The 113,580-nt window shown below is 39.5% G+C and overlaps 2 protein-coding genes across 3 annotated transcripts; one reads left to right on the forward strand and one right to left on the reverse strand.

Moving 5' to 3' along the window:
- Positions 1-4,883: 4,883 nt before the first annotated feature.
- Positions 4,884-59,477, reverse strand: ALDH1A2 (aldehyde dehydrogenase 1 family member A2; the record flags this gene model as incomplete). 2 transcript variants are annotated; one of them, XM_084293091.1, is made up of 13 exons in its annotated part: positions 4,884-6,067; positions 10,763-10,837; positions 11,623-11,780; positions 12,194-12,358; positions 13,054-13,238; positions 16,203-16,305; positions 25,474-25,587; positions 25,718-25,846; positions 28,494-28,555; positions 34,258-34,387; positions 35,866-36,006; positions 36,242-36,346; positions 59,346-59,477. In XM_084293091.1, 13 exons carry the CDS (start codon positions 59,460-59,462, stop codon positions 5,995-5,997), a joined length of 1,557 nt encoding a protein of 518 aa, XP_084149217.1. In that variant the 3' UTR covers positions 4,884-5,994. The 2 variants fall into 2 exon arrangements, with proteins under 2 accessions (XP_084149217.1, XP_084149218.1); XM_084293092.1 differs by lacking the exon at positions 25,474-25,587 and having other exon boundaries at positions 59,346-59,462.
- A 10,558-nt stretch (positions 59,478-70,035) lies between these two features.
- AQP9 (aquaporin 9) lies at positions 70,036-95,745 on the forward strand (the record flags this gene model as incomplete). The annotated part of the gene is made up of 6 exons (XM_084293181.1): positions 70,036-70,137; positions 83,341-83,467; positions 87,089-87,226; positions 88,831-88,949; positions 90,620-90,837; positions 95,483-95,745. The coding sequence occupies 6 exons, from the start codon at positions 70,036-70,038 to the stop codon at positions 95,637-95,639; spliced, it is 861 nt and encodes a 286-aa protein (XP_084149307.1). The 3' UTR covers positions 95,640-95,745.
- Between the last annotated feature and the right edge of the window lie 17,835 nt (positions 95,746-113,580).

Here is a 113,580-nt window from a genome sequence, read left to right on the forward strand (position 1 = left end):
GCTTCTCTTGCCAGACACAGACTGCTTTGGGATTGTATGTCAGGTGCCAAAGCCTGGGAGAGGTTTTGGACCAATAGAAAGCAGGAAACAGCAGAAACTTCAGAAGAGATCCTGCTCGATGTCCCGGCTTGTGGTCCCAGGAGAGTCTGAGAAAACCAGTGGACTGAGAGCTGGAGCCCTTTTGCCAGGGGAGGCAGTGCAAACATTTGATTTTTGTTTGGCAGTGACAGTGAGCTGCATGCAAATGTCTCACTGCTGTAGGAAATAGGAACTCAGCCATGCATACAAAGAGCGGGGAAAAATCCCAAGTGAAACAAGTTGATATTTGTACAAGTTACACCAGCCTCATCGTGAGGAGAAAGAGAGTGGCTAAACCAGGTCACTAAAAATGATCAAATTGTGTGCGTGTATGTGCTTGAGTTCTTTGACAAAAGCTAGCCATGGATTGTTGAGAGGCCAATGTAGCTAAGTTCTTGCTTTCTTACATAGATAAATTGCCAAAGGAAACATTATCCAAACAGTTCCACTTCAAAGGCAAGACGACAAGCTTTGGGGAACTTGCGGTACTTTCAGTCTGGACAATAACCAAGTGTAAAATGTAAAATATACATGTTTAGGAAGTAGGACACATGCCGTTCAAGACAGGCCTTTCCCATGCTCTCAGACCAGTGCAGCTTCATTTGATGTGCAAATGCATGATGTGTGATCTGTCCTGGCAATGTGCTGCCTGCCAGCAGCACAAACATTTCACAAGCACCCTTTTGGGTTACTTCAGCACGCTGTGTGCGCAGCCTCCTTGGCAACCTCTGCAGCTTGAGCTTTTCTTACAGTGGATTGCCGTGATGGTTGCACAATCCAGGTTCATTTAGCAGGTCTCACCAAGAGACACCAGGCAAATAAAACCACCTCAAAACTAGCATGGAATCGTAGTAGTGGATGACAGATACTGGGATTAAATGTCAATAGAATTAATGTTAAGCCAGGTTCTTGCAACAGATGTCCCAGCCTTCCTGTGTGTCTGAAACATCTGGGCATTACATCTGATGGCAAGGGTCCTCCATCACATGTTCATAAATGTCACCTGAAATTGGGCAAAACAATGTTCTCTGGAGTGCTTTCTGGAACTGCAGGTGCAGCCATAAATGGCCGCACTGTATGCAGCGCGGGGCAGCCCCTCACTGTTTGATGGAACTCATCCTGTAAGACCGTGGAAATGCTCACTGTGCAGAAGCAGTGGCTCATGGGTGCAGTCCTTGTCAGTAGTGGCTTGAGTGGTTTTAAATTTATCAATACCAGAAAAAGGTGGCTGGGGTCTTTACAGTGTAAACAGGCTTCATTGTACCTGTGCTGGAGGCAGGGGAGAGCTTGGCTTTTATGAGGGTTCAGGATTTAAACTCAGCTGGCTGAACTGCTTAGGAGTTAACCATTCTTAGGAAGCAGCAATACGTGGATGTGCTTTTTCTGTTCCTCTGACAGTAAACTAAGGGGATTAGGGACACCAGGCAACAGCTCTGCTGCCTTCAGCCAGTTGTACCAAGAGGCAAGTCATCTTTGTGCCTGTGTTCCTTGACAATATGTTCTTTGGGGCAGCTTCTCAGTCACAGGTGTATGTAGCCTCTAGGTCTTGGTCTTACCTACCCAAGCACATGGTGCTAAGCAGTGCCCCGACAGAGCAGCTCTGGCTGCACAGACGGTTCGGCCTGCTCTTCACCACTAAAACAGCTGAGCTTGCACTGCAGCCAGATGAAATAATCTGTTGCTTATGTTGCCCTTGAATTCCAGGGTGTCAGTTCTGGTCCTCTGTAAAAAAACGGGTAAATGGTTATGGAAACCAGCATCCTAGCACTCCACATTGTGCAGTGTGGAAGACGAAAGTGGGACTGCAACACCTAGTAGTAGCGTATTCTAGCTGCACCGTAGTCCCATGAAATAGTACCACTACTCTCACATCACCCTAACTCATTCTTCCAAACAGCCCAACTTCAAAAATGCTGCAGTCCCCTGCTTTGCTTCAGAATTCTCCAAGTTTTCTGGCAAAGCCACACATAGTTCCTTGGTACCTGTGTGCTGCCAGTGGACAAAGAAGATACAGAGCAAGTTAATAAACTACATTTAATAAGGAAAAGGATAAAAGATGCATTTTATGCAGCTATAGTGTAATGTGCTCACAGAAGTCTGTCTGAATTGCTTGGCAATGCTGATGGCATCTAATAGCTACAGATACCTTTCCTGATTCCTGCTACAGAGCGCTGTAGTTGTACAGCACTGTGAGTGTCAGTCCTTGCAGTATAAGGATGTTAGAAGAAAAACCACTTCCTGTGCTGATAGACGTAGCATGCAGTAAGTGGAGGTATATGGATACAAATGAAACGTGGTTGTAAATGCAGCTTTCCAGAGCTTGTGGTGTAACCATGTGGAGAGCTGTGTTGGTGTCCTGAATTCAGTGTTGTTTTGTTTTGTTTTGTTTTTTCCAGGAGGAGGAGTGCTCTTTGTAAATGGGAACAAATAAATATGTTAGTGCTATTCAAGTAGTATCCATATCCATCACTTTGTCTGAAAGCCATGAAACTGAAATTCTGTTTGCCTTTGTACATAGCCTTTTTCCAGAAGCAATGCACATTTATTTCTGAACTCTCACTTTACTATACCTTTATACACATTTATTGATACATTTATTCTCACTGGTTGGGGGTCCATGGGTTACTTATTCACTATGGAGTGAGTTTTGCTTCCTTCCTTAGATGACAAAACTGTGTTTTCAGTGGGTTCCAGAACAACCTTCCTTCCTTCAGTTCTCTTTTAGAAAAGTATTCCTTTGCGTGTGCTTCTGTAACTGCGTGGGGTGGTGAGAAGGCTTGCAACTAGGTCAGAGACAGAAGGGAGGGGATATGGAAAGTGCTCGTTGTCCACTCACAGTCCCATGACAGTGTTGTGCGTGCCACTAGTTAAGGCAAGTAGAAGAGAAATTTTGCTTAATATATTCCTGACAACCCAGACTTTCTGGAATAGTACTCCTTTTTGAGAATGCAATTTCACTTCTAGTGTTAATTTTTGTTCTCTGCTATCCAATCTGTTTTAGTCAAGTTACTTTATTTTCAGTGATTGCCTGTACAGTGTTGATTAAGCCAACAGCATTATTCTGTGACACTGAGGTATAACCAGTGCTTGCCATACAATGAAGTAGCTCGAAGCTATTAACTGAGTAGTTACTTTATCTAAGTAGGCACCATTTCAAAAGAGGAATTCTGTTCCTAGCAGTGAAAGTAACCCTGGAATTAAGGGATGGCTTGAGGGGCAGTTGTGTAGTACCTGGCCGTGTGAATTTTACTGGCTGTCAAATTAGCATTCGGTCTGTTCTTTTCCCCTGTTTCAGCATTTTGAAATTAACATAAAAAGATCTGAGTGTTAATTTAATCACCTCTCTGACTCATGTACTGGAGGAAGAAAAGACATGGTAATTTTTTTTTAAACATTATCCAAAGCTCAAGCTGTGATGCAGCAGTTTGCAAGGGTGTCCCACTGGTTCTGGTCATTTCAGACCTTCCCCAATAGCTAAACTTTACGACCACAAGGGTGAGGATGAACTCTGGCTATGACCTGGATCTGCAATTCACAAGTGTTTTTCATACAGCTGCAATAATATTCCAGAAAATGTAATTGGCCTTTTACTTCATTCACTTCTGCAAATGAAAATAAAGCTACTGTGAGAGCAGATCTTTTGCTAAGAAAATATTTTTTTTTAATATTTTTATAGCTCTGTCAACAATAAAGGAGTCTCACAGTCTAAAGTCTTTCTCTAAACCTTTTTAATGGAAAAAACTTCATAGAAAATATCCTTTTACTTTTTTAATAACATATAACTATATACATGATTAAAAACTGTAACAAAAAGCTGCAGGGACAGGAAAAATGTTTTGTTGGATCCATGCAGATGGTACATTTAAAAAAGGATTTTACAAATCCATGTACATCAAATGGAGCTGCAGTGACAAGGTTGAAAAAATGGCAACTCTATATTATTTACCTGAATGTACAGGGAATAGAGCACAGACATACAAAACACACAGAAAGAATACAAAAGAGTACACAGTGTAAATGCTGTTACCACAGGAAATCTCTCTCTTTCTTTTTTTTTTTTTTTTTTTTTTAGGTAAATAGGAGAAAGGAAGTAAAATCTCCTTTTTCACATTTTATATTGCAGTTTAAAAGGTAACTAATTATTTGCTGTATTTTGTTTTTCTTAACTCTGACATACACAGTAGAAGTATATGGCATCTGCATTTAACAACTCAGGAATATTTGGATTCATTTCCATGTCTGTGAATGCACTGTCATTTCTGAATAACATTGTGTATACATATTGCTTTGAAAACACGATATGCAGATTGACGTGAGTTAGAAGTAGAAAATATTGAGGGCTACAACACTACCAAGTGCTGTATAATGTTGTCCTGGTCCTGCAGTGTATTTAAGGGCACACACAAGTTCAAATCTACGAGGAATTGCTCAGAGAGTAAAGTTAAGTACGTGTGGAAACAATTTGCTAAATCAGGTCTGGAGTTTTCAACAGTTCGTAGTACACACTCTGCAGCCAGAACTGTTACACCTGAGGCCATAACTCTGTCCTTACACCCCACAGAATGTAGCTACAGTAGATGATTTACTGTACTTCTAAAATACATTGTCTTAATTCTAAGTTAAAACTTAAAGTGAAACCTTAAAAAAAATGTCTGGGGAGCTCTACATCTAGAAAGAAGACGGGGATAATGTTTAGTTTGTTAATTGCAAGTTGGAAGAGATTCTGTCGGCAGCAGGAAATAGCGTGTCAGGTTTTAAACATCTTACTTCTAAAAGATCATGTTCATATTTTTGTCCTGGGCTCAACAAAAAGCAGACAACAATGAAAATACAGTACTAGCCAGTAAGTTCACCTAAGGCTCCCAAGCATGGCGAGGATGGCAAGGCATAATTTAATAAGAAAATAAAATCAAGCTAACTTCTTGACAGGTGGGCTTTCACTAGGTTCTTCCTGTGGTAATGAATACTTAATGATTCTCAGTGTAATCACAAGCAGTTTACTAGCAGACAAATAAATGGAGTCTGTGTGTGCATATACTTGTTTAAAAAAAGAAAAAGTGAAAACAACAACAGTGACAGCAACAACAACAAAACTAAGCAGGCAATGAAAGTTGAAATATTCTGTGAAGCCTTGGGATCTGTTCCTGTTCTCCTTAGCACTCTTCCACCCTGTCTGGCCATGCTCTTTTGGCAGGTAAAACCTTTTAAGTCCCTGTAAGTGAGGGAGGATTTCTGCTTGTAACAAGCCATAAAATAATTATTAAAATAAGCTTTGAAAACCAAAACACTCTGGGTCATGAAAGCCAAATCTCATGGTATTTGGATTTCATTGTCCATATAATGATTTAGTACCTTCCCCAGTTTAACCTCTTTATGTGAGCATGCTAATTGGAAAGTTGCCAATATACCAATTTTGGGCTGGTTACAGTTCACAGTCTTACATTTTTTTCAAAACATGAATGGTACTTGATTATGTTGTTTGATCCTAGCATTTTGGGTAAATTTGGCTTGTAAAGCCCTTTATGAAACAAGAATGTCAGAAGAAGGCAGGTCTGCTTGAGAAGGCAACTTGAAAGCAGTAAGACTTACTTTGTTTATTTAAAGAAGAGATAAATGTGTGTATGCATGCATTTGAATTTAACAGTTTTATAGCTAGAACTGTTATTAAATGATGTCCAATAGCAACTTTATCTTGTTATGGTAAGTTTTATAAAGATGTAACTCTCAAGAGAGTTTCATGAAAGCATGCAGAGTTGGTTTGCATTCCTTATGCAATTATGTGCCCAGTATATATGCTGCAACTTAATTTCTTAAATACATTTTGTGTAACACTTTTTATTCCTGAGTGCTGGTCTCCATAAAGAATACAGAGGGTGGCATCATGTGCTCTTCTGCACAACATGGTCTTCCATCATTTTAGGAATTCTTCTGAGGGATCTTTATTGTCACAGTTTTAACTTCAGAATATTCTCTCAATCCACTTTCACCCCTAGAAAACAAAATGCAGGTTCATCTTAGACCAAAAATTAATTCTGTATTCAGCAAAAACTTGTAAAGTGATTCTTTGATGAAGTTAAGATACAACCTACATTTCTAGGCATAGGTTTCTGTTGTACAGTAATTTTGTACTGGTTTTCCTTTCGTGATGTCTTTCAGAAAACCTGAATATGAAGTTGCAGGCTAGTCATAAGACCAGTGGATGGCTCCAGCATTTGATAAGGAGATACAGAATGATATTACACCCAGAAATAGTTACTGTCCCTTGATGGAACTATTGGAAGTGAACTGATGCACTCTGTCCTTTCCAGATCCTGAAAATGTTCAAATACCAAGACCTACACTACTGACCAGTGAATTTACTGCTTGTTATTTGCACCCAAGAAAAAGAACGTCTAAACAGTACTATGGAAAACGAACTGCTCACAACTTTGGATAAAGGTAACAATGACTCCTAACCCACTGGTCTTTTTTCCCTGACAAAATGTTCAGCAGCAGAAATCAACATTTGCACTTACTGTGAAAGAGAACTCAGCCTGCTCATATTTCCACTAGGTAACGAGAAAACCTGTTTTTGTCCTGGCACAGCTTCTTATCTAAGATCCTACATACTTTTAGAAGCTAGTCACTTACTAGGTCCCAGTCATCTGACACGTGACTCTGTGGGATACATGTTCTCCTTTGTGTAAGTGATGCTCAAGAAATGTGTTTCTGAGTGCTTTGTAGATTTTCTTGTAGTCAGCTCTGGCCTGGCTCATCTCGTAGACAACTCTGCTGAGGCACAGAGCAGCTATGGCATGGCTTCTTGGACGTTTTGCCTATCTCCTCTTAGGTATAGATACTTGCACTTTGCTGTGCATATTTTGGGTGATGGAGATGTGTGTTCTAGTCAACTCACAAGTTATGTTCTGCTGGCTGCTGTGTATGTAAAGCAAAGTCCCCACCTCAAAACATGCACAGTCCAAGTCCATGAATGGAGGTTCTCTTCTATATGAACTTATATGAGGATTCTTTTGCACAAGCACTTAGAGTCATTTGCTTCTTGGTTAAATTCTTATCCCCATCCATAAAACACACCCAGTACTGTTCTCTTACTTACATTAAAACTAAAAAGTGCTGACACGTGCATTATCATATTAGCATGTTTAGCGTTTGACACTGCCTTCCCCCTGGATCCAGCTATGCAGAATTTAAAATCCCAGCTATACCATAAAGAATATTTCAGGGGAGTTCCTCAGAATCCCAGTCTAGTAAATGTTGTTTTCAGAATGGAGTGAGGAGCCACTGTTCAAAGCAATTAAACCCTTCAGTCAGTCCCCAGTGTTGCATAGCCTCCTTTGTGTTTCCTTCTATACTGTATGGTTTACACAAAATGTAATGCTGGGGGAGGAGTCCTGTGACTTTCCCTGGAAAGTTAATGAATTTGTGCAGAAATACAGCATTTACCATCCCATTTCACCCTACATGCAGTTTTGAAAAGTTGCCAACACACTTCAGCTTGGTAAGCCTTACACGTAGTTGATGTCTAACTCACTAAGGCTGGTGTTTTACTAAGCATTTTAAGATGCACAAGAGCCTAAGTACAAGCAAGGAAATATATTAGTAAAGATTCTTTAGCATGAGAACAGATCTGATTGAGTTGGACCACCTCACCCCCAGCTTTCAGGGGAACATCTTAGATTTGTTTCCAAAAGGATGATCAAAACACTTAGTTATTTATCAGACTTAGCTGAGACACAAAACCATTCCTTTATGGCATACTAGAAGCCGTCACCAGGAGCTGCATGGAACCCAAAAACTAAAACTAGTAAGTCTCTCTGCATGAAAGTTTCTGCTTGATTTGGTAGTGATGCAGCTTGGCTCCAGACATCTGATGAACGCATTTTTGCAAGTCACTATGTAACCTGCCTCACAGTATCCAGTGCCTTTGTGTATGTTCCAACTGCCAGTTGTTTTGTTGTTTATTTGTTTTGGTTTGTTTTGTTTTACCTTGGTCTGGCAAACAAAATTAGTTGTATTTATTGGTCTAATTCTTCATCTCAAGGCTTCAGGGCCTTGTGCATTTGTATTCTGTCTGAAAGTTTGGAAGCGGGCAGTTGTGATGAATTCTAAACCAACTGTTTTTCTAAAGTTAAAAAAGTTTTCATGCTGAATAGGATGAAGGGTAATTCCAGACCATCAGAGCAGATGAGTCAGTGCATGTTCAAAGGGCTTGGTTGTCCCCACAGCCTAATACAGGGAGGCAGGGAGCAATAACATCCTGTTGTATGGCAACTTTGTGTCTGTTTGAATTGCAGTTTGGTATCAGGGTGAGAACAAGGTTTGTGTCTGTGAGAGGGAGGAGCCCAGAGGTCAAGTTTGCATGATGCTATCCTTTGGTTGTGGAGGTGTGAGGGAAGGGGAACAAATTGCTCTCCAAAAATAAATGATATTACATACCCTCCTCCCTTCCTCAAGCAAAGAGAAGAATGGTAGAAAAAAAGAGTTACAACTCCAAGGCCTTTGCCTACTTGCACTTCTTTTTGGAAATGCAACTATGCACTGCTGTAGCTCAGAGTCATACAGAGAATAATAATTCCCATGACAGTAAATGTTAAGTCTGAGGTAGAATAGCACCTCCTTCCCTTGAAGATATTTGGACAGAGACCAGAATTCTGGGGGACTTGCCTGATTTTCAGTTCAATTTTACACGACTCAGTTACTGATAAGGAGCTTTAAAAACCTGTAAATGTAAATGAATTGCTCCTTCAAACTCCTTCTAGAATAAAATAATATTATACTTCTTTAAGAATAAAAGAATACTGTAGCCTTAAGGTAAACAGAAATCAGTTCCATTCTGTACAAGAGTTTGGGTTCTCTATTGGTATGCACATACTCTGGTACATTTTGTGGGAGTGTAAAACGAGCGTAGCACATCTCAACTTTGGGTTCCTATTTTCCCAACGTGTGATAAAAATCTGTGAATTTTAATGCAGGAACAAAATAAGTCCCAGATAATACATTGCTAGCACAAATATCATAGTGGCAGAATTACAATCTGGCTAAAACATCGTATTAGCTTAGCAATGGCACAGATATGTATGAACACTTTCTTGTCTTGTTTTTTATTCTTTAATTACCAGACTCAATATTATTTATGCTGTAAAACGTATCACTTAAACACAGGGATCTAAGAAACCTTGGCATTTTAATAAAATGTATGCAGATATAAATTGGGGAGGTGAATTAGAAGGTGATATCTGATCAAAGAGGTTGTGAAGGGAGTAAAATAATTACTCATAAGCAGGTTTTCAGGCATCTTGGTGTGAGAGAGATGATTGCCATTCCAAACATTGCCTGTTTATGGTGAGTATTGTCAAAGCTGTGGATGTGAATCAAGTGTACAGCTATCACAGATTTTTCCTTGGGAGTTGGGGTGCTGCCTGATTCTGCCTCTCCTTCCCCCCTCCTCCCCCCCCCCTCCCCCCCCCCCACTTTCTTTTGCAAAACTCTACAATACTAATATGTGAGTATTTTGCTTGCACAGTTAACCTCCCTGAAGTCAGTGGGGTCACTCTTGGGTGTCAGGTTACTCATGTGCTCTTTCGAGCTTAGTAGTTTTAGAATATTTTCACAATGATAAGAGTTAGATGAGCTGACATATTTATGCCAGTGTGAGATCACCTCATAACTCATGAATGTGGAGAATAGTATGAATGTGTTATTCAAAGTACTCCCTAATGAGGGAAAATATTTCAGACTACATAGAGCTCATTTTATAGATCAAGTTGTATACTTCAACATATTTAAAGTTTTAAAGAGTTTGACCTTAGTTTAGTTTTACTGCTGAGTTTGCCATTAGCTATTTTGAAATCTTAGGTGAGACATATCTGGTATACATGCCTCCTGCACAGGAATTAATTGAATCCTTTGTATGCACAACCAATCTGGGGCTGACGCAATTGCTAAACATTTTTGTGATTGTAATGAGAACTAAAAACTGCTAACACTTTCAGTTAGGTACATGGGACAGCATTTTAGAAGGTAGCTCTGTTTCAAAATATTTGTGACTTTGTTCTAAACGGAATAAGACAGAAAGCTTTGTAATGGAAGGTGATTCTTTCTAAGGGATATAAACACATTTGTGTATTGTTCTGTAGGCCTGATTTCGTCTAACATTGTTTATAATTCTGGAAAAGACAGACACCTTTTTAATTAAATTCAGATGATCCTATACTGATAAATGTAGCAAAAGGAACAGAAAGGAAAAAAAATGTAAGAAAGCAAAATACATGGCAAAACAACTCTGAAACAAGTACAACAAATGAGTCAACAAGCATAAAGAAAGATATGAAATAGAATCTTTCTGGAAAATTGCTGATTAATATGGAGAAGGAAAACTTGGAAAACACAGGTTGCAGTTTGAAAAAAATACTCAGAAATTTTCAGTATCTTTCAGAATAAGAAGGGACTTCTTGTAACTCATTTTGTTGTGTTAAAATAAATAAATAAATAAATAAGGAAAGAAATGGATTTACCATATAAATCGTTTGCATTTAGAGCTGGCAGTGGTTATGAGTCATTTTACACTATGCCCTGATCCTCTGATGGGAATATGTCCTGATCTTAATTTGCATGGAAGGGTTCACTAATGTTTGTTAAGTTGTAGAGCTCAAAATAGTTTAGAAGACAGCGGTGTAATACTTACATCTCTCTCCCATTGCCAGACATTTTGAATCCTCCAAAAGGACTTTGGGCATTTAAGGCATTGTAGCAGTTTATCCTGTAACAGGAAAAGGCATTAAGTCCAATTGCACTGTCAGACATTTGGACAACTCAGGAGATACTGAAACTCATGGAGCTAAGGATACTGTATAGCTCTTAGTACTAACAAAATGGTCTCTTGTTGAAAAGAAAGAGGGACCTAAGCAAGCTTCTACTCCTTGCTTTAAAGAGAGTGGGATTTAGCTTGTGAGGACTGGAGGAGGGCACTGAACACTTGGATGCTTCAGTAATGGACTGTTAATCTGCTGACAAATTTCAGTGCCAGTTTATAACACAGAGCTATTAGGTTTGAATTTGTCCTTTTTCCACCTGATTTCTCGTGGATCTTTAGTGTATCCAGGCTTGACATATCAAATTGCAAGCTATTAAACTTTAGAAGTGTCACTTCCTACACCTAAATACAAGAGAAATAGGTGTCCCTTTGGTTCCTTAAGGTTGTAGAAAATACACGATTTCTTATGCCTTCAGCAGAAACCTCACAGGCTTCCTCTGCTCCACGGAAAGGATAATTTACACTGTTTTGTTTTCAGCAATGCTGTTCAGCGGTGTAACTGGAAGGTCATGCTAACAGAAAGCAAGGCACTTTCCACTTTCAATAGCATTCAGCTGCAGTGAGCAGACTGACTACATTCCCCAACAGCTGTTCTGTATCTTGGTTAGTGATTCACCACTAGGATGATCTAGATAAACACAAAGACAAAGGGTGCAAAACCGAGGTAATGTAATGATAATGAGCTAAACTCTTTATCTCTGAGAGCAGGAGTGTGATAACTTCTGCCTTACCAGACTGTCCCAGCCTGCATTGCTGAAGAGACCGTCAGGGCTTTGTTTATGTCATTTGTAAAGACAGCAGCTACCAGCCCAAAGTCAGAATTGTTGGCTCTCTCTATAACTTCATCCATGGTTTTAAACCTCAGTATTTCTTGAACAGGCCCAAAAATCTGCAACAAAGATTAATCATTAATTTGAAAAACAGCTCACACAGAGGCATTTATTCCTGTTCTGTTCTGCTTTATAAATGGCCTCTCCTGTTTTACTCTTTACAGATTTTATTAGTAGTAATAGCTGCCTGTAAAAAAGCATGAATTTCCCAAAGCTGTCATCAGAGTGAAACATAATTCATTTCTTCTTTTATCTTGTCTTTCAAGTCTGAGACTCTAAAGCAAATGACAAAAATTAAGCTTTTTTACCGAAACTGATGCTGTCAGTTGCTCTGTGACTAAGTTCTGAGAAGATTTTAACTTTTTTTTTTTTGGTATAATGGTCGTTTTCACTCTAAAGCTTTTGTCTCAAGAAGTAAACAAAAGAAACAAAATCATGTTTAGGACATTCTAAAATGATCTTGCCCATGTACCTCCTCCTTGGCAATCCGCATGTCATCTGTTACATTGGAAAACACCGTAGGTTCAATGAAGAAGCCCTTTCTTCCTAGCCCTTTACCCCCACATTCAAGTTTTGCTCCTTCGGTAATGCCACTTTGAATCAGTTCCAAGATCTTGTTGTATTGTTTTTTATCAATCTGAAAGAGAGAAGAAGCTGTTTGACTTGCAGGCCATGCACTTTAGATAATTAAACCAAAATAATTTTTTTAGGCAAGTCGTCCCAGAGAGTAGACTCATGCATATTTTCACTGTTTGAGCTTGAGAGGCCAAAGATCTACAGATAGCTGCTGACTGCAACCTGGGGCTCAGTCTTCTTAAGAATGTGTCCCTGTATGTATGTGGCTCAACTCACATTGTTGCTAAGGGAGATGGTTTATAAGAACAAACAAAGCAGGGCATTATTTTCTTGGCCAAAATTAACTTCTTGACAGTGGTATAGCCCAGCTGGTTATTAGTATCAGGAATATCTTTTAAAGATATATTTGTAATTTTGACCATCTTTTGCTTACAGTTCTTGTTCTTGTCTCTACAAGCACAGTTACAGTTGTAGACAATTCTTGACAATAAGTGCCTGCAAAAAGACTTTTGTGAGCCTTTCTCCTATCAATGGTAGCACTATGCAATTTGTGTCTTGGGAGCTGAAGTGCAGAATCTTGCTGTTAAAACTGTGGGGTGAACTTTCTGATATTTAGGATGAGAGTTCTCACTAAACAGAAGACATCTCTGATTTCAAGTGAATATGCACTGACTGGACTCTGTTGTGTTAGAGTTTAAATGCTTCTGGGCATCTGGGTACCTTCTGGGCTGCAGAGCTGAAGCACTGTTCATTTACCTGTGGACCTTGTTCTGTAGTTGGGTCAAAAGGACTCCCCACTACTCTCCTCTTTGCACGTTCTACACTTCTTCTTACAAACTCTTCATAGATTGATTCTTCCACGTAAATCCGTGAGCCTGCAGTGCAGCATTGACCTTGATTGAAGAAGACTCCTTGGTGAGCTTGTTCCACAGCATAGTCCACTACAAAACCAAGACAACATGAGTTGCTCTGAAACATCATAGACACATCTGCTGTTGCACCAATGTTATGGTATGACATAGCATCACATTCCCAAAACTTCAAAGCAGAAGTAGAATTTGGTTAAAAACACCAAAACACTGAACAATACATTATTGTTGTGCCAGGCCATAAGTGAAGGTGATTAATTTCATTTTTTTGTTTTAATACCTGTGAGAATAGGAAGTTTTAGTACATTTTAACATGTCTGAATTTGATTTTTTTTTTTTTGTCATTTATGCCAGCCTGGACTGAGCTATACTAGGGGGATATTAGGAGCATTAGAACTGTTTCAAAAGCACCAGTTTGCAAGAGACCACTTGGGAGTTCAAGCACCATCAAGTTAAAGAAGTGTCTGTAGATAATACATTCTACATGCCATCCCTTGACGCAAGCCACAAATACAGCTTAAGATCCCACTGCAAAAATTAAATCAAGCTACAGTTGTAGCAGTCAATACAAGTAGGACATGCAAAACAGCTTCAGCAATGCCTTGCACATCAACAACATGTCATTTACATGTATTAACAAAAACTCTTAAGAGGACCCTAGGAAGTGGGTTGTGCCCCATGCTATAGAAGTCTTTCTGACTTAAAGTCAGTAGGGGAGGGGAAAATTTGTTTATCCTCTTATACTTGCAGTTGATTTAATCCTGCATATGTGAGGATTACAATCAAGCAAGTACTTGAGAGAATTTAACTTTGATAATGGCAAGAGTTATCCTTCCCAAAGACAGGTTATTTTTCTGCAAGACAGAAATATCTTCTTGGCCTATAGAAGTGACTAGGTGAGGCTTTAAAAATACAGGCTAATTATGGAACAATCAATCCCTGATTCCTGTTCCAACTTCGGAGGTGCAACCAACACATCCAATATTCAAGCAGGAAAGGGAAAAACAGCCATATTTAGACAATGAGAGCCAAAATCTCCCACGGCATATAACAGCTGACTAGAAAAGCATTTGGGCCATGTGGCACTGAATTTATCATCAAAAAGTGATGACCTGCAGCACTGCAATACCTGTTATCAGCTGTCACAATTCAGAACGTTGTTTAAAGTATAATCTTTCATGGCATAAACAAAGCAATGATGCTTTACTTCCAGCATGGCCTAAACAACTCCATCTAACAGCAGTGTCTTATTCTGTGTTTGGCACGGCCATGGAAAAAAATGATGTGGGGTATTCCCTGGACCACATTCAAGTTTTCCCAGACAGCTCCATGGAGACTAAAAACAATAGTGGCTAGAACTGATTAACTGATGTTTCTTTCTCTTAGCAAAGTTAGGCACCATGGAGGGGCTCTAACCATTTTTCTCTGTGTGCATGTGTGTGCATGCACACTAAACTTCAACAGCTTTGTCATGCTTTCTGCTAACTTTTGGCACACAGTGTTCCTCAAACAGAACAAACAGCTCCTTTGGAATTGTGAGCAAATTGTCTCCTGTTCTTAAATAATCAGAGCTTTGAAGACTGAATTTCAGGTCAAGTGCTAGTGGTTTTAATTATGGGAAGCCAGAGAGCTTTAGTATGTTACACTGTGGAACAGACGGTCCTGGGGAAGACTTCGCTCTTCTCTGTGCCCTGTTATTCCCTTGTTGCCTGCAACTTCTCACCAACCTTATTTGGCAGATTCAGGTCACAGATAAACTGTACCTCTGTGTGGCAGCTAGGAGTGTTTGTCCTTCCTCTGTGGAAAGGGACAACACAGACCTGCCCCCAGCATATGTTACTCTACTAGAAGTGTTCAGGTGATCCAATCTGAGCTAGTAGGTAAAGGACATTTGAGATGTGGTGATTTCTGGTGGGAGATGGAGATGGGTAACCGGAGTACAGGGCTGTAACATCTGCACCTGACTTTGGTTGACAGGAGCCTTTTTTGGTTTACCGGGGTGGCTATGACTGCAATTTAGCCTCCCAGCTTGATAAAACTTTCCTAAGTAGAAATGACTTCAACTGCTGAGAATTCTTAGGCTTTTCCTCGTGTTTCAACATTGATAAATTCTGAAAGTGGATATGGGATTGTAACCAGCTCTTGTAATTCATGCTGTTCAGATCATTCTTCTGTTCAGTTTCGATTTTTGAAACTAAAAGACCAAATCTTAAATGCCTATTTCTTTGGGTTACAAAGTAAATTCTCAGAAAATGCAGTAAGTACAGTGTGCCTGCACACAGCCTGAAACAATAGGTCAAGGCAAGGTGTGAACTGTCCCATTCATCTTAATGGGGTGTTAACTTCAAAACCTCCCGCTGACGATTTAAATATCAACATTGTTAACTATTTCATTGCTTATCATGTAAGCAGAAACTTCCAGTTTGTGTTTTATCCTATTCTGAACTGCTGTCCTGTACCTTCAGGTGCCAAAAATCCCAGCTGCACGTCATTCAGTTGCCAAAATCTTCAGCTCCCTGCTGACAATGTCATTGAGGACATTTCAATACACAGTTGTTCAATTGTGAAGATTTTTTAAATGGAAGACTCTCCATTTATAGCTACCATCAAAACAGCTTAAAAAAGTAGTGCACTGAGTAGATTAGCCCCTCAAGTTTAAATCAGAGCCCTCCCTTTTTATGATTGCTATGAATCTATCACAGATTTTCCATATTTAAAGCACTAGGCCACCTTGCTGCAGAGTTTAGAAAAAATACATATGGGACCATGATTTTGATTAACACCATATCCACATGCTTGGTTTTAACTGTTTTTCTTTTTTTTTCTTTTTTTTTTTTTTTTTTCCTCTGTGAATCTCTGGGTACAAATGTTGTCTTTTTATAAAACCATCACACTCCAGGCTGTTTCTGTAATATTGAAAAGTGCAGTTGGTTACAGCTATATTGGTCCATTTCACTTTATCTAAAAGATAAGCCCTAAGATGAAAATAGAAAAGCCACACAAACATTTAAGAAAAATGTGGAAGTGCTGACTTACAATCCGCATCTGCAAAAATAATGTTTGGGCTTTTCCCACCCAGCTCCAGTGTAACTCTCTTCAAATTACTCCTTCCAGCTGCTTCTTGGATCAGCTTCCCAACCTGAAAGGAAATGGAGACACGTTTTACAGGCAATGTAGTCATACAGTTCACTTTAACAGCCAATGCTGGACATCACTGGAACTGAGCCTTAAATAATCCAGCAGGTTCTTCAGTCTAAACAGATTCTCATCATCAGTGGACAGCTTTCCAGTTCTCTTTTTTTTTTTTTTTTTAGAATCGGAGAGGGGACAAGGCACAACACAAGGTGTTTGTACCCTTCACCCCTTTGTGTCTATGCTAACATGCTGTAGGATTTATTTTAGAGTGCTTTAGGAGGGCTGAATTAAAAATCTGAAATTGGCATAGCTAGAATCACTTCCATGTGGTACAAAACAGATCTGATACCACAGTATGTATTAAGTCTGTACTAAGCTTACTACTGTTCATTAGTAATAACTGTTATCATGCTTCTTTATATAGTCCAGGCATTAGTTATCCCAAGTGATGAGTGTTAGTAGGATTTATTTCACTCTTATTACTTACAGTTTCTAGAGTGTTAGCCAAACTGTGGGAGGGCACTTGTTTGCTTCAAAATTTGTTTTTCAGCATTTAAAGTTTTAAGTAATTTGACACTGAAATCATGATTGAGAATACATCAGATTCTGAGGAAATATTCAGCTTTTTCTGTGGGATTAGCAGCATACAGCAGAATACCAAGCAGTTAGAAATGCACCATCCCAGATCTGACCCTCAGCTGCACCACAGATAATCTTAATATGGGTTGAGGAGGTCAAAAGCACCTCTAAATATCTTTGTAGATTGTGGAGCCAGCTGGAGCAGAATGCAGCCCAATGAGGAAATCGGAGCAGCCTCAAGTTGCAGATCTCACCAAGGAACACGAGGATCGATGGAGTTGTATCTGACAGCTACGTATTTGACATGTTCTGTGTACCCTGTACAGAGGGGGCATGGCATATAGAGAGGCAGCTGTACTCTCTGGAAATTCACCCCTCCCTGGATCAATGAATGAAAAATAAATCAAGATTCTGTACTGTTGAAATGTAACTGTGCCCATACTAAGGAATTATCACAGGTAGATTTAAGACCACACACAGTAAAGCACAGGATTAAGTGTCTGTTTACTACTGATAAACTTGAGAACTTTCATAAGTACTGTCTTTCAAGTGGGACATCTTTTAAGATCACACAGAAAGTTAGATGTGAAGTGAGATCTGAGTGAGGCTGCAGTTCGACTTCTTTCTCTAGTATAGTCTACATACTATAGAGTCTAGTATAGTCTCCAGCTGATGAGATTTCTCAGTTTTCTATTTCTAAGGTCAGGTGAGTGGGATTCCTAGCAGTATGGGGTTAATTGATGAGAATCCAAACCTACTAGAGAACTGAAGTCAGTCTGCTGGGAAAGTTAAGTCAGCACTGGAGTAATCAGAAAGCAAATGAAATAGAAACCAGGGCCCCCACAGGGAAAAGAAAAAAAAAAAAAAGAAAAAAAAAAAAAAAAAAAAAAAGAAATCCCCCCACAGGGGGGAATTGTGAATGACTTCATGTACCATTGTGATTAACTGTGTATCTGGTGATACCACAGTCGTCTATGAGAGGCTTTTTATTTATTTATTTATTTTAAAGAAATTAACATTAGCTTCTTTTCTTTACCCCTGTATTGATGGAATGGAGTGTTGACATTATCATGAAATTCCTTACATAGCCCCTTAATTGGAACTGATTTTATTGCTGTGTTTGACTGACAGCCAGAAGTGAACATGAAAAAGAAGGACCTTTCCTGCCCTCTACTCCCACTACTTGTATCAAGCACGTCATCTGCAAATTCCAACCTCTCAAACTGTGCTGGAAACGTACACTAAGCCAGTGAGAGTGCTGTGTTTATAGCCAGTGCCAGCCAATGCCATTCACACCCTCACTGCCTTGAACCTCCCTCTCTCAAAGAACAACAATCACCTCTTTCCCCACAAAAATCCACAAAGAGCAAAACAGACTGAAGAAACCAGAGCAAGGTGTTCAGCCCTCCATCCTGCCCCCCCTTCCATTCTACCACTTCAATGTCAAAACTGTTCTGTCTGTAAATACAGACTTCAACAGAACTATATGCAAAGAAGTGATTGGCAAATATGCAAGTCCAAATACTACGAATGGTGAATACTGAAGTCCGTGAGGCTTGGAGACAATGGTGTTAATTTGAAAAAATGTGCCCAGAGTACTGCTATAGAGGGAGGTTATTGTCGATTTTGCAAGTATAAACCTAACAGCCCCACTGTATCCTTCCCATCAGAAATCAGCATAGACATGAGGTTGGTAGGGCTCATGCTGCTCAGCATTTTTCTTCACTGTGCTCCTTTTGTGCCCTACATACACAGGTTGAGAAAAGTCTTAGGGAGGGCACCGGAGCTGTGATTATTTAATGGCAAAGACAGCCTTTTGTAACCGACCCTCTCTTTATGGAGAAAGACAGCATGAAAGGGATAAGTGATAGTGCTCCAATCTGTATGGTCTTTCAGTACATGCTTCCTGGGGTGTCTCTCAGATATATCTGTGCGCTCCCAATAGGCAGTGCAGACTTGCAAGGGAACACTGGAAGAGAGGACTCCCCCACAGATAATGGAGTTGTGCATTTATTCAGCAGGAATGTTGGCAGAGAAACCCCTGACTCCCCATCCTTGTTTTGAATAGGCTTCAAGATTGATATCAGGAGTATCCCTGGATAGCTTGTGAAGTACCATAACCTTGTAAGCTGCATGGAGGGTGAGGCAGATGTAATTTGGCCCATCTCAAAGAAAACAATCTGTTACTCAGAACAACAACAACAACAAAAGATTAAAGAAACATTTTGGAACACCCCTGTGCAAAACAGCTTCTTGAAGAATAGTTTCTGGACTGTGAACTGTAGGATGTTAGGAATTGAGAGTATACTGTGATAAAAAACGCTTGTTGCTTATTTGTACATTATTTGTACATTCTGTGTTGGAAGTTTAACATCTCTTTCAAGAGGATGCCGATGCAGTCATCTTAAATACTTCTGTGCAGAAATTCAAAAAAAAGTCTATTGCCTTTTGTGTTCTCTTAATTTTCTGTTTTCAGACAGAAAACAGTATCTAAATGGTACAGGTGTTTTGCCTTTCAAAGCACTGGAAGTCTCACAATTCAAAAGCAAACCTCCAAGGTTTGTGATACTTCCTCTATATCTTTGTCAGAATCTCCAGCTTTTCCTCTGCTCTGAGCCTCCTTTCGTCACAGATACATGTTAAGCTATTGGGGAACACCTGAATCAAAGGGAATAGCAGCTTAGATGAATGGCAGATAATTTTATTGCACTCTACCATAGACAAGACTGTGAAGGGTTTGCTTTGTAAATTAAGATTCCATGAACAGTGCAAAAACTGATGGAAGAAACACATCATCAGCTGCGTAGACATTTTAAGTAACTGGCCTACCCATTTTTGCTATTATAGTGTTCTTGGGTTATTGGGGAGGTGTCTGAAAAATGGTAAGTGTTGTAAATTACAAGAGATCGATAAACTTCTAGGAGATGGTATGATAAGGTACAAAAATTCCTCTGTTTTCTGGCAGAAAGTCATCAGTGTTTTGGCAAAACTTTAAAACCAATGCTTGTACTTAGTCTATGATGTTTGTATTATTATGATTAATTTTAAATCCAGATTATATGAAAATGTAACATTTTGGGACAAGGATGTTTGGGACATGTCCCCAGATTCAGCAGAGACAAGTGTATTTTAAAATGTTGGCATGAAGAATAGCAGCTTAATTTGACTGTGCAATGCCCTGTGTGAGGACCAGCACTGAAGAAAGCACAGAGAATCGTTCAGCATGCGAAAAGGGAATCCCAAACAGAAATCCCTGGAGAGAATCCTAAGATATAAATGGCTTATTTGTTCCTTGGGTAAATACTGGCCCTGTGGAAGTCTGCAGCTAAACTCTTACCGACTGAAAGGGTTTGTACGTAACCCCATTTGTTTCAGTTTTAAAAAGGTACATCCCTTTGACATAATAATTGTTGTAGGCCACAGTCATCCAAGGGCAGTTCCCTAAATTCCTCCAAAATTACCAAGGAGGGAAAAAGGAAAGAACAACTTTTAATTCAGGAAACGTAGTTGTCCAAGATATGATCTAACGGGTTAAGCAGAAGCAAGAATTAATATAATATAGAATTAGTACAGAATAGAATGAATAAATGATAATATTGCCTGCCTAAACTATTCTTACTTTGAACAGGGCATGTCAGTAGCACTGTAAGCTAACAGATGTCTCAGAACAGACAAATCACCTTTAGGATTCTTGTTGTTGAAGTGGAAAGTGTTAGGATGTAATTCCTGATGTCCAAAACCAGCATGATCCAGGAGAACTGACACAACTCATTACTAGTGCAGTAGGTAGACATTCTGTCTACATCATGCATTGTGACATTCATATCACTTTGGAAATGAAAGGCGAATCCTGCTGAGTAAATTAGAATCAGTGGTAATACAGCTGTTAGCTACAAACATTTGTTTGGCATGAATCAACCTCAACGCTCCTGTAGTTTGCTTTGATGGTCTCTCTAGTATCTTGTTGACTAATGATGAGATCATGGTTTGTTAATCTAAGTGCATAAAGCAAACATTCTGCCAAGCAAAATGCAGACTCTTCTGTTATTTTTTTTTGAAGTTGTTTATAGACCCTTCATTTACACAGGCATCCAGAACAATTTATTGGATATTTATTTGGGTTACTCCATAGAACTGCATGGACATAGACCTGAATCCTATCTTTAATCTGTCTGCCTTTTAATGGGTCATAGTTTGAACAAAGTGGAAAGCAGCCACTTAGGATAAATTTCTAGTTGGCCAAGGCTTCAAATATTTTGTGTACTATCTATGATTCTCATCTCGAGAGCATCTGACAGCTGGAGAGAGTTGTAAGCCACTCTGATTTGGAGGTAACGCATTTGCTATTAGCACTCATTACACTTTTGCAGCAAACAAGATTTTTAATCCAGCCAGTCCTTTAGATGCTCATTTGCTTAGATGCATAGCTTCTTACTCTCCATAATCATCTCTAATCTTAAGTCCAAAACAGACTGTGCCTAACTATTCCATGTGCACCAGGAACTTAGAGGTACCCTGTTCCAGTTCAAATGGAGCACACATACAGGCACAGCCAGACAGCTCACAGCAGTCAAAATATAGCTGTATTTGCAGTCACTTCGTATTCACAATCCTGTGTGAAAATAAAGGCATAAGAAGAGTAAAGCAGCTTCTTTATGGCTGTTTTTCTATACTATTTGTTGATCTTTTACTTTTCACTACTTTGCAAAAGTTCTTTTGGACAATAAGAAGGTAACTGGAAGGTGAAGAACCACACTGCTTGAGTTAGTACGTGTAAAAATTGTCTCCTCATCAGCAGTTGTCTTGGAAATCAATACGGTCTGCTGCTGATTTAACTGTAGGGGAGGCGACTTATATAACCTCTCCTGTACTTCTGAGCTCTGCAGCGCAATTACACGGGTGAACCAGACATCCAGAGTGTGGATCTGTTCTGAAACTCAGAAAATAAAATGGACTGAATTTTAATTAAATCGTTGGTAATAAGTCCTACAGGAAAATTTAATTGTTAAACAGAACTAAACCAGTTCCCTTCAACTAGAGACCAGAAAGATCAAGGAGAAATACTGTAAAATGTAATGGGATGCTTAAAAGGCTTGTGATCTTTCAAGGGAAGGTAGGAAAGGGAACAAGTGTTGACATGGTCAGATTAGTTCAGGAAAGATTATTTTTGGCAGTTTAAGTTCAGTGATTGTGGAAGATGAGGAAAAAACGTGTCAGTGAAGCCTTAGAGGAGATGGCCATAATTATGGAGTCTATGGATCAGCTCTGGTTCACTAAAAACAACACGGTAAAAATAAACACTTCTGTTAAAAAGCTGCTGAAGAGTATGAACCAAAGAAAGCAGAGAAGCCAAGAAAGCTGCTGGAACTTAAGGAGACACAGCATTTTTAAGCTTGCTTTCTTAGTATGATTTTTGTTCTTTGAGTGCAACAGTTGTCAACGTGAAATTCATAGCCCACTGGGTGTCTGCAGAGCCCTTCCTTCTGAGCTTTAGAGGGAAGAGTTTTGAGAGCCATGTCCTATGGCACTGAGAGAGGAAGTGATCCATGGGAGGGTATTCCACAAGAAGTACTCAAAGGGAAGAAAGAGCTGGAAGACTACTGTTCTTCTGCATAAACTAACCCGTAAAAAGAAGGGTCAGAAAAAAAGAAGTGGAATTTAACAGTGATGGTACCACAAGAAAATAGGTCTTTCTAGATGATTTTTCACATACTACTTGAGAGTGTTTGAAAAGTAAATAGTACTTAATTTTGAAAGCACTAGAGAACCTGAGAAATGAAAAATACTGTCCCCAAGCGTGACTTTTCTTTTTCCTGCTCAGAGTTAAGCTTCTCCTTGGACTTACTGAACTCCTTAGAAGCAAACAGTTCCCATCAATGTTGGAAACACAAACTAAGCGCACACTGTTCCAAAACCGCAAAACTTTCCATTCCTTGCTACAATAATGTGAAGGCAAATCTTGAGGAGACTGCAAGGATGACATGGCCATCGGTCACTATATTAAACACAATACAATCGTCCGCTCACATCTTTAGGCTCAGGAAGTATTTAAATTGTCAACTCCCAGAGGTTGTGAGGCTACAGCAGGGAAAGGATCACACATGCTCTGTTCTTCTGTAAGCAATCTGTTACTGGTCATGTTGCAAGATAAGGTACTAGGCTGGATGGATCTTTGGTGTGGCTATGTCAGACTTTATTGAGATAAGGTCATGAACTTGGCCTTCTTGCTCTTGTTTCTTTTGTCTGTGGAATGGAGTCTATAAATTTTACAAAATGTTAGAATTAAAATTATTTGTTGGAAGAGCAACCTGATTTCTGCTGCTTTCTTTAAAAAAAAAACAACTTTGCAGGAAATAGGTAGCAATAGCCTTTTCTGCGTGTGTGTATGTGAGATTTTTACAGGCAAATAGAAAGTTTTCAATAGGCAGAAGTATACATTTGAAAGGTAAACCATTTATATTTTTCTATCAAAGAACTCCATGGTAGAAATTTGAGAAGAAAACATGCCTCAGGTATCTAAACTTGAAAATGTTTGCTATTGTATTGATTGGTTTTACTATTAACTTGCTCACGTTGAAAGTATTAACTGCCTTAACTAGCACCTGGATGAAAGGCAGGAATGGAAGTTGCTATCTTGCCATTTACATATCTGATGGCTATCAGAAGTCCACATCACTGAAATGTACAATTGACGTGCCTCAGGACTAGAGAGACAAAATATTTCCATTATTATTTCATTAGAAATGGAAAACTGTTTTGGAAAAGTCACACACTCTATTGTTCAGCTCATATCACAGCATTGTGTTTAAAATCACAGAATGTTACAATGTTGACTTGCTCTTACAAAAAATCAGTGTTACAGGAAATCAGAAACAATATGGAATAGTTTACACTAACCCTGCATTAAAACGTTCCATCTGTTCTTGCTTTAGGTTCTTAGAGAATGTCTTTTTCATCTCTGTAATGCTTTTCACTTCCTATTAGTAAGGCTTTTAAAGGTAGGCACTGAGTTAGTATAAAACCCACAGCTTTTGAGTTTAAACGCCTATTAAAACTAAAGCTGTCTGGAGCTACAATAAAAATTTATTTTGGCTACAAAAGACAACTTTGAAACCTAACCCATCTGTATTTTTCCTCCTCCAAACAGTGCAACATCCTGTATAATAGAATATTTATCTTAAACAGAGACCACATATCTTTATGAAAACAATTGTTTCAACTTAATTTATGGGGGGTAATCAGCTCATATTAAGGTTTTCAGTACTCTAGGATGCTAATATAAATTAGTTACAGGAGATGTAAAGACTACAGTAATTCCTCAGAATCATCTGAAATCTGGTGGTGCCATTGACTTAGTACATAACCAGTGTATGTTACAATCTGAAATTGACATAAAAATTCATGTGCATATATTAATTAGAAGACAATTGTGTATGCAAATTAGACATGCAACTACATTTTACTGATAATTTAGGCTCATGTGGTAACCTCAAACAATTACAGGATAATTCCACCAATATTAGATTTATTTGAAAGAGTTAATCCTAGTGTCTGCAATCCCTGGGCACACCATGGCTGTACGCACACAGATCTAGTAGGGCTGTCTGGTCAGTCTATTTATTGACTCAACAAACTTGACTCAGTGTGAAGTGCAGCATCCCTGGGATGCATACAGCCTGCAACTGCCACGAGTGGGAGTCAAGCATATCAAAGACAGACTGGATCCCTGGGGTTGAGCTCCCTCCATACAATAGCTTGACAGATTTTGAATTGAAAAGGGCCTGTTTTTAGCACCCTCTAAATATAACCAGCCCTGAAACTCCCATGGAGATTCCTTTCTGTCTGCCTTCAGAGGATGAGATAAGGCTCCTTCTCCTGTGACTTCAGTCTGGAGTAACTCTATCATCCTCCCCCCTCTCACCCAACCCTGATAACAGCTGGCTTTGCACAATCTGACTTGAGGGATTCGTTTCTCTTTCTGCAGATGACAGCCTTACTCTTCAGTCCTAACTTCCTCTGTAACGTCTGCATCATCAAATCACTGCAAGATATTCTGGCATCCAGGAGACCACTGTCTCCGTCATCTTCTGGCCAGCATCTTTCCATCATTCTGGGAACAGACACCTTGGACAATTTCCTTCCTGCAATCTTTCCTTTCTAGACCTCCTCCTCCTCCTCAGTATACTTGAAAGCAGCATCAAAGCTGAAGTGTATTTGCCCCAGTTTGCCCCCTTCCTCTCCCCTTTTCCCCAAGTATGCCAAGATACACAACTTATGAATGCTAAAGCAGAATTTATGTATGCTGTGATATAAACTGGATGTTCTGCTTACTTGCGTGTGATTCACATCCTCTTAAGCCCACAGGAAATCCCAGCAATATTTTTCTAGCCATATCTGCTGTACTGAGGTGCTGGGCACAGCAGGAGCTGGAGGAAAAGAGCCACTTATGCTGTGATAGTGCTACAGTATATAAGCTTAGCTGGGAGGGACAGACCGGTGGTACATAAATGCATCTCTTTTATTCAGTGTCAGTAAAAAATGTAATGCAAGGACTTAATTCTATCTCCCTAAGTATTTATCTGGGAACACTTACCTCAGTAGATCCAGTAAATGCAATTTTATCAATGCCAACATGAGATGCTATAGCTGCACCAACAATTGGACCAAATCCTGGCAAAATATTGACAACTCCTGGTGGAAAGCCAGCCTGTCAAAATAGGAATGAATGCAGGGAAGCATGATTTATGAAAACTGACAGAGCATGTTAAACAAGTCATGTGCTGGTAATTCCTTCTCCATAAGGAGAGATGGACATTATTCCTGTCAATTATTCTTACCTCCTTGATGAGGGCTCCCATATAGAGAGCGCTGAGTGGTGTTTGTTCCGCAGGTTTAATAACTACTGTATTGCCACAGCACAGAGCTGGAGCAATCTTCCATGCAAACATCAGCAGGGGGAAGTTCCACTGTAGGAAAAAATAAAAGTTGATAGATGGAAAAATATTGCAGTGGTGTTTTGATTTCAAGATGTCAAGCTGCTACCTCATTTACTTCTCAGGCCTATCCTCAACATAAATCTTGCCCAGCACAAAGCAAGGATTTTTTTTTTTAATTGCTGCCGTTAAGAAAGTGAGAACAGTGACCTTTCAGTTTTTTTTCTTCAGTTCAAAGAAATAAAGACCCGACCCGCAGTCTTTATAAAAGAATCTTCTGCTATCTGTTAATTTTTTTACTCACAGCTTTTTTTTCATTTACTGTTTTGCAGTTGTCACTTTTAACTCTCACGACAAATGGTTCTTACTACTGATACATTCAGAATGAACGGTTCATGCTGAAGCATTTGTAGATGTACATTTCCATTCTTAGAATACATCTTAAGACAGAAGATTTATACTCAAATTATATAATCACTAAATGATGAAATTACAGTAAAACTCTTCTATAAATGTCAATATTAGGTGAAAGCATTTCATTGGTATCTTTTCTCAAAAATTTCTTACCCTGCAGTTTATATGAAAGGTATGAAAAGGACAGTGCAAAGTTGACAAAAATTGCTTAAATAAAAATTCTGCACCACCATTAATTTCAACTTCATGTAACTGCAGCAGAAAATGTAGTGGGTTGTATTAATTTGGTGTATAAACAAGTTGTGGGTAAAGATAAGTGTAACAAGTCTTTGGCTTTATGCATCCAGGTCTGATCCTAACAACAGGTTAAGTGGATAGTTCCAGTGATTTTGGTGAAAATACTAGCATAATAAAATAAAGGCATTCTCATAAAGGCATAGAATAATCTCCTTTGGAAAGAAAATAGAAACTATCAGTCAGCCACTGGCCAGAACATGTTACTGCCTGATGCATATCAGCTGCCACTCTCATAGACATCTCTCTAGCCCCTGGCTAGCTTGAAAAAATACACAACTGTCTTTTCTTCACCGAACACCCAATTTTTTACTCCCTCAGTTGTTTATAAACTCCGGAGACAAAGTGATGTTTTAATTCCATCTCTAGTATATAAACCTAGGAGGGGAGCTATTGGGCCAACAGCGTGCTGACAGCCTGCACTTGTAATGGTATTGCAAGGAGAGCTTTGACGAGTTTTATAGGGAAGTACATAGCCCTGTTTATGCTACAAAGCTGCCAAAGAGAGTATGTTTTGATGGAAGCTAGGATGTGAACGAAGACGAGGAGTTTAGTGCTAGGCTTGCTGTTTAATTTTATTTTTGTAATAATATATTTGGTAGTGTAATGGCTGAGTGCATGCAGCGGCCCTGGGGCTTTACTCTGTGACTGGTAGCTGTGGAGGAAATATGTAACAGATTAGCAGTAGTGTTAGAGTAGATGTGTATGACAGCCATGTAGAAGTTTCAAAGTAGAAACTGGGGGGGGGGCGAATGAACAAGTGTGGTAGATGGCTGGGTACACCAGACAAAGCGTTTTACAGATCTAAACTAAATAAATCCTGCTTCAGCCCTTGGCCAAGGTTTCTTCACAAGATTTGTCAGTTAAGTTCAATGAGACAATCCAAAGAAATGTCTAGCAATTTCGGGGTTAGCTGTTGAGGTTGCTATTTTGCATCCATGTACTGAATTGAACAACGGCCACAAAGGTGTGAAATCATAAAGATGACTTGTGAATGGAATTGGATAATGCATAGACGTCTGCAGGATGGCTGTAGCCGCAGCGTTTTATGCCTTAACAAAGGCATAAAATAACAACAAATATAAATAGGGAAAACGGGCTTAGCATTGTTGAAGTAATCTTTTCTGGCTGCTCCTCATTTAATGGAAATGCTGCATGTTGCTGTTAAGTGGGTTTGTGGTTAACATGAACAAAATAACATGAACAAAATTTTCAAGGAATGTCTTGATTAGTTCCCCAATGCTTTGTCAAGGAAAAAAGCTTCCACACAATATTTTAATAGCTCTATATGAGCCTCCCATTGAAATTTCTGCCAAAGCCAGTTAACTAGTTCTTCTGAAAAAGTTAGCTTTTCAGTGTAATTCCCATGTCACGTTCAGCAACAGTGTGTTAAGGATGTATACTGGAGTGTAGGGGCAATATTATATTTGATGAAACACTGTGTTCCTCTCTCATAACAAATAAAATAAACATTTAATGTCTCTTACTAGCTACGCAATGTTAATTGTAATGATATGTCTCCTGGAGTTTCTTCTTCTCTTCCAGCCTTGTAAAAGAAATACCAGGAAAGAATAGAATTAAAATGCATCACATTCTCCCAGGAACTGAGGAGCCTGTTAAATCACAGTAAAAACTAAATAAATAAAAAGACTGCCACAGCAAAGCATCAATTTTCCATAAGTTGTGTGAACATCCATAACCACAGCCAGCATATTAACACTGTGTTTTGCTTTGCTTGTTTTAATCATGAGAATTCTATGACTTGAGAACTTAATTCCTAATAACAGAGCCTAAACCCTATTAGCATGTTCAAATAAGCATTTGCAGGGAGGCTGTTAAAGATATGTCAACAATATGAGCTCAGCTTTTTTCGTAATGGAAAACACACATAGCTGAGGACCATGTTTTATGTGTCTTTAAAGAGAGCTGGTTTAAATGAAAATAAATAGAAGGCGCTGGTAGAGATACTCACAGGGATGATCTGTCCACACACTCCGATGGGTTCATGTCTTGTAAACGTAAAATAATCTCCATCTGAAACAGATGAGCATGGTTACTCTCAAGTGCAGTTTGACTTGGCAGAACAAACAAAAAAAAAAGCTCTAAGGATCAGCCTTTGATGGCAGTAAAAGAAATAAAGAACTCATGGAAATGTTTTTTCATGAGCTAGCATGGGAAACCTAGGTTCAGGAGCAACCTAATTGTTCTTTCTGCAGAACAAAGGGAGCAGGCAACCCATCAGAAAGTAGCCTGCTTTGTTCCTGGGGAAGGAGGACAAGCTGTACAGCACAAAAAAGGGCAGCAGCAAGGAAACCACTTACTGGCCTCTACTGATTTGGGGATGAGAGAAAAAGGAGTTGCAAAGTCAATTTCCTGAAAGGACTAGAATAAAGTAATATAAAGGCAAATAATACAAGCAGATATGGGAAAATAGTGACATACATCTCCTTCATCTTCCACGGAAGACAAGGGGAGTTGAAAGTAATGGAATGGTACACCAGAGTCCGTAGATGTGGAATGAAGGTGGTAAGCCTGTGACCGATGTGTAACTGAGCACAATTCACTGCAGAACTCAACACTGTGGAGAACATGGGGTCATCACATAGCCATGCCTTGGAGAACAAGGCCTGGATCAGAGGTGGCCTCAAGCTAAACAGGCAGTCAATTTAAGTTGACAGGGAAAAGCTGAATGCAGCTGGAAAACATGATGAGAGAATAAGAAAAGTTTTCACCAACCTTTTGGACAGATAGAGGTAGATAAATAAATGAAGGGATAAAGCCACTGGAAACTTGGAAATTCTGAGCTTTTCTCACAGGCTTCTGACAGAAGTAAGATTATGGACTAATAAAGATCCTAACAACAAACATGCAGGAAAAGCAGAATGGACACCCACGAACAGGTGTGGATGGTGTGAGGTTTGAGGAAAATACTTAGCTTTCTGACCAGGTAATTATTTTTAAGGTCGGGATAAACAAAAATGGCAAAAACCAATATCCAGAGGTGAGACGTATCATTAATTAAAGCGCATGCTGTTATGCTAGATCTGCAGTCTGTAACTGAAGAAAACACTGTTGAGCTCAGGGCAGCCTGAGTCAGGTCATGAAATAAACAGATCTGTGATTTGGGGTCAGAACTGTGGTCTGTGGAAACCTTTCACATGGCCTGGCCTGCTTAAAGCAGCAGGTCTCTGCTGGCTCATTTTGCACAGCTGGTATAGGGGCTGATGGAGTTCATACTCCTTCACAAAGCTGCCTGGTGGCTGCTGCCTCAGCCCTTGCCTGTGGTCCAGGAGTACGTGCTGCAATTATATATACTGTAGTGATGTAGCTTTCTTCTCAATTGATAAAGAGCAGGAAAATGATGTGCGTGCTGGGACTGGTGAAGGCATTGACTAACCATCAGCTTTGTTAATGTGCATGACCTGCCTCTGTGCAAAGTAGATTAATCACTTTTGTACCTAAACCAATTCTTGTAGCTGTATAAACTAGCCCAGACACACTACCTCTGAATTTAGGTCAAATGTTTTTCAGTGAGGCTACAGCTGAAGGAAGGGTTACAGTAAAGGTGTAACCCAAATGTGTGCCTAGGCTGACAGTGCTTGGTCATCTTGATAAATTTGACTCTCTTTACTTTAAAAAAAAGCATTTCAACTAAGAAAGCATTTGAGAACAATGAGAACGTTACCTGGGATCAATCACAGAAGAGGATTTACCAGGACAGGAAACGGTCAGAGGGAGAACGGGAATAGGAGGAGGAGCAGTTACAATGCTTTTGCTCCCCTTGTCACAGTGCAGGTAGGTGCATGTGCTTCCCTTCACATGGCATGAGAGCACCCGGGCAGCTTTGTGGCCTCTACCCAGGTCTGGAGCTACAGACAGCCTTGTTCAGTATTGGGTGAAAACCTAACTTCACAGTGGAGAGTACATTTTGGGAACCTGCTACAATGTATTTCTGGTGACAGCAAATGGGTTAATCTATAAAGTTTCTTGCATTTAAGTACAGACTTGAAATTGAGTTTGATTAGAAATAACTTCTTTTCAGGTTTGCTCATTTCTGTACCTCTACGTCACAGAATTTTCTCAGTAGAAATCTGAGCTAAAGTAGCTAACAATACATCAGCTGGAGGCTAGAAAGAGAACAGTTATGAGACAGGTACCAATACTGTATAACCAAGACAAGGGACACAACAGAGGAAACAGAAAGGAGTTTCACATCAGGCAAGAAAACAGTCCGTCAGTTTGCTCTGCATTGACAAAACGTCATTGTACTATTTCAATCTCATGATTCCTAACAGCTTCCTTGTGGAGATGAGCATAGTTGTTTCACAAGTAGAGATGATCAGTTTGATTTTCATATTTCACAGATAGGGTTCACATACCATGAGAAGATTCATAAGACCAGACAGAAGTAAAGTAGAAGTCAAAATCATATACAGGCAAAATTGTCTAAGTGCTCAAGAGGCATATAAAAGAGTCTGCTAAAAATACCAGCTTGTAATTGGTATTACTGTGAGAGGTGGATTCTCAGCCAGAAGGATGGTGACAACATAACAGTAACACAGTTAGGTTAGCACCGTATTGACTTCAGATTGTCACTCCATAATCATTGCCACATGTCTGTGTGCTTCATAGCATAAAGTTACAGATAAGTTGAACCTGGTTGCCAAGTCAGACAAATCGTGGTTAATTCTACCAAACGTGGGCAGAACTTTCTTTCCTTAGAGCAATTAATTCCATGCAGAGTTGCTTGTCCTGCTTTCTTCCACTAGACTGTAGACAGTTGCTCTTTTTGAAACCTACTTCCAAAGTTCATTATCCACAGATACTATTAAGACAGGATTTTTTTAGATTGCTTTCTAACACTACGTTTGTGAACATAGCTTCAAGTTATTCAGGAGCTTCAGATGTCTCTGGACAAGTGAAAGATTTATCTAAGAGCTGCCTCATCCATAAGGTAAAGTAAGCTGTTAACAGGGCAAAATAACTCAAGTTGGGGAAGTGAATCATTTTTTTCTGAACAGTCAGCATGGAAAGCTCCCTGTGCTCACAAATGAAATGAGTGAGCACAGGGATGAAATGAAGGAGCACAATGAAATGAGTGAAGAGTGAACTTCTAAAACTCTTCTTATTTGTGTATACAACTCATGCTAATGACACAGTCTAAGGTGCTATTGCTGATTCTTGTTACTCTTAGCCTTCTGCTAGCTAGCTGGCAGCCAGAAGGACATTGCCTGAGAAGGTTTTGACAGTCTGATCTAAAAATTTTTTCTAAAAGGTTTGTAGTTTTTTGTTGTTGTTGTTGTTTGTTTGTTTGTTTGTTTGTTTGTTTTAAACATTCTCAGCTGACGTAAATTGGCATTCTTTAGCCCTCATTGATAATAATAGAGCCTGATCAATTTGCAGCTGCTTAGCACCTGGTCCAGAGATTTGTAATTTCTAAACAGAAAGCCTCATTTATCCAGGGATCTTACTTCGGGACAGCAATACATTCTACAGATGTGTTTGCTGAGATTTCCATCAGATTTCTCTGTAATAGATATTTTATTTGCCTAACAATCGTAGTATAGCTACATGCCTCATACAGCAGCACTCAGCAAACTAGTGTGTGAGAGCAGAGCTGGTTCCTTAAGCTATATTATACCATATATGTTGTATGTGAAGATACCTTTACACTTGCATTCAGTTGATTAGTTTAACAGTTTCTAGTCTAACCTCATTTATGTTTTAATTTAAATTATCAAGCCTTTATGAATGGGAGCAAGCAAAGGGCAGTCTGATGGTTTTAGCAATTTTTGGAGCAAAAGGAATGTGACTGTAAAAAACACTGTTCCTCTATTTTCTACTTGTCTATCACTTGCCTATTTTTATTTTAAAGGAAAAGAACCCTTCAACAGGAACATAAAAGATTAGGAGGTTTCAGATTTATCAACATACTAAACAGAAAGAAAATCTATCTGGGCTTTATTTTGTTGTTATTGTCTTGTTTGGTTTCCTCTGACAAGCTGATAGTAAGTGAAAGTAAAGAGCACATTGTTTAACACTGGCCTTCAGAACTGATAACCTGAAAATCTGTGAATATCAAAAATCATAACTTATGATTGCACACCACTGGTACCTGTGTTAGCACTGTTGCATTTAGGAAGGCCTGCTGAAAATGTGGCTTCCTCTCCCCTTGCATAGCTCATCAACACTGAGAAATTCAGGGTTTTCATCTGTTTCACCATTTGAGGACAATATTTATTCTCCTTAAGCTGGCAGTGCCTTTTGGTGACCGACCTAAATTCTGTGTTCCTGCAGGGCTAACAAGTGAGAAGGAGGTATTCATGGACCAGGGAGAAAGGGATTAGGGAACAGGAAATTTGCTGAATATATGAATTTATGGTGCACTCTGCACTTCTGCATGTTTAAATATGAAAACGCAAGCAGCAAAACCAGGATTTATGAATCTCAGCCTAAATAGCTATGGAAATCTTCACAAGTCCTTACAGGAGAGGCTACACCAGAAATACTAATTTTGTCATTTCTTGGGTGAATATATTCTAGTGATGATAAACATCAGTCAGTACACACTGACATTTTAATAAGCTGAACACCATGATGATTAACACTGTGATAGTTATGATGTTTGCCCTGCTTTGGTAATCTTGTGATTTGTTGTACAGAGACAAAATACTGTACTGCAGCTATCAGGTTACATTATGTAGTTTTAAAGAAATTGGTACTGTACAATGACAAATTCATTTACTTGTGAGTGGGTTTTTTTGGTCTCCTTCAGTAATGTGTAATTAACATGCACGTGCAATTAACGGTGTGCACCATGAAGCTGAAAATCCATAGAATAAATGTTGGTTTTCCTTACCATTCTCCCAAAGATTCACTTTATGTAGGTAAAAGATAAGTCATTTATCTCAATGACTGCACCTGCATGAAATCATTCTTTGCTATCATGTGCCATTTTGCATAATTATAGCAGTTGGTATATCTAGTCCAGACTGTAAATGAATTTCTTTGCAACAGAAAATTCAGCCTGTATTTGTTAAACAGCTGGGAGGGAGGAGCAGGAGGAGGAAGAGACTTGTTGAATAAAAATAACATTGAGGATTTCTTCTGTTATCGTTGTACCAAAAAAATCAGAGCAGAATAACTAGTTTCTTAGCAGTCATAAAGATTACTCTCATACATAAAGTATAAAACTCATCCCACCACATGATTTGAGGAAGCATTTGTAACAAAATATATCTGATACACATGTACAATTCTTTACAGTAACACTGCAAACTCTCTCAAAGTATACATTAGTTTGGGTCCAGTGTTAGTCTCAAGTAAAATGATTTGCATAGGCAATAGGAAGACATATATAAACAAGATACATAGGTAAGCACGCTGGTTCTTAATCAGGCTGTTAACACCATATTTTTTTGTGTTCTCATCTATTTCTATAAGTATTACAGTATTTCATTGCAGATTTTGAGCCATCTCCTTCTCAGATGGGCATATACAAAAAAAAACAAAACACTTTTTGCAATGTGCATGTAGGACAGAACAATAGCAGGCCCAGCCCTTGTTAACTTTCAGATATCTACTTCAGCAGCATACTACACACTGGAAAAAAACAATCTGATTTCATCTTAGTCAGTAAAAGAAGCTTCTCTTCTGTCTTTAATGAAGTAATCTATTAAGGCATTTGGCCTTAATCAGAAGGTTTAGGTGCACACCGATGCTGTAATCTCTCTTACCTACAGGAATGGTCATTCCATGGATTTTGTCTGCCCAACCAGCATAATACCTCAGGGTTTTTATGACTCCTTGAAGGTCTACATAGAAAGCTTGCAAGAAAGGTTTGCCACTGTTGAGTGATTCCATAGTCTAGAGAACAAGAAAAGTCAATATATAAATACAGTAGCATTTTTAGTCTATTGTACTTCCGTATTCACTGTCCAACAGCTCTTCAATCATGACAGAAAGATTTTAGTGAAGACCAACCAGTTACTCTAGAATGACTATGATTTTTAAGCATGTGCATCCATGTGTGTCTGTGTCTGTCTGTCCTGTGTACTTGTGTGCGTGTATCCACATCCATGTAGATATGCACGTTTGCATTTTCGACCTAATAGCCACTGTGTTTGGTCCAGATATATAAACACTAAATTGTTTTAATCAGGAGCCAAGATAAAAATGCCTGTCAAACTAGGTTCTGTTATGTTAATGATAACAGCTGAAAAGGGGCTCCTTGTAACCCCGTATAAATGATTTGAAACCATAAAGAGAAGAATGGACATATCCCTCCATATAATTGATGTGAATATAAAAAAATCTCTATATGGCTGCCAAGACTCCTGCTGAGGCCTGAGATATCTATAATGTACAGCCAGTTTATTTATTGCCATCAAATAAACAAACTCTCCTCTAGGGAAGCTCATAAATTAACAGCCTGATGTCCTTATTTTTAAGTTAATATTCCTATTTTTAAAAGTATCTTATAAGCTATCCTCAGGGTTCCGTAAGATCATTTAGCAAAAAGAATGCAATAAAATGTCCTAAGATGTGGAGTAGCTTAACTGACTCTCAATAGCTGCCTAAAAGAAATCATTAAGAATGGGTGAAGTACGCCCATGTGTAACACACCAACCATCAAGTGAATTTCAATAGAGAAGAATAGAAGCCTAATTCTGTGCTGACTTAACATCCCCACGAGCAATTAATGGCATTGCCTGTGGTGCAGTTCAGTAAAGAGCTTGGCTGTGGAAATACAAATCAAATGACAAGCAGAGTAAACTTGATTTGCTGTGCACTTCCTTCTCCCTGTGGCGATTTTACAGTATACACTGGTGGTAAGATGATTTAAGTGTTGACAAAGCTGGAATTAAGATGTTCAGCAGCTTAGTTCAAAGCACTTGACATGCGGAAAACAACATTAACAATGCCACCGTTTAGATGGCTTCACATGTGAGCTAAATAGCGCAATACCCAGAATTCATGTTACCAGTTCAGTTATCAGCAAACATTACACCTGATTTTTCATTAATATCTGCACAAATCACTCAGTCTTCCGATTTTTATTTATTTTTTATAAAAGTCACAAGTTTCCATGTCAGGCATATATGTGCGTGCACATTGACACATAACCATTCATTTCTCTTGCGTCCAATTTAAAGCTCGTCATTAATTGAAAGGTTGTTGTTTTTTATGAGCTTTGGATCAGGTTAGGTCTTGAGTAGCCAGTCAGTCATCAGGCTAACTGTAGTATTCAAATATTATTCATGCTAACACATTTATGAGTTAATTTGCTCTCAGAATGTAAAACTGACAGGTGATTTGACTGTTAATTTTTGTGTGCCACTTACAGCAAGAGTTGCCCTGTCTCTTTCGACCAAGTCTGCTAGCTTATCCAAAAGATGGCCTCTTTCCGATGCATCCATTCTCCTCCAAACTGAGCCTAGAGAAAAAGCGAGGCGAGCAGCTCTCACTGCTTTGTCCGTATCAACCTGTCAAAAAGGAACAAATAACAAATGAAGGTAAATAAGATTACTAGGTTTATGAAATTTGCATTTGTACAATCTCTTAGTCACATGATGGCTTTTTGAACTGGGATTAACAAAAGAACTGTCCAGCAGTGGTAGTCTGGAACTGTTGCTATGCTACATACATATATATATATTAAAAAACACACACATATCAACATACATGTATACATATATACCAGTTCATGGGATGCATTACCTTGTCAGCTTCCTGGATCTCGCAGATCTGCTCTCCTGTTGCTGGATTATATACTGGGAATATTCTCCCACTTTCAGAATTTTGCCACTCATTATTGATAAAAATCTAGAAAAGGAGAAAAGTCATCAGTCCCCCTGCATAAACAAACAGTAAAGCATACAACAACAAACTCTGGGAAAGGCTGCAGATCCTAATACAAAAGAGCTAAAGCTTCTTTATGACTGTGAGAATTAGAGTTTTCAAGAGTTCAGGCTCAGCCCATGATGCCTTTCTGTATTCTGTGGTAGTGTCATTGTAGAAACAACGTTGAACTCTAAATAACTAGTTTGACATTAAAATTTAATTCAAGCACTGTAAGCAATAAACTAAAGAAAGAAATATTGTTATTAGAGAAAAAAGCCTTGAAACTGCTGGAGCGAAGACAAGGGTTTGGAGTAATCATTCAATACCCATCTCAGTAAGTAAACATTTGGTCATTGATACAAACCAGTCAAGACTGAATAATCTCAAACATCACCATTCTTCAATGCACAGTCAGTTGATTATGGCTACAGTGATGGTTTGCAGCACAGAATTAATGTGCTTATCTGTTTGGAGCAATGGAAATGGTTAAATTCCCTCCGTGTTGACATCATTTTAATTGTCATAGGCAAACCAAATTTGAATTTTAATGGTGATGACAACAGCTGTCTTGGCAGAGGTAATGACAAATTTAGTTACGGTAGATTTTTACTGGTGACTACGGACATACAAGTGTTCTACTGAATGACTTTCAAGAACAGGATGCAATTATTTATCAGCAAATATGAAATAAGGCACTCTAGAAAAATGACCAAGTGAAAGGTTTTCCTGGTATTCAGAGTCTTCCTGCCCTTGAAATCTTTCTAAGAGAAAGAATGAACGTGTTCACATAGTTCAGGAACCATACGGCTGCCTTGGATTTCAGCTATTGATGTTGTTTTGCTGCATGCCATGAAATACAGCTTCAAATGCTGAAGGGGAAGCCCTGACCTCACTGATATCAATGGGAATTTTGCCACTAAAGAAGACATGGTCAGAAAGTCCAAGATAAAAAGTTGCAACACCAATGAGTCTGTAAAATAAAAGATCACGATGAAGACACGGGGGTGCCCATGCATTTTAAAGAAAGTGAAGAGGCTACACACTCATATTTGCATGAGAAGCCAGAGATGCATTTGTAGAGTTTTCTGTTACGAGACATGAGCTTGTTAAGCCTACTCCAAGCCAAATGGAAGCCATGTAGTTGTGTTCTTATCAGGGCTCAGGCTTGGTGCCCCACTAACTGCACTGACATACATGTAGCTTCCGCTTCAGAGTGGACTCAAGACATGGGCAGAAGGAGCTTGTGCCTGCCTCAGAAAAACCTTGCAGATATAACAACTGCACACAGAAACTAATGATGACGTACTTTTACTTGCATGGTTACATTTCCATTGCATTTCTGTATCTGTATCTCTAACCTCAACCATTTTGCTGTATGTCCTTCTATCCATTTCAGAGTCCATCTGAAGTAAACTTATCTTCCATCTTCCCTCTACTTTTTTGTTTGTATTTTTGAAGGTAATTGAACCCAGGACCCACTGAATCATTTCCCATCTATTGCCTACTTTGAACACTGTATTTACCTTGAACCTGTTCATGTCCTTGAACTGTAAGCCCCTTGGACTATGGGCAGTGTCTTTGTGCTCATTGATTGCACAGCTTTTCAAATTGAGGTATTGGTCCCTGATAAGACCAATGGAGCTAACCCAGACAAATGAGTTTTGGAGCCAACCAGCCAAAATAAGTCAACAAAAGAATCATTGGTGTCATCTGTAGTGACTAATACCATAAGCCAAAAATCCTCCAGCGTATCACCATCATTTTTTAGATCATATGTAAGTGAAAACAAAGGAACTCAGATCTGTGACCTGCGTGGAAGAAGGATTTTTACCAACATCCTTTCTGTGGAGTTCAGTGGAGTTTACTACACAGGCATGGTAGGGGAGTACACTGAGGAGGGAGGGGAAGGGAGAAGAGCTTGCAGCTTCAGGAGCAGATGGCCAAAAGAGATGTAAAGATGTTTGTTTAAGGTTACATTATGTACATAAACACATAGGTTTCTTGTGTGATCTCTTGAAATAGATTCTTGTCTTGAAAGAATAAAACAGGTTGAGTGAAACAACCTAAGTGAAGGCAACTGCAATTTACTGCTCTTCCTATACAGAAGTGATCTGCTCTTTTTTAAAGAGATTTATAAATGTTAACTACATTCTGCTGAGATGAACACCTGATCATCAGGTTTGCCTGTACAAAGGACATGTTTAGGTTCTTGAAGTAGATTTTACCATAGAAATAAGAAATAGTGCCTTGGAATTGCACAAGAGTGTTGCAATGCAAGTTGACTGGAACTATATTTTATTGAATACTCCGTTTATCCCACAGGCTTAGAAAAAGAATAGCAATAGCAAATATTTCAGATAGGACATGGGAAAGATCTACTTGGCATAAAGTTAGAGTTGAAGGCAAGAGAAATTGCTACTGTTAATGGTTAATGTTAGTTTCTTCCTGTTCCACTTTCTATAAACAAGGTATTGCCTATACAAGCTCATTACTGTAAACTGAGCACATTTAAATTGGCAGTAAAATCAGAGTATTTACTCTAGTGCACATATAAAGTACCTAGTCCCATGTTTTGGAATGGTTTCAAGTCTTGAAATCCAGCAGCTGGCGGCTTTACAAGCAAAACCTTACACTTAAATAATTCACTTTTGAAAGTTTTAGGTGTTCTGTGTCAGGTAGTACCATTCAGCAGATATTCCTACCACCAAGACTTAGATTCTTTTGCAATAAATTTGCATTCACAGGGGCTTTTATAACTCTTCCAGCACTACTGGCTCCAATGGCTGTTGATTAAACATATATATCCTGTACATTTAATCTGACTTTCATTATGGCCACTTCGTAAAAATGCCATGAAATGGACAAGCGATGACACATTGCAAGAACAAGGAATCCCTGCAAAGCCTCAAATTGTTTTTTTTCCTCCCTTATTTATAGTGACCGTGGTAAAGGCTAACTCTAAATCAGAGAGAATATTTGACAGCAAATGTTCCTATCTATGGATTATATATAACCCATCCAAAACACCAGATGAAAAAAGGATAACCCCAGAAAAAAGAAGGGCTTGCTTCCATGTAAATCATGCTACAAATTGGACAACACCCAGTGAGTTCATTGTTCAACCTCAATTGTGAAGGCTATTCACATTTACTATTCCCCTGGAATCAATGTTAATTAAGGCTGACTGGGGCTATAAATCAGCCTTTGGTTTTTACAACTTAATTCAGCATTAAGCATATATATGTAAATAAAAGGTAACTGATTAACCACTTGAGTTTTCCAGGAGTTACTGAGGTAATTTGTTTTTGTTTGAGTCCTAGTGTTACCTTTTGTGGTTTGCAGTAGGGAAAAGAAAAAGTGTATAGTATGTCATGTATTTGCTATGCGGTATTGTGAGTAGTTAAATAATCTGGCCTGTTGGGTGCTATCAACAAAACTTTGCCAAAATGGAAAGGGAAGAAGGAAACGCTTGAAAACTTTTGGAACACAGGAACATGGAGTTTGCCATCTCCTCTCAGAAGAGCCAATAACTGCAGTAATGTCCAACCAGTAAGAGAAAAGGCAACCCTTCTGCTTTGTTGAGGTGTCCCCGTCAGCACAGGCATTTGGCTAAGAACAAACCCAACAGGCAGAACAGACGCTGCCTCCTGTAAATGAGGAATCTGGATGTAGCTGGTGTCCAGTAGTCTAGAGAGGAAGGTAACCACTGTTTCTTCACCAGCAATGCAGCCTGAGGCACCCTGCAAGACAGAGCAGTAGCTGGGGTAGTGGATGGGTGGGTGTGTATGTGCACAGGATGGGCAAGCCTAGCAGGCAGGTACCTCACAGCACAACAGGTAACCCATCCTAAAGGTATCTTGGTAATTTCTGTTCCCCTCCAAATGAAAGGTAGAGAGGATGTGGCTTTTCCTAAAAGAACAGGCACTGTCTCCCAGGCTCTAATAACCTCTTCCTCATACGCATATGCCTTACATAGACTTTTTGGTATTTAGAACTTTGCAAGATAATGGTGCCACCACGTAATTGCTACATTCAAATTCTGCCCATGGTTACTTATATACAGCCACTACTGATTCCTTTAAGAGATGCACTTGACTAACCAAGGAAGCATTCTGGCTCATCATATAGGGTACATGACTGTTCAGAGCTTACGAGATACCGTAACATACAAACCTGTGTACAAAGGAAAAAGAACATTTAGAATTACCATGTAGAAATTCAAGTTACTTGAGACTCTGATGAAATGTAGTTGGAAGGAAATCATATACTGTACTTTGAGTAAGACCTGCATTTAAAAAGCACTGGGCATTGAATTCAATAGCATTGTTGTACGATCATCATCTTTGAAATCAAGCCGTGAGTAGGTGTCTTTAGTTTAAAGCAAAGCAAATAAAGCTTTGCAAATAAGCAAATACAGTATCTTGTATAAGTAGCCATCTGAGCCAGTTGGCTTGCTAATGGTTAGCAACTTAGTGTTCATTTCAAACTATGGAGGTAATTCATTTCTAAATAGGAGTGATAAACAGTCAAAGAGAAAGGGATTTGTACAAAACATCTGCAATGCCGTAGTAGCAAAATTTACAGCAGGGAGGAAATATGCAGGATTTTATGTTTTCATCACTATTTACCACTGAGGAAGTACAATACAACAATCATTTCGTGTGTGTGTATAAATACAGAATTAAAATGCAGCACAGAAATAATACCACCTTTACAGCTCTTAGCTTGGTTTTCTGGCACTACAAATTCCATCTTATATTCACCCAGGGGCTAGCCCTGGATTTGGAAAGGGGGGGCTGATTCTTAAATTCATTGAGGAGTCCTGCTTGCTCTCTTTTTTTGTATCATCTCTAACAACATAGGAAAAAAAAAAAGTAATTTGGGTTACTTTAAGTCAGAAGAGCAATCAACACAGGTGGCAACAATGTAACTTTTCATTTCCTTCCTTGAAAATATTCTCAAATGATGTGCAAATGAAATGATGATCTGCATTCTTAATTTGATATTGCTTAGTGATGATGTCACCAGACATTTTCTTCAGACTCTCCAGCTGTATAAGTAAGAACTGCAGCCAGTGGACAGACAGTGGCCTAGCCTTCAGCTCTTTAGAGGTGGAATTATTTTCCCATGAATTTAATAAACAATGTTTTTGTACTGTTGCAGCTCCAGAAATGTTTTTTTGGTACAGGAAGAAGATTTTAACATCCAAATAATAATGGCTTCCCACAGGAGATATGGTTCTGGATGAATGGAGGAATGAATGGGAATTTCCTAACTCAATTGATTTAGTAGCTGGTTATAGTTTCATTCCATCAAAGATCTTTTTTTCATATGTGGCTTCCTCCTTAGAGAGCCTTTGACATTAAATCTGCGAGGATGGGGGAGGGGGCATCAGATGCCAAAGTACTTTATAAAAGAATCACAGCTGTTCAGCCTTCAGCATCTTCTCATAGCTGGAGGCATTAAAAAATACATATAAAGGCTTTTTTTTGTGTGTGTGTGTGATGGGGTGGGGGACATACAACCATTTTAGAGGCATGCAAAAAATCCAGCAGCAGCATTTCCCTTGGTAAATACTTCATAACATCACAGATACCGGGCACCTGTGCCTCAGTCTGGTCAGGAAATTTCATATCCTTTCCCATCACAGCAATTTCATTTCCTCTCCTTTGGAAACAATTCAGGAGCCCTAATGATTAGTACAATTGCAAGGGAATGAAGTAGAAGGGATTGCCAATCAGAGGTGCAGATTGTTTATTTTCTCAGGCTTTGTTTTCCTCCACTTTTATGGCTGTCTTGATACAACAAATCTCTTACTTTCTAGCCAGAGCATTTTGTGGGGCACTCTTGGGATTGACTGGAAACCAACAGCTGGCTACAGAACCAGCAAAACCTGGTTTATAAACAGGCATTAGGAAAGCAAAAGCCAACTGAAGCAGACTGACTGAGGACTGGTCAGCAATTGAATAGCAGCAGTGCTCTGTTTAGAAGGGGATCGTTCAGGTCAACAGTAGGACTGAGATGCTCTTTGCCATGCAGTTCACAAATTGGACTTGGAAGCCAGCCCTTCCCAAATGTGTCAGTGCTGAGTCCTGCTTCGTAAGGCAGTCAGCACGCGAGCCTTTCATCGGGCAGTGCCAAAGACTGCATCACTTCCCTGCTTATATTAAGGCTTACTCTGGCTTGAGCACACAACCACAAATGGTTATCATGGTTTGCATTTCAGTTACCACAGAGTAATATCGCTCCTGCAATAGTGACCCAGGCTTTGGTTCTTGTAATGAGATACTGTTCAAATGTAGAGGAATTATAATTATTTTGAGAGGAGTAACAGTGAACTATACATGAATAACAATGACCTTTGCACTAAGTTTAATTCTGGCAAGCACTCTGCTATGGCTATAGCTGGTTTTCAGCTATTAAAGGTCCAATCCGTTCCTCATTAATCTACAGGAAACCTCCAACTGGTTACAGTGGGAGCTGGATCAAGCAACAGCAACAGCCTGCAGAGGGGTGTTTATACTCAGAGACAAAGCTATTTCACTGGAGACTTGACACCCACTCCAGAGCCTGTAAGGTCTGCAAAGGCCAAACAAAACCAGAACAGACTGATTTTTATTCTTCTTTGCCCGTTTCTGTTTCTTTGCTGACATTCTAGTTCATCGTGGCTCCTTCCCTCTCTCTACCTCACCTGCCCTCAAAAGAGAGCTCTTTTCTAAAACTGTGTGTATTTGGGGATTTGTCATGATTGTATCTTTTAACTCATTTGGTGCCCGGAGTCAGAAGGACCATGCAATAGCCTCTACACATGGTCTGCTATAAATGAAGGTTTCCTTCATAAACTGAAGCTAGAAATTTCACTTAAGAAAGTCTAAAATTCAGAGTGTACTGAGATGCCTGGAGAACTTTAAACATTTACAAACATACTACAGCAGGAGGATCAAAAAAGCAGAAGTGGACAGGAAACACAAAAGCAAACGAGGCTGCTCTGGTTTCACTGTCAGTGCAGAGGTATTTTGCAGTGTGGCAGAATTATGTCTATGCAACCTGAGTCCTGTGCCCTGGGTGCATGTCTGGATGAGAAGATGGGGTGTTCATCTTCTCTGGATATAACTTCCAAGTAACAATGCCTGAGCCAAGCCTACTGAAATCAGTCCTTGACAAACAGTCCTTGACATCAGCAGAGTTTGGATCAGAAGCTGAGTATTTAAAATAGGTGACTGCATCAAGCTCAAGACATTTCAGCATGTGTAAATGAACTCAGACACAAAGCTGGAGGATTCGTATGGTCTAGCACCTGATGGTGACACTTGCTGTGGAAGTTCTGGCTCTTTGCTGTCCCTGCGGGGCAGGAGGAGAGGGAGGCATTCCCCAAGGACTGCAATTGTTGCGCTGGCCCGCTAATCCAGACATCTTGTTTAGGTGCTTAAGGACAAATAGGCAGGTGCCCCCAGCCACTCACAGTTGGTGTATGTTTTGGGAACGGTATGCTAGGAACCGGGTGTGAGTGGGAGGAGAAATGTGGGGCAATGCAGGTTCACTGTGCAGCAAATGGAATCAGAAAAGGCTCGAAACTTCCTGTCAGTCTGCTGTGAAAGTGGAATGTAACATGATTTTTTTTTTTCTCCTCTGTGTCCCAAGTCCCTCACACCAAATGTTTGATCTGCCTATCTTCCTGCCTTAATTAGTCTTCTGTCTTTCTGGGAGTTGAGTCTGTTCTTTTGCAAATGGCAGCACATCAGACAGGGGAAACCTGTCATGTTTGTTTTCTAAGCTGTAGGGGGCACCCATTTGAAAAAGACTCATGGCTTATCTAAACGTTTTTGTTTGTATGATTTTGAATTAGGAAGTTTGAGTAATTAGTTGAGGAGATTAAATAAGTCTTTACAACATGCAGTAGCATGCTTACTTGGCTTTTCTTTTTTTTTTTTTTTCTTTCCCCATAAGTATGTCCTGCACAAAACTCAGGCTACCAAAGAGTGATGATATCCTTTTCTATTTTAGTTTCTCACTGTGCCACACTGATGTAGCATCCATTATTTCAATTTAGTCTCATTGAAGGGACTACTTTGCATCCGGTTGTTTGAGAAAATTAGCCTAAAGAGAAGAAACTTCAGATTGTATTTTTTGTTGAACTATACCCACCACAAACATTTCATTCATTTTGGCTGTCTTCTTAAGACTTGTGGGAAGAAAAAAAAAAAAAAAAAACACAAAACAAACAAAACCACAAAACACAGCCCTATTTACAGCACATAAAGACTGTAAGTAAAGTAATTTTTACTTTTCAAAGTAACTTCAAAGTAATTTTTTTTTTCCTTTTTCAGTTAAGGAAGAATTTTTTGTACTGTTAGTAGCAAAATACAGAAGCAATTACAGTTTCCTGTAGCTCAGGTAATATTTTATGCATTCCTAAGAAACTAAGCTCCCAAGCTTCACTCATCCTTTCACTTGTGGGGTTTTCCTTAATTGCTGAAGAAAAACATATACTGTCTTGCTCTGTGCTGTATCAGATTTATTTTTTTTTTCCTGAAGATAAGATGCCTAAAAAATTGTATATGCTCTGGTTTTCTACTGATAACAAAGAAAAGCCATCACTGAACAACATGGGTAAGGATGGTGGTGCTTTTATGCAGTATATGATATTTGGTGGCACTTACTGCAACTTAAAAATGAAATAATGAAAGATTTCTACAAATCCATTAAACCAGGAGAGAAGGGGAGGGAGTATTTGTTTACAGAATCAATTATTGAGCTGTCACTGGACTTTAATGAAGTTGTGACTATTAAGAACTTGATCCTGGAAACCCTTCCACAAGCACTCGTTTAAGACTGTGGGAATGAGGGGTTTGTATAAACAAGGTTAATATTAGTCTGTAGTATTCCTGTGTTTTGCATTGTTTGTGCATTGCAGGTGTTGTGTGCTCACTATGTGCAACATAAAACAAGGCAATCTTTTTATTTGTACATGGGAGACGTTCTGCCATTTAAAAGAATGTAGCAGATTATTTCTAGGTAACTGTTTGCCTTTAAATGCTCATCACCAAAGAACAAGGTCTCAGAAATCAGCTATGCTGTGTAAATATATACTCCTCCTAGGATTTCACACTATAGGCAACACAGAAAAATACAACGGACAAATACTTTTCAACCTAAAAGCTCCATCTGAGAAAATTACCTTACACATGAGAAATTGCTGGAATGTCAACTTCATTTGCAGTGGCCCCTTATGGCCTGATCACCCTCCCTGGCACGATAAATCACTGGCAAGATCCTTACCTTAACACGTTTGATCTCAGCTCAGCAAGACTTGGTTTTGATGTGAAGAACTCCAGATCTGTTAGGTCAGAGACAAATAGCAGAGCCACTGACCTGCAAAGTGCTAACTCTATATTAGACCCAAGTGAGCAGCCATAAGCTCCTGGTAAGTTTGCCTTCACTTGTACTTTGCATCCTGAATATTTTCAAATACTACTGTTAGAATGCTTTGTTAAATGATGCCAATGACATTTCCTTTCATGTCATTCTGCACATACAGAATCCACAAAAAGTCAAACAAACAAATAACTAAGCACTATGAGAAGCATTGTCTTGGATAACCTGCGCTTCAGGCTACATGAAATCAAACTCTGTACTCATCAATGTATTTGGTTTACATAAATGGTTTGCAGTGTCCCTTTTCTGTCTAAACCATGTTTACCAATAGGTATCATAAATAACTGTATTTACTACTGCACTCGTTGAGGTGATTGTAAGTGCCTGGATGCACGTCTGTACATATAACTTCAAATTACTCCTAAAAGAATAAAAATCTGTCTTGTGAAGTTTGTGTTCAAGTCTAAACTTTCACAAAGACCAGATGTTGCTCAAGTCTTGCAGCCTCAGTTTGAAACTATTCCTTATTATCCTGGTTAAACAGTCACTTATCTCAAGGATAGTGAGCAGGAGTGTTAGTCTACCAGAAAATTGGATGTTCTTAATGGGCTTTTGGGGGAGAATAGCTTTGCATCATCAGCATTAAGTTAAATCACATTAAGTACCTACTTACAACACAGGGATTACCACTTATGACATCTCTGGTGAAAGCCTTTAAAACAAATTGTTGTGTTTGTTAGAAGAAGCTGTGAGATAACAATTCCCAGAAGTCTGATTTATAAACCTTTTTGCTCTTCAAGAAGATGCAAAGGAACACTACACCTCTCCTCTTATTCAATACTGCAATGAAATCTCTCAGGCTGTAAATTCTTTTCAATAAAAAGACTTGGGAAATCTTGATTTATTTACTGGAGGATATTCCTCTGGAGAGAAGCAGCCTTTAACTAGATTCCTTTGCTTCAGAGTTCAGTTCTTATTTCTTCTGCAGTTCTTTCTGCTGATTAGACACTGACTTTACACATACAGAACTGGAATAGGCCGTTCTACTTTTTATTATTCATAAGACTGATTGGAGAGAACCGGGCTTAAGCTGTCAAAGTATCCTGCTGTGCTTGGGTACCTGACAAATTTACACCCTAAAGTACACTGTGGTGCTAAGACTAAAATGGGATGTGTCCTTACAGTCCCAAGCAAATAAACCACTTCAGGGTGTAGCAAAATAATGCCAGTATTTAATAGAGTTTCACATTTTTATATATGGTTGGAAAGCTATTCCATATAGAAATGTAGGCCTGCATGAAAAATGAAATCTACTTATCTTTAAATAGAAGCAGACCAGTAACTCTGAGCATGTAAATTAAAAACACGACCCTCACCTTTTGCCAAACATGAAGCATTAAAAACATGGACTAAGGCAAAAACAAAGTCTAACTACACAGAGATTTCCTTAAATGAGCAAAGTAAGTTATAAGTCTTGTCAATAAAAAGTCTTCCTTAAAAACAACGTTCATATACATAGTTCTGAGATTTTTTTTCCCCATTTCCTTTAAAATTTGTGGTTCTCTTCTCCTTTCGAACCAAATTCCCTTTTTCTCTGCTGGAGCCCCTTGTAATGATACCAGAATGTGGGCAAATCTCATTAGTCTCCCTGCTGTTTACAAGACAGGATTTATGCTCAGTGTAGTGAACACAATGACACATGGCTAAAAACCACCATCAGGACTTAAACCTGAGATATTTTTCACCCAGACATTGCAAATACTGTTGGCATGTACAGGTACGAAAAACAGTATTAATGACTGCAAACATAAGTCACCCAGCTTTCTGTAAAGAGTATACCAATAACTAGCAATTTGTTAAAGGTTAATTTCATGCAACCTCTGGCAGTTATCTGGTATAAGATATGTCACCAATTCAATCCATTAAGTAATAACTAAATTCTCATGGGACCTAGCTGAAGTCAAATGTTGTTATTCCAGGTTCACTGCTTTTAGTCTCCCTGAAGACCATTTAGGCAAACAGCTGGAAGAGCTGACTACAGAGGTTCCCAGTCACAGGGAATCACTCTAGGAAAGCAAGTAAAGGCTTCTAACCAGGAAATAAGTTATCAAGGATTGGTCCTAATGCTCCCTCAAGGAGAGAAATGAAATGAGTCTGAGCAAGAGCATGAGCACACTTGTGTTTCAGCTAGAAGAATCCAAACATTAAAAGCCATTGTCTTGGCCGATGGCAGGGAGAGCTATGCTGTACCAATTGCTGGGCAGCTTCTGCATGTGGCTCACGATTGTCATCTAAATAGCAGGGCCTGCCTTCTTTCTCTGTGTTGAAGTGCTTTACTGCAACAAAACCTGTGAGAAGAAATTAATCCGATGCAACAACCTGGTCTTCCAGTGTTTTTTCCACATTGCACTGATGGAAATCCTTCTCCTAAGAGGAAAGTACAGAAGGAAGCAATGCTGCAAGCTTCACCTCAAGTCATAATGCAGATTTTCTAGCAAGGACGACTCTGCCTCCCAGATAACACTCAAGGGAATGACGAGAGACAACAACTGATACAGCCAGTGCTCCGAGTGACACAGAAAGAGAGCAAAGAGCATGAAGAGATCTTTTTGTCAATATTGTGTGTACATACATAGGTGAGTGCAGAGAAAAGAGCATAATAATTGTATACGTGTAAACACTGCCTCTGAAATTCACCTGTATTTCCATTTCCCCAGAATAGTGCACAGAGAAAAAGAGGTTTTTCTGTTCTAGTAGTCTGGCTGGTTTAGCAAGAGATCCTGCCTCTGCCACTGACCTACTGTCTCAGATGGTCATGGTTACACTCCCACAATTTTAAACTCCCCCATCCGTGAAGAAACTTTGTCACCAGTTTTACAGTGAGACTGAATCAATTCATGCTTTCTAAAAGCTTTGATGGAAAGAGATGAATATTAACGTTTGCAGTTGTGTGATGCTAGCTAAAAATGTCTTTACTAATGTAAGAAATGGACTTTAAAATTGCTCTCGAAGGGCTGGAACACCAAGACGAGGTCATCAGCAGCACAGCTAGCACATTTAGTGTTAATTTAATATCACAGATTCAGAGGACAAGTGAAAAAACAGAGCTTGATTATCACCTCTTAGGACAACAGCATCCCAGAGACATCACAAAAGACAGAAGAGGCCGTTAGGTAGATGTAGTAAAGAAAGTGTGGTAAAGACAGAGAAGAAAACCAACAAAACATCAACACTGATAGAAAATGTGAAAGCTTAGCCAGATGTCATGAAAAAAACCTGTGCATGTTTCTCAAGGTCTGTGCAGGCCATTCTGGTACAAGACTGCTGCAACCATATGTCACAACCAAAGAAACTGGAGAAAATAAAATAAACCTCCTGATTTGGAAAGGCAGATGGTAATTTCTTGATAGTTTCTAACTACTCAAAAATAAACTACTTCTGTTACAACCAAAAAGACACATGAGTAAATGTAAAAAGTGTATGTTATGGTATACTGGTAAGTTTTGAAAATACTCACTGGAATGAGGACAATGCTTTTATTATGCCTGGATGCAAAGAACATTTAAAATAAACTCCAAATAAGTTTCAAATAACAAAATTGTTCTTAAAAAAATAATTCTATGCATCCAACTGTCAGTTACATAAATGCTTCCTCATATGACTTTGACAGTGTAAAGAAGTATTAAAGCTAGTTTAAATGTAATTTCTATTTTAAGGACTTTTAACACTGGCAGAGTGGTAAATGAGAATGAGGTGCAATGTCATGGGAAGTGCTTTAGTGGTTAGGCTGAAAAGACTTTACAGGGTTTTTCAACTAACTAGATCACAATTTTCATCTAGGTCATCTTACAGTTATGAAATAAAAGCACAAGTGCCAATAAACCGGCATAAGAAACCTAAGTGTGAAAATGGGTGGTCTGGACTGTATCACAGAGAGGAAAAAGAAATAGCCTTTTTTGAACATAAGGGGATGCGAATTATCAGAGACATACCACGATTTCTAGCTATAAACTTAGGCAGAGAGGACAAGTCAGGCTCTGTAGAGGGGGGATTAGCTCTGTATGCAAGGATTTCCATGGATATTCTATGGAACAGAAATATTTGGGAGCCAGAGACACAACATACATCCATGGATGTAGAGGCAGCATAGGTCGTGAAGTATAACAGCAGGAGCCAATACTGACTTCTGGATTAGAACAACTGAAGGGACGCTGAAGTGGAAAAAGAACAGGAAGGCAATAAAAGATGAGTGCAACAGTAACTGTATGTTAGGTCAGTGAGAGCTGCATTGAGAGTGTCTAGTGGGCATACAGTTCTCTATATCCTAATCTAAACAACATTTGACATTGTCCTGTCAAGGACTAAAAATTGTGTCTGAACTCCTGAGAAATGGTTACCACATAAATAATTTCAGCTTCATTGCAGGAGAGAAACACATGAAGAAGCCCTACTGTCTGGGATACTAAACTTCAAGAAGGGGAGGTTTTTTTAAAGGAAGTAACTTAGAAACTCCCTGCTTGAAGCTAGGAAATTAAAATCCATAGAATCAGCATGGAGGCTTAAGAATGTGAAAGAGTCAAAGATTTGCATTCCCAAGACTAAAAGTGGGAAGCAGAAGCAAGAAAATAAATGGGGTGGCTAAGCAGAAAGATACCAGAGGAAATGCAGGCCAAAAGAAAGACAGAAAGAAAGTGCTAACTTTAAAAGGCTGCAAAGCACAAACTGGAAATGAAAAATTGTTACTAAATATACTGAAGAAAAATATACAAAAAAGATAACACAAATTAAACAGCCAAGAGAAGACTACATTTAACAAATAAGTAAATTCAGTCTGTGGGAGAGCAGCTGGATTTTTAGAACAACCTGGTTATGAAAGGTAAAAGAAAGGAGACTGAAAATATTTCCAGAAATTGCTGCTCATTTGGAGTGTCCTAATTTGGCTATTCGTAGCCAAATATAATACGTATACCATCTATACGTAGATGATTATTCTGGCTGGAATTTGATGAGTTGTATGGCCAAGGGAAGATAAGCAGAACCACGAGTTTGTACACAGATGACAGGTAAAATACTTGTTCTGGGAATGCATCTTTACTAAAAATCTAACAACAACAATACACCGAAGACGATGCTCAAGATCAGGGTACTTCAGTCTCAAGTGTGCTGCAGAGTCAAATTTCAGTTCCTTAAAGAAATCCCAAATGCCAATTCATCTCAATTCTTCCACTTTACAAGGCTAAGGCATCAGGAATTGCATGAAAGCCACCAAAGATATCCCAGGGTGATGGTGATGGTGTATTAAGTGGTGTTCTTCCCACTGAAGCATGAGAGAGCAATGCTACAGCACAGACCTGAGAGGTCCTTCTGTGTGCAGAGGCCCTATTTCAGATGAAACACAGACCATCAGACCTGACCGTGTCTAATCACTTGAAGCCACATTTAAGGCTAGCTGACCTATTCACATGAGGATAGGATTAGCTTCTATATGACTGTCAAATAACACCTCCATTTACCTGAAAAACAAGTAAATAGTTCTGCTTTGGAAATAAATCAGTTTCACTTTAGAGTGCAGCCTTTGCCTGTGTAAATATGTGTGTTTAAATTTCAATAAGGAAAGGCACTTATAAGAACTAGAGTCAAAATGGAGGGGTTTTGTGTAATCATTGCTAGATGACCAAAGCACAACATGAGGATAGTGTCTTCCTGGCATCCTGCTTCCATCTGAGGCCGCAGCCTATTCTTCCATGCACCACTTCCTATGTCTTTTCAACTGTCCAAATGAATTTTTGTAACTCACTTCTTTTAAATTGGGGGCATATTGGAAATCCACATGGAAATTAGCAAAGTATATCCTTTCTGTAACCACAACACCTGCTGTTGGCCTCTGCACAGCTGTGCCACCGGCTTCCCTTTAGGTTCTGGGTACAATTCAAAGTATTGATTACCCACGAATCCCTCACAGATGAAGGTCTATATATTTGAGCGGTCAGCGCAGTCCGTGTGTTTTAACCTCCAGCTGTGGTCAACTGAGATTGAACTGACCTTAAAAATTTTCACATGGGTCACAGAATTTGATGTAGATAGTTCTCTGCTCTGAAATGTTTTCCCACTTCAGTCCAGCAAAGCTGGAATGCATTGTGTTTCAAGTCATAAGGTAAAAATCTAATTCACTAGGCTCTCTGGGAGAGGAACTGATTTCAAGTGAACGAGAACTGAGTCCTTTTTTTTTCTTTTGACAGTTGGAGCAATGATATTGCCCAACACTTTGATGTGGCTTCCTGTATCATACTTCTCATAATGAAACGTTCCTATATTTAAAGCTTAGTTACACTGTATAACTTAAAATTGATGTGTCACGTTTACATCGTGGAGGTAGATTTCTGTTAAAAGTAACAGACAATGCTGGTTGGTAGAAATATGTTTTTAGACAAACTCTGAAACACAGAACTTGTGTTTTGGAAACAAACAAACAAACAAACACCAACTGCAAATACATGTATGCAGTCCAAACAGGAATTCATCAATTCGTTTAAATAATAATAAAAGTAATGAATGATTGGGTCCTTAGATGGCAATAATTTTTAAACCTCATCTTTCTTTATGTATATATACATATATATGTTTGGTAATAAGTCTTCACATAGCTATTTATGTGCTTATTTGTGTTTGAATAGGGATGCTAGCACTTGTCTGAGGATTCCTCAGCAGAATCCTCAGAAATCTTGGACAAAACGATAACTTTCTGAACATTTTTCATATCTATAAACATAAACATACTTATGTTTACATTTACATAGCTTCCTTAAAATGCTGTCTCTGTGTAAATCCATTTTATAAATGCATTTCTTTCCGATGAACTAAAGCTGATGTTTTGGTTACTTGTTTCAGAGAGTAAGTTCTACTCTTTAAAAAAAAAAAAAAAAAAAGATAAAAAGTTGTGTTTTTTAGAAATTGAGAGAATCAAACAATTTGCAAAAAAAATAAATAGCAAAATAGTACAGTTCAGTCTTAGCAAAAAAATAGCTGCAAAACTATAATAGAAGAAATGTGACTTCATGTAGGATCTGACAAAGAATTTATTATATGGACCAATGAACTCATCTTTTGTCATTTATCTCTGTAAACCTGTGAGATTTCTTGGAAGATAGTTAGTTAAATGAGGAGCAGAGATGAATCAGCAGGTATAATTTATTTAGACTTTAAAAAGGCTTTTGATGATAAAGTCCTTAGCAAGAGGCTATTAAGGAAAGTTAGTAACCATATGGTGAAAGATAAAGTTCTGCCATGGTTTAAAAAGCGGTTAAGAGATAAGATAAAAAGACTGGAAATAAATGGATAATTCTCCCTGGAAAGAGGTTAATAGCAAGGTGCCCCTTCATTACTGTGACTAGCAATCGATATCATGGTTCACCTGCTTTAGCAGATCATTAATAGTAAGGTACACAGCTTGTGGATAAAAATACTCAGACTAATCTGAGTACCGAAGAGAGGACTGCTAGTACTGAAATTAAAAGCTATTTGGACAACTTGGGGGTAGATAAAATTTGCCAGAGGTACTAAGTGCAAGGCAGAGCGTGTTGGAAGGAAGGGTTCGTATTACTTTTAGATGGTGATATGCTCCCAATGAGCTGCAATGTCTACACTTCGCTTATTGAAGGCAACTGTTAACATGCATTGTAAAGAAGGGAAGAGGAATAGGTAAGAGTGGTTCCAGTGTATGGTGTTTGCAGGAACAAGCAATTTATGATAGCAACTAACTTCAAACTGGCAGAGCCCACTAGGGTCTGCAGGGAACAGTCTTGCACTGACAAAGAGATGGGCTAGCTGAGCCCAGATTATCAGGAATTCTGGGACTGTTGGGATTTTTTTAAATCAGAAAATGCAGACACATCAAGACAGAAATTGAATATGGAAATGTATCACGCTTCATGAAGCTCTGTGGGAAAAGTTTCTGAAAGACAGAGTGGAATGGATAATTTTTATCAGAATTAAACTGTGTGTTCAAGACACTTTATTCCAACTCAGTAGTCCAATCTATACATATCTATAGATTTTAGATCAAATCCTTGCTCTGTCTGACATCAAGAGTATCCCGGGAGCAGAGACCTGAATTCTGCTTTTCCTGCATGACTGTCCTGCCCACTGGGCTGCCAAGTTCCATCCTAATAAGTACTTACAAGTGGATTATCCAACAGGAGAGAATGAGAGACTCTTCCCCAGGATGGACAGAGCTAAAGCTGGGATCTGCCTACAGTCAGAAAGTAGGGATCCATACTCAAGTTTCTGCTATGTTCGCTTCAGAAAAGAGGTATGAATTTGGCTCTTCTTCAACTCAGACATGTGTTTTCATTATTACTGACCTCCTGGCTTTGGTGTGCAAATAAATATATTCAACTTCTGTATTGGGAGATTTGAAATCATAAACATTTTTGCAAACATTAGAAAAACACCTACTACATAGCTCTTATCTTTCAGTGTGTCATTTGACATTATCCCCGGGACAAAGAGAAGATAATTTCCCCTAGCCAGCAGTGTTGTCCGGTACAGCTTGATGCATTGAACCAGTATGCATTTTCTTTGAAGATTCAATCTTTCCTTAATATTCAGCACAGTGAGAGGCCACTGCTACAACAGCTACCTACTCAATAATATACTAGTTATCTACAGTAATGTGGGGAGGAAAGAGAGAGTCCTATATTCAGTCTGTTAATTGGAGTGAAGTGCATAAGTAGCGTGCAATCGCTGTATGGATTGATGTGTTGTAATACCAACCACAAAGTACACACACACTACAAGAGAAATTGAAGCCATAAACAATGGTAAATGAAAACACAGTATATATAATAAAACTTAACATATAACAATACAGAGAGACACATAGTGTCAGCATAGGTGCTGAAATGCTCCACAAAGTGAAGGAAGTAGCTATTCTATTTGATTACTTTTTATACAACCATCTCTAATTTTCTGTGCTTCTCTTGTAATCGGACAGTGCTCACCGAGCTAACCAGAAAGCTAGCCAATTTCTTCAACTATCACTCACTGAATTTGTCTTCAAAAGAAAAGCATTCAAATAGTGAGCTTTTTCAGGGAAAGACAGGCGGAAATAGTGCATATTCATCAGTTACTTAAATAAGTTTTGCCAAAACTTGTCTCCAGTTCAAAAAATGAAAAAGATTCCGCACATTTTTTTTAATGAGGCAGATTTCTCACCACCCATCTTAATGTCAGCCTAGAATTTTATCTGGGAAACACATGCAGGAAATTTTGGTGAAAAGAATTTGCAATGTTTTATAACATTCATTTCTTGGCAATGCCAATAAAGCACAATGAGAATGAAAACAGAAACTTAGTAACAAAACAGGTCAAACCATAATGCTTATTATACAAGAATTTGAAATGTATTTGTTAGTTCTTGTTTACTCAGGATCAGTTTGCCTACACTTAATGCAAACTGCTGTCTACTGTTAGTTTCAGCACTGGGTAAGCTGACAGTCTGGCTAGTTTACCTGCTCTGTGTTTAGAAACTGAACTGGTTTCAGCCGATGGTGTAAGAGTAGAGGCAAACCCTTTTACACTGGTCAGAAAATATGGCTGTCAATCATTTCACAGGTTATTAGTATACAAACAGGTCTGTACCTCTTTACTGCCACAGCGCTGTAACTTCATCACTTTAGAGCACATTTTACAAAATGCTCTCAAAGACTGCAATTCTTAAACTTTTCCTTACGCTAAAATTCTTCAGGTATTTTTTCTCAGGCCTAGATCAGTTGGCAAGGAAGAAACAAAACTTAAAATACCCAGCTGGATTAGTGTCCCCAACATGAAGCAAGCTGAGTGTGTTTGTTCACTGAGTTAGATGAAGTAGTGACAGAGCTAGGAACACAACAGAACCACAAGGTCCTCACTTTATACTAGCTGTCTTTTAAAGTCAGTATCATTTACTAAAACTACTAAGAAAGTACTTTATAAAGCAGATTTGAATATACCGTCAGACTGGAAGGATAGCCACATCGTGCAAAAACACCTCTTGCCTCTGGAGGTAGGAGGAATTTAGGGGAAGAAAACACTGCAAAGGGCTCTAGCCATAGGAGTGGTTCCATGTCTACTGTCTGACACATGGGACACATTCAAGTCTCAGAATGGAGTTTCGTAAGAACATGAAGGAGCAGGGCAACAATATAATGCTAAGCTTGGAACCCTCTGATCTCCCTCAGAAGCCAGGAGGTTCTCAGAGCCATCAATTCAGAAGAGGGCTTGCTGTACAGAACATGCCAGTAGCTGTCCTTGCTGGATTTCAGGCTGTGGTGGATCTCACCCAGCTGATAATTCTGAAGCAGCCCATTCTGGAAGAGTTTTTGGCACGAAGTTGATACTTGTAGCAGTATAATTTGCTGCCAGGGAGAGGGCTGTATCCCCCTTGCAAGCCTTCCTACCTACACTTTATGGAGCACAGCACTGCCAACAAGCTCCTGACAGGTCTGAAGAGGGGCTCAGTGTGCCACAAGGCTGTGCAATAATCTATTTCCATACAATACTGAAGATCCTCTGTACTGTAGAAGCAATTCCTCTGCAGATATTAATACTAAGAAGTAAAGAATTAAAGAGTCATCACAATGAAGAGGAGAGAATCTTGCATGTATCAGTTTTAGTACTTGTCAGCCACACAGAAAAACTTAACTCTGTGTGTCAGAACACTGATCTTCACGCCTGTGCAGAATGTGGCTTTGCACATCGTATTCAACAATTATTATTATGCACATCTAAAATGCATTATTTATCAGAGACCATGCCAAAGTATTAAAATGTGGGAAAAATATTTCCAGTGTCTCATTTTTTAAAGAAGCACAGACTGACTCCCAATATTGAAGTCACAACAGCGTGCTGCACATATTAATATAAAAACAGGCATCATGTAATTTTCATCACTAATTGGATACATTTTTTCTGACCAATGAAAAACTACATTGCCTTGGTGTCCTACATCAGGTATAACAGATCAGAAGGACTTAACACAGTTTTCTGCTCATTTCAGAAAGCCCAGAGGAATATCACAGAAGTTCCATTAATTCTGCTAAATAATCGAATACATGAAAACTGCAAATACATGGGAAGTATTCCATCTGTGTTCTTGAAATAAACTGTCATAGTCTTTGCAAGTATATTGCAATATTGTAAAGGTTAATGAGTAGTCTTATTTTTTTTCCACTGTACATTACACATCTCAACAAATCTTGTTTAGGGATTCCTGGAACTTTAATACGTTCTGTCCTAACAAAATTGTCTTAACTATTTTCCAATTTTAGAATTTCAAAAATTGCATTTAATTAGCAAAGCATATTTTTAAAATTACTTTACTTTGTTTCAATGTCCACAGGTACCTCTATTTTTTTTAAAGGAATTATATCCCAAATGGCTAAGATTTTACATTCAGAGACAGCTGTAATAAAGAGTTCAAGAATTCTGGGTCCTGGGTGTGTATTTAAAATTCTCAGCTAACAAGCAGGAGAGAGGCCGCTAGGAATGCTTACAGATGTCTGATTTTAAAAGGTTTGAGGTTTTTTGGTTTTGTTTTTGGTAAATTTCTTTAGTCTAATGTTATTTATTGTTTATGGCAGTTGTTTGGCATTTAAGACATGAAGTGACCACTCCCCCAAATGAAAGAATCAAGTTACAATCCATTATTTCATTTTTGATTGTTTTTCTTTGTAATAGGTGGGAAAGGGGATCCTGGATAAAAGTCCTGCCCAAGACAAGACTCCAAACTGAAGACTCCTATTATCTATAAATCACTTGTGTTTCCTGCAGAGAAAAAGGAGGGAAGAAAGAGACAGAAAAACAGAGACAGAGGATATACCAAGTGAAATATTCAATACCTGTCCTAAACCCCATTCTCTCATAAGCAGGAAGGAATTACCTGATACCTCAAAACTAAGTCTAGAAGAAACGTGTTGCTGCTGTTTTTGGTTTAATATTGAAAACAAATAACTTTTTTTTTACTTGTTCCAGTAGGATAAGATGTGTAACAACTTACATATTTCTGAGATGATGGCAGTATATACAATGAATTATTAAAGGTTACTGTCCAGCTTACATCCTCACAAAGAAGATATGGCTGTTAATGACTGCTCTGATTTTGAAAGATTTTTGAACGAATTCTCTAGTTTTAAAATGAAGAAATGCAAGTACACTTTCTGTGCAAACCGACTGTGATACTACTAGCAGATATTACCCACTGAGGCTTATTTTAAACTGAAACCAGCAATAAATAAAATTAATGCCAAGTACTGTTTGCATAATATCATTGTTCCCAAAGTGTAACACCACACAACCTCAAATAACTACATTCCTAATTTATTTAAACCATTTTCAAATAAATTATATGCAAGAAAACCTGCATCTTTAAATTTGCATATTGCAGTTCTCATTAAAATGTAACGAAATCTAAGAGTTGATTTTCCTCTGAAACATGCTTCTAGAACATGATATAGCTGTAACAAATTAGAAGACAAATTAATTTTGGCACCCACTTAAAAAAAGAGAAAAGATGAAAAGCTTTCCAAGTGATGATATGGAAGACAAAAAATACACTACCTTGGTCAAAATGAATTTCCTATCAGTTTTAAAGCTCCTGAAGTTGTATTTCCAGTAGATAAAAATGTTGTCACCTTTTCCCAGGGCTGATGTGCTTTATTTTAAGTTTCTCAGCAATTAGAAACAAAGTCTGACACAATGTAACCTGTTCACACATTTGAAACTTCTCCAATAGAAATGAAATTATTCTTTAATTAAAGGTACTGAAGATGCAAAGATTAAAAACATAAAAACAAATTTATACATTCAAATTGCATTGACAAACAAATGACCATTGTTAAAGTCCATTTTAATCTACAAAATCAATGTAGTCCCATAATATAGCATAGAAAAGCAGCAGATTTTTCTACATTGACCCAATGGGTTGATTGTTAACCCCCTCTTCATGAAAATTACTCTGAAATGATAGTAGGAAAAAATATCCCCTCTCGCAATACTGTTCAAGGTTTATTCAGGAAGTTAGTAAAGAGACCTGTTCCAGTGCTGTAACAACCTGGCAGTGTTAAGAGTCCTCGAGGAATTGTAAAAGAGTCCCTTGGGTACACAGGCTAATTCAAGAAAGAAAACATTTTTATTTTCTGATTGAGAAATATGGGTACGTATAGCAACTTCCTCTGAATTACATCAAAAGCAACCAAAGCATTAGAGGACCTGTGATTTTGCACTGTGAAAAAAAGCCCAACAGCTCTGTAGAAAACGCTACATTTAAAGAGAAGTGGCAAAGCCAGTCCCAACAGATCTCATTTGATTTTCTATTATCCTGTGCTTTTTCAGATGATTAGAGGGCTAAAAATCTGTTTCCCATATTACAGATTCAAGGCAGTCTTTATACATACATATATATTGTTTGTTTGTTTCCTTGCCTTTTTTTTTATTATTATTATTTGTTTGTTTGTTTGTTGATCTCAGAGCTGAAGTTGGTTAGGGCAGACTGAAATTGATTTTAAGCAAAATCCCTTCTTTGGAGGGAAAGCCATGAATCTCCCTGCCAGAACAAATGAACACAACTTACCTTGGTGTATTTGATTTCAAGGTTGAGAGTGGGAGAAGGCAGCAGATGCAGAGATGCCATCAGAGCTGCAGGATCTGCCTTCACCTCCCCTGGCATCTCAATTTTACTGGAAGTCATAGTCTTGGGGGGGGGGGGGGGTTATAGTACAGCCGAGCCCCCCGCTCTGCCCTGATGTTGTGTTGTGCTTTGGGTTGTACCCCCCCCCCCCCCCCCCGCCTCGAGAGCCCGGCGCTGAAGATGCTGCTGCCGGCCGCTGTATATAGGCAGGTGTCACGGCGGGGCTGCTCTTATTGGACATGGGGGCAGAGGCAGGGGGGCAGGTCCGTCCTACCTAGGGCGAGAGCGGCACAGCCCCGCTCACACGCGCGGCGCAGCCGCCGCTCCCCGCAGACTCCGCCGGGTGCCGGGGTCCCGCCGGCCCCGCACCGCCCGCCGGGGGCTTCTCCAGAGGAGCGGGGGCCGGGAGACGCCGCGGGGGGAGCCCCGAGGCTCGGTTTCCCCGCTCGCCGGGAGCAGCCGGCCCGGGGCATCCCGCGGGCACGGCGCCGGGGCCGCTCCCCGTGGCTGCCGCGTCCCCTCGGGCTCCGAGCCGCCCCCCCCGGTCACGGCTGGCGGCCGCCCCCGGCCTCCCGCCGCTCTCCCCGCGGGCCGCGGCCCCTCCGCGCCGGCCGGGAGGGGAGGGGACGGGAGGGGAGTGCCGAGCCCGGCTGCTGTCCGCTCCCCGGCGCTGCCCGGCGCTGCCCGCCCTACCTGCCGCCCCGCCGGGCCCGGCCGCTGCCGCTCGCGGTCCCCGTCCCGCTGCTGCCCCCTGCCGGCCGCGCGCCCCCCGCCGCCCGCCGCTACGGCAGGGGGCCCCCGCCGCCCGCACGCCGCTGCCGCCCGGGGGGGCCCCGGGGCTCGCTCCCCTCCCGCGGTGCCCCGGCCACCCCCGAGGCCCCCGGCCCAGCTCGCTGGGTGCAGCAGCGGGCGGCCGCAGCCCGTGCCCCGGCGGGGTGATGGGTGTCGGCACCGTGCGGCCGAAGCCCGACGCTCCCTCTGGTCGGAACTTCCAGGCAGAAAATACACGAGGTGCCCACGATTTTTGGCACTCCGGGCAAAATCACCAAGTTCGCTTTCCTGCTGCAAACACTCCCAAGGTTTTGAAAGCGATCAGATCCCGTGTTTGCAGACCGTGTGTTTGCAGTTATAACGTTGCAGGTAGATAAACAGAGAAAGGACACCCAAGCGTGCAGCTGTCCCAGGCTGGCACAAACAAAGCAGCAAGAAATACGCCACACGACCTTTTTACTGACTTAGTCCAGAATAAACAAGAGGATCTGGCCACGTTTTGATTTTGTTACAATATCCTTTATGCTGAGTCCCTGGGTATTCATTGCTCCTTGGTTAGTGGCGCACAGAGGATTAGAAAGGCAGGCAGCGCACCCTGAGTGTTTGCACAGGAGCACGGGACAAAGATTGCTCCTGCACAGGCATGTAGCGCAGGATCCAGAGTGCCCTTTAAGGCATTTCAGTGTTAACGTGTACCTCTGTAAATCTCCAGCTCAATAATGAAGAAGGAAACTGCAGATTTTGCTTTCTGTCATTTTTCATAGTTCTTCCCCCCCCCCCCCCCCCCCAACAGAGGAAATGGATCCAAAATGCTGTGCTGTAATGTGACACACAGAGCTGTCAAATTGTGACACTTGGGATAAGTGAGACTTTTAAACGTCAGAAATTCAGTTTTTAATGGCACCCTGGCAACAAGACCTAACACTTCATCACAAGGATGACACATTCTAAAAGCTGTTTTAAAATAAATCAGAGTGGGGATGTGTTCCTTCAAAAACGGACTGCATTAAACAGGTTTGAGGAACCAGAGAACCGTGCAACAGTTTCATTCTTAAACTGAGACAATGAAGTTTGCAGGAGATTTTGGTGAGACTGGATTCTAGTGCATCTGGAGATGCAGTTCAAACCCACATAATTAGCAGTGTAAGCTCCTAATTGTCACGAAGCTCCTGTGACTCTATCTGTTTCTTGATATCCTGAGCCCCCAGCGACTCTTTGTTGTACAAACCATGCTTCTCTTACGCCTGAAAGCAATTCAGACTGCAAAAGATCTCACAGCTGACTCACCTGCAGACTAACTGCCACCTAAACCCCACCAGCGTTCCCCGAGTGGCGAATGGCACTGCACTTACCGTGCTGCAGCTCCTGGTCTACAGCCAGCAGAACGTGGCAGACACCTGCCTTCGCTCTTCCCAACAGCAGGTGTCCAACTGGGGTTTCTCTGCTTCCACCTGGAAAGACAAACGACGTAGGCCTTAGAGCCAAGACTGCAACTGGGTTTTCATCAAGTGCAACAGCAGCTTTGCCAAACAGCACTTGGAGCGAGGTCTGTGGCACGGTGTGGGACACACTGGGAATCCAGCCTGGTGAGCTGGTTCAGCCCTGCAGCACTACCCTGGCTTCTATATGATAGCAAATTGAGATATGGCTTCAGATCGTGCAAGTTAATAGTTAATTATTAATATTTAATGCAATTTCTTTGTAGGAGGGATTGCTACCACTATTGCCTTGGACATTAGGACAATAACTTAGTAATAACAATGAATACAGGGGTAAAATGATCTAATTTGTGGAAGAAAAAACACCACTGAAATGGACAGTGGATACAATAACCCCAAAATTACAGAGGTATTCTCTCTCACTACTTCAGTTCCTTGCTCCATTAATATTTCTTATGCTCCTTAGTGAGCTCCAGACTTTCTAAGCACTGACACACACAAAGGAACTGAATCACATCTTCTGTCAGACACTTCTAGTGACTCATTTCTAGATCAACTTCAAAACCTGCCCCCCAGTGATTTTGATCTGACCCCTACGTTTTATTTTATACATAGTTCTCTCTCAGCTGTCTTTCTGGTGTTTAGCAGCATTATCTGTGGCTCCTCATACAAATTCAGTACTCATTGAGAGAGCCTACTCCTCTTTACCCTTTGCCGTATGCATCAGTAAATGTCCCTCCCATTTCCTGTGTGCTTTAGAAATCAATTCTGGGGGAAAAATAGGGGCCAAAGAAAAACTTCCACTAACTTATTTTTCAGCTCAGATTTGCATTTTTGAAATCTGAACTTCTTGTTCTGATATATACAGTAAAAGCTTCAGCCTCAGGTGTCCCATTTTAATTGCCTGCTATTTTCATTACTGACTATGATGGCAGCAAATGCTCTTCAGGAGATACTTGTATTTTAATTTATCTGCAAATATAAATCACACATTATAGCACTTTTTTTCCTCTAAGTTAATTGAATCAATTCTCTAAATGTCTCTAAGCCTGATCATTTGAAAGAGGTTCACTGTTTGAAATCTTTTAAGAATTATGGCCCTTGAATTGTGCACAGAGTGGTATCAGTCCTTGCTCCAGATAGAGGTATTTTATACATAGAAGGTAAAAAGTAATACATATAAGCAACATCATCTGTAAAGTAGCACCCGTAATGCTAGAATGAACCTATAAAGATATTATGACAGAAATGTTGCAAATATCCCAATTAATTCATTGCCTTAATATTATAAGTCTTGTTAATAATTGGTTAATAATGGGTCTGGATATATTTTATGTTCTAAAATCTACTTTTATTTTCTTTATTTCTACATTACACCTAACATTAAAAAAAAAAAAAAAAAAAAAAAAAGTAAAAGCTGATATCAAGAATAACCATTTTTTATTACTTAAAATCTAGGGATGGCCAGTGAAGAAAACTTGATTTAATGTAGTTTTTACTAAAAATAAATCCAACAGATTAGTTTTCTGTCCTGTGATATTGGCCATTTTATACCAGTAGAACCGTAAATTGCTGCTATGGTAAATTCAGTCCTAAATTTAAACTTGGATTTAAGCAAGCCACACATAATTCATTTACAGCGACGATGATGAAACAGAATGTGCTTGGAAAGACTGTCAGTATTTGGCTCATTTTTAGAAATGAGTCCATTTCAAAAATTAATATTACGGTTTAAGTCCACACTTGAAATGCAGCATGTCCCACATCAGACAGTTGTGCAGAAGGCCCGTTTTGTCTGTCATGGAGTAAACCCAAGATGCGGCTCCTCAAGTCTGAAGTCCTCCTGAGCCCATCCAGCCCACAGTGCTTGGCTGGTCACCACGCAGCAGCTCACCACCCGCTGCAAAGCAGCACCCGTCTTTTCCCACAGAGCGGGCAGGTGGTGAGGGGCTGTGCCTCAGGGCAGTGTAAAGAACACTCACCAATAACCGGGAAGATAACACGCAACATGCTTCTGAGCTGTAGGAACGCTGTCCTGAGTCTAAATACATAACACACCCTCCTATTGTGAATTTCTCTTCAATTTACCTGTTTGAATTTATTATTTGTAAAACACATCAAGCCTCAAATGGATTGACCTTCTGCTAATGTACATTACCTAATGAATGGATGCAATTAGCTAATTCATATTGGACTATTGCACTTTCCAGGTCACATTTATCATCACTAAATGTGTGATCTAGTTTGCAAGTTTAAATTTTTTATTATTACCCTTTACACTAAAGAAATAAGTCTTATATTTAATTACCTGAACTTACATATTCAATTAATAGCTTAATTAACTTAATGAATATGGATACAGCACAGAAGTACCAAAAGATTGCTGCTAGGATGTGCTTCTAAGTACACTCTATAACACGCATGCTCTGAACCTCGGAACAATTTTTTCTATTATTACGTTATTATTATTTTTATTTAAAAAAATTTGGCTGGGGAATTCCAAAGGAATTGGGCCTGACAATCCAACATTCCTATACAGTGGCTCGAGACGGTTTTATCATCTATATTGTTAGCATTTCTTATGAAAAGACAATCCCAGAAGCAAAGCTTACATTTCTGCAAAGAGGATTTAAACATTCAAAAGTGAGTCATTCTGACTGAAAGGGAATTAAAATAATGAAAAACAAGCAGAACAGCACCTCACTTACTAAAGGACAAGGGATGAATGTTTATAACATGGAGGCAAGACAAATACTCTCCTTGTGGGACTGAGGCAAGAAAGCACCAGGACCAGCATCTCTTACAGAAAACACTTCTGTAATGGAGTGTGGAAATGTGGCTAGATGGCAATGAAGCTGGGGGGTGCACTTGGAGTGGGAGGGCAAGTCAGAGGAAGGAAACAGTCATTTTCCTGTTGTTCAGAACCATGAACCTGCTGTCATACTTAGCTACATTTCTTTGTTTGCCAAATATTATTTTGTCTTTATGCCAATGGAGTCAAATCTGTAATTACCATTGACTTTTATATATCTTTTTTATTATTTAGGTAGGTTCAGATCTGCTTTTCACAACCCTACAGCTCTACTGGTAGCCATGGTAAGTCACAGGGTGTCTGCTGCCATAGGGAATGTGTGCCCTGTAGAAAGGGCAAAGGTTTTGGCGATGTATCCCATGTTAAGAAAACATAGAGCTTAGATCAATGAAAGCCCATAGGATGTACATTGAGCTTTTCTTCATACAGCATGGGTACAGTTACCAAGATATCTATTATTTTTAAAAGCAAAGCTGAATTTAAAAATTCAATATTAATTTTGAGGGCTTTTTATAAAGAAACATGATGTAGAAAAAGTTATTCTAAAAAGTACATGCTGTCAATCACCTTTCCTTGCATTTACTTTCCATGTACATTAACTGCTCCAAAAAAGGGAAAGCGCAGGAAAAAAGAGCAGGGAACATAGGGCTATAACGAAGTGCCTATATAGGCTATAATGAAGTGCCTGTCCTAAATTGGTCTATTCTCCAAAGGCAATATTTTTCTTGTATTGAAATAGCTTTCTCCCAGATGCATTCAGAAAGTCAGACCTGCCCATACTGTCACCTGCCAGAGAAGCTTACGCTAGAACCATATCCAGCACGTGCAGAGGGAAGCACAGCCTAGTGCAGCAGGTAACACCAGTGCACGTAACCACCCGTGCAGCATGTCCCTAACGCTTTCCCGTTTGGCAGCACTGACAGTCCTATCCCAGAGCCATTCAGTGGGGCATGTTATCTGTTCCCACGGTGCCAGCAGGACTCCACAGTGCAGCAGTGCATCACACAGCTATTGCAGAGATTCAACCAACGAGGAAACTCAGGGCCTGTTATACACAGACATGTCTGTACAGTTTTTTTGATTTTTTCACAAAACTGTTGAAATTTACTATCATCAATTATGTACAAATATATGTAACATATACTTGTGCAACATATCAGTTATGCACTGAGGTGTGATAGTGTGCCCAGCCAATCAAGAACAAAGAAAAGTTTTGGGCCCTGCTTTAGAGAAAGTCCAATTTAATTCTCACTGAAATCAACATCAGTTACAGTGGACTTCAATAAGCTTTGAAGGAGGCCTCACACATTACTGGCAGAAAGTTTGAAACACACATGTGGTGCCTATTTGATCTCATATTCATGATCTGGACAAAATATTTTATCTGGACGCTGAGAATACAGAAACAGAGAAGAAAATACAAAGAAATTCTCAATGGGTCACCTTGTGTGCCCTACCGCTCCCTCCAAGGTGGGCCCAGCTAAACCTGAGCTTCACATTGCAGATGCTTGCTTCTGTGAGCACTTACTCACCAGGGACTAGACCAGAGACAGAAGATGATCAGAAAGCATAGGAACTAAAGAAATGTTGTGGTTTTTTTTCTGTACTCAAAAACATTAGAATGCTGAATTGCAGTACGTTCAGATCGTGCTCACTTACATTTTTTGAGTTCCCCAGCAGCAGGATCAATAAATAAAACAGAAAATGTCCTGTAAGTACCACACAGCAGTTTCTGTAGAAAAAAATAAATATAAATATAAATATAAATTAGGCAAAGGCATTTGTAAAGGAACATGTATTATAGTGGACATACTCATTCAGATTTTATCCAATTCAACTAAAATCAGCAGATTTAGACAAAAATAATTTGGCACATATTATTATGGTACAAAAAAAAGCGTTATATTTATAGCCTTGGTGTCCCCAGCTGTGTTGGTTTAGGTTTTATTACATCACTAACAACAATTTATGCGATACTCCGAATAATGTAGTTTTAAAAATTTAGTACAGTATATCCTGTTACTCATGGGATTCAAACTGTGGGAGCTATGTGTATTATTCTCTACTTTGCTATTTCTGTAGGAGTGAAGATTACTCATAAAAATTGTTAGGTTATATACACTGTTTGAATTCCTACTCCACTTAAATCCAGGTGAGAAGAAATAGTTCAGTTCAGACTGCCTTGGGGGTAAGGATCCTAAGGGTCTCAGTCTTCTGATCTAAGGTCACACACTCAAGCATGAACAATAATATCAACATGCTTCTTGACATCTTTAAAGAATGCCAATAGATCTGTGAGGCATAACCTCCCTTAACAGAAACCATTTGATGCTTCTACGGGCTATTAGCTTTATCTGTGTCTATTGATTTTTTTCTTTACTACAGTTCATCTAACTTTCCTGGTATGGAAGTCAGACTGACAGTTCTGTAGTTCCCATGATCATCCTTGGAGCCCTCTCTTAAGAGACCAGTGGATTGGTGCTAAATGTCCTATGTTCCAGTTTGCTGGCTTTAAGATCGGATTCAGCAAAAAACCAACTCCCTGGTACTAGCACTTCAATAGCAGAACATTGGAATTCCTTGAGGGAATTGTGCACAGCTCCAGCAATTAGGCACTGTTTAACATATCAATTTCTCCTATATTCTGTCCTACCAAGAATTCATTTTAGGACAGTTCCTCATGCTCAGCCCACCCGAAGTTTGGTTCTTTAGCAAGTCAAAACCAAATCTTTTAGCTTTTCTGCTGAGTTGACCAGCTTAAATGCTTCTTCTACACTTTGATCCTCTATAGCTTTACCTACTTTCTTCAGGACTCCTCTGTGGAAGAAATTTGAAAAAGTTGGTATGACTCCTACGTTCTAGTCCAGGTGCTCCTTAAAATCTTTTTGGTAACCTGTTGTGATTCCACATTTAAGACAACAGTTTGTACTGTTTTCTGTGATCCTTGTTTACATATGACCTCCATTTTTGAAAGTTGTCTGCAACTTCTTCCCTCAGACTACACAGCTGTTACTACTTACTGGTGGCAAAGCTCTTATCCTTACCATTGTGACACTGGGAGCAGGGCCCAGGTGAGGGGGCTTGGCAGAGAGAACAGGAATCATTGTGCTATTTTCTTTCCATTGTTCAGCCAGGTTGTCCAAGCATTGTATGTGACAAAAAGGCAGTATCAGGGAACATGGATTAGTAATTAAGGTCAAAGGTTTCCTGCATTTCTTTCATCTTTACATTTCACTCAACTTTCACATACTGCCATGTAAATATCTATTACATTTGGGAAATGTCTTTAGAATCTCATTTTGAATATAATGAAAGGATATACTGAATTCAAATTTTATGTGTTGCCCCTTTTTTGCATTTGAAAAAAAAATATTTAAAAGTGTAGTAGTGACTTTAAATTTTGCCAAAAGCTGGAAAGATTTGCCAAATTATTGAAGAAAATCTGATGAAGGCAAGTGTAAACGGTACATACTTGTGTCAGGAACCTGGTTCTCCACCCTGTAAAGAAAAAAAAAATATGGGAAAGGCAACATCATCTGGACAAATGAGTAGGGGATTCTGTCTCTGTCACTGACATGTTACTTTGATGTCATTAGTTGAAAAATAGTTAATGCTTTCACACCTGTTATGAGACTAAACTAAGAGGTAGTTGCATACTACTTTGTGAGGGAGACCTGCATCTGCACAAGAGAAAGATCTGCTATGGACAAACAACTAAAAATTGCTTTCATAAATGTATTTATTTATTTCTCATTTTCCTGGAAGAGAGGAAGCAGTTTATCTCATTCCTCCTGTAATAAATGGCCTCCTCAGGATCCTCCCTCAGCTCTACTCTACCCATAATTCTGCAAGACAAATTCTCTCACAGACATAATAAACATATGCTTTAACATCCTGTGATAATTAAGGTCTTGAAAAATATCTTTGTTTTGCGGCCGTATGGGGTAAAGGTTTTCAAACTGCAGTACATAAGCTGTTTTCTATGGCTTCCCAGAAGCAGCTTCAGCCATCTCTGTGCAAGTGCAGGCCTGCACTACGGAATAAACCTCTGCATCTGTATGTGCCTGCTGCTGCACAGGTGCACCCCCAGCTCATGCAGCACCAGGACAGATGCAGTCTTCTTGCAGCTCATCACCTATGTGGCTCTCTGGAGGCCAGCATTTTCTGAAGCCGCTAACAGTGAAGTGGTATTTGAATGCTGAGGCAGAGATAGCGAAAAGAACATGCAAAAAGGCTTAAGGGTTAAAATTGGACAGTGAGGGTAAACTGGGTGGTAAGAGGGATGAAACTGGTGGTGGTAAAGAGGCTACAGCTGTAGTGAACATTCAACAAATCCTAGACTGAGGAAAAGACGAACACTGATGGGATTGCAGAAGTGACCCATTTGCCCAGTTCCTTAAGTCTTTGTCCTGTTCACAGCTGAATAGGGCAGTACTGACAGACCTAAACACATTTGCCAGGAAGGTAAAACAAGGAAGAAGACAGATACAAACTGAGGCACCGGACATCTACAACACATGCTAAAATAACCTACCACAACTGGGCTAAGCCTTTGGTGTTAAGTCAAATGACAGAAAATATTTGTAAATCAACCAGATGACATGTCAGTGAGGTTAGTATCATAACTGATAAATGCATTCACAATGCATAAAAGATTAAAAGTGTAATATTTTTCTCTAGGAAATCTAATTATTTGAGATATTCACCAACTTCAGGTCTTAAGATAATGGCCAATAATAATATAATGCTTCATATTATAGCACCTATGCGCTTTTAAGCTGAATATAATTGGGAACATACAGTCATTCTCAGAGCTTCATTTGCCTATACTGCATTATAGAGAGCCACTGGACCAAAGCAGATTTCATTAAATGTTCCTAATTTATTCTGCCTCGTTGCTCTTTTGTAAACAGGGCAGGTCACTCGAGAGCAAGGCATTGAGTCCAAAAAGAGCATCGTGTGTGAATATACAAATTCAACATACAACCAAGGTAAGACTCCTCATTAGCCACTAAAATCTCTCAGGACTAACCAGGTAGGAGCTTTTATTTACAGGGTAGAGCATAGCATCCTCACAAGTATTCACTCTCTTTTACAACTTTCTCTTGAAAAGGTTTCAGACAGCCAGTGGTAGCATGGCTTAAATCTCAATTTAGGTCAGAGTGAATTTTTCAACCATATTTTGTTTCCTTACTTTGTGGTTTCTCTTTTTGCCTTTCATCTCAATTAGGGTGACAGGAACATTTTATTCATTTTTACCAGGAAGGAAAAAAAAAAAAAAAAGTAATGTAGCCAGAAAGGTAATGATTAATCCATTCTGCAAGAAAAAAGAAAAGTTCTGATTGTAAACTTACTGGTATTATCTAACCAGTATAAATAGAAGCATACTCAGACAAGGCACACGATGGAAAACTCATGATGAATTGTTAGGGCATGTTGTGTTGGTTCTGTCAATGCCTGCAGTCAGATGATTTCACTGGCTGTACAGGATGAAATCTCATATTTCAATGTATAAGTAAAAGTGTCAAAGTTCAGCTGAAGCAGGGACGATTACAGAGCAAATTTTGTGTGTATTTGTAACTAGGGCACCAGAGCAATAGAGGAAGCCAAAATGAGCCGGAAAAGCAAAAGGAGTTTAAAGGAGAAATTTGCCTTGAAGAACAGCTTGGTTAAAGAAGCCCTTTCAGAATTCCTGGGAACTTTTATATTGATAGTAAGTGTCAGCTGCTTTCCTTCCTTCCTACTAATTTAATGTTGGACAGTGCTTGTAAGGGGACATGTATGCTTTTTCTTGTACTATACCAGCAGCGTGGTTACTGCCTGCACACCCTTGAATGAATTGCTTCTATTTCTGGTAAGTTTATAATTCCTTTCTTCACATGATGTAATTATCACTGGCTATTAAAAACTCATAGCTTTATATCTTACAACGGATAAATGTTTGATTTTTATAGGAGCAGAATTTCATTGAACAACTATGTTTTAAAACATCCAGATATACACAGTGAATACTAACAATACTCTTGCATTTGTTTTTTAAAAACTCAGCATTTTATTCTACTTTCAGTTGTATGCACACCTTTCATTTGCTTTAACAAACCTATTGTGTTGCACATTTAAAAGTATTTTAGCTGAGTTATTTTCCTGTGCTACATGGAGATTTAGCCATGTGACTCGTAGTGAATTTATGCAGTTACACTGCTGAATCTTCAGAGATTTTGTAAGCTAACTATTTTTGGTTTTGTTTTTAACTGTATTACATAAATTATACATTTGCTTGGTTCTGTAGTGCTGTTACATTATTAGGTAAATAACAAAGCTCCACGTTTTCGTATCCGCAAAGCTTTTTAACTTCATTTCTTGCTCAAGGTTTCTGTGCATTTTGCACTGGGAAACAGAGCTGTCTGGTGATTTACCAGGGTAGAGAGCAGGCTCAGTAGCAGAGCTGGAAGTCAAGCAGCTGGAATATTTATGCCAAACTCTTTCTTCCTCTTCTTAGTCAGAACAAGACAGTCTTGCTTATTGCTAAATATTTCATCATAGTGAAAGGGCAGGAAAAAATAAAAATCGGGCAGAGGAATGACATAGTATATTTTATAACTGTAACTATATTAGCTAAATTTCAAGTAAGCCATCTAAAAAATTCCAGTAGCTCATAAAATACATGAAAATAATGGTCTTTACTACACTTCAGCCAACTGAAGTGCACAGACACTAAAGTAACATTATTCTCAAATTTAATACGATCCATAAGACATTACAGTAAGGAGCACATTTAGAAGAAAGGACCACAAAGCACTTTACAAACATTAATGAATTAAGTGTCACAACACCCTGGTAAGGAGGGGAAATGTCATTATCTTCATTTTATATATTAGCAAACCTGATTAGAGCAGACTGCACAGGAAGCCTGTTGCAGAACTCTGAATATAACCCAGATCACCTGACTTCCAGTCCTCTGTCCTCGCCACAAGATCATCCTCCTCTGTCCATTAATACAATTAAGCAAGTGAAGAAAACGTATTAAAGTGCAGATTAGATTGCAAATGCTATTATTTAATGTCCTGCTGCACACGACTAGAAGGAAATGGAAACACGGAGTCCATTTTCTATTATATTCCCCATATGAATATAGTAGAAGATGAAGCTTTAAAATTGTTGTTGATAATCTGACTGAATTTCTTAATTCTATTTTACCCTTTCTAGTTTTAGCCTTGGCTTAAAGCAGAGAAGATACTCACATGGATTAAACTGAAGCTTTCAAAGTGCTCAGATACCTTGATTTATTTTTAGACTGTGCAAGTTAGCAGCAGTACAAAGTTTATTGGGAAGAAATGGACTTTTCTGCTGTTATTTATTGCTACTGCTTTTAGGCTCTGTCAGCTAGTAAGTTGTTTCTCTTAAAGAGCAGACAAATATTAAACTTATTAACTTAAATTGGAGCTAATCAAAGGGGCACCCTGATAAGTCAGGAGGCAGAAATCCTTGAAAAACAGACTATGTATGCAAAAGAAGTGATAGCTTTTTTCCACTATACTACAAATATGTTTTATTCCTGTTACAAACTGAAAGTGAGTTCACGCGCATTTGAATCTTTCCTGAAAGCCATGTTTTTGCCACTGGGATGGGTTTTACAGCTTGTACAGAGGACCTGTGCCAGGGAGCGGGGCAGGGATGAGCCCTTCCATTATCCACAGGCTCTCTCTGGAAGTCAGTGTTAACTGATGGTACCTAAACCTGTGATCAGCCCAGTACCTCTAGAAGCCAGCTGGGTGAAACTCCACCCCCCAAATCACCTGTTTCTATTTCTTCTGGAGAATGTCACAGACCATGTACTATTAAGAGCTTAAGTTATCGTCCTGAGTAACTCTCAAGTCTTGCAATATTATTTTCCAAACTGTAAAGTGTAAAATCTGTAAGATTAATTTCAGGACACCTAAAACATCAGGCAAATAACAAGCCTTCCCCTGGAGGTGAGAAGGGCTCCACCTGCAGAGCTGAACAGAGTTGAGACAACAAGCCTTGAAAAAGTCCCTGGGTGCAGAGTTTGGATAACATCTCCTGGTCATCCCTGCTTAATATGCTGTGGTTTGCCCTGCAGCATAGTCTCAGAGCCTGCAAACTGAATTCTTTTCAGATGAAACTGAAGTGGAAGGAGAGCTCCAGAAGCACAGCAAATGTGCTGACCGTTAATAGCTGCTCAGCCTCTGGATCAGACTAGAGATATGGCTAAATAATCCCCACCCTGAGACGTCCATAGTTGGGTCCTCTAAACTGGCTGCTTCACAGATCTGCTTATATTGCACAGCATGCCTTGGTACTATGGGCTAGCCGCTGCCAGCCCCTCTCTCTGCTTACCAAAGCATCTGACTTGAGGCTTTCTGAGGGTTCAGTGAACAACACTAAACTGTACAAATCTGGAAGTCCTCTGCTGTATAGGCAGATCCAATGGTATACAGAGCAGCTGCTGTTATCGCCTGGCTGGGTAATCCTGTTGGCGATTAGGCTACTTTACTCTTAGACCTATTCTTCCAGGGGAACAATATTTCTTTCAGTATCAGGCCGTGAATTATTCCCTAAGGCACAGCACAGCTTCTCCAGTTACATTCTGGGACAAGAATTGGAGCAGTAGAAAACATCCATTTTTCAGTCCGTAACCAAATGCAAATTGCATGTGGTTTTGGTTATAGTGAGCTTTTGGTTACTGTCTTGAACTATATCACATTCACTTTATGAGGTGCCATCAAGCTGAGAAAATGGTGTGCTTAAACACATACGTGTTTTCTATTAAACACAAAACAAAACAACAAACATAGCGATGCATTTTTAATATAACTAGGTTACACTTGGAGCATAGGCAATGAGGAATGTGCATTAGGCTTGGTATTTCTGTTTGCACATTATTTGTGAGCTCCTGTCTATGCCTTGCATTTGCCTTGGTATGTCCCACGGCAAACCCCCGCCCTGCAAAGTTTCATTGTGCCATTTGTAATTTAAAATGAATATCCTCACAAATATACAATCTGCCTATAATGTTTTGAACAAACATTTGAAAAGGAAGATGCTTTCTATGAAGTGGATACTGAGTATTGTAGTTTTTGCATAATGCGTTTAGAACCAACTTCTGGGACCGGTCCCTCCATCCCACACCTGTGCAACAGGTCCTGCAGGCAGGAGAATGCCAGCCCCTTTGCAGTGCGGTGGGCTCAGAGGCCAGTGCATACACACGTTTCCCAGTCTCAGCCTCAGCCTTCTGTAGTTGGGGCTGTCCTGGGGCCTCCCTTGAGAAAGAGCACTCTGGGGAGCTTTTTGTTTTCCAGCATGTCTCTTGGTTCAGTATGTTTCCTCTCAGTGGGTTACTGTGGGTTACTGTGGGAGGGACCAGCTGGGTATCAGCACAAAGAAGCCATGCTGAATCAGATAGATGGCTTATGTGACTTTTCAGTGAGTCTGCCTGGAACTCAACTAGCCAAGTGCCTCTCTGCTTTTAATCATGTTTCTCTCCATATTTCCCCTTTGGGACTTGGCTGCATTGCTCTCAAACAAAATGGGATTTATTCTGGCTTATGCCATTACGTATATCTGAATTGGAATAGTTCCAAAAAGAGGAGCCAAATGGGCCATGTGGCTTCCTTTACCAGCTACTGCTCACCTAACATAGCTTGTATTTCATTCTCACTCTGAAGAGCATCTTATTAAACAGTTTCCCAGAAAGGAGCTGCACAAGAGCCAGTATCTCCTGAGTCCAGAGCAGTGTACAGGCTTCCATTTAGCATACAAAGACCAGTAGGCAGCATATTTGCAAACTTTCCCTATCTATTGCTTCTCTAAGGACACAGTCAAGTAAGTGAGTATGACCAACACTGAGCAAATTAAATCATCCTCAGTTGTTACTGTTGTACCAAGTGGAAAACTAAATGAATGTTCCAACAGTTCTCACTGTGCACGGCCCCACCCAGAGTAAACAGGGACACAAAAGCCAGCTAGCAGGGAGAAGGATTCCTTTTCTATTCTGAAGCCCAGACCCCAGCTGGAAGCAGGGAGCCTCTTGCAAAACTCCCACTGAAGCAAACGTTTGTGTGTGCATAGGCTGCAGTGCAGCAGCACGTGCACGAATTGAGTGCATGACATTGCCCGCTGCAAACAATCCAACTAATTAGAAGAATGGCTATTTACCTTTTGCTCATCAAAATCTTTTTGTCTTGTTTTCATATTCTGACCACCTCATCATGTAAGTTATCATTTCTGCTTTCTTGGGGAGTTCAGTCTTGACTGAAAACTTTTAAGTGTGACATTTCATGGATTTGTTCAGCCTAGAAGATTAAAGTTTAAGCAACTGTTCAATATCTTTCTTTTTGTAGCCATACATTCTAGTGCATGTTACTTACAACACTACAATAATATATATCCATTATTCCAAGCATGCATTAGAATCCTTATTACATATTATTACATTAAAGCAAATCTAGCTTTTCATCATTTACTCTTTAGATAAGCGTTTAGTGTTTAATACATAATTACTTAGAATTTTTACACAAATAAAATAAATTCTTGTTCTAAATTTTTGTGAAATGGACACTTTGTATAGAATGAAATGGCTTACAGCAATAGTAAGTACGAGTTATCTCTAACAAATTTGTTTGAGATTAGCACTGACTGTCCTGCAGTACAGGACCTTATATAATTGCCTGTTAGACAATGAACTTAAGTTTGTCAAAGGTAGACAAAAAAGATTATTAAAACATTTATAATTGTGATATATCGCTCAACAGATTTTTAAATATTATACAATGCTACAAATACCATGAGTCTCAGCCACGGTTGTACTCTGAAAAGTGGTTCATATTCCACAGAGATCCATAAATTAGGGTCTCTAGCAGTAATATTATAGTACAACCACTAAATAATTGAAGTCACTCATGAATGTGACGTCACAGAACTTAATCCTGAACATCCAGACCAAAACCGCTCATTCTATGGGAATAAGAGGCTTCCTTTCCATGTCATCCCAAACTCAGAGTCCTTTCTGTTTCAGTTACTGGTTGTATATATTCTAAGACCTTACATTTTGCTACTGATTCTGTTGAAGATGTGCAAACTCTTCCACCTTCTTGCAACTGTATGAGATTAGCATTGTAAACAGAAGTCAAAGTGGTGACAAAGATCCTCAGGTGGGCTCAGTGTAAGGAGGTCTTGTTGTACAGTCCTATTATTTCTGTGATTTTACATTATCAAATAAATTTTTTTTTTCTTTCTAGAAAACACTTAGATCTCCCTGAAGTCATTCTTTAATTCAGATAAATAGTTAGCAATGTGAAGGAACTGAAAGGAAGGTTACCCAACCATTCTTTTACCCTGAAGTGTTCATTACAGCAAATAATTCTGAAAATTCACTGGAAATCCTTTGTTTTCAGTACAAACTGAACTGCGAAAATTGTGGTTGTTTTTTTCCAGTATATGACATTTTAAACTTTCAGGTGACTCAGATGTTCTGTATTGCATGAAAGTTTTAGAAGAGAGTTATCTTGAACTTTGCAATATCAGCCCTAACATATAACGGCTCTCTTTGTTCAACCAAGAGGTTCCAGTAAATTGAACCTGATTTTGTGAGAAGTTTTTCTGTAGATGCTTTTTCTTTTTCTCCCCCCGAAAGTCTGCATCTATAGAACTGAAGTGTAGGCACTCTCCCTTAGCCTCACAGAAGATTCACAGTTGAAATCTTTGAAGGAATGAGAGTGTAAAATGTCAGTTTAGGTTTTACAGAGGAACTTACAAGCTTTTTTTTTTTTTCCCCAAAAAACTTTGGCCAAATTAAAAAATAGTAATAAAACTATTCACTTTTTAAAACTCTCATAAACTGTTGGAAGAGATAACAGATTCAGTTCATGCCATACAGTGAGTTTATGTCTCTGTGATCTCAACTCGTCAGATGAATGAACCACTCTGGCTAAAAATGCATTCTAGTGAGGTCTCCAGTCCATGGTCTGGTTTAAAGGAGAATTTGATTCAGTTCCTTCTAACCCATCCCTAAAAGGCTTCTTTACTAAAAAAGAGGAAACATTCAGCTCAAAGAAACATTTTTTTTCCCCAACAGAAAAGAACTTAGAAATAAAACACCGAGTCTTTACTTGTAACCATGCCCCTCGAACATGAGGGCACAGCAAAGCCCCAGCTGCCCTGCTTCTGCACCAAATGAGAGTCAAAGATATGTACGCTTATATTGTTAAGAGATGATAGAAAACCTCCTTTCTCAGAAATGTCAAAGCATGCTCCTGCATTCTCCAAGCACCATTACGAAGACTAAACACATTTAATACTAGTTTAGAGAGATTGTAATCTTTTCAGTTGGTGTAGGAAGCAAAGCAGAACAGCACACCTCAGCTCAAGAGTAAGAGTAACCTGGGAGGGCAGCAGCACCTGAATATACTCCTTTTCTTATGAGGCTACTAGGTAAGGTTTTCTTCCCTTGCCTCATCTTTGCTTCCTAGCCCCTTCGTCAGGGGCCATGTTTCACTCCTGAGAGTTTGCATCTAAATATGAAATGTTTCATTTCCTTTCTCTCCTAAATTTCTAAAACTTAGTAAGAAAATAAAAACAATCTTCTCTCAAGAAATTGACTCAAGCCAGTTACCCTGTATAATTTAGGAAAGAAAAGCATTTTAGCATTTCAGGATGAAGAATACAATATTAATCATAATAAAATATGAGAGAATGCAGACCTTTGCATTTCAAGTGATTTCAAGCTTTTATTTGTCTCCTATTGCATGTGCAAAAGCAGTAATAAAAATTTAAAGGCATCAATTTATATAACGGAGCATGGTCTGTACCTCAATATTTTCACTATTTTTTTCCCACAGAGCAATTTGAGTCAAATCTTTGTTTTAAAAGCTTTATGTACACATTTCATCCAAAGCCTTATTAAATTTACATTCATGTCTCCGAGTAGTAATGCTTTCCGTCATTAAAAAAAGTTTCAAAATGGTAATCATTTGAAGGCTTATGTCTATAATATTTAATTAACTAAATGATTTTTTTTTCAAACCTTTATTTTATTAAACAGTAAGTCTGAAAAAAATAAAGGGAAATCCATTTGAACCTAAGAGGATATTGGTCGTGTCCCAGGGGATCGTCAGGAGAACGGATGTAGTGATTTTTTTATTACTCCAAGTTTGATTAAATTGTAATGTACAAAAATCCCCCTGCCCCCACCAAAATATGTAATTAATGATAAAATAAAAGGCATGTGCTTTTAAGCTATTTTAAAATTACTTGCCTGTTAAGCTCTATTTTTATCTCACCTTAAACTTTTTAAGTACTATCTGATTTAACAAAAGATGGCAAATATTAGACAAGAAATGAGATGAAGATTGCTTTTTCCTGGACGAATGGGAATTTCCTCTGACTTGAATTCTTGCAGAGCTCATGCCCTGAATTTCAGTAGACCTAACGCATCTCTGTTTTTGTTATCTCTATTATCTGTTATCTCTATTGTTATCTGTTATTATTATCTCTGTTGAAAGAATGCTTAAGAGCCCAGGCTGAATCAAGGCTATACATAATACACAAACATAGCAAAACCATGTCTCTGTATGTAAAGATTTTCTAATCCATGATAAAACACCTTGTTATGAAATGCAAACAGATAAATTCTTAATCAGAATTGGTTTGTAAATAAAGAGAGTACAAATGAAAGTGAGTTCTAAAATACACTCTGAATTAGAACCCTTTAGAAGGACACCATCAATTTAGTAATTGGACTTTCATCTGAAAAGTTTATTTACTACTCTAATAAGCAACACCCTTTTGGGTGATCATGCATGGAAATATTAATGGGGCCAGAGAAAAAACCTGCATAAGACTACAGAAAATCACAATCAACCCTCTAATGTTCTCATGGGCAGTTTTGGCCAGGGAGATCCCTACCTGATGTGAAGGGCAAATGCAACCACTTCTTCCAGCCCTCTCCCGTGTTCCTGTTTTAAGGGCCAAGACGCCTGGTGCTGAGCCTGGCTGTGTGGAGAACCTGTGGCAATCTCCCTTAGAAATGAAATGCCAGGGCTTGCTCTCATGTCCTCGAGTGTCCCGGCAGTACTGCTGTGCTTCTGCAGGCTCAGGACAGGTAACTTTGGGATAGCAGAAGAGTGCCTGCAGCAAGCACACAGCTTTAGCATAACATGCTGCACAGCACCCGAGCCTGTCCCCTTCACAGCATGGCGCAGGAACCCAGCACCTGCGGCAGGACCCAGAGCAATGCTGCAGGCCCATCCAGACTGGAAAAGGGGAGCAGCCGAGGCTCTGACTAGCAGGAAATGCCTGTCTGGGGAACACGGGGAGTGTGGCATGGGAAAGGGCAGGGTTACCGCCTCTCCTGAACAAAGAAAATTGTGAAGTGGTGGAGAGGTCGTTGGAGATTCTTCATAATTACCTGTAGCTGTTTAACTATGTCATGAAAACTAACTAAAATGGAAATTCTGAAAGTATTTTTCTAATATTTCTCTATTGAAAGAGTACAGCTTTGAAGTAAATTATTATTGTTGTTGTTGTTGTTGTTGTTGTTGTTATTGTTGTTGTTGTTGTTGTTGTTGTTGTTATTATTATTATTATTATTATTATTATTATTGTAACAGCTGACTCTGGATTCCCTGTATCACACTGATTTCTTGTATTCTAGCAGAGTGTCGTCAGTTGTGGAGCCACTGAGGCCATACTCTGCCTTCACGAACATCTGTGGTACCCCACTGAAGGAGTTTAACTCACCAGAGCTTGGCAACTGGTGATGTACAAGATAGAAAAAAACACACATCATTGCCTCCACACTGATACAAAGCAGGAGACTTGGCTGCTTCTTTACTGTGAGAGTGTATGGCTATGAATGCATGTTACCAGTAGATATGTTTAATAAGAAGGGGTCTTTTTACTATAAACTTTATGCTCTAAGATGTCTAAGGCTTTACAGGCCATGTAGAAAAACAGATTTCCTAAAATTCTGGATGCCAATCTTGCAGGAGATCCTATTTACATTGAAAACTGCTATTTCACACATTTGTGAAATAAAAAATGAAAACAGTGCAGACAGAGGAACTGTGATCTTCAGTCTGAGTGGGATAAAGTTTTGCAAGCTGCTAGAGAATAACAAGACATTATGCTCACAAGAGGCCAGTTGTCTTCCTTTCTTAACATTAGCCTTCTTACCCAAGACAATGGGAAGGATCTAATGTCCATGAAGCAACTTTTTTTTGGCAGAGTTTGCAGACAGCTATTCCACACCCAGACATATTATTTATGACAGCAATCTAATTACTTTGTGAACAAAAAAGTCAGAACTGAAACTACTTCAGTAAATTTAAGATCAGGAGATAGACAACTGGTAAGATGAAAACCTGGTAACATAACACAAGATAAGATAAAGATACCTGGCTATATTCTACTCTAAATTACAGTCCCATCAAATTTGTGTGCTTGGGTTTGTGTGGGTGCACTGGTGGCTGAGCTTGGCCTAGAAACTTAGAATATTTAGTTACAACTTGATGATCAAGTTGGTCTTAACTCAGCCAAGCAGAGATTCACAGGGTATTAAATTGCTGCTCATGTAATTACATGATTAGGTGATAGTTTCCAGTTATGTCAGCCTAGTAGTAGTAAGCATGAGAAAAATATACCTTTCTCTCCTCCTTAAAATGACAGCAGATAAAGTATTTCTGTGACGTGGTTCAGATTTGCAGGTTTAGTCCCCAGTTTCCTCACCTCCAAATGGGTACACGCGGACTGTGCCTGCCTCATTGGTCATACATGAGCAGGCGGTTACTCCCTAACATCCACTGAGCACAAAGCCAGTGCAGCTGTGCTCAGGCTGGCTTGTATGCCTTCTTGTTTGCAGATTCAGTTTTCTGAGACCGGTTAGCACAAAAATAGAGCATCTGCAGTTGCATATTTCCCTGTAATGAGTATAACAGTAGCTGTTATGCAAGAAGACTACACAGCTGTTTCTCTATGATTCTTCTTGGTTGTGGTAATGAGGGAAGGGAGGCCACAGCCATCCTCTGTTATTTCCTTCCCTCTTCATGTGAATTTGTAGTGGAGGTACATAGATGTGGTTACTGTCCCTTATCCTTTTCTACAACCATCTCTCCCATTCCTGTTCTCTTTTTTTTTATCACCCTTACAGAAAAGGTTGCTATTTTCAAAACAATGGCCTTTTCTTTTGAATTTGCTAAATTTTGTCCATGCCATTTCAAAGCATAAGTACATACTTGTAGACCTAACTACTTCCCTAAAGGCAAACTGTACCCCAGCTCACACAGGGCCGCAGACCATCCCATACTCCTCCATATCTGAGCCATACCTTTCACTAAATCTTCCTTGGTGCAATTCCTGGAATACTCCCTTTGAGAAGTCTGGAAAAATGAATGCTGGAGCATGCTACTTCCACCTCCTCTAGCCTTGTGCCATAATCTTAAACTTTATAAATTTCAGCACACCCATTCTTTCCATATTCATTAAATATATAAATATATGATGTGTAGAATTCTCATATGAAGTTTTAAAAAAACATGTAATTTCAACTGTGAACAGCTGAAATGTTTTTTGTTTTGCTTTTATATCTGCATGTGCATTTGTGCTTAACATTGGAATAGCGAGGTATGAGATATGAACAGAAATGAGAGAATGCATAACGTAGTCGTATGTCATCCATTCATTGCACAGCAGTTGACTGCAGCTTTGAATGTCTTGTAACTTCCAATTATACAGTCCAATAAACTACTGCTATCTAACACCACCCTACCCTCACATATCCTGACAGCTGTAATACTTTGGCACCATACAGTGCTCTGTTTGCTCGCATGATTATAACCTCAAGGCACGAACTGCACCTGGGTATAACGACACATTCTTGGGGCACTTTTATAACAAACTCTGTCTGCATTGCAAAGCTGGTTGAGAGTAATTTTACTGAGAGTTTTCTCTATCGCATTTTGGAATTAGTTAAAACCTTGGGGAAATAATGGAAACAAAAGTTTGAGTTTGCCTGTTTAAATTCCATCTATTCTGGCAGGACTTGCTTGTTAAACTTCAATCACCAAATCTTTTTGGTATAGTCTGTTTCTAAGGCAGGAGAGATTTTCCCATTACATTGTTTCTCATTACACATTTCTGAATGGAACTGCCTTGCAACTAAAAGCAAGCCTTTCTCCAACAATTATATTTCAGGTATTCAAATATGCATAGTTAGGAAGGTCATTTACAACACGGTCATGGGTGTGGTCACGGTCTGCAGTAATGGCAGAATGCTAAAGTGAAGCAAGGAGATATCCAAAGCAATCGCCTTGGGTAAGATGCAATACTTCTATGAGAAGGAAAAAAAACCAAACAGATTCCCATGTACCATAAAAGGAGGAAAATAAATATCTAATTTAACATCAAATTAATTAATGTTGCTCAAGATAAATCTCGTCACATCCCAGAAATGTTATGATTCAGATTGCTTATACCTGCAGAGGAGCAAAAGACTTTAGATTACAGATATTATGTGGTATCTTCCATTAAATGGTGGGTCCTTATTCAGAAATACTTAGGCATATGTTTAAAAAAGAGATTTTTCAAAGAGACAAACTGATTTCTAGCAAACACAGACCACCTAGTCCATCCTAAGCTAAAGGCCTTTTGTACCTTTGAAAATATTTCCTATTGACTTCAATAGGACTTAAATACATACTTGAAGCTAAGCATGGTTTTTAGAACTGAATAAAGATTATCTTAAGCATACATTTAAATGTTTTGCCGAATTTCATTCTGAGAAGAACCAGCATAAAATTGAAGTTAGTTTAAATCTCTTGAGTATACTCCAACGTGTACTATTCAGGTATCCCCACTTGAATTAACTGTTCAAATGGCAAAGCCCATGAAATACCCTGAAGCTTCTTGACTCCTGTACATCCTAGAACAGCACTGAACCAGCCAGATCCAGACTTTCACTGTGCTCCACAGCCAGAGCTCCTCTCCCTTTCCCTACAACATACCCTGCACTCAGCATTCGCAGAAAGCTAGCTGAGCACAGCAAGGGGAAAAATTATACCTCAGGAGTATAAGTAACCACTTACTTTTAAGTCTGTCTGAACTATGATGCTACAAACGTTATTTGTCTGATTTCACTATGATTTGCCCTAACTTGTCTTTTCTTTGCCTTGGTCCATAACAGCTCTTAGATTTTCATCTCTCTTGCCCTTAGTCTTGAATTTTCTTGCATGGCTCAGAGTCATACTACCTGTTCTGGTTTTCTTCCTCATTTATTGTCTTCATTTTAAAATCACTGACAGTAAGGTCTAGCAGTTCATGTTTTGACAGAGCAATATACGACATCAAGGCAGCGTAAGAGTAACACACGCTCTAATCTTCAGACAGCTGTCTCATTCCAGAGTTTCAGTATTAAACATAAAGCATTTTTGGACTATTTTTCATGACTTTTATAGTAAAAGTCTTTTATAGTGTTTCTGTTTGTTTGTTTGTTTTTGTGTCATTGCTTATAACAACAATCTGGAATTGGAAACTTACCACAAAAAAATAATTCCCTCTTCACTTTCAAATTCAGGGATTTGTTGTGGAGACTGTGAGATATTTACCAGGCTCCAAATTCAGAGTTGTATAACACCATTATAGTTGCAAAGTGTTTTCTGTAGAGAGACAGAGGGGTTCTTACTACCAGACATTCTTTCTGGTCACAAAACAGGGGAAAATAAGAGTAAATGTTCCTTCTGGTAAAGGTGACAATGGTACCCATGCCACTAATGGCAAATTCTAGCATTTTTTCAATACTTAAACAACATTTTCAGCTATACCTGGACATCAGCAAGAGCTGCAAACTAACCAATAACGTTTGACAGACATGCTTAAGATTTCACATTTTTCTTTTAACATACAGGCACTTGGATGTGGGTGTGTGGCGCAGGCTGTCCTTAGCCGAGGAGCACATGGCGGGCCCATGACAGTCTCTGTTGGATTTGCAATGGCAGTCACCATAGCAGTGTACGTGTCTGGGGGGATTTCTGGTAAGTGACTTGTTTTCTGATATAGCATTTATTGCCACAATTTTAAGGCTACCTTATTATATTATTTCCAATTCATGGAATAAACAGTGATGTATCTATCAGTAACAAACACCATTACAGCAGAATCTGCATCAGAGTTTTGCTAGTAATTATTTTGTGTTCTTGTTTCCTTCTATTTTTCTGTTTGATAAACACTTCCAACAAATTCTAATCCAAACTACAATGTGGTAGTTCGCACCCTTGGCACATCTCTGGCCTTTATGAGCAGTGATCTGAGCAAACCAGAAATCTACTTGGTGTTGCTTTGAGAATTCTGTCAATAATAACCAGGAAAAGATTAGAGAATCCTGCATTCACCAACGAAAATGGTTGCCAGCCAGGTAGGAGGCAGGACAACCCATGAAAGGGTATAAGCAGCAGAGTTTGCTTTAGGGAGTACAATTCAACTTGCCATGTTTTATAACAAGCAAGTCCTCTCCTTGCCCCAAATTTTAAAAGAAACTCGCTTTGTTTGTTCTCAGAAAAAACAGATCAGAGAAAGCAGAAACAGCAAAAAGATTCAGTACTTGAGATACATTCTGTGATGCACTATCAGTGTACTGCCATTGTCCCTTTGTTTCTGCTTTAATATTTTCTCTATATATTGTGTAGGAATCATAAGAATGGCTAAGCCACAGGTGTCTTTGTGTGCTACATTTGTCGTGCCTTGCTTCTCTACTATTCTGTACTACCTCTACTGTTCAATTTGACCCACTTCATACCAGGAACATTGGTATAACTGCTTTAAGATTTTAATCCTCCCTGTAAAACAGAAACTCATGAGTTGTAATAATACATGGTCTATGTACTATAATACATAATACTCCATGTTGTATGTGGAGTTTATATTGCTCTTACAGCAAATGGTTCCCTTGTACTCCAGTTGTCATGGATGAATTTCTGACCATTCAGGACGAGGGTAAAGTTCATCTGGGCAGGTATCTGTAGGGACGTATAACTGGATCAATAAATAGCTGCCACAGCAGAAACTACTGCGGCAATCTCTCTTCTAAAGAGATTACATTTTATTTTACAAAACAGCAGGCATGAGGAGGTTTCTAAGTTCCTATTAGAAAGTGCTTGAGGTACTACAAAACATGCAAAACAGTCTTGCTACTGTCACTGAAAGCGAGTAGAATGGTGCATTGATAAAATGCAAAGTTAGTTCAGCAGTATGTTCCTATTATCTGAACAACTTTAAGCTGCAGCTCTTGGTTTACACATAGGCAGATAAAACCTTCTAATACAGTATCATGAAAATACCCTGTAAGCACACTAACCTTTCCTATATTGGCATCTCTAGGGGCATTCATCTCTATTATACAGAAAATTAGAGTTCAATTCCAGCAGGTCACAGTGGTTGCAGAGGTTGCAGTATTGTGCTTCCTGAGGTTTTTTCCCACGACAAAGGATTCTGCATGCAGTGCATTTTCTCTATTAAAGAATAGAAACAAACACTTCAATAGGCTGGGACAACATCTGATTACTGGTAGACATTTTAGAATATCAGTTCCCATATATCCTTGTTAGCAAATTCCATGGCTCTTTGGCCATGAAGTCTCATGTTTACATATCGCTAAAATATTTTGCATCAACTCTTTGTGGAATTCTAAATTCACAGTAACACAAAATTTATTGTCTTCACTTGGTGAACTTGAGCTCTTTTATCTAGGTAAATTCCCTTCCACGCTTTTTTTCCATCTCATTTTCCTCAATCTCTATATAATTTCCCACCATTTTTTCAACTTCAGCATTTCAGACAAACTCATTGTGCTCACTGTAACTAGAAAAAATGGGGAAGTTTCCAAAGCAGACTTTATTTATTTTTTAAATCATGAGACTGCCAGTGGCACAGGAACCAAGAATCTTTTACGTCCCCTGTGTCAGCATGAGAACCTTCAACAAGACTTTTCCTTCACAGATTTAATGTTAATCAGACTGCTAATATTAATATGACTTGTCCTGACCATCATAATCACCCTGTATTATATACAGGTGGGGAACAGTATCAGGTGTTGAAAGAAAGTAAAATGATTCATTCCAGCCAGAGTAAAGAACAAAAGACAAGACAACAATTTATCAAAATTCACATGAAGGGCTGTTAAACAAGGTGCCATCCATCTATCTGCTCTGCACTGAAGAATTTGAAACACAGTGAGGAATTCAAAATTAATTCAAGACTGATGCTACCAGGTCAGAGTTTTGGAAATGATACAAAGAAGGTTTTATCCAGCTTGTTATCTGTGTTTGTCAGTTCTTTATGTATCAAAGGTGCCTGGATTTCAAAAGATAATGACTCAGTGACCTGAAGTGCAAGCAAACACAGAAACTGTACATAGAGGCCCTGTCTCCAACACTATCCTTTGACAGACAAAGGTCACTCTCTTTTTATTTATTTTATTAAAGACAAAGGCCATTTTTTCTGATAGCACTATGGGCTGAAATGTGACTTTGCCTGGAAGGTAAGCAATGGACCTGCTACATCCATGCAAGGCTTGCGTTTTACTGTATTTTTACCATGGAATTCATCTGTTTATTTATTTGGCAAGAAAATTGGATTTCTTAAGTATTAACTACATATTTGTGAAAACTGAAGTTTTCCAAAGGCATTCAATGCTTTTTTTTTTTTCTTTTCTTTTTTTTCCCTATGTTGATAAAAGGTATTGATGAAAGTTACTAGCATGTAGTATGATAATAAATGCATTTCAGAAATTAAAACCATCACAAAGACTTCCAGTGTTGCCAAAGTCTCCTATGTGTGAGTTCAGGTAAAGCTACTCCTAAAAGTGAAGGAGGGAAATTGCACAGGAATTCTCTGATTTGGTACAGGTGCCTTATCAGTTCCCTCATTGTGGACCCTCCTGCAGGGTATAAGAGCTTGATGAAAATGTGTGATAAAGAATTATGCACTGCTTTCCCCTCTCCCATTGGGCATGGTTCACCAGCAGTCAACGTGAAATTGGGCAACCCTAATGTTATTTTATGTTCATGAAAACAGAGCTCAGAGGTAACCCCTTGCTGAAGAGAGGGACATGAACATGACTGAAATCCATTTCTCTTGAGTGTAGTCAGGGTCTAGCTCAAGATTCAGAATATGATCAAGTCAGAAATAGTCCTTACTTTGAATACATGACTGTTAAATTGAATCGATGTTTTGCTGCTCCAGTCCTCCCTTAAAAATGAATAAAAAGCTAAAGTCATTGAGGAGAGAGAATACCTGCAGAGTGATGGACCCTCCCATCACAACCAATAGGACAGATTCAGGATTTTTCTAGAAAAGTTATCTGCAGATTCATAGATTATATACTGCAGGACAGCATTCTGATACATAGCACAGTCTGCGAACATCAATAGGGAAGTTCTTAGTGCATCTTGGTGGATACTGGCTCCCTCCTCCTCCTCCTCCCCAGTTTCATCCAACTTATTTCAGTTTAATTGCAAACAGCATTTAGTCACGAAATAACCTCTGGGAAACCATGTACATAGTCTCATGCTCAAAAGTGCCCACATTTTTACAAATCCTCCACCTATTCTCATGTATCTGAGTCATTCATATGACTTAATTTGTGATTTATTTTTCAGGTGGTCACATAAACCCAGCCGTTTCATTAGCCATGTGCGTGACTGGAAGATTAAAATGGACCAAATTACCAATTTACATATTAGCACAACTCCTGGGAGCATTTGTTGGAGCAGCAGCTGTCTTTGGGATTTATTACGGTGAGTACACCTTAGACATGGTCATGGGACAAACTAGAGGTCAGGCTGTCTCTAAGGCCCCAGTTTTTCAATAAATGCCAAGCAGGCAGAGGACTGTTAACACAGAGCTAATGGCAGGACTGAGGCTGAAACCATAAAGAAAAAGGGAAAAAGTATAAAGAATTTGAAGGAAAAAAAAGGCTCAAACATTCCAGATATCCTACAACTTTTCTGAAACACTAATACTGCAGGAAATGTTCTGAAATTTAGAAAAATTATTCATGGGAAATCAGATACTCTGAGATCATGTATTTCTCAGTAAGGATTTTAAATTACTTAATAGCCAGGATATAGGGCTATTCATCTTCCAGGCAAATTAGAAACATTAAAGACGTGATCCAAGTGCCTGTAGGCTAGTATCACCAATGCCATTCATTGAGGTTACAGGATATGAGATCAAGTCCCTCCTGACTAAACTGCAGACCACCCTAGACAGAGAACTCTCCAAGGCAATGAACTCCAGGTAGTGATGAAGGGGTCACATACTGGGGGAGGAGGGAGAGATTACCCCTATCCTTAAGGCATGTTTCTATTTTATAGTGTGCCACAAAGGGAAAAACAACTCGGTAAATCTTTGACTTACATACACAGGTGTCCCTGAGTTGATGAATCCATGCAGTCAGATCAGTTCCTTTAATCACCTTCTCCAAAATTCTGCTTCTGCCCCAGCTGTGCTGGGTCTGGATGCAAGAAAATAAAAAAATAAGAAAGGAAATGCCTACTGTAAATCAGTTAGGTGCCCAGTACCAATAGAAATCAGGAGCAGAAAAAAAAAAAAAAAAAGTTAGAGTTAGGGACTGTGGTTACTGTTTTGGGCTTGGTGGTATTTTTTATTTGATTGTTTGGTTTTGGTTTTGTTTGTTTAAGGTTAGTGTTAGAGTTTGGGAACTTCAGGGCTTGCCATCAAATTATTCTGATGCAGAAGTCATATTACACTACTTAAAATAGACTTAAAATATACTAACATAGATGTATGTAGATTTACAAATACACTAACTTAAATAAACTATGAAGTGAAGTTTTGGGCTACTTCCCTTCCCCTCGTGGATGACCAGCATAGCAGTTGGCTGTTAAGCTCATGCAGAGTGAAAAATTCAAACTTGTTTAGAAGAGGAGGTCTCTCAGGAGAGCTCATACCCAGAACAAGCCATTGCACAACTGTCAAAGAGAATAGCAGTAATTCCTCCTAGCTGGGAATTCCAAAAGTTTACAAAGTACAGTCAGGATGCTATGCATTTCTCAGGGCATCATGCCAAATATTGCACCTCTTACAGAATAATGCAAATGTGCTCAGAATCAGAAAACTCTCCCTTGCAGGGAAAAAAAAAAAAAAAAAGCCCCATTTTGAAGGCTGTGATACATAAACCAAGTCCTTCAATGCACAGGAGGAGAGGTGAGACAGGAGGGAATGAGCGCATCACCTCAAATCCATTAACTATGCTCCCAGATGAAATAAGCATTTTCAGATGAGCATGTGAAGTGCACACGTCTATCATATATATCCTAGTCCAAGCAAACCTAATGCTTATGGAGAAGTGCAACCAGGTAATTGCTGTTTTCTACAGACGCCTTTATGGAGTACAGCAACGGAACACTTGAAGTCACAGGACCTAATGCCACAGCACATATCTTTGCAACATATCCAGCTCCATACCTATCCCTCATAAATGGATTTGCAGATCAGGTAAGTGCACTTGCTGTCTCGACTCTACAAATTAAACATACTGAAAACTATAAAACTAGGCAATAAAAAATACATAGCTCTTTAACGGGTCTGATGACTCTCACCATTTTGGTCATACATCACTACGTACAACAGCAATGGGAATGCAATGCTGTTTGCGGGGGTTACATTTTAGCCATATTTTACAAGCACGTTAATTTCAAGTTGTTCTTTCCACATACATCATATTAATTGTTGCACTCTACATGTGTTTAATGCGATTTGTGTAAGAGGTTCTCCCTGGCATAAATCAGTGTTTCTCCATAAACTTCAGCAGCATTATGTCTATTTGCATCAAAAGCCAGCTCATTTTGTGATTCTTTAAGAAATGCTTAAACAGCCAGTGTAACACCAGAGTTTTCTGCTACCATAAACCTCCTCTCCAACCTTCTCTTTGCAAATAGATTTGTGATATTTGTTATTCTTTCAAATCACTGAGAGAATCTCCAAAATTCTCTACTTCATTTCCATCTGTATCTTCTAGTCCCACTTACCCAACAGTGAAAAATGCAGTTTCATATCTCCTCACTACTTCTCACCAATTTACCTGTTCAGGCATACATGAAACAAATACTGTGCAACTGAGCTATGAAAAACCAGGGATTGCTAGAGCACAGCAATTCCTCGTGTAAAGGGCAGGACAATCGTGAAATCTGAACAAAAACAATCAAAAACAAACCTTAACACCTTTGTTGTGACTTTTTGTGACAAGTTCTGAATTTTGTTTTGGAGCAGGCAGCAGATTTTTCTTTCCATTAAGATCCTTTTGCCAATGGATATTTTAAAATCAAAACCAGATGAAGTAAAAAAGGAAACAAATCAAACCAAAAAAAAAAAAAAAATCAAAAGAAAGCCCGAACTTGTCACTTTAAAATCAATGTAAAAATTGTATGTTTTGACATTGCTGAAACTTCTTTCTGTTTTTCCATAAAGTTAATTATTAGCAAAATCAGCATTTACAAAACATTTGACTTAAGCAGAGCAGCACTTCCATCAGAAAGTCATTCCAAGAAAATTTCTTTCACCAGCTCAATTAGTATATGCAATAAAGAGATCATGAGATCATGTTACAGTTACACATGCAACCTTAATTCAGGTGATTTGGGTAAGTTTTTAGCTGCTCAGTTTGGATGTTGTGGACTTCACTTTTTTCCCCTGTGCTGTGAAGTGTCTGGATAAAGAGGTGCATATTCAGTCTGGTAATTTATTAGAATAAGCTACTGTCACATAAAGCACTTTTTTATCAGTGTAGTGGCAGAGCAGAACTACAAAAAACAAAACAAAACAAACTGTTGAACTGAACAGAAAAAAAGATGTGGAAACAAAGCATTAGACCTCACACAGGAAATACCTTTTAAATCCTCTATTTTTTCCACACCAGGTTGTTGCAGAGTTTTTGCTGTGTACTCAGCACATTTCTTGTTCTTTTCTTTCATCACATATATCTAAATTCCTCCTTACTGTGAACTAGAGAGACACTGTGGTTCAAACTGTGATACTTTGTATAGTGGGATAGACCTAAATACCAGCTTTAAGCCACCACAATCCATAGAGATGTTGTAGCTCTTCTTTTCATTATTAGAAGCAACCTGCACATATTTATTCAATATTCTTTTCTTTGCATTGGCCAGGTGATGTCAACAGCTGTTCTTCTTCTGGCTATATTTGCTATTTTTGACACCAGAAATAACAGAGTACCAAAGGGCCTGGAGCCAATTGCAGTTGGACTTCTTATAATAGTTCTTACTTGCTCCCTGGGAATGAACTGTGGCTGTGCCATGAACCCAGCCAGGGACCTCGGCCCAAGGCTCTTCACAGCCATTGCAGGATGGGGAATGGAAGTATTCACGTAAGTAAGCCTGGATATGAAGTGAAATGCTTTTTGCTCAAATTGCTTCCTAGGAAAGTAGGATCCTGATCCAACATGGTACCAAGTCATCCTTTATATACATATAGGTAATTCCTTGCATACCAGAAACTACTCATGCACTTTGTCAGACATGCTCTAGGTACTGGGCTTTAAAAAGGATTTCCTGCTTCTAGGGCAAATCAAACACACATTATCTCTAATATCAATCATTGCTTCAAGCAGACCCTTCCCAAAATATTAGAAATTCTTAGAGGTCACTGAAAATATAAAATAAGTGCTTTCTTCTCTTCTACTGCAGCTTTTGGGAAAAAAAGAAATCATGAGAGAGTTAGGTGGGAATATATACTGTGTGCTATAAAAACATAGATGTATCAGACTGATTTAATCTGTTATTACTACTGACTTATTGCAGAAATATACAACAACCTAAAAGCCTGACTTCCTGGCTGGGAGTGAAGGAGTAAATGAAAGAAAGCTCCCTTCATTTCCCCACGTTTCAGAGCACACTCTCAAATCCCTGTGCATGTGTGCACAGGCGCACACACACGCTCTTGGCTGGCCAAACACATAGCTAATTAGTTGAACATCAAATCCACAGTTTACACATATCTAGTGTAAAAGCCACTCCAGGAAGTCTAAGTGAGAGTAATCTGTCATCAGTAGTTGAATCTTCTGGTTTATTTTTGTATGCTTTGTTTTTCCGGTTATTTACAAGTAGGAATCCCCAGAAGTACTGTAGATTGCTACAGAACCCTACCTAATAGAGATTTCATTTTAGCTACTTCACTAAGTACAAATAATCTGTATTTACATAGTATGACTTCCATCTACACAAATCAAGTGCCTTGGTAGAGGAGTACAGTAGCAAGGCTTTTCTCATACAAAAGAGCAAGATACTGAGAACAGAGGAAACAGGCACAAAGTCATGCCCCGGGCCAGCTCCAAGGCTGGGATATAACACAGCTTTTGTGAGCCCGAGGCTGAAGTCTGCTCTCTAGCCCAGTTACCTCTGAACTTTTCCTCCTCAGCAGCTCTGACCACTGTGCCATTAGACTGTGCTTCTTAGAATGGCAGCCTGCAGAGTGATATCCCATACCTAGCATCCAATACCTCTTAATAGTTGTTTACTATAATATTAACTATAGCATTACATGTTAGAATCTGTAACATATTATGAAGTTTGATATTACATTGCTGAAAAGTTTGAAAGCCTGATTGTACTGTGATCTAGTCACAAAATACCTGTGAACTGCACTCCTCTCCAAAAGTAACATCATATGACTTTACAATTTACGATATTTAAGAAATTACAAGGAAAGTCTACATCTGTACCAACATGGGCTCTTCCCTAAATTAGTTTTAGAATTTATATGCAAGGCAGAAATGTATTCCCACTGTAAAAACCATACTAAGAAATCTAAAAATGGGAACATAATAAGCGAGATATGGTATCTCTGGTCATGGCCAGAACAAGCTTCCTGCAGTCTCAGGGAAGTATAAACTGAGGAAGAAGTTTTCCTCTCTACCTTGTTAGAATCCTACAGCTATAACTAAGTTCAAGGGGGTGGTACAACATGAATATTTTCTCATCCATTTACAGAGCAAACCCATATGGGACTTAGGAAGAACTCGAGCTTTGTTAGGTGCCTGGAAGCCTTGGATCAGCTACAGGCCACATGAGAAGTCTGTACAATCGTAGCTGGGATCCTGAGCCTCCCTGTGCTCTGCTGGCATCACATATGTACAGGGAACTTAAGTGATACAGCCAAAGTTGGTAACTAAACCTTGGATGCCTTGGCCTAACCAGGATTCACAGCCTTGAGACAGGTGCTTAAGCTCTTTGGTAAAAGGCAGGAACTGAGACCTAAGTATGAAGCCTCTTCTGAGGCATGAGGGAAGTGTTGCACCAACTGAGCAATAGGAAATACTAAAGAGACATTAAACTCTGCTTGGAAGCATTTCACAGGGTGACTGAGTCACTCTGTCCAGGTCAGTGAATGCTCAGTGGTGTGTACAGAGCAGCCAGGGACCACCACGAAAGCATCCCTTTGGACTAGGTTAGAGAAGGCTGAGACTCTCTGACGCTGTGCTCCATACATTGAGATAATCAGTGCTCACAAGGAAAGCCCACTTTACCCTTCTTCATGCTTACCAGAGCAGTAAATTCTACTTTTATCTGGCAGCGAGCTGTGAGTACACCGGAGGGAGTTCTCCCACTGGACCACGGTGTTGTCCAGGGCTTTGAGAGGCAGCTGAGGTGGGGTCTGTAAGCGTTGCTGTTACTGGCACGCACCTGAAGGAGCAGTTTCCCCAAAACCTGCTCCCGGGTTGTGACACAGGCTGTTGCGTGGTTTCCCTAGGCAGTGGGACCAGCCTAGCTTTGGTTAGAGGCTCCCACGAAGCTGTTCTGGCCGGCTGCACCTGGCTGGGTGCGGGTATCTGCATGGTGCCTGCAGAGCTCAGCACAGCGGGCCGCCTCAGAAGCACCTGAGGAGTCCCTGTCATGGGAAGCAACGGCCGGCTTTGGGCACGTTTCTAGCGATTTGCCCCGTGACCACGAAGACAGACAGCGGCCTTCCTTAACCTAACACTTCAATACGCTCAGAAAAACCCCACGTGTGGTTAGCGCAGCCTCGACTATCGCGACGGAGCCGCCGTGGCGGTGGGTGCGAAGCCGCGGCCGCTGAGGGAGGCGGAGCGCGGCCGGGCCCTGTGAGGCGGCGGGGCGCGGGAACGCTGACACCTCGCGGCCGGCGGCGCTGCGCCAGGGAGCGCCGCTCGCTGCTCCCCGTGCCGGCCGCAGGGAGCTCCTGCGCCTGTTTGCAGCGAAGGAGGGCTGAGGGTCGCGGAAACTCGTAGCTCAGCCGTGCCCCCAGCTCGCTGCAGCTTTGGCATCGCGCTCTGCAAAGGCTTTGCGGCCGCCGCCTTAGCAGAGGATGGCTGGAGCGCAGCTGGGAGCAGCTGCTGCAAGCCTAGGCCGGGGTCCGCAGGTCAGGCAGGAGCCAGCACGGCACAAGTCGGGCCGTGGCACAAGCACAGAGAGAAACCTGCTGAGAAACACCTTCATTACACGCCCACACGTAGACGCATACACAGGGATTATATGCAGGTAGCTGATGTGCAGCGTGTTGCGCTGGTTAATTCGGTAAGACCTTTGTCCATGCTTGTTCCAGAAACTCGGGCTCGGCAAACAGTCATGACTAAGCACCAAACAGATCTGTAAACTCGGTAGAACGATATCACGAGTTACATTATACCCGCAGGGCAAAATTTAAGTAATTCTAAAGGCAAAATACGCACACATAAACGCACACAAGGCATTTTTATGCAAGGAATAATAATACCATCAGTAGCACCGTGAGATAAGCACTGCTCTGTTCTTGGATTGCAACAAGCACATTTACTCCTGCACAAATCTACACAATATAATTATCCGTACAGCTTCAAGATTTCCCTGGCAGCTTCCCGTAGAGTTCCTCTCACAGATGAATTTGTGCCTTGGTATTTCTGGGAGGAAAAAAAAAAGTCACTTCTCCATTTTCAATGTGCATGAAATTGAGGTGGCTGGGTTTTCACTGCAGGCTCAGACGTTGAATTAATCCAGCATGCTATTGAATCAAAACACCTTCATGCAGCAGTACAGTTAAGAAAGCCTGTGCTCCAAAAGCACTAGTCAGCAAGTTACTGTCTGAATGACAGCCTCCAGGAAAGGGAGAGCAATTATGCAGGAGACTTGTGCTTGTTGAAAGAGGCTGTTATGTATTGATTTTATACCTTTTAATGGTGGACTTCTTTCTTAAAAAGTGTTTCTAAATCATAGAATGGTTCTACACATTTTAAAATAAATCTTATCAATTGTGCAAAGTGAATTTAAACATTTCATTGGAACCAGTATTATTCTGCTGGACTTTTTAACTGAGCACAGCAGTTTTACGAAAAGTCAATTTGTAGGTGTATAAAACTTGTGAATACTTGTTTACCTCTTACCGAACGACCCCACATTTTAAACACAGAGAGGACACTACATCATGAAATTTGAATCTTGACCATTCTAGTCAAGTATTTTTTTCAAGTACTTTACAGTCTGTGCATTTTATTACATTCCTCAAGGCAAACACATTGGAATCGAGTGTAATCTATTATAGGTTGCCAAGAGGAACACCGCACATACTATTGCAGGCCTGAACGTGCAGATCTCCATGCAGATGAGATAACCCATTACTGCAACATGCATTGCATTAATCACTTCTGAAAACCCATTCATGAGCATCTGGCAATAGCATCATTCAGGATTGCTGTGCAATAAATATATCCCAGTTCATTTCATTGCAAGTCAATGAAGTCTGTTTTCCACAAGGGAGAAATTATCACCTGTCCCCCAAACAGCCATGCAGTAAAGGGGCCTTATTTTCTAAGGTGCACGTACAGTACTTAGACCTGTGCCCCTGGTCGTTATTACTTAGTATTTCATTCACAATATGGGCGGGACAGACAGGGATGTCACACGTTTAAAGACATTTGAGACAAAACAGAAAGGTCTATGACATATTTCTTCATTGCCAAATAAAATGTAGGGCACTAACTAGAGTAATGGATAATGATAATTCTTGTTTATTTCTTACAGGGCTGGAAATAATTGGTGGTGGGTCCCTATAGTTGCACCTATGCTGGGAGGAGTACTTGGAGCTATTACCTATATCATTTTTATTGAAATTCATCACTCAGACACTCATCCAGGAGAAGAAAATGATGTATACGATAAATATGAATTGACAAACTGAATTGACAAACATGTAGTAAGAAATGAAGAATTTTCTTTCTTGTTATGTTGTATCATTTTTCTATGCAAATGATTGTTTGGACCATTTTATAAAACCCATATGCCTCAATTAGATATTCACATTTCAAAACAGAAAATTTGTGTAGAAAACAAGTTACAAACTGACTTCTTTTCATGAAACATAGGGCCGATCACATTCAAATCAGATAATTAAATTATGAAGGGAAGAATAAATTGTTGTTTCTTTCATAGTTTTCAGATCCAGTTATCTCCTAGATGAAATTTTAGTGAGATGATACACTGACCTGTTAATTCAACACAGATGATCTTAATCATGCTGCCTAATTAACTGAAAATAGATGAGATTGTTATGAAACTGCATGCAAAGGTAGTTAATTGGTTCAGTGCTGAATTAATGAATTAAGAGCACGTCTCAATTCTTGTAGCCATTATTTAAGAATGCCTTGTCTGAAAAAAAAAAAAAAAAGCCATACCTGAATTGCCTAAACATCAATCGAAGTAGTTTTACTAAATCTTTATGCCGCTACTGGTTGAACAGTAAGGAGTTAGCTCATCAGTGATGAGGTTTAGTAATTCAAAATATGAACATGAAAGATAAAAAAAAAAAAAAAAAAGTGTTGCAAGTTCAACACCAAAAAGATAAAGCTGTACTTCTGCACAGGCTCTTCATGGCAATAACATCCAGTTATTTTAAAACAATTTACTTGACCTTTTTGTTATCCAATATTAAAAACCTAACCTAGAATATTAGTCTGAGTCTCTCCTGCTGTGCTTTCTAAGTTCCATTCCTGTGGAGATGGGCCAGCAACAGAGGCTTGTGCTGTGTATAAGTTAGCACATGGACTGTGTCTGTACAAGCTTTTAAGAGGCCCTCTGCTGCTGCTGATCTACGTGGGGGGATTTCATCTGCTTACTGGGAATAATTTTTATTTAGGTAGCAGTAATTAAAATTAGAAACTGGTCTCAGACCTATTCCTAGATCTGAATTCCTCATCAAGCGTCAGCTCCACATTACATTTCTGAAGCATGGGTTCTCTCTGGCTAAACGGAAGTAGTTGGGCATATGCTGCTTCCTAAATACTTAGCTGATGCTATTTCAGGACTGTGGTCAAGCTTCAACTTTGAAAAATGAAATTATTTCTGCTTAAGCATTGTGAATTGAATGCATCCAATAAATTCAAAGTTCATTTCTAATATACATACCTACATATATACGTATATACATGTGCATGGTTGGTGGTGGTGATCATGAATAAATAGACATCCTAGTCAATGATGCTCCTGAGCTATTTTCAAGGCAAAACTTCAAGGTAACTCTTTAATGCACTCATTTTAGGTCCTATTCCCTTTGGATTCCTACAGCTCTGCTCCCTAGAATTCCACACTGTTTTCTGATCTCACTCCTGAAGGAAGGAACCCTTCGTGTTGTCAGTAACAGCCTGTGCAATTCAGTGAGGTATCCACAGAAGTGATTTGGAAGAATATTGTTGTTAGAATTAGCCGTAGCGTTTGGGCAGGTCGTGCCTGTGTCACTGTGTGTCTTTATCACGCTCCCTGGTGTGCCACACTGAATCCATGGCAGCAGAGGGATAGAATTAGCAGGTCAGGCAAAGCTTTGCTTGCTGCATCTCTAAGTCAGATGATGCTGTATACTTCAGGGAGTATAGTTCCCGTTTTAATGGTGTTTTTGAAGAAAACTTGCAGAACTGTAATGAATTTAGGTTTCCCAGACACTGTACCAACCTTGTGCAAAATGCTGATTTGATTTACCCTTTCTCTGACATGGGTTAAAAATTTATATAGCTATATAATGCAGCTGAATATGAAAAGGTAGGATTATTTGGAGAACCACGATAACAAAAGAGGAAGGTCCACAGAATCAGTTCTCTGTTTATCTGAGGAGATCACACCGGAGAATCAAGACAATGTCGCAGTTATTCATAACTGTAGGCTTTATATTGACAGCACATACAAGCAGGTTCATCTCTCCTCTATACACTGCACTACGTAAAACCAATTGGTATGTAAAAGTGATTCCGACCAGTTCTGTTGCAGACTGAAACTCCTTTTACTCCCCATTGCAGAGGGCACTCTTGTGTGTTGGTGGTGTCTGACAGTAGCTGCCCTAAGTGACTGCCAGCCTCCTGTGTCTGAGCAGAGTTTATGAAGGTAGGAACAGGCAGAGGCTGCCCTGGATCTGAAAGGCCCTTGCTCTTCCACTAATGCCAACACCTCACATGAAATATCTGTGCATGAAAATACAAAGAGACAAATAGCCAATTAACCAGAAGAAACTGCCGACGTTGTTTTTTTATCCAAAATGGTAGAGGCAGGTTTTATCGCTTACTGTGTGAGAATTTTGCAGTCAGTAGGCTTCACATGCACAGTACCGGTCAGGAATGAGAAAGGGACGGTTTGGTTATACGACATACCGAGTGACCAGCCCACACTTGCTGTGTGGCTGTTGGCCGAGGTATACAAGGTCTACGTTTTCTCAAAGTCCTTCTGATTAGAACAGGTTCTGCCTGTAAATCAACATTAAATCTTGTTTCTCCTACTTAGGCCATTCCTATGCTGCAAATTACTGTATAAATTACATCTACTTGTCTAAAATGATCAACATGCCAGTTGTAAGTGGTGACACATTGGTATGACAGCACAGCAGTATCAAAAATATGCTCCGATCAAGTTGTTGTCAATTGTGTTTGCTTAAAGAACTCATTTTAAAACTTTAATTTATCATCACATATGTTCAAAAATTCTTTGAAAATGCATGGTACCAATACTGCAGTTCGTCTTGCCTTCACAAAGGCCAGAAGTTTATTCAGGAAGGTGTTACAGATCTACCTCAGAGGTGGTGATTTTCATTTTTAGCAACATGGATGAATTCCTGCTTCAGGGACGAAACTCAGCTGAGTCTTAACTATGGAGCCATGACCAGTATCTCCATAATAAAATGGGAACAATTATCATCTCATACTCTAAGCTTTTGCAGACATCAAGATCGGTTTTGTGCAAAGAAAAAAATGATTGTTAATTTGCATAAACTGTGCAATTTTCTAATATCGACTGATATTCAGTGGTCGCACTCATACTGAATCAATGTAACACAGTTGGCAACAAGAAACAGATTTTCCAGCTGTAATATATGGTGGTTAATGAATTAATAGTAATCAAACTTGATCATACTAATGTTGAAAAAAATCATTTTCAGAGCATTGCTCAATTTTCAGTTTGCATTTGTTCTTTTTTGGGCAACGTGTTTGTTCTCTGGAGCTAAACTTAGTACTGAAGTAATTTGGAGAGTGATCCTGCAAATAGCACTGGGTGAAAGGTTGGCTACTGCATGCTTTTTCACAGAAGCCAGTGGAATTATTCACAATGGGGGGCAATATAGGTGTTTGGAGAATCAAGCTTGGAGCATTGTGGAAACTGTACTTTCTTGTAGTTTTGACTGTGGATTTGGATGAATGTGGTGTTGTTCAAAATAAATACAGTCATTCCCTAATAAATACATTCCAGTACTATTTTTATTTTCGTAACCAAATAAATAAATAAAAAATCTCCCCTCTGGCATCTAAGGACATATTAAGAAATAAATAGCTGCCTGTTACAACCCACAATGTTTTACAGCCTCGTGCTGCAAGAACACATTGACTAACAAGCTGCGTTCCCAGAGCACGGACCCCCTGTGGCAGATTTTGTGGGTCAGAGCAGTGCCAAAGCACAGAAATGCTCACGAGTGAGTAATGGCCACCGCTGGGCCAGGAGGCACCCATGCAAGCCCTCGCCTCTGGACCTTCTCCTGCTCCTGCCTGGGGGTGCCCTCTGCCACGGCTTTCCCAGCGGTCTGACGACAGCCAGAGCCTAGGGGGCTATTTTGCTTAAGTCCTACTTTGGAGACTGCTTTTAAGGCGTGCATATATCACACCAAAATTTCGCTTACACTGTTTACAAAATGCCCCAAGTTAATTTATCTGATTTCTACTCTGCAAAGATTAATATTTGTTACAGAGATGTGCTTTGCTCCTTTCATTTAAAAGTAAAATAATAATAAAAATAAAACCGTTCTGTGGGGATGAAAGGAGAGAGAACGATTAAGGAGCTTCAAATTTACTCAGGAAGCCACAAAAGAAAAAAAAATGAAGTGGCAACAGGCATTTTATCCTCCATCCATCCTGATGGCTCTTACCTTCCCAACAGTCCTTCTGATTTTCTACATTCTCCTCTCTTTTTCTGGCCAACACTGCCTGCTCTGCTCTCTCTCTATACAGTAATCTCCAGAGATTTAAATACAGCATGCTTCTCTCAGCCACTTACGAATCTTAGGAAGTTCTCATGAGAGCAAATTCAAGTTTCACCTCACGTGCTTGGTTTTTGGCAATTGCTTGCATTTTTCCCCCACACTGTTCCCACCAAGCAACCTTATGCTGGAAAATACAACAATTAAGTGCAACTTCCAGTAACAGCTGCTCTTTTTCTGTTTAGCACAATTGTTATTGCATAATAGATCATTTGTTTCAAACGCGCTATTTTTAAGAGCACTTTGAAAGAGGAAGGCTTTAAAAATTGTACAAGATCATCCAGGAAATAAATATTCTCTGCAAAGCAGTTAAAAGTTTGGATTTTTTTTTTTTTTTTATCTTCTAGTTTGCACCTGCATCTTGTTATAAAAATTTACACTTACTGCACTGTGAGTGTATTTCTGCTTATTTGCACACTCTTAAAGCATAGCATCAGAGGAGAGGTAGTAGATAAATAGCCATTGGTGTTTCTTTATATATTTAGATCAAATAGTAAAGAAATCCATGTGGTATAAAGCTAGACATTAGACATGTATGTCATTTTTTCTCTCTTTTCTGAACCCCAGCTTCCTTCAAAGGATGTTACTAAGAGAGGGAATATGAATATTACAGCACCTTAAGCCATCCCCTTAAAGCTTCCAGCCAGATGACCCAGCTAGCTCCTTTCCCACGACGGGAGGACAGATTAGTGCTGTCCCTCTGACCTGCCTAGGGGCTGAGCACCCTGCTTTAAATTGTTGGAAATCGAGCTTTACAAACATTGCTCCAACCATCCAGAAATCAAGAGTGAGGATTCAATTAGGCACTACACCAATCAATAAAGGGATAATAAAGGAGAAATAGAAGTTCAAAAGCTGGTGAAACAAAGCAAGCCCTTTTGGGGAAAGATCATCCAAAAGGCTCATAAAGCCTGTTTACTTCGGGAAATACTGAAGATTTTACTGGGGAACACCAAAGGAAAGAGGCAACCACAGTATGAAGATCAGAAGATTGTCTCTTTGTTCACCTATCAGAAAACTTGGGTCTATCTTGAATAGAAATTGAACAGAAATTCAGACATTCTCAGTATTATCAGAAGGACCAGCTTGGACTCATTAATACTATTATTTTCTCAGCATTTGACACATAATAGCCTAACAGGTGAAGAATATTTTCCGTATCCTTGGAAATAACAGTACTGTCTTTCAGTGCTTGACTCTTCTCATGAAACCTTGCCTGCCTTCCACATGTTAACAGAGTTCTGAATGAACAAGCAACAAAGCAAGGAATATATTAAGATTTCGGAAGTCAGCATTGAAATGGAAGGAACTGACCAGTATCAACCAAAACAGAACAGATGCAACACTTTCCATAGCATGACCGAGGCATCGAATAACAAACATAAAGCCAAAGAAGCAGCATGTGGTTGGCAGCAAACACTACTAAATTAGGGTCGGGTGTTTCATCAATACCTATTAAATGGACTTCAGAAATATGATATTTGAGAAAAGGACTGAACTGTAACCATGTTGTTTTCCATAGTAAAGGAGCAAAATGTATTTGAACATTTTCAGGTTAGTGAAAAAACATCAACAACAACAACAAAAATACAAACAAACAAAAAACAAATCTCAGTGGGAGAGAGGGAAATAGTAACTTCCCTGAATTAATTTCCAGCTCTGTGAACTCTGCTCCAACCCCTCAAAAGAGGCAGTAAGGCTCTCTGCATTAGAACTGCACAGTACCAAACCCAAGATTGTTCTATCTTCATTTCCATCAGGCAGATGACAGCATTTTGAGTGCTGCTGTTTCAGATGTTCAAAATATTGGCAACTGATGCTTATACACTGCAGAAAACTTCTTTTACATAACCATTCTGACATCTAAGGAAGAAAGCCCGTTTGGCTACAGTGCAGCATTTCATCTCATGTATGTGTAAATCCCCAGTGGTTTTATGTTTTTCAGGCGATAGAAACAACACAGGTTTTTGAAGATACAGGCACTGAAGAACAGCTATCAAACACAAGTAAACGAGGAGATGTGAATCCAGGTGCCAGACTGCCACGTAATCCCAGGGGATAAAGTAAGTGCAAGGGCTGCTCTTGCAAGTCTTCAAGAATGACAGACACAAACCTTGACTCAGAAGCAAAGTCTTCACACCTCCAGGCTGCTCACAGAAGAATACTTCAAAGACACGGGCCATTTATAAATGCATATGCAAACACCACTAGCACTTCTAAAGCTCCCAATCCAAGAAAACAGAAATGAAAATATTATGGCTGAACAAAATAAGGATGTGAACACAGACATTTCAATCTGCTCTGTCACAAGACAATGCTAAAAGCTATGGGACGCTGGAAGCCAGTATAAACCTCATTTGCTATTGCAGGTGGTTCCTTGAAATTATAGCACATAAGAAACTAAACAGTACAGCTTTAAAACAAAGGACAAAAATCTACCTAAAATAGTTATCCTGCCTGCAAGTAGAGCTGTATCCTTTTCTTCTTCCTCCAAGTCTTTAATCTGTTTTTTATTAATACAACTGGCAGCAGGCCTCTTTTTCTCTCTCCATGGCTCCTGTCTCAACTGTGTGCCACCAGTATTTGTACCCCTTGAGCATCAGCCCTTACCCACAATGTTCTGTTTCCATGAAGAAGAATGAAAAAAAAATTGGGGAGGAGGGATTTCAGGCATATTTCAAAATGCAGACAGTTCCATGCAAGTTCCAAACGTACATTGGGCTTTCAGCAACTCATCTGGCAGTGACACTCTTTTTCCCTCTCTTTGATCAGCCACGTTGCGTACAGCAACCTGACAGGGCAGTAATCATCTCCCTAAGGAACATCAAAAGTACGTAGGCCTGGACGTCCCCCAGGGTAGTCCCTAGAACAAGAGACCTACACAGGTGTTGGTGGATTGTGATTTGGTATAGAGGATGGACCCTGGGAAACTGGAGTTTCTACAGTGTTTGCTACACTCTGATTGCAGTCTCTGCCACAGGATAGGATGCATAAATCGGTAAGAACCAGCTTGTGTTCCAGGTGCTGCATTTAAAGTGTTTAAGGCTAGCACAGTTCTTATTTGTACATCTTATTTCAGGTATTTTCACTAGAAAATGGAAAGCTAGAGACAAACATATATCCCATATAAATTATAAAAAGTAATTTTTGGGGCACAGCCATTGTGAAAAAATGTATCTTCAGATATAGAAACTTTACTCCATCCCCAAGGAGGAAATGGGTACAGTTTATAGAAAAGTTGTAAGAGAAGTCCTATGATCTAAGCCTTTTTGAAAGCGTTTAAACATTATCATGACCAAAATAACCATGCTCAAAAATACTTAAGTATTTTTTGCTTTACAGTTTGCTTTGCTTTAAAAACTTATTTTTTCCTTAATGGCTTTGTAACATCTCAGCCTCTCGTTATAGATTTTTGTTTCTGTCATCACTTTTCTTGGTGCTTCTAGATGTGTTGAAGTTCCAGATCTTCTGATTTATTTTTTATTTTTAAATAAAAAGCAGCTTTGGTGTATACATGGAAGCTCCTGATTCCATGCATATGGTGTCTAACCACAGACGAGCAACCCATTATGCACTGGGCTTCTGGAAAACTGCAGCTGCTCTGTTAAGGAAGATCCTGAAGGCTTGATCTCACAAGCCTTCCTACTGCTTCAGTGGTTTGGGGAAGATTTTCCCTGCCAGAACAGCCCTATATTCTGTAGGACAGCTTTAACAGAAGCAAAAAAGCCTAACATAAAGGCCATAATGGTACCTCAGCTTCACTGCTGGGAAAGGAAGAGGATGGCCAGCCCACCTAAGAGGCTTGCAGTGTCCAGTTGTTCTGCAATAAGGGTCAGATAAAAGCTGAGGCAGAAAAAAAAAAATCTGTTATAGCAAATATAACATTGCTGATGACAGCAGCGATGCATAAGGAGGTACTTCAGGAACACGATTCCTCTGCTGAGCACCTTTGACCAAGGCAAGTTCCAAATGCAGGGCTGAGGTGAATGGAAGTTGCTGAGGCTGCTGCCATAAGCATTTACCTGGCAAAGAGCAGTTCCTGGCAGAAGGCCACACTTTGAAGAGCCCATTCTTTTTCAGAACATCAGCACTGCAACAGCACCTGGAATACTTTGCCAGTTGTGTATCAAAAGCCACAGCTCTTCGAACCTTCGATAACCAGTCCTATACTCACCGGTGGATTTAAAAAAAAAAAAAAAAAAAAGTTTATATTTAAAACAAGTTTTATTTGTATAGGAAGCTCTTTCTTACCATTATTTACTATATAATTTTTGAAGACTGTGACACAGTGATCTAAGTGCTGCAGACATACATGTATATTATCTTGATGTAAAATATACACAGTAAGTGTGAGTATGTCAAGATCACAATTTTTTTTTTTTTAATATTATTTTGCTGCCTGAGTCTTGAAATACATGGACCATACAGTACATGGACACTTTATTAAGCTGTTATTTGTGCTTATTTGATTGTTTTAATTTGAACATTTTTCAAATGTTAACAGCTTGTTAATTTGTAAGAGCAAGATCAGTTGATTCCACTGTTTTTACAGAGGTGGCTTCTGTAGTCAGCAGCAGTGTAAGTCTGAAACAAAGCAAGCAAATGTGAGGCAGATAGGAGATGCCAGATTTAGAGCACTTAGATCCTCTCTGCCCAGATGGAACACGGTTATTAGACCTTAAGGTCTAGGCACAGACTTTTTTTGTTCAGTGTTTGTATGATGCCAAGCACAATGATGAGTCCCTGTAGTACTGGAGATGATAATATGAAGTGCACCTTCTCCATGCTGCTCTGCAACAGGCCTCAACCATGAACTCAGCGGCTTTTATTGTAGGGGGAGATAGCTTCCCCTACACCATTTCTGCAATCCTTGACCTCTCTGCTGAGACTGCTAATAATGCAATAATCCAATGAATGCTGAGACTGGTGGCTGCTTTTTATGACGAGATACGTTTCTAGTAACTGAGATCACCACACGCCATGCACAGAGTTTCAGAGGCAGATTCTGGTCCTTTTTTGTGCAGAGAGAAATTCAGCACAAACTTATCAAAAGCAGAAATGAATTATTTATATTTAGCAATGAAAGCACAAAACTTATTTGTATCCAAAGGGAGAAGTCCCTTGCAATAATTGCATCAATAACTGCAGTATTTGACAGCTGTGGAATATGTGAAACAACATTCTGAGCAGGACTTCTATGTCCATATTTCATTACCAGACTCCAAGTGCCCTAAATTATATTTTTTGCATGAGGCAGAATGACTTTATACTACTCTCGGACAGTATGACTAGTATCTCTGGGGAGTATCATAGAAAGGTCATGTGTATCTCACAAGACTATCCCAAATCCCTAGATTTTTAATAAACACATTAATCCATCCTAAGAAGCTCACATTCCATCTACAGTTCTATTTTTAGGTTATTTGTTGTACTTATTTAAAAAAAAAAAAGTGTCACCAGTTCTGGAGGATTTTTTAAGATAGGAAATAACAGCTACCTTTTTATGTGAAAGGCTGCAGGGGGAGCGGGGTGCTTCCATTACAGCACAAGCTGCCAGCTGCTGGAGCTACAAAGGAACTGCTTATTATTGAAATAACAGGTTGGAATATCTCATGTCAGCAAGGATCTGATGTAGCAGCTTACTCCTTAGTCAACATCTGAGACTTTCCTAAGGGATAACTATTTTTTTCCCCTGTTGCAGTGTTAGAAGCTAAAACATTAAGAGAGGGATTTGCTCAAACAAAACAAAACATAGAGTAGCCCCTTAAAATGACTTCAGTGTCCTGAATACTGCAAAAACAAGCTCTCCACAACAGGGTGGAGAAAGGTGCAGGCCATAGCAGTGAGGGTTAGGCAATATGTAATAATTGCAGACAAATTCCAAAGACATTCTGATTTTAGCATTCAAGTTCTGGAAGCCTAGACACAACTCTTTTCCTCAAGATATTTATTCGAAAAACAACAACAACAAAAACATTTTATTATGAACACTGGGTGATGTTTATATGTGTGTCCATACTCAGAAATAGATATAAAATAGTAAGGAAGCTTTGCAGGTATAAAACAAGCTGTTGGCATGACTGAAGTATATGGATGCATGACTGCTAAAATGATATTTATGCTAAAATTTTGGCATCGACTAGATGATGTGTGTTAAAACTGGGTCTTCATCTAAAATAACATTTTCTGATTTATTAGAAAGTTCCAGGATGAAAACAGAGTATTTTCCTATTCAATTTTCAAAAATAGAATACTTTAAGTGTAACAACTTTGACTTTTCTCCTCTTTTCTTCTTTTTTTTTTTTTTTTTTTTTTTGGGGGGGGGGGGGGAAGGGGGGAGAGAGGGGTACCACACAGCTTTTTAACCTTTTCCTTAATTTAATATTTTTCCATTTATCATTTCTGTATCTTCTCAATATTGAAGAAGTTTTGCAACAGAAGAAGAAAACGTGAACAGTACATCATTGAGGACAAAAAGTTTCAAAAAGCAAATTCAGGAGACAAAGAATTGAATATCTTGACCAAGCAAAAGACAATAACTTGGAGAGATCAAATAAAATAAAAGTTATGTGAGACCTAGGTAATACGAAGAGATAACTTGGGCTGTATGTTCTCTACCCTGGTAGAGAACACTGTTAGGAGCACTATGAAAATGAAAACTTATCAAAAGTGTTGATTACCCTACAATCAAAAATAGGCTAATTGGATAGACAAATAGTGAAAGATCCATAAAATGTATAGTGTTAGTACATTGCCTAGCGATGCTACAAAACAACATTTGATCTTATGGGACCACAAATTTCTTGTCATTGTAATTTCTTTTATCAACTAATGAATTTTAATCAGAGCAATGTTTGCACAGTAGCATTTACCAATATAAAATTATGTATACATAAGCACGTCATTATGAGAAACAGGATAGCAAGTTCATTGCTTAATTACTTAATATAAAATTATGTTTAGACCAAAGATATAACGAGAAATTAATGAGTTCCCAGGATAGCTGAAAATAATATTAAAATACAATCTGCATATTTGTGTTCCAGAAGTTCTTTTTGCTTTGCATAATGTTCAGAGAAAGGCTTAAAACTCAAATCAAATCATGCTCACACAAATCCATCTCAGCTTTAATAACAGTGAGTGAAAGCAAACATATTCATGGTATGAAGTACATATAAGAGTATGAAAACATACTCCAAAATTCCCTAAACTCTGTAAATGTATAAAAATAAACTTATCCACTGTTTGAAGTTCCCAGAAGAAAATGAAAACATACTTCAAAATGCTCTAAATCTTGAGTCACACCAAATGGACTGAGCATATTTCCAAATCCAAAACATAAATTGGAATTTTAATTCCTAAAAATCTCCCCATTCATTTGGAACCTGTCAGGTGGTTGCGGTTTTGAACTGCTGTCATGATTAATTGATGAGGTCCAGTCTCACTAGAGGAAGTAAAGCAGTGCATTAATTTAGGCCTTGATTCCCCCTGAAAGTGAGCCCTCTGATTTCAGTGAGTTTGGGCTCAGGTTTTCTCTAGGGGCACAGCTAAATGTACGTATCTCCTTTCTCCGTCTCAATACATACCAGGATAACTGCATTTTCTGAGGGATTCACATGTTTCATGGGTGAGTAATCAATCATTTCACACTAGATTATTTTGATTTGGCCATACATGTTGTCATCAATAATTATGTCATACATGGTCAATATTTAACATTTTTATTTCACAATAATAACCAACACTATCAGCAGTAAATAGGCCATTAGAATAACGTGCTTCGGTCAAACTATTTGGAGTTGTCTGCTATTTGAAGGAGTTGCCTGCACTTCTATTAACAATCCATATTTAGAAAATTATAAACAAAGGTAGACATTCTTTACCAGCTAACCCTTAGCAGATAGCACTCTTTCTGAAAATAATTTATACTTTTAAAATAAACATTAATCCATAAAGATTTGGTGACTTGGTGTATTTATTCTCAGTGAAACATGTTGCAAATAATCTTGACACAGGTTTCTTATTCCCTCATATATATGTAAACCATACTTGATCTCCTCCAAGACACTTTCAAATACCATATTCATCTTCCCCCATCTGGAAAAATACCCAATACTCTCAAGATTGTAATTTCATTATAATGTTCAGCTCCTTACGAGCACAAAACCAAAAGATGCACATATATTATAAAATCTTGGCAATTCTGTTTTGAGATATAAGTGATAAAAATTCGTATTTCCTTTCACAGTTTGAATTTCATTAAAAATAAAAAAATAGCCTGTTGTCTACTCTCAAATTCCTCTAAAATCTAGGCCACCAAAAGCCTACTGCCTTTAAAATGAAAAATTCATCAAAAACTGGGATCAGGTCTTTAAATAACAACGAAGTAGTCCAGGTGCTGATTATTTTTCAAAAGGCATACCTTTTATCTGACAGCACATCCAAGAAGAAATCACAGATGTCTCTTCAGTCTTGGGGCTGCCCATACTGTGGTAGGCAAGTCACAACAAGGATGCATGCCTCAGAAAGTGAAAGTCCACAGGAATAGCGGAGAGAGACGGTGATCACTCAAATTGTGATTACTTATGATGAAATGGAACCCAAAAGCTGCCCTGTATTTTGGAAAAGCTCTTAGAGCATACAAATACAGGGAAACACAAAGCATTGCAGATGCCCTCATCAGATTTGGCAACTGTTTGATGAATACAGGAGACCTCCTCTCAGCTCTTTTAGAGCTGATCAGCCACGTGTACCAAAAGGCAAAGAAAAGAAGATGAGCTGTTGACCAAAAGGATTTGAAACAACTGTATGATTTGAAGAAAGGAAAGAAAAATCAAACACACACACAAAAAAAAAAACAACTCTAAAGTAGCTCTGCTAGAGACTTTGAGTAGTTGACACAGGCTCCTGCGTCCTAGAACAGTTGATCAGGATTTGTTACCTTAGGAAGCTGCAGTTCTCCAAAGATCACACTTTCATGCATCTAATACAAGATAGCAGTGGGGGAGCCCTAGAAGGCATACAGACACATTAATGAGGCTTCAGTGGGGGCTCATTAACTTCACCTGATGCTGAAGTTAATTGGCCAAGGTGGAACACCATGCTGACACCACTGCTTTGCCCCACTTTGGGGGCTGGGCTACCCTGAGGTAACTTTTGTGTTCAAGAAGTAAAAACACACTGTTGCTTGTTGCTACTATTTCTAATTCTTGATAAAGCAACTGAAGGCTTAACCCTAATTACTGTCCTCTGGCATGTCGCGCTTCTCAGCTGTGCACCCGTATCACAACCAGGATCAGAGAGCAAATGCCCTCTCGGCAAGCTTAGCTCATTTCCATGGAAGTTTTCTTCCCTGAAAACTAACATCTGCAGACGGCCATGGTAGTGCCTGCAATCAAAGAACAACCCTCCTTCCTTGCTGCCATCACATGGCCTATTTAAGAGGAATGTTATGATACAAACACTTAGGACCTCAGTCTTGGTTGTCTCAGGGAATCCTGTGAGTCTCAAGCAATTCTGCTATTGGAACGGGACATTACACGTGGGGCAGCTCAGTCCCCCAAATCCACTTGCAGTGGCTTGTTCTGTCCAAATATCACTTGATCAAAACATGATGCTACCTACCAATCTCATCGCACAGGAAGTTGGTTATCACTTTGGTTAAAGCGCACATCCATTAGAGCTTTTGTTGCCTGACCATGCAGGCAAATAATATGCGAACTGTTAAACTTCAAATTGATGCAAGTAGCTGGCAAAAATATGTCAATGTAGAATAAGCTATTTCACCCAAAGCATTTCATCAGAGGCGGGGAAAACACAGGCAAGTGGTAGTTTCTAAATCCTCTGTATCCCTAGCCATGGTTACTTCCTGATGCTGCTATGCCACTTTCTGGGCAAAGATGCTGGGCTGCATTATGCTGAATGTAAGTGCCAAGCAGAGAAATGCTTTGTCAAAGCTTTGCATATCTGCAGTGAGGAAAACCATACACACTGTGCAAAAGGGAGCTGTCCTATTACAAAACCTGGGAGCAGTCTACAAAGCCTTGTGTCAGACACCACTGAAACATCGCAGAGAGGCAGCAGGTCTGCATGGTGGATTGTCATTCCTTCAAAGAATCACATTCCACAGGCCAGAGGCAAGTAAATCAGCACAGTATCTGCAGCATTCAATGTGGATTCTGGCCTCTGAATCTACTCAAAAATCTGGCCAAAGCTTCAAGTCAACAAGGTATAGTTTCAACTTTACATAAACCTGACTTAAAATGTTTACTTACAATTATTTGCTGAATAGGATTTGTCCTCAGGCTTAGCATAAAAGATTGAGCCCTTACCTACCACCTGAAGATTTCACAGGCTGGAAATCTGGAGAATGTCTTAGAAGAATTACAGAGAATAAAAGTTCAGTATCAGGTTTGAAATACCTTGACCTCAGACACAGAGAAACAGGCGTGAACACAGTCCCAGCAGAGTTTCTATGTTTCTAATTAACTTGATTTTGGAGCAATGGATGCTGTCCAAAGATTTACATAAATAACAAATACAGTGAAAAGTACAGATTTCCTGGGGTGTTTTAATTTAACATTAACCAGATGCATTTGCAATAAAGGCTGAATTAAAAGTCTGTTGCCTTAAAGCAGGGAAACCATTTACAATGAGGAACTTCCTATCTAGAAGGAATACGCCCCAAGAGATTCATATGGCGGCTTGTAACTATTCAACATGGCCAATATTTTAAGTGCCCTTAGCCAGGTCAAGCCCTATGGTACCTCCATCAGTCATTGGTATGAAAACCTGGTTATTAGGTTCCCCAAGGAACATGTATATATTAAATGTTCGCATTAGCATATCCTGCAGGGCCTGCTCAGGCACAGTCTACTGGTGCGAGCAGAATTATTTCTGAATGAGGTTTCTTTCTCTGTAGGTAGCCACCGAGTATTCACATCATGCTTTTCCCTCACAAACCTCACAGTGCTTGGTGGGAAATGGGAAAGCACCCACAGACGTAAGCTGAGTTGGTAACATTTATACTCGGAGGGTCACCAGCAAGAGCAGGGCCTGGCAGAGAAGCTGTCGGGCCCTGAGCTGCGGGATCACGCTGCCACACAAGGACAGGGGGAGGCGTATTTCACTCAACGGGACTTCAGAGGGCAGAAGAGGTGCTGAATTTTCATACTGATGGGCACAAATAGGCAGGTTTAGGCAGGGGTTGCTTTGAAGATTCATCTTTCCCTTCACGTCTCTGTATGTGATTACCATTTTGGTACCTCTTAAATTATTTCAAATCAGACTAGGCCTGTGTTTTGCATGGAATATCAGGAGGTATCTGGATACACTGAAGAAGTGGCAGTGTATTTTTAATGAATTCATGTAATTAAGAACCAGTTACTTGTCATGCAAAACAATCTCACTGAGCCTGCTTAAAGCCTATGTTCTTTTTTCCTGCTTCCCTGTTCTCCATTTATTAAGAACATCTGCATGACGGCAGTTTTGTGCTTTTTTTTTTTTTTTTTCCTTGAGGTTCATTAGTTCCAATTGCTTCTCCTTCATCTGAAATCTCAAGCTGCTGGCTGTGAAATCTCAGCTCCTCATGGTGAAAGAGAGAACATTTGCAATACAACAATTAAAAGGAAAAATGTCTTATGCTGGAATGAAGCAGCAAATTTTCAAACAAAGTAAAATATTGCACTTAAAGGTATAAATATTACATTTTATGGATTTTTTTTTTTAAAAAAAAAAAAAGGATCTTTAACCAATGCAGGTATTTTCTGATGCTTCCAAGGACTTTTTCTGCAGCTTACTGGGAATTCCACTGGAAATTCTGGAAATTTTCAAGAACTCCCATTTCTCTTTCTCACAGTGCTTTCTAGGAGTTCCTCTGCTGTGGTTTAGCAATATTCCTGAAACTTTCTATGAACATGTGCTACATTCTAGCAATTCTAGACAAAAAAAAAAAAAAAAAATTTTTTTAAAAATATCCATGCTTCCCAGGAATTTTCCCAATGCCTTCTAGGAATTCATCTTCTGCTTTCTAGCAATTAGTTCCCCACCTTATAGTAATTTCCCTACAGCTTTCTAGGGCTTCCCCATCTACACTCTAGAAATATTCCTGATACTTTTTATGTTCTTCCTACCTGTTTGTGGAACTCTCACAAGGCATCCTAGGAATTCACAGAGGCTGTCTGGGGATGTTCCTTATTCTTTCTAGTATTTTCCCCCTCACTTTTCAGGATTAATATTATTTTTTTTAGTTTTCTATTAAGTTCCCCTGTTCCTTTATAGGGATCTTTCCATCCTTTCCTGAAGTCACTGTCAGGGAGCAGGGCTGTTTGCTGAGGGAAGCTGTGAGCAACCACAGACCGTGACCCATGGCACCTGGTTAGGGCAAGCAGAGAAGGGCTGGGAGAGTGGCTGGGTGTGTCAACACCACAGCAAACATCAGACAAAGCCAAGGTAGAAAGTCGTGTCCAGAGTCAATGCAGGAAACCCAAATAAGAATTTAGGAACACCAGGGAACTGGGTTTGAAAGAGGTACATCCATCTGGTGTAACTCTGTCAGGGACATTTCTAGGAGTAGGAAGCACCCTCATTGAATAGTATCTGCATTCACTGTTTTGTAACACAAGCAAACAAACAAACAACTAAATAGGAAATCTGTATCCCTAAACAAATGGTGAATCCTTATAGATTTGTAACATGAGAAATTGTGAAATGTTTGTTTCATAATTTTCCATTTATAATCCATTAAAGGAGATTTAATTAACGGTTGCATTTAGGTAAAACAGAATCACAGAATCATCTAGGTTGGAAGAGACCTCCAAGATCACCTAGTCCAACCTCCGACCTAACACTAACAGTCCTCCACTAAGCCATATCACTGAGCTCTACATCTGAATGTCTTTTAAAGACCTCCAGGGATGGTGACTCCACCACTTCCCTGGGCAGCCTGTTCCAATGCCTCACAACCCTCTCAGTAAAGAAGTTCTTCCTAACATCCAACCTAAAACTCCCCTGGTGCAACTTTAACCCATTCCCCCTCGTCCTGTCACCAGGCACGTGGGAGAACAGGCCAACCCCCACCTCGCTACAGCCTCCCTTGAGGTACCTAAAAAGAGCGATAAGGTCACCCCTGAGCCTCCTCTTCTCCAGGCTGAACAAGCCCAGCTCCCTCAGCCGCTCCTCGTAGGACTTGTTCTCCAGGCCCCTCACCAGCTTCGTCGCCCTTCTCTGGACTCTCTCAAGCACCTCGATGTCCTTCTTGTAGCGAGGGGCCCAAAACTGAACACAGTACTCGAGGTGCGGCCTCACCAGAGCTGAGTACAGGGGGACGATCACCTCCCTAGCTCTGCTGGTCACACTGCTTCTTATACCAGCTAGGATGCTGTTGGCCTTCTTGGCCACCTGAGCACACTGCTGGCTCATATTCAGCCGACTATCCACCATCACTCCCAGGTCCTTCTCTGCCTGGCAGCTCTCCAACCACTCCTCTCCCAGTCTGTAGTTCTGCTTGGGGTTATTGCACCCCAGCTGCAGGACCCGGCACTTGGCCTTGTTGAACTTCATGCAGTCGACCTCAGCCCATCGGTGCAGCCTATTCAGATCCTCCTGCAGAGCCTTCCTA

The sequence above is a fragment of the Netta rufina genome, assembly GCF_964035555.1.
Source record: "Netta rufina genome assembly, chromosome: 11".
NCBI classification, from domain to species: domain Eukaryota; kingdom Metazoa; phylum Chordata; class Aves; order Anseriformes; family Anatidae; genus Netta; species Netta rufina.